At 44.6% G+C, this 144,179-nt stretch overlaps 3 protein-coding genes and 2 pseudogenes across 6 annotated transcripts; all 5 read right to left on the bottom strand.

Moving 5' to 3' along the window:
* LOC133240687 (conglutinin-like) overlaps nt 1-1,195 on the bottom strand; it is a 9,521-nt pseudogene extending 8,326 nt beyond the window's left edge.
* A 15,836-nt stretch (nt 1,196-17,031) lies between these two features.
* LOC133240264 (collectin-46-like) lies at nt 17,032-22,428 on the bottom strand. The gene is made up of 7 exons (XM_061404762.1): nt 22,398-22,428; nt 21,982-22,098; nt 21,590-21,697; nt 21,154-21,261; nt 20,683-20,799; nt 19,984-20,067; nt 17,032-17,583 (listed from the first exon to the last, which is right to left on the bottom strand). Exons 1-7 carry the CDS (start codon nt 22,426-22,428, stop codon nt 17,198-17,200), a joined length of 951 nt encoding a protein of 316 aa, XP_061260746.1. The 3' UTR covers nt 17,032-17,197.
* A 33,398-nt stretch (nt 22,429-55,826) lies between these two features.
* LOC133240515 (conglutinin-like) lies at nt 55,827-98,137 on the bottom strand (annotated as a pseudogene).
* A 12,834-nt stretch (nt 98,138-110,971) lies between these two features.
* Nucleotides 110,972-119,196, bottom strand: LOC133240516 (collectin-43). 4 transcript variants are annotated; one of them, XM_061405478.1, is made up of 8 exons: nt 119,090-119,162; nt 118,409-118,506; nt 117,590-117,791; nt 114,784-114,891; nt 114,390-114,461; nt 113,884-114,000; nt 113,612-113,695; nt 110,973-111,528 (listed from the first exon to the last, which is right to left on the bottom strand). In XM_061405478.1, exons 3-8 carry the CDS (start codon nt 117,786-117,788, stop codon nt 111,146-111,148), a joined length of 963 nt encoding a protein of 320 aa, XP_061261462.1. In that variant the 5' UTR covers nt 117,789-117,791; nt 118,409-118,506; nt 119,090-119,162; the 3' UTR covers nt 110,973-111,145. The 4 variants fall into 4 exon arrangements, with proteins under 4 accessions (XP_061261461.1, XP_061261462.1, XP_061261463.1 ...); XM_061405479.1 differs by having other exon boundaries at nt 117,590-117,818; nt 119,045-119,132; XM_061405477.1 differs by lacking the exon at nt 118,409-118,506 and having other exon boundaries at nt 110,972-111,528; nt 119,090-119,196.
* Nucleotides 119,197-132,187: 12,991 nt separating this feature from the next.
* Nucleotides 132,188-141,681, bottom strand: LOC133240514 (collectin-46-like). The gene is made up of 7 exons (XM_061405474.1): nt 141,386-141,681; nt 136,954-137,070; nt 136,551-136,658; nt 136,142-136,249; nt 135,657-135,773; nt 134,958-135,041; nt 132,188-132,734 (listed from the first exon to the last, which is right to left on the bottom strand). Exons 1-7 carry the CDS (start codon nt 141,582-141,584, stop codon nt 132,352-132,354), a joined length of 1,116 nt encoding a protein of 371 aa, XP_061261458.1. The 5' UTR covers nt 141,585-141,681; the 3' UTR covers nt 132,188-132,351.
* Between the last annotated feature and the right edge of the window lie 2,498 nt (nt 141,682-144,179).

Here is a 144,179-nt window from a genome sequence, read left to right as displayed (position 1 = left end):
CAAATTCTCACTTCTTGTCAGTAAAAACCAGATCTTCTCCTGTGGGGCAGTGTTTCCAGAAAATTCCCTTAATAATCAGTACATTTGGAAACCTCAGGCGAATTCAGCTGGTTGGGACAGCAGAAGAATAAAAGTTTATCTTGAAGACCCAACAAAGAAATGAAGCCTTGGCTCAATTCTCTGTCACTGGTGGTTGATATTATTCTCATCTACAGATGATTAAACTGAAACTTACGACAGTCATCAGTTCAAAAATATTTGATATTCTGCAGAGGCAACATTTAATACGAATGAACAACAGTTAAGTTTTGGAGTGTATGTACTCAGTCGCATCTGACTCTTTGTGGATTGTAGCCTGACAGATTCCTCTGTCCATGATATTCTCCAGGCAATAACAGAGTGAGTTGCCATTTTCTATCCAGGGGATTGTCCCAACCATGGGATCAAACCTACATCTCCTACGTCTCCCACATGAGTGTACTAAGTCACTTCAGTCGTGTGCAACCCAGTGGCCCAAAGCCTGCCAAGCTCCTCTGTCCACGGGATTCTCCAAGCAAGAATACAGGAGAGGGTTGCTATGCCCTCCTCCAGGGGATCTTTCTGACCCAGGGATCGAAACTGCATCTCTTACATCTCCTTCTTTGGGAGTCAGGTTTTTTACCACTAGCACCACCTGGGAATCCCAAAGAGTTCTGGAGCAGAGGATCCAAATACCACTTGCTCACTCATTGTTTGTACATTCTTGGGGTGGTTAGGGTCAGAAGATCCTAGGGGAGAAATCAGGACAGGTGGTTATGGACCTGGGGATTTGGGCAAGCCAGTCTTTGCCAACCAGTAAAGCCATGTTTTAGGTGCACTGAAAATCTGGGGGATTCCTCCCATCTTGGGAAGACCATCTTCAAGGTTTCCACAGCAGAAGATTCAGAGTTTTGGGGTTGGTTACAATTCCAGTGCCCACCCCTTCCCATCAGGGCAAGCCCATGGTCCCAGCTCTACCTGGATCTCCCTTCTCCCCCCGGGGGCCTTCTCTCCCATCTTGTCCATCACGACCAGGCAAGCTACCCTCCAGGGGGCTACACATAACCAGGGTACAGGTGTTGGCCAGTGTTTTCTGGGAATAGATCATTATTTCTGCTCCCAGGGATCTCCAGGGCTGTGTGAGCAGGAGCAGCACGGAGAGAGGAAGGAGAAGCATGTCCTAGGCAGACGAACAGAAAGAGGCGGTGCTCTTAGTCCAAGGACAAGGCTTAGGGCTGGCCCAGCTCCTGGAGGTCAGGAGAAGCCCTTCCCCCATCTCCTCTCCCATCCTCTGAGGCAAGAGTAGCAGGGCTCCAAAAGCAGTTTCGGGAAAGTTAGGATAAGGTCTGGCCAGAGAGGACATGAGTGGACCAGCTGGGCCTCTGACCTGGTCTGCCAGCAGCATGAATCTACTGTCAGATGGTCTGTGTCATCCCTTTTGGGGCTTGTCATCCCTGTCAGGGGCACTTTGGCCAGGATGTAGAATGCCTCACTGAGGCCATTATCACACCAGGAGGGACTCACTGAGGGCCGTTGGGTGCGACCCTTCCCTCTCTGGGTCTCTTTATCCCTTTTTATACCAGTGAGTCGGTTGCTTTACCTCTTACAATGCTGGCTTGTTTCCTAGTTGCTGTCACTTGCTGCTCTGGACAGACTAGTACTGGAATCTGCAGTGCTATCTGAAAAAAAAAAAAAAAGAAAGAAAGCCAGAGGGATAATGCTTGGTAAGCTCTGTCCTGAGCACAGAAAGGTGCATGACTGCTTATTTTTCAGGATTTGTCATTCCTGGGCTCCACCAGGAAAGTTCCTGGTACACCTAGAGTCCTGCCCAGACCTCCTAAGAGGACTTGGGACAGGGGCCTCTTGGTAGAGAGGACGTGTGAGACGGGTGCCATCAGGGGGAAGCTGGCTTCAGAGGAGGAAAGCCGATGTCCAGTAGAGTTTCTGGTTACCATCAGAAAGGGACTCAGGAGCTAAGTGAGATCAGGGTGCAGGACGTGGGTCACTCCCAGTGTTGGGCTTCTTTCCTCTCTCAGAGAGAAACTGTAATGTTTAGAGCATGGAAAAGAATCATGGGAGTTGCAGAGGCCTGGAAGAAAGCCCGAGGGACCGTGCAAAGGACCGAGGATTGCCAAGCAGGCTGATGTAGTGGGAGGGAAGGGGTTTCCTAAGCAGAGAAGTGCCTCCTTCCAAGAGGATGATGAATTGCATTTACCCTGGGGACTTCCAGACAATGGCATCAGACATCTGGTTGGATGTCACATTCAACTCTCCCCCTCTCCCTGTCCTGGAAAGACATCTCCCACCAAACAAAGGGAGAAGAGTAAAGAGCACCCCTTATTGCCTCATTTGCTCCCACCACCAGCACTGAACCTCCTAGAGTGGAAGATCTACACACACCCTGCCGCCTTCAACCACCCACATAGGCAAGGAGATATTCACTGGATATTGGAAAACAAATTAAGAGGCAAGGACAGAGATACTCACAATTGCTTCCTGTAAGGGTCCAGAATATCCAAGCATGTTAGAGTTCCTGGGTAAGCATTGGCCCTTTATATCTGCCCTATAACTTGACCCTCAGCCCCAGTTTCCCGAGAATTCTCTTCAGGAAGTAGGGTAATTTCCTTATTATTGACTCACTCAATTTCATCCCCACCTGAGCTCAGGTGTCCACCTGGGTTCTGGACACCTGCCACTAATGTTGACAGGACTAAACACACATTAGAGTCCAAAGAGCACCCTCAGCCCAGGATCTCATGGGTACCCCACTTCAGCCTTGTAAGTAAAATGGCAGCATCGGTGTCTGTATTTCATGATGTCCAGGGGTCCAAGGTCCAGAGAAGAACAGTAAGTTGTACAGCGATCTACAACTCTTGCAAAAGCAGCCTTCCTCTGCAGAGTCCAAGAGCTAGCACCCTGCGGCCACTTCTCTTCCACCTTCATCTCAACATTACTGCTCAGACACTAGGAAAGAGCTGGGAGCTGCTTGGCCAATCTGAGCAGAAGTGGGGCAGGTGAAGGGCTGCTGAGGCAACAGCCTGTGGGAGACAGCATCTCGTCGAGCTGCCATCTGGCAGGGGTCACTCTTTTGCTTTCTGCTGTCAATCTAGGACAACTCTCCACTTGCCTCAGGATGGCTTTCTATGCTCTCTGTTCATCCCCTGCCCAACCCTTATTCACTCACTGCTGCTGCTGCTGCTGCTAAGTCACTTTAGTCGTGTCCGACTCTGTGCGACCCCATAGACGCACATGACTATCCAATTCTCTTAATTATAGGGTTTAACGGCAACTGCCTACATGCTTGCTGCCCCAGACACTGGTTTCCCTGGTAACTGATGAACAAACTGACGTCAGCTCTCTGTTAGACTGGTAGGCTCCTCCCTCAAGCGGTGAAGAGTGCCTCCACGTCCTTCCTGCTCTCTGCTGAACATGGTATGCTGTTGCGCTAGGACCCTTCTTTTCTGGACACGTAAGATTTCCTATCTAATAAGCCATGGACGTCTTTGTCCCTGTCTCCCAGCTCTTGCTTCAGTCTCAAGGCTCGGCATCAACACGCGTGCACAGCTGCAGGGTGAAGCCCCAAAATTGGTGAGTCAGCCAGAAAGCTACAGAAAATCCCGTGAGTGCAGAGATGTTGGAGAATGAGGACAGGAAGGGAAAGTTGTGAGGATAATCCCGGGGTTCATTTCCCTAGCATGTGGGTTCCTGTGAGAGATATCTTTCTCTTCCATTAAACTGATGACATCCTATTAACCTCAGTTTCTTTCCAGTTTATAAGTAGCAGCCTAGGCTTGTGCCTCACCTGACTGCCTGGGGAGGGCTTGTGATACTGGCAAAACACAAGAGCCTTTCTGGTTTTATTGTTTTCTACAAAATACAAACATACCCCTGACCCACCACCCCTAAACAATTACAGGCTTTAGAGACACTAAGTGGGACAGCTTGTGAATTGGCCATGGTCGGTTACCATGAAGGGTTGGTTAGGACCGGTGGCAATGGCGAAATAAAAAGAGTACCCTCTGGGCTTCTGGTCCCAGGTGTGGGAGGCGGCAGAGCAGGGATATAGTGTCAAGGAACACAGCTCTATGCAGCCTACATGCTTTACAACAAACAGGTGGAAGCTGCTACAGTGGGCCTACTCAAGTTGCTGAGCAATGCAAAAAAACACCGCTTTAGTGGCCATGAAGTTCAGGAATGAGCTGATAAAAATGCCATACCCAGACTTTTCCACCTGTCCTACAGCCCTACTGCTGCCAGGCTAATAGAAGGACGAGTGGACTGAGTAAGCAACAACAGATACAGGAAACCCACTGTCTCAACCTGTGAACCAAGAGGCTAGCTTAAGTCACAGAGCTTTTCATTAAATATTCCAAGAGCAGTCAGCACAGGGCGTACCTACATCGTGTTAACCCAGAGCAAACTCTTCAACATCATCGGAGTTCAACTGTTGATCACCCAAATATCATTGACAGCTAACGATCAGGAGAATAACTCACTTTTGTCCTTGCCACAGGATCTACGCCCAGGGGAACATTCTGTAAGTGGCTCTGGGACTGAAACTGGTATGGATGTCCCAGGTGTTTTGGGTTTGCAGCCCTGTAGGGATTAGGAATAAGGGACTTAAAGATTTCATCTGCACCCACATAAAATAACTAAGAAATTAATCTAGGTCCCCTACTAGAAAAGGCACCATTATATTAACCTTGTGTTCTCTTATACCCCTCCAGTGTTTTTTGACACTGGCTGGAGTGGACTGAGTTTGGACAGAGTAATGGTACTCTAGCCAGGACAAAAAACGTAGTCAGGGGTGTTATTATGTCAGAATGCTGTGACTGCTTGTATTTTGCTTACTGGTCATGATCTTCCCTGCGCTGAGTCTGTTAGACATCTTACATTTCATGTCTAGTCTGAGTGGTAAGGAATCTATTTGCAGACATGGCAATAGTGACCTCATTCCGTAATGAATCTGATGGTGGGTCTAACAGTGATATGCTGTTGTTATCCTCAGGAATTCCATGAAAATTGACCTGATAAATGGCTGTCTCCAAAGATTGCCTGTTCTTTGGACTCTCAGTACTCGCAGCTGTGGTTGTCTGTATTGCATTTGTGGTATCTGACTGCGGTGCACCTTTATATACCTGAGGCCGGGAATACTGTGGAAGAGGGGTGGACCTAGATAGTAAGGGTCATAGGTCATGCAGGTTATGTGGGGATGGAGTGTATGGTCAGCCCATTTGAGATGCTGTTCCCTTGCTTTTACTACATCTCCCTGCTCGACCAGTCCCTGCTCCACTCACAGGACTGCTCAATCCTAGTTTATACATTGCTTAATTAATAACCACCTACATGCTGGCTGCTGCTCTAGCTGCAGGTTTCCCTGGTAACAGATAAGCCCAGCTGACATCAACTCCCCCTGTAAATGGTAGGGGGACACATTGACACTTCTCCCCAGTGCCAAAAATTGCTGCCATTTCCTAGCTGCTATAAACATTGGCACATCACTCTAGGATAATGTGTTTCGAACATGTAAGATGCCCTGTCCAATAACCATTGATGTCTTTGTTGCGGTCTCTCCCCCTTGCTTCAGTCTTAGGGCAGGGCCTCTACAAGGCATGAAGGCCTGTGAGGTCCAGCCCAACAGCAGTGGGCAGGTTGCTTTTGTTTTGGTCTCTGGGAACTGTCAGGGGAGGTCTCCCAGACCTGCTTCACCAGAGCATTTATAGACCCATTCTGCTCTGTTCTGGGTGCTGAGCTCTTTGCTTCTGAAACCATAACACAGGCAGGAAAAAGGAAACATGGACATCAGAAGAAGTAAGATTCCAGCTGTTTCCCTCCTAACCTGTCAGGCAGAGGGCAATGTCTCTGAGGTCAAATCTTGGGGGTTTGATTTATACCTTTCATCTGATCACTGTATACTAGGTACAAATTCAGAGCAACTGTCCACACCTGGCTAGGAGTGGCTTGTCCATTGGTTGGCTAGAATGGAGGGCTCTTCATATACTATTGCCTTTATTGTCCTTTCATTTCCTTGAAGTTGATGTCTTAGTAGCTCCCATTTGTTGATTCTTAGCTCAAATAGTAATCTTCCTTCCCTTCACTACCCAGAGTACTCAAGTCCTCAGGTATACAGGCATTCCTTAAAACATTTCTCCCTCTGCTAAGAGCTGGGATCCAAATGAAAAATCACTTTCTGTGGCTCAGATGCCTTTCTTGGTTTTAGACATGGATTGAAATCCATGCCTTCAGTTCATGTGCCCACTTATATGACTATAAGCTCATCTCTTATGGACAGATGTTCAGACATAAGCAGCCACCAAGTCCAGATGAAAAGCACCTGAGTTTGAATCAACACTCTTCCTGCAGGCTGTATCAGAGAAGCACTTTTCTGATGAGACTGAATTTCCTTTCTCTCCATGCAGAACAGAAGGGTCTTGCAAGCCAGTTGAAGCAGGATCATAGGTTTTTGGGTACAAATGACTCTTTCATTTGTATCCAAAGAGACTAACTGCTAAGTCTGCTAAGTTGCTTCAGTCATGTCTGACTTGCAAGCCAGTTGAAGCAGGATCATAGGTTTTTGGATACAAATGACTCTTTCATTTGTATCCAAAGAGACTAACTGCTAAGTCTGCTAAGTCACTTCAGTCATGTCCGATTCTGTGTGACCCCATAGATGGCAGCCCACCAGGCTCCCTGGTCTCTGGGATTCTCCAGGCCAGAAAACTGGAGTGGGTTGCCATTTCCTTCTCCAAAGCATGAAAGAGAAAAGTGAAAGTGAAGTTGCTCCGTCATGTCCGACTCTTAGTGACCTCATGGACTGCAGCCTACCAGGCTCCTCCATCCATGGGATTTTCCGGGCAAGAGTACTGGAGTGGGTTGCCATTGCCTTCTCCAAAAGAGACTAAGATATACCCCAAATCACTATCTTCCTACCTTTTGGAGAACAGTTCTCATCTAGGTATAATTGTGTCTCAATCCCCACCAAGGATAAGGTCAAACACCTGAGATGATTAGGTTATCCCAAGGGGTAGGAGAGGGTGGATTTGTGGAAGGTGGATTTGGGGCCCTAGGGCCCTCAAGCACAAGATCCTAGTTACTTCTGTTTCATAATCACTTACTTCAGAACTTACGAGAGAGATGTTCAGCATAGGTGTGTCTTGGAGATAAGGAATAAAGGAATAAATCACATGCCCACCCAGCCCAACCCCTAATTATTTTATGGACTTTCCTTCTTGACCATCCATTCAAATGAGCCTGTACCACACAACCACTTAAGGCCACATGTATTCCCAAGGGATGATAAATAACTACTAGGATTTGAGTAAATGCTCTCTCGTACATCCCAAAGGGAATCAGGAGAATCATGTCTTCTTGAGAGTTTAAGAATGGGTTGGTATAAAGGTACAAAGAACCCCCAACAACTGGTGGCTCAGTGGTTAGGATTCCTGGGTTTCACAGCTGTGGCCTGGGTTCAGTTCCTGGTCAGGGAGCTGAGAGCCCATAAGCAACATGGTAAAGCCAAAAAAGAAAAACAAGTTTTCTCCCCAGTGTACCCTCAGTTTGATGTCCCTGTGACCCATAGCTTATTGGTTTCTTTCTTTTGTTTTTGGCCATGGAGCAAGGTATGGGGGATCCTAGTTCCTGACCAACAATGGAACCCATATTTCCTGCATTGCAAGCAGGAAGTCTTAACCACTGTACCACCAGGGAAGCTCCCCCAAAGAATATTGGGTACTATCTGTTTGTTCAGTTGTCTCTCAGTTGTGTCTGACTCTTTGTGACCCCTTGGACTCCAGCACGCCATACCACCCTGTCCGTCACCAACTCCCAGAGTCTACTCAAACTCATGCCTGTTGAGTTCGTGGTGCCATCCAACCATCTCATCTCTGTCGTCCCCTTCTCCTCCCGCCTTCAATCTTTCCCAACATCAGGGTCTTTTCTTTTCTTTTTTTTTTTATGTTTCAGCTGATTTTTTTTTATTTAAAAAAATTTTTTTAATATAAATTTATTTTAATTGGAGGTTAATTACTTTACAATATTGTATTGGTTTTGCATACATCAACATGAATCCGCCACAGGTATACATGTGTTCCCCATCCTGAACACCCCTCCCTCCTCCTTCCCCATACCATCTCTCTGGGTCATCACAGTGCACCAGTCAAGCATCCAATATCATGCATCAAACCTGGACTGGTGATTCATTTCATATATGATATTATACATGTTTCAATGCTGTTCTCCCAAATCATCCCACCCTCTCCCTCTCCCACAGAGTCGAAAAGACTGTTCTATACATCAGTGTCTCTTTTGCTGTCTCGCATACAGGGTTATCGTTACCATCTTTCTAAATTCCATTTATATCCGTTAGTATACTGTATTGGTGATTTTCTGGCTTTCTTCACTCTATATAATAGGCTCCAGTTTCATCCACCTCATTAGAACTGATTCAAATAAATTATTTTTAATGGCTGAGTAATACTCCATTGTGTATATGTACCACTGCTTTCTTATCCATTCATCTGCTGATGGACATCTAGGTTGCTTTCATGTCCTGGTTATTATAAACAGTGCTGCGATGAACACTGGGGTACATGTATCTCAATTCTGGTTTCCTCGGTGTGTATGCCCAGCAGTGGGATTGCTGGGCCATAAGGCAGTTATATTTCCAGTATTTTAAGGAATCTCCGCACTGTTCTCCATAGTGGTTGTACTAGTTTGAATTACCACCAACAGTGTAAGAGGGTTCCCTTTTCTTCACACCCTCTCCAGCATTTATTGCTTGTAGACTTTTGGATAGCAGCCATTCTAACTGGCATGAAATGGTACCTCATTGTAGTTTTGATTTGCATTTCTTTGATAATGAGTGTTGTTGAGCATCTTTGAATGTGTTTGTTAGCCATTTGTATGTCTTCTTTGGAGAAATGTCTATTTAGTTCTTTGGCCCATTTTTTGATTGGGTCGTTTATTTTTCTGGAATTGAGCTGTAGAAGTTGCTTGTATATTTTTGAGATTAGTTGTTTGTCAGTTGCTTCATTTACTATTATTTTCTCCCATTCTGAAGGCTGTCTTTTTTCACTTTGATTATAGTTTCCTTTGTGGTGAAGAAGCTTTTAAGTTTAATTACATCCCATTTGTTTATTTTTGCTTTTATTTCCAATATTTTGGGAGGTGGGTCAAAGAGGATCCTGCTGTGATTTATGTCAGAGAGTGTTTTCCCTATGTTCTCCTCTAGGAGTTTTATAGTTTCTGGTGTTACGTTTAGATCTTTAATCCATTTTGAGTTTATTTATGTATATGGTGTTAGAAAGCATTCTAGTTTCATTCTTTTACAAGTGGTTGACCAGTTTTCCCTGCACCACTTGTTATAGAGATTGTTTTTAATCCATTGTATATTCTTGCTTCCTTTGTCAAAGATAAGGTGTCCATAGGTGCGTGGATTTATCTCTGGGCTTTCTATTTTGTTCCATTGATCTATATTTCTGTCTTTGTGCCAGTACCATACTGTCTTGATGACTGTGGCTTTGTAGTAGAGCCTGAAGTCAGGCATTTTGATTCCTCCAGTTCCATTCTTCTTTCTCAAGATTGCTTTGGCTATTTGAGGTTTTTTGTATCTCCATACAAATTGTGAAATTATTTGTTCTAGCTCTGTGAAAAATATTGTTGGTAGCTTGATAGGGATTGCATTGGATATATAGATTGCTTTGGGTAGTATACTCATTTTCACTATATTTATTCTTCCAATCCATGAACATGGTATATTTCTCCATCTATCAGTGTCCTCTTTGATTCCTTTCACCAGTGTTTTACAGTTTGCTATTTATAGGTCTTTAGTTTCTTTAGGTAGATATATTCCTATGTATTTTATTCTTTTTGTTGCAATGGTGAATGGAATTTTTTCCTTAATTTCTCATTATTAGTGTATAGGAATGCAAGGGATTTCTGTGTGTTGATTTTATATCCTGCAACTTTACTATATTCATTGATTAGCTCTAGTAATTTTCTGGTGGAGTCTTTAGGGTTTTCTATGTAGAGGATCATGTCCTCTGCAAAGAGTGAGAGTTTTACTTCTTCTTTTCTAATTTGTATTCCTTTTATTTCTTTTTCTGCTCTGATTGCTGTGGCCAAAACTTCCAAAACTATGTTGAATAGTAGTGGTGAAAGTGGGCACACTTGTCTTGTTCCTGACTTTAGAGGAAATGTTTTTAATTTTTCACCATTTAAGATAATGTTTGCTGTGGGTTTATCATATATAGCTTTTATTATGTTGAAGTATGTTCCTTATATTCCTGCTTTCTGGAGAGTATTTATCATAAATGGATGTTGAATTTTGTCAAAGGCTTTCTCTGCATCTATTGAGATAATCGTATGGTTTTTATTTTTCAATTTGTTAATGTGGTGTATTACATTGATTGATTTGTGGATATTGAAGAATCCTTGCATCCCTGGGATAAAGCCAATTGGTCATGGTGTATGATCTTTTTAGGGTCTTTTCTAATGAGTCAGTTCTTCACCTTAGATGGCCTAAGTTTGGAGTTTCACCTTCACCATCAGTCCTTCTGATGAATAATCAAGACGAGTTTTCTTTAGGATGGACTGGTTGGATCCCCTTGCAGTCCAAGGGACTCTCAAGATTCTTCTCCAACACTGCAGTTCAAAAGCATCAATTCTTCAGTGCTCATCTTTCTTTATAATCCAACTCTCACAACCATACATGACTACTGGAAAAACCATAGCTTTGACTAGATTGACCTTTGTTGGCAAAGCAATGTCTCTTCTTTTTAATATGCTGTCTAGGTTGGTCATAACTTTTCTTCCAAGCAGCAAGCATCTTTTAATTTCATGGCTGCAGTTACCATATGCAGTGATTTTGGAGCCCATAAATATAAAGTCAGCCACTGTTTCCACTGTTTCCCCATCCATTTGCCATGAAGTGATGGGGCCATATCTTAGTTTTCTGAATGTTGAGTTTTAAGCCAACTTTTTCACTTTCTTCTTTCACTTTCATCAAGAGGCTCTTTAGTTCTTTGCTTTTTGGCCATAAGTGTGGTTTCATCTGCATATCTCAGGTTATTGATATTTCTCCTGGCAGTCTTGATCCAGCTTGTGCTTCATCCAGTCCAGCATTTCTCATGATGTACTCTGCATGTAAGTTAAATAAGCAGGGTGACAATATACAGCCTTGACAAAATCCTTTCCCAATCTGGAACCAGTCTGTTGTTCTATGTCCTGTTCTAAGTGTTGTTTCTTGACCTACATACAGATTTCTCAGGAGACAGGTCAAGTGGTCTGGGATTCCCATCTCTTTAAGAATTGGGTACTACAACATTTGTTAAAAACCTGATCTCTAATATGTTGCTTTACTTTATTTGTTGGTAGCCTGAATATGGCTCCCTCTAGATTAACTATTTTCTTTCTAGCTGTCTCTTTGATCACTAGATACATTATTTGTTTTCCTCTTTTACATGAAGCATTCCATTCAAAATTATTCTTCTAGTCCGTAAGCTGTCCTGTGTCAAAACCATCTGAAACAGTAGTGCAAAAAAGGAATCCTGGTCTGAAACTCGAAATATGGGTATTATTTTATCCACAGTCCACATAGTATATACTGTTCATTATTCTCTAGTGTTGACTATAGTCATCAAGGACAACATCCTATAATCAAATTGTCCCTGTTGCTTACATTCTCTACAATGTCCTCATGTGACTTCATTTTCTACTTTGAGATGAATATACAATACGGGTCCCTTCCCCATGAGTGAATGCACCAAACCAAGTTTTCCTCCATTGGTAGAAGATAGAGACATATTTATTTTTATTTAATCCTTCACATTGTATGATATAACATGCAAAAATTGTTTAGCAAAATATTTGATATAAAATATTGATTCAAAATTGCTACCCCAGATTATCTCTTCACCTTGATTCTGAGAGATAATGAAAGAGAAATTCAAGCATACTTGGATTCTAGTTTCTGGAATGCAAAAATTTCTTTTTTTGTTTTCTACATTGAAATATACTTGACATACAGCATTGTATATATTTCAAATGTACAACATATTAGTTTGATATATTTATATATTGTAATATGATTGCCATTGTAGTGATAATTAGCACCTCTGTCATAAAACAGTTATAATTTCTTTTTAGTGGATGGAATATTAGGTTCTAGTCTCTTAGTTTCATTACAATAGGATATTGTCTCTATTCACTAGGTATTTGATCTCTAGGACATATTTACTACCTGTTGCAAGTTTGTACACTTAAAAAACATATTCTAACCCTTCTCCTTGTCATCCCCTAGTAACCATTAACTCTATTTTTGAGTTTGTTCTTGTCTAGATTCCATGTATAAGTGATATCTTAGAGTATTTGTCTTTCTCGGTCTGACTTATTTCAGGTAGCCTAATGTCCTCAAGATCCATCCATGTTATTGCAAATGGCAGTATATACTTCTTTCTCATGGCTGAATAATATTCCATTGTGCATATGGTATACCTCATCTTTTTATCAATTCATTTGTTGATGGGCTCCTATTTGTTTCTATATCTGAGCTATTAAGAAAAATGCGGTAAAACACATGAGATTGCATATATCTCTTTGAAAATCTGTTTTTATTTCCTTTTGGTGTATACCCAGAAATGGGATCGCTAGATCATAGGGTGGATCTTTTTATTTATTTATTTATTTTTGAGGATCTTTCATTTTGATTTCCATAGTAGGTGAACCAACTTGCATTCCCACAAATAGTGTACATGACAAGTTCACTTTTCTTTTCATCCTTGCCAAAACTTATCATACCTTGTCTTCTTGGCGATAGCCATTCTTAAAGGTGTGAGGTGATAGCTTATTGTGGTTTTGATCTATATTTCTCTGGTTAAGTGTCTTGAACATCTTTTCATATATCTATATCCTTTTCTGTCTTTTCTTTGGGAAAATGTCTGATTTTTTTCCCTTTGCCTATTTTAAAATCAGATTATTAATGACTTGTATGAGTTCTTCATATGTATTGTAACTGCTATTCATGGTTTGCAAATTTTCTCCCAATGTGTAGGCTGTCTTTTCATTTAATTGTTTTCTTTGCTGTGCAGAGACTTTTAAATTTGATATAGTCACCTCGGTTTTTGGTTTTGTTTTTTTTTTTTTTGCCTTTGTTGTTTGTGCTTTGAAGTCATATCTAAAATATCATGACCAAGATTTGATGTTGAGGAACTGCTACCTTATGTTTTCTTCCAGAAGTTTTATGGTATCAGGTCTAGTGTCTATGATTGATGTCAGTTAATGTGTTATGTGTGTGTTATAAGATAGTGGTCCAATTTCATTGTCCTGCTTGTGCTGATCCAGTTTTCTCAACACCACTAATTGAAGAGACCACCCTTTTCGCACTGGGTGTTCTTGGCTTCCTTGTCAAATATTTTGACCATAATCGGACAATTTCTTTCTAGGCTCTCTTTTCTGCTCTATTGGTTTGTGTCTATTTTTAGTTCAGAACTATACTGTTTTTATTTCTATGGCTTTGGGGAGTGTATTTTGTAATGAGGAGGTGTGATACCTCCAACTTTGTTCTTCTTTATCAGGATTGCTTTGGCTACTCAAGGTCCTTTATGGTTCCATACAAATTTGGGGGCTTTTCTTTATATCTGTGAAGAATTCCATTAGAATTTTGATAGGGATAGAATTGAATCTATAGATGGTGACCGATCAGATCAGTCACTCAGTCGTGTCTGACTCTTTGTGACCTCATGAATCGCAGCACTCCAGGCCTCCCTGTCCATCACCAACTCCCGAAGTTCACCCAGACTCACGTCCATTGAGTCAGTAATGCCATCCAGCCATCTCATCCTCTGTCGTCCCCTTCTCCTCTTGCCCCCAATCCCTCCCAGCATCAGAGTCTTTTCCAATGAATTAACTCTTTGCATGAGGTGGCCAAAGTACTGGAGTTTCAGCTTTAGCATCATTCCTTCCAAAGAAATCCCAGGGCTGATCTCCTTCAGAATGGACTGGTTGGATCTCCTTGCAATCCAAGGGACTCTCAAGAGTCTTCTCCAACACCACAGTTCAAAAGCATCAATTCTTCGGCGCTCAGCTTTCTTCACAGTTCAACTCTCACATCCATACATGACCACAGGAAAAACCATCGCCTTGACTAGACGAAGCTTTGTTGGCAAAGCAACGTCTCTGCTTTTGAATATGCTATCTAGGTTGGTCATAACTTTCCTTCCAAGGAGTAAGCATCTTTTAATTTCATGGCTGCAGTCACCATCTGTAGTGATTTTGGAGCCCAGAAAAATATAGTCTGACACTGTTTCCACTGTTTCCCCATCTATTTCCCATGAAGTGATGGGACCCGATGCCATGATCTTCGTTTTCTGCATGTTGAGCTTTAAGCCAACTTTTTCACTCTCCACTTTCACTTTCATCAAGAGGCTTTTGAGTTCCTCTTCACTTACTGCCATAAGGGTGGTGTCATCTGCATATCTGAGGTTTTTGTCATTTCTCCCAGCAGTCTTGATTCCAGCTTGTGTTTCTTCCAGTCCAGCATTTCTCATGATGTACTCTGCATATAAGTTAAATTAACAGGGTGACAATATGCAGCCTTGACGAACTCCTTTTCCTATTTGGAACCAGTGTGTTGTTCCATGTCCAGTTCTAACTGTTGCTTCCTGACCTGCATACAAATTTCTCAAGAGGCAGATCAGGTGGTCTGGTATTCCCATCTCTTTCAGAATTTTCCACAGTTTATTGTGATCCACACAGTCAAAGGCTTTGGCATAGTCAATAAAGCAGAAATATAACTTTAAATTTATTATCTATCTCTAAATCTATGACCGTTTTAACAATATTAATTCTTTCAATCCATGAACATCATAATCTTTCCTTTTGTTTGTGCTTTTGATTTCTTTCAACAAAGTTGTATACTTTTCATTGTACAGATATTTCACTTAAGTGGTTGAATTTTTTTCTAGGCATTTTGTTGTTTTAAACTATTAAAATGGGTTAATTTCTTTTATTTTTTCAGATATTTCATTATTTTAGAAATGCTTATTGCGGTATCTTGATGGTGTTGGGAAGAGGGGTGGGGCTTGGGGGTCCTATTCAGAAAAGGCCAGAGAGGGCAGTCCCTCTGATCCCTGGGATCAAAGGAAAGAGTGGCTGGTTTCCTGTCTGGAGGAGGGGTATTCATCACCCTCTCCCATGAGCCTGTGGTTCATTCAGACCTCATTCCAATTTCTGAGGTGCAGATGTTGTTTTACATTTTTCTCTGCAGTACATTGTCAGTGTAATCAACTAAGTATACAGATGCATTGATATAAAAATTTACAAACCAAAAGTGTAAGTTCTGGGGTCAGATGATCTTTTTCATGAGTGAGTTGCAGCACCAGTGCTCCTGATCTCGGAGGGAGAGCAGTGAGCGCTCCTGAAGGGATATCTTAGTTCCCTGCCCAGGGATGGAACCTGGGTACCCTGGATGAAACCCCAGGAATCCTAGCCAACACACCACCAGGGACTAAAGGCTAGAAGCAAAGTGACTCTGGCTCCCTCCCCCATTTGAAAGCAAAAATGTTTCAAGGAGGAAAAAACTGTAAATTAGATTAAAAGTTTATTATTAGAGATATAGCACAATATATGGCAGAGCACACAGAGAAGCAGGTTGTTTATTTAAGACAGAAGAAGGCAGAAATATGCCCCCAGAGAAAAAGGGTATGGTCATCCTCTCTAATAAGGGGCAGTGCAGTAGTCAGAGCTAAGTGGAGACACACACCCATGGTGGAGTGCGGGAGTCCTGAATGAGAGGGAGAGCAGTAAAGATGTGACATAAATTAACTTATATAGGATGGTCCTTCAGTGTCTTTGCTTACCTTTGGATAATTATCCTGTTAATTTCTTCACAACTGACTGGTCCATGGACCCTCCCCCAGGTGCATGTGAAACTGTTTTCTAAGATACATCCCTTCTCAGGGGCTTATGGGTGCATGTCCACACTTATTATGGGGTGGGGCCTCTCTCTTTTTGATCCCCAAGAAGCCTTCCTGGGCATGTGTAGACAGGGAAGTCTTTGTTGAACTCAGGAGTGGGCACCTTATCTCTTTGCTTTAGCAGAGCTCAGCTTTGGCCACTAGGTTTGTCCTTGGATGTCTAGGTGAGAATAAAGCTTGAATTTTACTCGACTTGACAAACACCAGGTGTCAGTCCCAGAGGCACCCTGTCTCCTAGCTTACTAAGTGCAGTTTCCCTTCCGCTCTGTGTCTTGGTTTCCATGTCTGTAAAATGAGAAGGGTTTGACTAGATTATCCCTGAGGCAGAGTGAAGATGAACATCCCTTGTACTTCAAGGCAGGAAGAGGTTGGGGAATGAGTCAAACATGGTTGGACACCCACTCTGCCTGAAACGTCAGAAGGGATTAGGATTGTGCATGGTACATTCTCTGATGAGCCATCCACAGTCACATTGTCATGGGAAGAAAGAGATCCTGGGCTGTCAAGGTCAAGGGTGAGGGTAGATTACTGGGTTTAAGTCCACTCAATCTGGCCAGAGAAGCTGGAGCTTCCCTCCACTGTGACCTCCAAGGTTGCCTTGGTGAGAGGATTCTGGGGTTTGGAGGGAGGTCCAAACCGGGCTCTACCTGGGGGAGGCATCAATAGAAGGAATTTGAAACCATGGGAGAGAATGAGCCCAAGCCTAGAGTGAGTGCAAGGAGAGAAGGGAGCCAGAGCTGAGGATCCTGCTCCCCCTCTGTGGAGTGTCCAGGAAGGAGGAGAGACAAGTGAAAGAGACTGAAGGATAAGAAGATTGAAGGCAGGAGAGGAAGGGGAAGGAGGAGGCAGTGACCATTGGGGTCATATGTGGCCGATGGTGGAGATGGATGGCTAGACATCTATCTTGGTGAGGCAGGGGCACTGAATTTTTCAACAGGGGAGACTTGGAGACCTCCTTTTAGCCCTTGCCCCAGGAAAAGCAGGCTGCGCCGCACACCCCCCCCCCTTTTTTTTTTTCTGTGACAAGACTTCCAAGTGTGAAGACAGTTGAGAACTTTATTCTGAGGAAGGAGTTCCATAGGAGGCCTGCCTTCTGGCCTCATCCTGTGGCTCAGTGAGGAAGCTGTGAGCACCAGAGGGTCACCTTTTTATAGGGATGTTGGCAGCTCACAACCCTGGCATTCTGAGCCCCCTTCCTCCCCGGGGGCTCAGAACTCGCAGATCACGAGGCGCTCCTCCCTGCATTCTATGTCATTCCAATTGCCATCGGAATAGATCTCAAGACAGTTCTCTGGGCCTTCGTCTTTTGCCTTATTGTTGGGCTCCCCGGGGGCCCAGTTGGAATAGTCCAGTGACCCCCCCGTTGGGTAGGTGAACTTGCCCTCTTTGGAGATGTCATTCATGCTCAGGTAAGCATGCTTGTTCTTGGCTCTGACCAGCTGTGTCACGGCCTCGTTCTCAGCTGAAGAGCGTGGGGAGGCCAGCTGTCCCTTAGCCTCTCTGCAGAGCTGCTCTGCATCCGAATATGACTTTACAGCACCTGCCGTCTTGAAGATCTTCTCCCCGACAGCCTGGCCATCAGGGAAGAGCACCGCTAGGGGAAGAGGAGAGTCAGGCTGGGGATGTGCAGCAGCTAGACCTTGTGCTTCAACTGGAGTCCCCAGCTCCCACGAGGGTACCAGGGCACCAGATAGAACAAAAGCAAGGCACTTAGCTCCCAAGCATCCATCATGCAAGAGGTGAGGACCCTGGAAATCAGGTGCTTATGCAAAGGCCCAAAGTCACCCAACTGTCAAATGTAGATGAGGATCAGACCTTGTTGGAGGTGATACTAAAGCTCCCACATGCACTTTCTGTTCTTCCCCGTGCTGTTCACGAGAATCCAGCATTTTAATTACTGTGTAAATAGGAAGGATTTTGGCAGGGAAATGACACTGTAGAGTCCAGGGCAGTTCCTGAGAGTGTGGAAAACACCAAACAGGTGGCTCACTCTCACCCTTGCATGATGACTGGGCATGAGGAGTTGTCTGAGTGGTTCTGTGCTGTGTGAAGGGGTGAGGAGAAAGGGGAGGACAGAGGTGCATCTGAGAGCAGCCAAGTGCTGGCCTCTGCACTGGGGGCAGTCCAGTGTTGGCTTCCATATGCTCGCAGGTGAACCTATGGCCAGTCAGCCTCCCTGGATCACTGAGCAGGGGATGACGGCATCTGAGAGCTCTATGCGGGGGCGGGAGGGCAGAGTGGGGTCAGCTTTGGAGAGAGCCCTGTCTGGGCTTCAGAAAGTCATGTGTTCAGCCCTACCCTGGCAATGACAGCCCAGGTGACAAGGGAAAGTCACTTCTCTTTTCAGAGTCTAATCTCATATTTCTAAGGAAAAGGTACACTGCAAAACAGCATCCCCGATGTGACGTGTTAAGTATCTCTTTTTCTTCCATCCCATCCACACCCCTCTGACTTCCAGGGTCTGCATGGATATCTTCTGGGCTCCTAAGAGGGCTCACTGGACTGGTTCTGAATCCAGGCTGCACCCTGATCCACTGCCCTGTTCCTCTGATTACTTCAACAAGCAATCGGAGACCAGAATTTCCACGTATTCAGGATGGCGCCCAGACAGCCCCGGACAAGGTCAGTGCAAGCTTGTGTGCCATGATTGGTTTATGTCCCATGCATCTGGGTGGGTATGTGTGTGCATGCGTGAATACATCCATGTGTCCATCTGAAGGTACATGGGCTGACTCAAGGTCCATCTGGATGGGTGTGCATATGTCTGCATGTGCGCTCATGTATGTAGATGGTGTGGACTGAGTGATGGTGTTTACATACACACAGGTGGCCAGCACATATGCCCAAGTTCACCTTTGTTTATATCAGTCTGCATGAAGGGTTAGTTTTTTAGTCATACTCAACTCTTTTTGACCCCATGGACTGAAGCCCACCAGGGTCCTCTGTCCATGAGATTTTCCAGGCTAGGATATTGGAGTGGTTTGCCATTTCCATTCCAGGAGATATTCCCAACCCAGAGATCAAACCCAGGTCTCCTGCAATGCAGGCAGATTCTTTACCAGCTGAGCTACCAGGGAATGAGGTAGTAAATAGATATGTAAATATGATTGTGCAAGAAGGAAGACATAAACTGCTGAAAATTCTCATCCCCCTACTTCAGTACTTAGTTGGCTTGAGTTCTTAGGAGCCAACCCTATGTCTCACCCAATCAGGACCCTTAATGCTCTGCTTCTTCAGAAAACTCTTCCTTTTCTTGGATCAGTCAGGTTTGATAAGTGATGTGCATTCAAAGCTATCATCAGGGAGAGGAGAGAAGGAGGAGGGGCAGTTGATGGATTGTCCCAAAGACGCAGGGCACTCAGGTCTGTGCTCTAGGAGGCCTCAGCCTGATTAGGATCCAGGCTTAGGGAAGAACCTCTGCTTTAAACTCCACAAGAGGTGCAGGAGAGTCCAGCACTGGCCAGAGACTGGAGGCAGCCTATTCCTTCCAGACCCAGGGACATCTTTAGGGTAAGATACTTGGTGGCCACACACCAAGGATAGGTCCCCAGCAGCCTTTAACCCCACAGGCAGCATCCCACCCCCACTCTCAGGGTCATGTCTGGATTCTCTGCTCCTATGGACTGTGCAGCTTCTTCTCTGGGCATTTGCATACCTGGCCCCACAGAGGGAAGAAATGCATCCTGGGTTGGGTGTCCCTTTATATGTCCTAGGAACCTGCCCAGGGTGGGCTGTGGTGAAGGTCTGCTGACTGATGACATGGACCACGTCCTCCTCCTTGTCCCGTGCGTCTACTTGAGATTCTGGAGCACGTGGGGAACAGCTCTGTCCCAGGACTGTCCTTAACCCCGCTCCTGCCCCAGGTCTAGGTCCAGTCCCAGTCATGGTCCCAGCAAGTCCAATTTAGACCCAGCCAAGCGTACTACATGCCAAGCCTAGATTAGGTCTGAGGCCCTCACTCAGGGCCTGGCTAGGCTTAGGTCCAGGAACTCACCTTTCTTATGCTGAGAGAGGGCATTCTGGAGGCGTTGTAGTTCTCTGTCTAAGATTGTCACCCGCTGCTTGAGAGCATTGACCTCTGCAGGAGAGAGAGACCAAGTAAAGACAGATCCAGAACAGTCTGGGGTCACTCAGAGCCCAGGCCTCAAGGGAAGAGAGTCCAGGTGGAGATGCAAGTTTGGGGTGGGTTAAGGAGGTGGAACAGAGGCCTAGGAAGCCCTCTTCTTCTGACCTAGCTGGCCTCTGTGTCCACAGAATTTCCTGTGGTTCTCTTCTGAATAGTATCCCTGAATAGGTCCCTGTGCCTCACTGACAGTGAACCAGAGGTCATTTTACTTCCAAATTCTAAGAATCAGATACACTTCCTTTGCATTGCAGGGGTTGGTTTGGTTGTAGGAGAGGAATACATATAGCTTGAGTATTTCCCATCCATTGAGTTATTTGATGTTCAAGATTATCTGATGAACTGGAGAGGGAGGTTGGCCTGTCATAAAGATCAGATAGAAAATCTGCTCAGCTTGTCCTCCAGCGAGTCATAGAGGCTAAGACCAGAGTCCACCTTGCCATACACCCTGTCAGCTTTTCCTGCTTTGACTCCCACCTGTAATGAAATGGGTTACCTGAGAGGAGAGCTGAGCTGAATAAGGCTGTCTCCCTGCCCCACACCCTAATGGGGCCCCCAAGGCTTCCTTACCTGTAAGCCCACTCTCCCCCTTTGCTCCTCTTTCTCCAGGAACACCTTTGTCCCCCTTCAGTCCTGGGGGGCCCCTGGCACCTGAAGGCCCCTGTGGACCGATGGCTCCAGCAGGCCCTGGATAAGAGAAGTAGAAGTGGGTGAGTGCTGAACATATATTTTAGCATTTTCGTGCCCCCCCTAACCTCCACACATGGACTGTCATATCCCCAGCAGTACACCCTCCCACATACAAATGTCCCTCTGTGCCTGGAACCTGTGCTTGCATCCTCTCTATACACTGACTTTCCCATAACCTAACAACCAGCCTTCCCTGAATACAGACAGTCCCTGCTGCTCACACCACCCTCTACCTGGAGACAGTTTCCAAAACCCAACACTGGCTCTCTCCCTGGAATGCCAGCTCTGACCTGGTGGCTGGTGGTGGTGAGCACAGGGGAATATGAGCCCAGCCCTATGCCCATTGCTCACCTGCAACCCCAGCATTTCCAGGACCTCCGGGCTCACCAGGGGCACCTCTCTCTCCTTTGAGACCTGCAGAGCCTGGGGAACCCTGCATGCCTGGGGCACCCACTCTTCCTGCAGAAGGAACACATTGGAGAAACATTGCTGAGAGTGTGCTCAGCAGGTACCATTTCTTCATCAGTGCAGCTTGTCACCCACAGCTCCAGGTGAGAGAGCAACCTGGGAGACTGCTCCTGACCACTTGGTCTCCTCTAGCAACAGTATCAGGGAAATTCAGCCAGTGTGGGAAAGTGGGGGAGAGGCCCAGGCCAGGCCTACCAGGCACAGAGGTTCCAGGCTTTTCCAGGCACTGTGCACATACCTTAGTCCCCACCAGGGCTGCCAACGTCACCCCATCCTTCTCCCTCCCTCACCCACCGCATACCACCCACCCACCACCTACCTTTGGGCCCAGTCTCTCCTTTGGGGCCTGGTGTGCCTGGAGGTCCCATGCTCCCCTGCTTCCCTGAGGGGCCTTCTCTTCCAGCTGGTCCAGGCATACCTGGAGGCCCTGGGAAAAAGGACCAGCCCAGTCAGTGACACTGAATCTCCTTGGAAGTGGGAGTGCATAAAAGATGGAGCTATAATAGAAGTCAGACAAGCAGCCTCCTCCTAAAGATGTTGCCCTCACTCTGCACCCTCCCCAGGAGCTCCAGTCTTCCCTGAGATAACCCCATACCACCTTGAGAACGACCTCCTTCATCTTCCTAGGGTAGAATCTGTTCAGGTCTACTGCCATGGCCTAGTGGCAGCACGCCATCTGCAAACACCTGCATTCCATGCCCAGCTGCTCACCAGGTGGTCCAGTGTCTCCCTTTGGTCCGGGTTCTCCAGCAGAGCCACTGTCCCCTTTCGGTCCTATGGGACCAGCTGGTCCAGGCCTCCCTGCTCGTCCTGCGGGTCCTGGTGAACCTGTGGCCACAGACGAGAAAGACATAAGGCTGATCCCGTCCCAGGAGGAGCCAGCTGCCTGCAGGTCAGGGCCCTGGCAACTTTCAGGGTTCTGTAGGGTGTAGACACTCCCCTTTCAGGTGACTGGTCCAGTGGTGATGTAGGAAATGCGTGTCTACATCTCCATTTTAGAGGTGAAGAAACAGGCTTGCAGAGTTGGAGGCAGATCCAAACCTAGACCCATCTGACTTTGCATACAATGCACCTGCCCCTGCCCCAAGGCCACGGTATTTATGGCAGTCAAGTCTGTCAGCTTTTACCCTGGACCATGGACTCCCTGTACTCCTCCATTCCCACAACCAAAGTTTCTGTCAGAAATGACACCTGACACTTACCACCAGAGAAATAGAAATCAAAAGCACAATGAGCTGTCACCTCACACCTCTCAGAATGGCTATTATCAGACAGCAAATAGGAAGTGCTGGAGAAGTAGAGAAAAGGAAAGCTTTGTGCAGTAGGGATGCAAATGGAACAGCCACTATGGAGAACAGTATTGAGGTTTCTCAGAAAGTTAAACTAGAGCTACCGTAGAATCCATCAATTCCCCTTCTGAGCACCTAACTAAAGAAAATGAAAACACTAACCTGAAAAGATATATGTACCCCCAAGTTAATTGCAGCATCATTTATGGTAGCCCAGACATGGATGCAGCCTAGAGCCCAAGTATCTGTGGATGGATGAATGGATGTAGAAAATGCAGGGTGCGTATACAATGGAACATTATTCAGGCATTATTCAAGGTAACATTGGAAAACATTGAAGTCATTATGCTTAGTGAATAAGCACAAGTCACAGAGAAGGGTGGTAGTATACGATCTCATTTATATGTGAAATCTAAAAAACAAATGAACAAAAACAGCATACTCACAATACAAGAACACACTTGTGGTTGCTAGAGGTGGGGGTGGGAAGTGAGCAGAATGGATAGAAAGCTTCAAAAGATACAAGTGTTCAGTTAAAAAACAATTGAGTCCCAGGAATATAATATACAGTGAAGTTACTATAGTTAGTAATCCTGGGTTGCATGCTTGAACATTGCTGAGCAAGCACATCTTAAAAGTTCTCATCACACACAAATCATAACTATGTGTGTTGATGACTTATTGTGACAATCATTGCACAATATATGCAAATATGAATTCATTATGATGTACATATTCTAATATAGATCAATTCTATTTTAATATAAAGAGAAAAACCTATGTAACATGCTTTTAACATTATGGAAGATAGATGACAATATTGTTCATTATTGAGTGATAAAAGTAAGTTATAAACACTATTTAATATGATTCGGTTTCTTGAACATGTCCACGCATGTGTCAGGCATGTGCACATGTAACACACATTGAAAAAACCACAAGAAGAGCATATGCAAGTGTTAACAGTTGTTCGTTCTAAGGGGCACAATTCAGGCAATTTTAATTTTCTTTTTTTTGTATTTAGTGACCATATACTAATTTGTTTTGGAAAAATGACCAAACATTTTAAAAAATCACATTACCTTAAGAAGGCTGCCTAAGTCTGAAAATATAAGAGATTTGCCTTCAAAGACTAAAGGGAGAAATGCCTATTGACTCAAGAATTATACACTCAGTTCTGTGAGTTTGGTTATTTTTTTTTCACTGAGATGAAATTCACATAATATAAAAATAACCTTTTTTTTTTTTTTAATGTGATGTGTAGCTTGCAGGCTCTCAGTTCCCCAATCAGGGATTGAACCTGAGGCCTGGCCGTGAGAACACTGAATCCTAACCACTGGACATTCAGGAATTACCTGTAATTAATCATTTAAAGTATACAATTGAGTGGCATTTAGAACATTGACATAATTGTACAACTACCACTTCTCTTTAGTTCAAGACTATTTCATTAATCCCAAAGAAAACCTCATACCCATTTATCACTCCATCCCTGCTTCCTCCCAGGCCCTGGCTACCTCTATGCAGCTGCGTGTCTCTGTTATCTATTCTAGATATTTTATATAAATACATACAATATATGACCCTTTGTGTCTGCCTCTTAAAACTAGGAGTGACATTTTTGAGGCTCATCCAATTTGTAGCATATCTCAGTACTTCGTTCCAGTCTGTGGCTGAGAAATGTTCTATACTATGAATACAATATATTTTCTTTATTCATTCACCACAGATAAATGTTGATAGACACTTGGGTTGTTTCCATCTTTTGACTGTTGTGAGTCAGCATTCATGTGCAAAAAGACAACGGAAGAAATCTGTCAGTTACTACTAACTTGTTCATTTGCTTACTTGTTCATTTCCTCATTTCATTTCTCTGTTCACTGAGAATCTCTCTGTGGAACATGGCTTTCTGCCTAGCACTGAGCACGAAGTAAATGTCAGCACCAGGTTCTGGTCTGCAAGGAATTTGTCATCAAGTTTTAAACTGTGAGGCACAGGTAACAAGGGAAGAAAACAGCTTATGAGATGTCCCTCGTTCCATCCCAGCACCCCCAACCCATGGACACGCACGTACTCATAGGAAACAAGACTTCAAGGTTGAAAAGGATTCAGAGCCCTGGAGAGGAGAGGTGACATTTCAGATCTGGAAACCACTCCCCCAGGGTAAGAAGGGCCAGGCTTGCCCGGGCCAAGAATATGCAGGTGAAGGGAGACTGGGGTATTTGATGGGTGGTGAGAGCCTCTGTGCTGGACATTGGGTCCTGCTCTTAGCTCAAATTATCGCTAGGCAATCAGTAGGAGCCCAGAGGATGGGCCCCGCATCCCAGACCCCCTGGTGCACCTGTGCTCAGGCAGAGACTCTTGGTCCCTGGCTGAGCCTCTCCTGGGCTCCCCACTGGCTGGGGAGGGCAGCAGGTACCTTGGAAGCAAGTCACTCCTTAGAAGGGAGCATTCGAGGTTGCCCATCCTTGTGCACAAACCATAGCGCCCATGAGAGCATGGAGGTAGAAGAAGGGATATTTTTCAATTTAGGGCCCCTTGGGGAGCTAGAGAGAGCTGGCACTTTGAATACCACCCCTCCTCTGAGATTACTTCTAGGTGGCCTTTTAAAGCCCCAGTCAATTCATGTTAGGAGCTACTTTCTTTCTAAAAGACAGATAAGATACTTGTCTCTTACCCTACAAATCCTGGGGATGTTATGTATTCTTTTAAGCTTTAATGTTGTTCATTTCTTTCCTCTCCAATCAAACACAAACTCCAGAAAGATGAAAGACCTCAGTTAATCCCTCCGCAGCCCTGGCCTAGGGCCATGGTGGTCCCCTCGTCCTTGTCACTGGTTCATCGAATTCTCACTTCTTGCCAGTAACACCCAGATTTTCTACAGTGTCTCAGTGTTTCTAGACAATTCCTTTAATAACCAGTACATTTGGAAACTATAGGAGAATTTACTGGTCGGGACAGCAGAAGGATATAACTTTATCTTGAAGACCCAACAAAAAAATAAAGCCTTGGCTCAATTCTTTGTCACTGTGTGGTTGATATTATTCCCATCTACAGATGATTAAACTGAAACTTACAACACTGTCATCAGTTCAAAAATATTCAACATTCTGCAGAGGCAACATTTAATACGAATGAACAACAGTTAAGTTTTGGAGGGTTTGTGCTCAGTAGCATCTGACTCTTTGTGACTGTGGATTGTAGCCCAAAGGATTCCTCTGTCCATGAGATTCTCCAGGCAAAAATGAATGAGTTGCCATTTCCTATCCAGGGCATCATTCCAACCCTGGGATCAAACCTACATCTCCTATGTCTCCTACATGTATGTACTAAATCGCTTCATTCATGTGCAACCCAATGGACCAAAGCCGGCCAGGCCCCTCTGTCCATGGGATTCTCCAAGCAAGAATACATGAGGGGGTTGCTATGCCCTCCTCCAGGGGGTCTTTCTGACCCAAGGATCAAACCTGCATTTCCTAAGTCCCTTGTATTGGCAGGCAGGTTCTTTACCACTAGCACCACCTGGGAAACCCAATGAGTTCTGGAGCAGGGGATCCAAATACCAGCCATTCACTCACTGTACATTCTTGAGGTGGGTAGAGTCTGAAGATCCTAGGGGAGGAATCAGGACCAGTGGTTATGGAGCTGAGGGCTTGGGCAAGCCAGTCTTTGCCAACCAATAAAGCCATGTTTTAGGTAGACTGAAAATCTGGGGGAAACCTCCCCTCTTGGGAAGACCATCTTCAAGGTTTCCACAGCAGAAGATTCAGAGTTTTGGGGTTGGTTACAATTACAGTGCCCACCCCTTCCCATCAGGGCAAGCCCATGGTCCCAGCTCTACCTGGATCTCCCTTCTCCCCCCGGGGGCCTTCTCTCCCATCTTGTCCATCACGACCAGGCAAGCCACCCTCCGAAGGCCTACACACAACAAGGGTACAGGCGTTGGCCAGTGTTTTCTGGGAATAGATCTTCATTTCTGCTCCCAGGGATCTCCAGGGCTGTGTGAGCAGGAGCAGCACGGAGAGAGGGAGGAGAAGCATGTCCTAGGCAGAGGAAAAGAGAGAGGGGGTGCTCTTGGTCCAAGGACGAGGATTAGGGCTGGCCCAGCTCCTGGAGGTCAGGAGAAGCCCTTTCCCCATCTCCTCTCCCATCCTCTGGGGCCAAGAGTAGCAGGGCTCCAAAAACAGTTTAGGGAAAGTTAGGATAAGGTCTGGCCAGAGAGGACATGAGTGGACCAGCTGGGCCTCTGACCTGGTCTCCCAGCAGCATGAACCTACTCTCAGATGCTCTGTGTCATCTTTTTTGGGTCTATTCACACTTTCCAGGGGCACTGTGGCCAGGATGTAGAATTCCTCACTGAGGACATTGTCACATCAGGAGGAACTCACTGAGTGCCTTCAGGTGGGACTCGTCCCCTTACTGATCTCCTTCTTTTCTGTACCAGAAATTCATTTGCTTTACCTCTTACAATGCTGGCTTGTTTCCTCTCACTTGCTGCTCTGGACAGGCTAGTACTGGAGTCTACAGTGCTATCTGAAAAAAAAAAAAAAAAAGCCAGAGTGATATGCCTGGTGAGTTCTGTCCGAGGCACAGAATTGTGCATGATTGCTTCTTTGCCAGATTTGTCATTCCTGGGCTCCACCAGGAAAGTTCCTGGCACCTAGAATCCTGCCCTGACCTTCTGAAAGGACTTGGACAGGGGCCTCATGGAAGAGGGGACGTGTGAGACAGGTGCCATCAGGGGCAGACTGGCTTCAGAGGAGGAAAGCCAATGTCCAGTAGAGCTTCTGGTTACCATCAGAAAGGGACTCAGGAGCTAAGTGAGATCAGGGTGCAGGACATGGGTCACTCCCAGTGTTGGGCTTCTTTCCTCTCTCAGAAGGAAACTGTAAAGTTTTGAGCATGGAGAAGAATGGGGGTTGCAGAGACCTGGAAGAAAGCCCAAAGGACCTAGGAAAGGACTGAAGTTTGCCAAGCAGGTTCATGGGAGGGAAGGGGTTTCCTGACCAGAGAAGTGCCTCCTTCCAAGAGGATGATGAATTGCTTTTACCCTGGGGACTTCCAGACAATGGCATCATTGAATCCCTTATCCAACTATCCCCCTCTCCCTGTCCTGGAAGCCCATCTCCCACCAAACAAAGGGAGAAGAGTAAAAGAGCACCCCTTATTGCCTCACTTGTTCCCACCACCGGCACTGACCCTCCTAGAGTGAAAGATCTACACACACCCTGCCTTCCTCAACACCCACATAGGCAGGGAGATATTCACCAGACATTGGAAAACAAATTAAGAGGCAAGGACAGAGACACTCACAGTTTCTTCCTCTAAGGCTCCAGAACATCCAGGCAAATTAGAGTTCCTGGGTAAGCACTGGCTCTTTATATCTGCCCTATAATGTGACCCTCAGCCCCAGTTTCCTGAGAATTCTCTTCGGGAAGTAGGGTAATTTCCTTATTATTGACTCACTCAATTACACCCCCACCTCAGCTCAGGTGTCCACCTGGGTTCTGGACACCTGCCACTAACGTTGATAGGACTAAACATACATTAGAGTTCAAAGAGCACCCTCAGCCCAGGATCTCATGGATTCCCCACTTCAGCCTTGTAAGTAAAATGGCAGCATCGGTGTCTGTATTTCATGATGTCCAGGGATCCAAGGTCCAGAGAAGAACAGCAAGTTGCACAACGATCTACAACTCTTGCAAAAGCAGCCTGCAAGAATGAGCACCCGCTGCGCCCACTTCTCTTCCTCCTTATCTCAACATTTCTCCTCAGACACTAGGAAAGATCTGCGAGCTGCTTGGCCAATCTGAGCAGAAGTGGGGCAGGTGAAGGACTGCTGAGGCAACAGCCTGTGGGAGACAGCATCTGGGGGAGCTGCCATGAGTCAGGGGTCACTCTTTTGCTTTCTGCTCTAGATCTAGGACAACTCTCCACTTGCCTCAAGATGGCTTTCTTTGCTCTCAGTTCATCCCCTGCCCAACTCTCCTTCACTCACATGACTATCCAATTTTATTAATTACAGGGTTTACTGGCAACCCCTACATGCTTGCTGCCCAGACAGTGGTTTCCCTGGTAACTGATGAACAAACTGACGTCAACTCTGTGTTAGATGGTGGGTTCCTCCCTCAAGCAGTGAAGAGTGCCTCCACGTCCTTCCTGCTCTCTCCTGAACATGGTATGCTGTTGCGCTAGGACCCTTCTTTTCTGGACACGTAGATTCCTTATCTAATAAGCCATGGACGTCTTTGTCCCTGTCTCCCAGCTCTTGCTTCGGTCTCAAGGCTGGGCATCAACAAGGATGCACACCTGCAGGGTGAAGCCCAACAATTGGTGAGTCAGCCAGAATGTGACAGAAAATCCCATGAGTGCAGAGATGTTGGAGAATGAGGACTGAGAAGGGAAAGTTGTGGTGATAATTCCAGGGTGGCCATCCCCTAGCACATGGGTTCCTGTGAGAGATATCTTTCTCTACCATTAAATTGATGACATCTTATTAACCTCAGAGGTTCTTCCAGTTTAAAAGTAGCAGCCTGGGCTTGTGCTTCACCTGACTGTATGAGGAGGGCTTGTGATACTGGCAAAACACAAGAGCATTTCTGGTTTTATTGTTTTCTACAAAATACAAATGTACCCCTACCCACCACCCCTAAACAATTACAGGCTTTATGGACACTAACTGGGACAGGCTTGTGAATTGGCCATGGTCGCTTACCATGAAGGGTTAGTTTTGAACCTGGGGTAATGGCGAAATAAAATTAGTACATTCTGGGCTTCTGGTCCCAGGTGAGGGAGGGGGCAGAGCAGGGATATAATGTCAAGGAATACAGCTCTATGCAGCCTACATGCTTTACAACAGGTGGAAGCTGTTACAGTGGGCCTACTCAAGTTGCTGAGCAATGCATAAAAACCACTGCTTTAGAGGTCATGAAGTTCAGGATGGGCTGATAAAAATGCCATACCCTGGCATTTCCGCCTGTCCTACAGCGCTACTGCTGCCGGGCTAGTAGAAGGACGAGTAGACAAAGTAAGGAAGAACTGATACAGGAAAACCACTGTCTTAACCTGTGAACCAAGAGGCTAGCTTAAGTCACAGAGCTTGTCATTAAACATTCCAGGAGCAGTAACTCCAGGGTCTACCTATATCATGTTCAGTTCAGTTCAGTTCAGTCAGTTGCTGAGTCGTGTCCGACTCTTTGCAACCCCATGAATCACAGCACTCCAGGCCTCCCTGTCCATCACCAACTCCCGGAGTTCACTCAGACTCATGTCCATCGTGTCAGTGATGCCATCCAGCCATCTCATCCTCTGACGTCCCCTTCTCATCTTGCCCCCAATCCCTCCCAGCATCAGAGTCTTTTCCAATGAGTCAACTCCTCGCATGAGGTGGCCAAAGTACTGGAGTTTCAGCTTCAGCATCATTCCTTCCAAAGAAATCCCAGGGCTGATCTCCTTCAGAATAGACTGGTTGGATCTCCTTGCAGTCCAAGGGACTCTCAAGAGTCTTCTCCAACACCACAGTTCAAAAGCATCAGTTCTTTGGCGCTCAGCCTTCTTCACAGTCCAACTCTCACATCCATACATGACCACAGGAAAAACCATAGCCTTCACTAGACGAAGCTTTGTTGGCAAAGCAATGTCTCTGCTTTTGAATATGCTATCTAGGTTGGTCATAACTTTCCTTCCAAGGAGTAAGCATCTTTTAATTTCATGGCTGCAGTCACCATCTGTAGTGATTTTGGAGCCCCAAAAATAAAGTCTGACACTGTTTCCACTGTTTCCCCATATATTTCCCATGAAGTGATGGGACCCGATGCCATGATCTTCGTTTTCTGAATGTTGAGCTTTAAGCCAACTTTTTCACTCTCCACTGTCACTTTCATCAAGAGGCTTTTGAGTTCCTCTTCACTTTCTGCCATAAGGGTGGTGTCATCTGCATATCAGAGGTTATTGATATTTCTCCTGGCAATCTTGATTCCAGCTTGTGTTTCTTCCAGTCCAGCGTTTCTCATGATGTACTCTGCATAGAAGTTAAATAAACAGGGTGACAATATGCAGCCTTGACAAACTCCTTTTCCTATTTGGAACCAGTGTGTTGTTCCATGTCCAATTCTAACTGTTGCTTCCTGACCTGCATACAAATTTCTCAAGAGGTAGATCAGGTGGTCTGGGATTCCAGCCCTTTCAGAATTTTCCACAGTTTATTGTGATCCACACAGTCAAAGGCTTTGGCATAGTCAATAAAGCAGAAATAGATGTTTTTCTGGAACTCTCTTGCTTTTTCGATGATCCAGCGGATGTTGGCAATTTGATCTCTGGTTCCTCTGCCTTTCCTAAAACCAGCTTGAACATCAGGAAGTTCACGGTTCACATATTGCTGAAGCCTGGCTTGGAGAATTTTGAGCATTACTTTACTAGCGTGTGAGACGAGTGCAATTGTGTGGTAGTCTGAGCATTCTTTGGCATTGCCTTTCTTTGGGATTGGAATGAAAACTGACCTTTTCCAGTCCTGTGGCCACTGCTGAGTCTTCCAAATTTGCTGGCATATTGAGTGCAGCACTTTCAAAGCATCATCTTTCAGGATTTGAAATAGCTCAACTGGAATTCCATCACCTCCACTAGCTTTATTCATAGTGATGCTTTCTAAGGCCCACTTGACTTCACATTCCCGGATGTCTGGCTCTAGGTGAGTGATCACACCATCGTGATTATCTGGGTCATGAAGATCTTTTTGTACAGTTCTTCTGTGTATTCTTGCCATCTCTTCTTAATATCTTCTGCTTCTGTTAGGTCCATACCATTTCTGTCCTTTATAGAGCCTATTTTTGCATGAAATGTTCCCTTGGTATCTCTAATTTGCTTGAAGAGATCTCTGGTCTTTCCCATTCTGTTGTTTTCTTCTATTTCTTTGCATTGATTGCTGATTCTTCTTATCTCTTCTTGATATTCTTTGGAACTCTGCATTCAGATGCTTATATCTTTCTTTTCTCCTTTGCTTTTCAATTCTCTCCCTTTCACAGCTCTTTGTAAAGCCTCCCCGGACAGCCTTTTTGGTTTTTTTGTGTTTCATTTTCAGGGGGATGGTCTTGATCTCTGTCTCCTGTACAATGTCATGAAACTCATTCCATAGTTCATCATTCACTTTATCATATCTAGTCCCTTAAATCTATTTCTCACTTCCATTGTATAATCATAAGGTATTTGATTTAGGTCATACCTGAATGGTCTAGTGGTTTTCCCTACTTTCTTCAACTTAAGTCTGAATTTGGCAATAAGGAGTTCATGATCTGAGCCACAGTCAGGTCCTGGTCTGGTTTTTGCTGACTGTATAGAGCTTCTCCATCTTTGGCTGCAAAGAATATAATCACTCTGATTTCGGTGTTGACCATCTGGTGATGTCCATGTGTAGAGTCTTCTCTTGTGTTGTTGGAAGAGGGTGTTTGCTATGACCAGTTTTCATGTCATTAATTAATATATTTTTATTTCCACTCAAAGAATTTTCAGTATTTCTTGCATGTAGATCTAAGATGAATTCCTTTAGCCTCTGTCTAGGAAAGCTTTGATTTTTTGATGTATCAAGGATAACATTGCCAGATAAAGTATTGAAAGGTTGTTGCTGAGCCATGAAAGATGCTGGGATTCTTGGCCTCCAGAGGAGAGGGGAATGCATTCCATCTGGGGCCAGTGACAAGGCTTGATCACTCAGGGCTTTTGTGTAATAAAGTTTTATTAAAGTATAAAAGAGAAAACTTCTGACATAGACATCAGAAAGGGGCAGAAAGAGTGCCCCCTGCTATTCTTTAGCAGGAAGTTATATAGCTATTAGCTGGCTGCTAATGAGAGAAAGAAATGTCTCAAAACTCAGAGTGGCACCAGGCCCCTCACCCACAAGATGCATTTTGAGATCGTTGGCAAAAGGTGGCTCATCCTGGGCCATAAAACAACTGACATCAATCTTGAAGAAAGACAGATTTCCAAGCAAATATGTAGTTTCAGACAGACAGAGAGGCCTGGTGTGCTGCAATTCATGGGGTCCCAAAGAGTCAGACACGACTGAGTGACTGAACTGAACTGAACTGAACATAGATTAGGAGAACAATGTATGAGTCAAACATACTGGTTTGTCATTATAGTTCTGAGTCTTAGGTGGAACCAACTTGAAGATAGACAGAATTTAAGGTAAATACACAGTTCATTAACGTAGCTTAAGAAAAATATTACCATAAGAAAATCTCATTGATTACCTCAAGGTTTGAGAAAAGTTAAGTTCAGATGGAACCAGATGTCTTCATGGCAACACAGAATTTTAAAAGAAACCTCCTTTTAATTTTGTATAGGCAAGGGAAAATTTCTGACACTTGTAGTTTGTTTCCTCCTGCTGCTTAAGAGAGAGATAAAAAACGTCTGACACTTAGAGCCTATTTCCTCCATTTGGAGACCTGTAGCCTTCCTGCCTGTTACCCCCTCATGATTCTTGCCTTACATGTTAATTTTAAGCACTCTGAATATGACATTCCCCTCTCCTCTGGTCTATAGAATTTCTGCTGAGAAATCCACTAGTCATGGTTCCTTTGTAGGCAACATTTTTTTTTTCCTGGCTGCTGGTGAGCAAGGGGAAGGCAGGTTTGACAACTCCTTTGGGTCCCCAGCCCTTTTGGAGGGCTTATTTATTTTTAGATCCACAGGTAGAATAGAAACCCCCAGGATCCCTTTGTGTAATGTGAGAGGTACTTTTGTTTGATATGGATGTTTAATTTTTTTTGTTTAAAAAGGGAGAGAGAAAGAGGAAATTATTTATCCCACTTGATGCTGACACTGTGTGCTTAGTCATTCAAATGTGTCTGACTCCTTGTGACCCCATGGACTGTAGCCCATCAGGCCCTTCTGTCCATGGGGTTTTCCAGGCAAAAATACTGGTTGGTTGCCATTTTCTTCTTCAGGGGACCTTCCTGACCTAGGGATTGAACCTGCGTCACCTGTGTTCTACATCACAGGTGGATTCTTTACCCACTGAGCTATCAGGGAAGCCCAATGTGCTTCCATTGGATGCTGACATTAGTCCTTTGGAATGCCAGTTTCTTTGACCAGCCATTCTCTGGTGGTTAGCCCAGGGTAGGAGTTCTGTGAGATAATGCTGCAGAGTACTCTTTCACTTTTAGATCAGTTGTCCTTCATCAGGATCTTCTCAGGGGGTGAGCTTGTTTTTAGAGAAAAGGGTAAAAGTATTAGAAAGATTTCACTTGATATGTATTCAGTGTGGTGACCCAAGGACGAAAGAGCAGATAAAACCAAGGAGGGTCTTGGAATGCAGGGACAGAAAAACCAGACCCTAATCGACCTTCCCTCCCATCCCCAGTGTTGTAACTATTAATGGATTTCAGGTCCTCCTGAGCAGTGTCACCTGCCTCCCCTCCTACCCCATAGGGAGAAGGTATTTGCCTTACTCTTCCCCACCCAGTATACATGCCTCATCCAATCAGCAAATGACCTGCAAGACCCTGATCCCACTCCTTGTACCCTGGGTATAAAAGTGGACTAAGGACTTCTGTTCAACGTCGGTTCTCTCTTGAGCTGGCCCACTGTTCTAACAGTGTCTCCCACTCTAGTAAACTTCATTTCCCTCGATTCTGTCTCATGTCTGGAAATTCTTTTCAACTGCTCCCAGACCACGACATTCAGTTTTCTGCCGGGAGCCCACACCTTCTGTTCATGCCATGCAGAAACCTTCAAACTCTAATGATATCTGTTTTTACTTTATGGCACATCTAATGGCATGTTGAATCACACATAGGGTGTGTATATGTATATTACAAAGAGTAACTATCAATGAACTAAATATTCATGCCAACTACTAACAGGGCATAAGGTAACATAGAAAAAGGGAAGTGAAAAGAAAGGCCATCAGCAAAAGGAAAATGTAACAATTTACATTTTTAAGAAAATGTAATGTATGGTTTATTGAAATTAAACATATTTTTATAAGCTTTAAATGTTGATAATCATATACTGTTCTCTGTACCTAGAATACCAACCCTAAGACTTGGCATCCGTTAGAAAACTAAACTTCATTTTTCATTAAAGTGTTCAGTATCAAAGCTTCCCTCAATTTTATGACCAAACTTATCCCTGAAAATCAGCCTTGTAGCAATCTGTCCTTGCAATCACAATGATAATTTAAACTTTAAACTTTCATAGACCCAGGAAAAGATGATCACAGTTGTATATTAAACTTTTATAAGCCCAGGAAAAGAAATGACATTTGCATTCTGAAGGAAAAAGGCACAGAATTTGACAGGAAATCACCACTTGAAATGCTGATCAAATCCAAATTGGGAGAGTCACCTGGATCCCAGAGACTGCTGACCTACTGGACAGCTCCCAGAAGCAAAGAATTTATCAAGGCCCAAGATGGCCCACCCATTTCTTAAGTCTTTCCTATTCAAACACTTTATTGACTATATTTAAGACTTTAAAAAAATAAAGTGACACAAGTAGAAGCAGAATTTCAAGTATTAGTAGGGTTGCTACCAGGTACTTTTGCAACAGTCGTAATTCTTTTCCTAGCATGACTTTTGGAGAAGGCAATGGCACCCCACTCCAGTACTCTTGCCTGGAAAATCCCATGGACAGAGGAGCCTGGTGGGCTGCAGTCCATGGGGTTGCGAAGAGTCGGACACGACTGAGTGACTTCACTTTCACTTTTCACTTCCATGCATTGGAGAAGGAAATGGCAACCCACTCCAGTGTTCTTGCCTGGAGAATCCCAGGGACGGGGGAGCCTGTTGGGCTGTTGTCTCTGGGGTCGCACAGAGTCGGACACTACTGAAGCGACTTAGTAGCAGCAGCATGACTTTGATTCAGGACTCCCTAATTTTCACATATAGAAATAGTTTTCTGTCTGTTATAGTCTATTACTTTGGGTTCATTACTATAGATGGCAATATCATTTATTATTTCAATTACAAAAAGCCTCATGTTGCTTGTATGCTTTGCACATGTCTCTGGCGTCTCCTGGAGCACATTCATTCCTTCCACAAATCTGGTTGTTTATTGTAGGATGATGACATGACAAGAACATTTCTGTAGATGAATTGTTATTGGGGGTCACATGCCAAACTACATGGAATCTGGGTCTGGCGCTAACCTTTCTTATGCAATGGTACATCTTTGTCACCTAACAAACCCAGGAGGCAAATACCGTACAATCCATTTTCTTTTTAAATAGGAGACTGTAAACAGATGTCTGTAGTTGGGCTCTCCTTTTTTGGCTTATACTAAAAATATGAGTTAAGAACAGCTGGGCTATGAAAATTCTTAAGCTGATTAACAGGATGGTGGAAGGGGAAGATTACTGTTGGGATGTATAATGTGAATTGTAAATCATTGAAAACTTTTTTTTCATACAACGTGAAAATAAAGTAGAAACCTGAAGTGCAACTTCATATTTTTGTAAAAGATATTTTAAAAATCTTTTTAGATGGTAGATGCCACCAGTAAATCATTTCAATTGAGAACAGGCTCCAGAAAATGAGAGAAACATGATGTGTACTTTGTTCTAAAGACCTGAGAATCTCAAGTTATGTGTACTAAGAGAAATACAGCAAACACATCCAGAATTCACTGGAGACGGCACTAATTGCACCAGGTGCTAAGTATAATCCATTAGATTAAAATAGTGCTATGTGTGTGTGTATGTATGTGTAAGTATATAAGTACCAGAATTAGCCCGTGCTTTAACTAAAGGAAACATTATCAGTTTAAATAAAAGGAATGTCTTTTGGACCAGTAGGTCACACTCCAAACTTAGTTTTCAGCTGGGGCTTGTTTAAATGAGGCTTTACAGTGCAGCAAGTCCCGTGGGTGGGAGGCCTCTGAGCAGGTTGTAATAAATGAAAATTTGAAGCCCTTCTATTAAGAAAAGAGAGATGTTTGTGTATTGGAGTGTGTTGAGGAGCTGCATGATGGAAATTTTGTCATTGTTCATTTTCTGTCAACATCTTTTGGTTATTTGCAAGCAGTTTATTGAGCTTTGTTTGACATGTAAAATATGTGTGTGTGTGTTTATATATTTAAAGTATTCAATGCAGTAAGATTGGAGATAAATATACAGCCACGAAACTGTCACTACCATCATGTATATAAACATCCATCGCTTCCCCACATTTCCTCCCCCACACTTTTTTTTAAAGTTAAGTACTTTCCAGTAGTCATGTATGGATGTGAGAGTTGGACGGTTAAGAAAGCTGAGCACCAAAGAATTGATGCTTTTAAACTGTGGTGTTGGAGAACACTCTTTAGAGTCCCTTGGACTGCAAGAATATCCAGCCAGTCCATCCTAAAGGACATCAGTCCTGGTGTTCATTGGAAGGACTGATGTTGAAGCTGAAACTCTAATAATTTGGCCACTTCATGTGAAGAGTTGACTTATTGGAAAAGACCCTTATGCTGGGAGGGATTGGGGGCAGGAGAAGAAGGGGACAACAGAGGATGAGATGGCTGGATGGCATCACCGACTCAATGGATATGAGTTTGGGTAGACTCCGGGAGTTGGTGATGGATAGGGAGGCCTTGCGTGCTGTGGTTCGTGGGGTCGCAAAGAGTCAGACACGACTGAGTGACTGAATTGAACTGACACTTTTCATAAGATCTACTTCTTAGTGAGTTTGAAGTATTCTATCCAATATTATTAGCTTAAACACTATTGTATAATAGATCTCCAGATCTTATATTCATGAAACCGAAAGGTTGTTGTTGAATCACGCAAAGACACTGGGATTCTTGGCCCCCGGAGGAGGAGAATTCAATCCAGGGCCAGAGACGAGGCTTGATCGCTCAGAGCTTTTGTGTAATACAGTTGTATTAAAGTATAAAGGAGATAGAGAAAGCTTCTGACATAGGCATCAGAAGGGGGCAGAAAGAGTACCCCCTGCTAGTCTTCAGCTGGATGTTATATAGTCACTAGCAGTCTGTTAATGAAAGAAAGGAATGTCTTAAAATTCAGAATGGCACCAGGCCCCTCACCCATAAGAGGCATTTTGGGATAATCTTGGCACCAAATGGATTATCCTGGGCCATAAAATGATTAACTTGAATCTTGAAGAAGGGCAGACCACCATACAAATAGTTTCATTTACATAGATTAGGGGAACAATATCTGAGTATAACATACTCTTTTGTCAAGTAGGTTCTGATCCAAGAGGCAGAACCGACTTAAAGACAGAGTTTGGGGTAAATGCATAGTACATTAGCATAGCTTAAGACAAACATTTCCATAAGAGAAAGGCCTCGGTTATCTCAAGGTTTGAGAATAGTTAACTTCTGGTGAAACCAGGTGTCGTTATGGCAACACAGTATTTTAAGAGAAACCTCCTTTTAAATTTGTATAGAGAAAGAAAAAATATCGCTAGTTTGTTTCCTCCTGTTTTTAAGAGAGAAAAATGTCTGGTATTTGCAGGCTATTTCCTCCGTTTGGAGACCCCTGGCCTTCTTGCCTGTTTTGGTACCTTTTATCATTCATTTCTCCCTACTGCTATCCCCTGGCAGCTACCATCAACTCTGTTTCTTATGTGTTTGACTGTTTTAGATTCCATTTACACTAAGATCATGCAGCATTTGTTTTCCTGTGCTTGGCTTATTTTCACCTAACATCATGCCCTCCAGATCCATCCAACTTGTTGTAAAAGAAAGGATTCTCTTATTTTTTAAGGCTTAATAATCCATTTTATGTATATACCACATTCCCTTATCTGCTTATTGATGATACTATAGGTAGTTTCTATCTTGACTATTGTGAATAATGCTGCAATGAACATATCGCTTCAGATCCTGACTTCAATTCTTTTAAATACCCAAAAATGATATTGACAGATCATGTATTAGTTTTTTTTTAATGATTTGAATAAACCATTTCTTCCTAAAGGTCATATTAATTTACATTTCCACAAACAGTATACAAATTTTCCCTGTCCCCAACCATCACTATCTTTTATACTTTTGGTAATAGCCATTATAACACGTGTGAGTTGATATCATGCTTTTCTCTGTGTGCATTCATGTTGAAACAAACAGGAAAATTGTGGATAATTCTTAAAGAGATGGGAATACCAGATGACCTGACCTGCCTACTAAGAAACCTGTATGCTGGCCAAGAAGCAACAGTTAGAACTGGACGTGGAACTAAACACTGGTTCAAAATTGGGAAAAGAGCACATCAAAGCTGTATATTGTCACCCTGTATCTTTAACATATATAGAGTGTGCTGCTACTGCTAAGTCACTTCAGTCGTGTCTGACTCTGTGCGACCCCAGAGACGGCAGCCCACCTGGCTCTGTCGTCCCCGGGACTCTCCAGGCAAGAACACTGGAGTGGGTTGCCATTTCCTTCTCCAATGCATGAAAGTGAAAAGTGAACGTGAAGTCGCTCAGTCGTGTCCGACTCCTAGCGACCCCATGGACCACAGCCCACCAGGCTCCTCTGTCCATGGGATTTTCCAGGCAAGAGTACTGGAGTGGGGTGCCATTGCCTTCTCCGTATATAGAGTGTACCTCATGTGAAATGCTGGGCTGGATGAAGCACAAGCTGGAATCAAGATTGCCAGGAGAAATATCAATAACCTCAGATATGCAGATGACACCACCCTTATGGCAGAAAGAGAAGAGGAATGAAAGAGGCTCTTGATGAAGATGAAAGAGGAGAGTGAAAAAATGGCTTAAAATCAACATTCAAAACACAAAGATCATGACATCTAGTCCCATCATTTCATTGCAAATAGGTGGGGAAACAATGGAAACAGTGACAGATTTTATTTTCTTGGGCTCCAAAATCACTGTAGATGATGGCTGAAGTCATGACATTAAAGACACTTGCTCCTTGGAAGAAAAGCTATGACAAACATAGACCACAAATTAAAAAGCAAAAACAACACTTTGCCAACAAAGGTCCATCTAGTCAAAGCTATGGTTTTTCCAGTAGGCATGTATGGATGTGAGAATTGGACCATAAGGAAGGTTGAGCACCAAAGAGTTGATGCTTTCAAACTCTGGTGGTGGAGAAGACTCTTGAGAGTTTCTTGGACTGCAAGGAGATCAAACCAGTCAATCCTAAAGCAAATCAGTCCTGAATATTTATTGGAAGGACTGGTGTTGAAGATGAAGCTCCAATACTTTGGCCACCTGATGTGAAGAACTGACTCACTTGAAAAGACCCTGATACTGGGAAAGATTGAAGGAGGGAGGAGAAGGGAATGACAGAGGATGAGATGGTTGGATGGCATCACCGACTCAATGGAGATGAGTTTGAGCAAGATCCAGGAGATGGTGAAGGATATTGGGAAGCCTAGCGTGCTGTTCATTGGGTCACAAAGAGTTAGACATGCCTGAGCCACTGAAAAAAATTCCTGTTGACTAGTGATATTGAGTATTTTTTCATATATCTGCTGTCCACTTGTATGTCTCCTTTGAGAAATATCTATTCAGATCTTTTGCCCATTTTTAAACTTGAGTTAAATGATTTGTTTCTTTTTGCCTTGAATTGTATGAGTTTGTTACGTATTTTGGATATTAACCCCTTGTCAGATACATTGATTGCTAATATTTTCTCCCATTTTGTAGATTTGCTTTTCTTTTTTGATTACTTCTTTTACTATGCAGAATACTTCTAGTTTAATGTAGCCCCACTTTATTTTGCTTTCTTTGCCTGAGAGTTTAGTAATATAACCAAAAACTCATAGCCGAAACCAACATCAAGAAAATTTTTCTGTGTTTTTTTTTTTTTCTAGGAGTTTTATGGTTCAAGTCTTATATTTTAAGTATTTAATCCATTTCAGCTGATTTTTTGAATGATGGACAGTAAGTGTCCACTTTCATTCTGTTGTATGTGGATATTTAAGCTTTCAACACCGTTTATTGAAGAGACTATCCTCTTCCCATTGTGTATTCTCAGCGCCCTTGTGAAAGATTAGTTGACTATATTTGTGAGGGTTTATTTCTAGGTTCTTGTTGCTGTTCCAATGGCTTATGTGACTATGTACCACACTTCCAAAAGATTATCATAGTTTTGTGTATACCTGAAAGTAACACAACATTATAGATCAATTATGCTTCAATTTTAAAAATAGATCAGAAAATTACTCTAGCTTTGCAATTTATTTGAAATCAGGGAGTGTGATGCCCCTGAATTTGGCTCTTTCTCAAGTTTGTTTTGGCTTTTTGATGTATTTTACAGTTTCATGTAAACGTTTAGGATTTTCCTATTGATGTGAAAAATGCCATTGTAATATTGAAATGGATTGCTTTCAACATGTAAATCACTCTGGGAGAGTAGGAACATTTTAACCATATTAATTCTGTCAATCTAAGAACTCAGAATAACTTTGATTTACTTGTATCCTCCTTAAATGTTTTTTAGTTTTCAGGTAACAGATCTTGCACCTCCTTATTTACATATTTCCCATGTAGTTTACTCTATTTAAAGGTATTGTATAGTAACTGAAAAAGATTTCTTAAATTAATTCTTATAGTGTACATTTTAATGTATAGGAATACAACTGATTTCTGTATGTTGATTTTTTTTTCTTCTACAACATTGCCAAATTCATTCATTAGATCTAAATATTCTGGGTGGAGTCTTGGGTTTCATCTTCATGAAAGACCAAAGAAACAATTTTACTTCTTTCTGATTTGAATGCCTTTTATTTCCTATTTCTTGCCTAACTTCTCTAGGTAGGAATTCTAGTACTGTATTGAATAGAAGAGACTAGAGAGAATATCTTATCTTCTTCATGATCTTAGAGGAAAAGTTTTTACATTTTCACTGTCGAGTACAATATTAGCTGTGAAGTGAAGTGAAGTTGCTCAGTCGTGTTGGACTCTTTGTGACCCCATGAACTGTAGCCTACCAGGCTCCTCCATCCATGGGATTTTCCAGGCAATAGTACTGGAGTGGATTGCCATTTCCTTCTCCAGGGGATCTTCCTGACCTAGGGATCGAAGCCAGGTTTCCCACATTGTAGACAGATGCTTTACCGTCTGAGCCACCAGGGAAGTCCAATATTAGCTGTAGGCTTATTAAATATATTAAATATGGGCTTCCCAGGTGGCTCAGGTGGTAAAGAATCTGCTTGCTATTAGGGAGAACTGGGTTCTATCCCTGAGTTGGGAAGATCCCCTGGGGGAGGGCACAGCAACCTATTCCAGTATTCTTGCCTGGAGAATCCCCATGGACAGAGGAGCCTGGCAGGCTATAGTCTATGAGTTGCAGATTTGGACATGACTGAATGACTAATAAGCTTAATAAGCCTTGTTAAATATACTCTTTATTATGTTGCAGTACACTCTTTATTAGGTTGTATATTGTCACCCTGCTTATTCAATTTACATGTGGAGTACATCATGCAAAATGTCAGGCTGGATGAAGCACAAGATTGCTGAGAGACAATGTTCATCGCAGCACTGTTTATAATAGCCAGGACATAGAAGCAACCTAGATGTCCATCAGCAGACGAATAGATAAGAAAGCAGTGGTACATATACGCAATGGAATATGACACAGCCATTAAAAAGAATACATTTGAACCAGTTCTAGTGAGGTGGATGAAACTGGAGCCTATCATACAGAGTGAAGTAAGCCAGAGAGAAAAACACCAATACAGTATACTAATACATATATATGGAATTTAGAAAGATGGTAACAATAACCCTGTACGTGAGAGAGCAAAAGAGACACAGATGTATAGAACAGTCTTTTGGACTCTGTGGGAGAGGATGAGGGTGGGATAATTTGGGAGAATGGCATTGAAACATGTATAATATCATGTGTGCAACGAATCACCAGTTCAGGTTTGATGCATGATACAGGATGCTTGGGGCTGGTGCATTGGGATGGCCCAGAGGGATGGTATGGGGACGGAGGTGGGGGGGGCTCAGGATGGGGAACATGTGTACACCCATGGTAGATTCATGTTGATCTATGGCAAAACCAATATAATATTGTAAAGTAATTAGCCTCCAATTAAAATAAATTTATATTAAAAAAAGATTGCTGGGAGAAATATCAATAACCTCAGATATGCATATGATGCCACCCTTATGGCAGAAAATGAAGAGAAACTAAAGAACCTCTTGATGAAACTGAAAGAGGAGAGTGAAAAGGCTGACTTAAAAATCAACATTCAAAAAACGAAGATTATGGCATCCGGTCCCCACACTCGATGGCAAACAGGTGGTGAAACAAGGAAACAGTGACAGATTTTATTTTCCTGGGCTCCAAAATCACTGCAGATGGTGACTGCAGCCATGAAATTGAAAGACACTTTCTCCTTGGAAGAAAAGCTATGACCAACCTAGACAGCATATTAAAAAGCAGAGACATTACTCTGCTGACAAAGGTCTGTCTTGTCAAAGCTGTGGTTTTTCCAGTATGATCCAACTCTCCAGTATGGATGTGAGAACTGGACCATAAAGAAAGCTGAGTGCCTAAGAATTGATGCTCTTGAACTGTGGTGTCAGAGAAGATTCTTGAGAGTCCTTTAGACTGCAAGGAGATCAAACCAGTCGATCCTAAAGGAAATCAGTCCTGAATATTTATTGCAAAGACTGATGCTGAAGCTGAAGCTCCAATACTTTGGCCATCTGATGCAAAGAACTGACTCACTGGAAAAGGCCCTGATCTTGGGAAAGATTGAAAACAGGAGGAAAGGCGGAACGACAGAGGATGAGATGGACCAATTCAATGGACATGAGTTTGAGCAAGCTCCAGGAGTTGGTGAAGGACAGGGAAGACTTGCATGCTGCAGTCCATGGGGTTCCAAAGAGTTGGACACAATTGAGGGACTGAACTGACTGACTGACTGGCACTCCTTACCTGGTGGCTCAGTGGTAAAGAATCTGCCTGCTAATCAGATTTGACCCCTGGGTCAGGAAGATTCCCTGAAGGAGGAATTGGCAACCCACTCCAGTATTCTTGCCTGGAGAATCCCATGGACAGAGGAGACTGGCGGGCTATAGTCCATAGGGTTGCAAAGAGTCAGACACGACTAAGTGACTGAGTATGCATGAACACACCTTATATACCAATTGTTTTTAGAGTTTGTATCATTATAGGATCTTTTGTCAAATGCTTTATCTGCATCTATTAATATAATCTTTGTTCTGTTAACATTTATGTATAAATGTCAATCCATTCTGTGTTGCAGGCATGAATCCCACTTGTTCATTATATATGGCCCTTTTAATGTGTTGCTGAATTTGGTTTGCTGGTATTTTGTTAAAGACTTTTGCATCTATGTTCACTAGGGCCTGTAACTTTCTTTCCTTGTCCTTATATGGCTTTGGTATCAAAGTAACACAAGCCTCAACATGATTGTGGTGGAGTTCCTTCTCAATTTTTGAAGACATTGAAAAGTATTGGTATTAACTCTCCTTTAAATGTTTGGTAGAGCTCAGCAATGTAGCCATCTGGTCCAGGGCTTTTCCTTTGTTACAAGGTTTTGGACTACTGATTTGACCTCCTTATTCTTTTTTTTTTTTTTTAATTGAAGGATAATTTCTTTTCAGAATTTTGTTTTCAGTTGTACTTCAAGAAAGATCTCCTTATTCTTTATTCATTCAGACTATTTTTCAAGATTCAGCCTTAGTAGGTTTTGTGCTTCCAGGAATTTATCCATTCTTTCATTGTCCATTTTAACAAATTATTTTAATCTGTTGAAATATATTTTTCTTTCTGCTTTATTGACTATGCCAAAGCCTTTGACTGTGTGGATCATAATAAACTGTGGAAAATTCTGAAAGAGATGGGAATACCAGACTACCTGACCTGCCTCTTGAGAAATCTGTATGCAGGTCAGGAAGCAACAGTTAGAACTGGACATGGAACAACAGACTGGTTCCAAATAGGAAAAGGAGTACGTCAAGGCTGTATATTGTCGCCCTGTTTATTTAACTTATATGCAGAATACATCATGAGAAACGCTGAACTGGAAGAAACACAAGCTGGAGTCAAGATTGCCGGGAGAAATCTCAATAACCTCAGAGATGAAGATGACACCACCCTTATGGCAGAAAGTGAAGAGGAACTCAAAAGCCTCTTGATGAAAGTGAAAGTGGAGAGTGAAAAAGTTGGCTTAAAGCTCAACATTCAGAAAACGAAGATCATGGTATCTGGTCCCATCACTTCATGGGAAATATATGGGGAAACAGTGGAAACAGTGTCAGACTTCATTTTTCTGGGCTCCAAAATCACTGCAGATGGTGACTGCAGCCATGAAATTAAAAGACGCTTACTCCTTGGAAGAAAAGTTATGACCAACCTAGATAGCATATTCAAAAGCAGAGACATTACTTTGCCAACAAAGGTCCGTCTAGTCAAGGCTATGGTTTTTCCTGTGGTCATGTATGGATGTGAGAGTTGGACTGTGAAGAAGGCTGAGCGCCGAAGAACTGATGCTTTTGAACTGTGGTGTTGGAGAAGACTCTTGAGAGTCCCTTGGACTGCAAGGAGATCCAACCAGTCCGTTCTGAAGGAGATCAGCCCTGGGATTTCTTTGGAAGGAATGATGCTGAAGCTGAAACTCCAGTACTTTGGCCACCTCATGCGAAGACTTGACTCATTGGAAAAGACTCTGATGCTGGGAGGGATTGGGGGCAAGAGGAGCAGGGGACGACAGAGGATGAGATGGCCGGATGGCATCATTGACTTGATGGACGTGAGTCTGTGTGAACTCCGGGAGTTGGTGATGGACAGGGAGGCCTGGCGTGCTGCAATTCATGGGGTCGCAAAGAGTCCGACATGACTGAGCGACTGATCTGATCTGATCTGATGACCCTCTGTATTTCTGTGGTATCAGTTGTAACTTCTTTTGTTTTGAATTTTGAGTATTCCCTCTCTTTATTAATTTGAGCTAAATTTTGTTTTTATTAAAAGCTAACTTTAAATTTTATTGATCTTTTCTCTTTTTCTAGTCTCTATTTCATTATTTCTCCTGTATGATCTCTTCTGCTAGTTTTGGGATTAGTCTATATTTTCTTAGTTACTTGATGTGCAGTTTTTGTTTTTTAGTAAAAGTGTTTGTTTTTTCTTAATGTGAGTGTCTATCATTACAAACTTTCCACTTAGCATGACTTTTGTTGCATTCTATAATTTTTGGTATAGTGTGTTTTCATCTTCATTCTTTACAAGATATCTTAAAATTTTCCTTTTGATTTTTCTCTAACTCTGTGGTTGTTCAAGAGTGCACTGTTCAATTTTGCCCTCTGTGAATTTTTCAGTATTGTTATTCATTTCTAGTTTCATATGATTACAGTTGGAAAAGTTATGATGTATGATATTAATCCCTTGAAATTTGTTGACTTATTTTGCCCCTTAACATATGATTTAACATATGATCTATTCTTTGTGTGCTTGAGCATGTGTATTCTAATGTTGTTGCATGAATGATCTGTATAGTGTTTTCAGCTCATTTTGTCTATACTGTTGCTCAAGTCCTTTTTTTTTTTTTTTTTTTTTGCATTATGCTATCTGGATGATCTACCCATTGTTGAAACTGATGTATTTAAACTCAACTACTAATTGTTGTATTGCTGCTGGTTTCTCCCTTCAGTTATATTAATATTTATTTTATATATTTATATGCTCAGCTATTTAGTGCATATGTATTTTCAAATTTTATACCCTCATGATAATGGGCCCAATTATGAAATAATGACCTCTCTTTGTCTCTTGTGACAATTTTTGTCTCACACTATTCCATCCAATAAAGTATGACTACCTTGCTCTCTTTCATTTATATTTGCTTGGAATGACTTCTAAGTTTCCTTCACTTTTGCCTGTGTGTGTCCTTTAAGCTAGAGAGAGTTTCTTTCTTATATATAATTTCATATTATTTATTTACTTATTTTTGGTGTGCTGGGTCTTCCTACCTGAGTGGACTTTTCCCTAGGTGCGGTGAGGTGGGGCTACTCTCTAGTTGCGTTGTGGGCTTCTCATTGCAGTGCCTTCTTTTGTTGCAGAGTACAGGCCCTAGGCCTGCAAGCTTCTATAGTTGATGAAAGTGGGCTCAGTAGTTGGGTTCATGGGCTCTAACACAGGCTCAATAGTTGTGGCACACGGGTTTAGTTGCTCCACACTTCAGTTCAGTTCAGTCGCTCAGTCGTGTGCAACTCTTTGTGACCCCATGGACTGCAGCACGGCAGGCCTCCCTGTCCATCACCAACTCCTGGAGTTTACTCAACTCAGGTCCATTGAGTCAGTGATGTCATCCAACCATCTCATCCTCTGTCATCCCCTTCTCCTCTTGCCTTCAATCTTTCGCAGCATCAAGGTCTTCTTAAATGAGTCACTTCTTCGCATCACGTGGCCAAAGTATTGGAGTTTCAGCTTCAACACCAGTCCTTCCAATGAACATTCAGAACTGATCTCCTTTAGGATGGACTGGTTAGATCTTCTTGCAGTCCAAGGGACTCTCCAGAGTCTTCTCCAACACCACAGTTCAAAAGCATCAATTCTTTGGCACTCAGATTTCTTCACAGTCAACTTTAACATCCATACATGACTACTGGAAAAACCATAGCCTTGACTAGATGGACCTTTGTTGGCAAAGTAATGTCTCTGCTTTTTAATATGCCATCTATGTTGGTCATAACTTTTCTTCCAAGGAGTAACGTTTTTTAATTTCATGGCTGCAGGCACCATCTGCAGTGATTTTGGAGCCCCCAAAAATAAAGTCAGCCACTGTTTCCACTGTTATTCCATCTATTTGCCTTGAAGTGATGGGACCAGATGCCATGATGTTTGTTTTCTGAATGTTGAGCTGTAAGCCAACTTTTTCACTCTGCTCTTTCACTTTCATCAAGAGGCTCTTTAGTTCTTCTTCACTTTCTGCCATAAGGGTGGTGTCATCTGCATATCTGAGGCTATTGTTATTTCTCTCCGCAATCTTGATTCCAGCTTGTGCTTCATCCAGCCCAGCATTTCTCATGATGTACTCTGCATAGAAGTTAAATAAGCAGGGTGATAATATACAGCCTTGACATACTCCTTTTCCTATTTGGAACCAGTCTGTTGTTCCATGTCCAGTTCTAACTGTTGCTTCCTGACCTGCATACAGGTTTCTCAAGAGGCAGGTCAGGTAGTCTGGTATTCCCATTTCTTTCAGAATTTCCCACAGTTTATTGTGATCCACACAGTCAAAGGCTTTGGCATAGTCAATAAAGCAGAAATAGATTTTTTTTTTTCTGGAACTCTCTTGCTTTTTCCATCATCCAGTGGATGTTGGCAATATGATCTCTGGTTCCTCTGCCTTTTCTAAAACCAGCTTGAACATCTGGAAGTTCATGGTTCAAGTATTGCTGAAGCCTGGCTTGGAGAACGTTGAGCATTACTTTATTAGTGTGTGACATGAGGGTAATTGTGCAGTAGTTTGAGCATTCTTTGGTACTGCCTTTCTTAGGGATTGGAATAAAAAGTGACCTTTTCCAGTACTGTGGCCACTGCTGAGTTTTCCAAATTTGCTGGCATATTGAGTGAGCACTTTCACAGCATCATCTTTTAGGATTTGAAATAGCTCAACTGGAATTCCATCACCTCCACTAGCTTTGTTCTTAGTGATGCTTCCGAAGGCCCACTTGACTTCACATTCCAGGATGTCTGGCTCTAGGTCAGTGATCACGCCATCATGATTATCTGGGTCGTGAAGATCTTTTTTGTACAGTTCTTTTGTGTATTCTTGCCACCTCTTCTTAATATCTTCTGCTTCTGTTAAGTCCATACCATTTCTGTCCTTAATTGTGCCTACCTTTGCATGAAATGTTCCCTTGGTATCTCTAATTTTCTTGAAGAGATCTCTAGTCTTTCCCATTCTGTTTATCCTCTATTTCTTTGCGCTGGTCACTGAGGAAGACTTTCTTATCTCTCCTTACTATTCTTTGGAACTCTGCATTCAAATGGGTATATCTTTCCGTTTCTCCTTTGCTTTTTGTTTCTTTTCACAGCCATTTGTAAGGCCTTCTCAGACAGCCATTTTGCTTTTTAGCATTTCTCTTTCTTGCAAGCAGTTCTAGTGGTGATGAATTCCCTCTGTTGTTATTTGTCTGGGAAAGACATTATCTCTTTCTTTGAAAAGATTATTTTTTCTGGGTAAAGTATTCTTGGTTGAAATTTTTTTTTTCTTTCAGTACTTCGAATATATCATACACTTTCTCCTGGACTGTGAGGTTTTGCTGAAAAACTTGCAGATAGTCTTATGGGAGTTCTCTTATATATGACAAGTAGGTTTTCTATTGCTACTTTCAAAATTCCCCTTGTCCTTGATTTTGAAAATTTGATTATAATAAGTCTCAGAGTAATCTGCTTTGGGTTAATTCTATTTGGGGTCATTTGAGCTTTATTCATTTCTTTGTCCTTTTTTACTCCCAAGATTTGGGAAGTTTTCAGCCATTTTCTCCTTAAATATACTTCTCCTTTTTCTTTCTCTTTTGTTTCTGAGACTGCCATAATGTGTACAGCAGTTCCTTGATGGTATTCCATAAATCATGCAAGATTTCTTTAAGAGAAAATATTGAGAGTATGTGAAAATTCAAATTATGGTAGAGAAAAAGAATAAAGAAAGTGAAAAACATAGGGGGATTGTGGGTAAAAAATATAAGATGAAGGAGCTTTCTGAGACAAGAAAGAAAAGGCTCTCTAGAGAAATAAATTTATTGAATTCAAATAAGACAGGATCGGGTGATGGAGTGAATAGTTTAGGGAATGAACAGCAAATGATAAGTGAGAAGAAAACTTATATTAAAAGAAATGAAGAGTATATACGTGTTCATACATAGAAACATCGCAATATAAAGAAAGAAAGAAGAAGAGAAAAATGTGAAAGGCACAACAATTGCAAAAATATACATCAATAAATACACAACACAATAGAAGATACATAATACTGTAAAACCATAAAGGGGATGGGAGAAGCAGAAATGATACGTAAAACACAAAAAAAGAATATGTGAACAAATGTTATCTCTACAGATAACTAGTCTTTTATTTATTGCTCCTTTTATTCATTTCTGCATTTTATTTTTATGCATTCTGCATATTATTCCCTGTAGGAGCTGAAGCAGAAGGGACTCATGTGAGAGGGATTCCTTTCCCTCAGTGCAGGTGGGAAGTGAATGAGAGGCTACGGCTGTGAGGAGTGCTTCCCAGGTGGCTCAGTGGTAAAGGATCCTCCTGCTAATGCAGGAGACCCGAGGTTCAATCCCTGGGTCAGGAAGATTCCCTGGAGAAGGAAATGGCAACCCACTCCAGGATTCTTTCCTGGAAAATCCCATAGACAGAGGAGAGGCCTAGCAGGCTACAGCCCATGAGACTGCAAAGAGTCAGACACAACTTAGGGACTAAACAGCATCAGCAGCTGGTGAGGAAGTGTCAGCCCTATACTTACAAGGAATAGGTGGTGTTCACATTTCCCATCTGGGATGTGATTATTATATTACCCACACGGGCCATTAGGTGCTCTAGGGTGAATCTCTGAGATGGTATTAAGACAATAGACAAATTATATTTGTTGCAGCAAATTATTCTACTACTGATTTATTGTGACAGCTGCCAAGGGAAATAACCCTGTAGGGACACAGACTTTTCCAGAAATAAACATGGCATTCACAGAAAACCAGGGATAAGAAACAGGAATGGAAATCCAGTTCTTCTGGTGAAACAATAAGTTAACTAGTAAGTTTCAGCATATCAACCTGATAGAATACAATGCAGTATTTTAAGTTATGATTTAAGAAGACAATATAAATATGAAAATAAATGACATGTTAGTTTTAAAAGCAAAACCTAAATTAGGTTCTAAAGTCTTGCTTAAATGTTGATTGTGATTATTTCAGAATACACATCCATGTTATTAGAGACAAAGAGGAATATATAATATTTCTGATTGTAGATGATCCATAATTTGTTCAATTAAAACCTTCTTTATGGGCCATGGGGAAGGGATAGAGCTGTAGTTTGGGGTTAGCAGATGCAAACTATTATATATAGACTAGATAAATAAGAAGGTCCTACTTTATTGCATAGGGAGATATATTCAATATCCTGTGATAAACCATGATGGAAAGTAGGGAAAAAGAATGTGTTTGTGCAATGGTATATTACTCAGCTATTGAAAAGAATGCGTTTGAACCAGTTCTAATGAGGTGGATGAAACTGGCGCCTATTATACAGAGTGAAGTAAGTCAGAAAGAAAAACACCAATACAGTATACTAACGCATATATATGGAATTTAGAAAGATGGTAACGATGACCCTATATGCGAGACAGCAAAAGAGACACAGATGTACAGAACAGACTTTTGGACTCTGTGGGAGAAGGCAAGAGTGGGATGATTTGAGAGAATAGCATTGAAACATGTATATTACCATATGTGAAATAGATCTCCAGTCTAAGTTTGATGCATGAGATCGGGTGCTCAGGGCTGGTGCACTGGGATGACCCTGAAGGATGGGATGGGGAGGAAGGTGGGAGGGGGCTTGAGGATGGGGAACACATGTACACCCATGGCTGATTCATGTCAATGTATGGCAAAACCACTACAATATTTTAAAGTAATTAGCCTCCAATTAAAATAAATTAATTAATTAACAAAAAGAATGTGTATATTGTGTGTATGTATATACACACATATGTATATGTATATTCAGCTGTATATATATATATATATATATATATAGCTGAATCACTTTGCTATACAGCAGAAATGTAAACAATACTGTAAATTCAATACACTTTAATTTTTAAAAACCTCTAAGTGATATGGTCTTTTAAATTAAAAAATAATAGACAGGAAAAAAAAGTATATTTGCCAAATGCTTCTGTCATGAAAAATATCATTTTCCTCTGATTTCATTAGTGGTACTCTCTAAATTACATGAGTAGAAATGCCATATTACAAACCATGAAATCAATAGAAAGTTAAAATAAGAAATAAAATAGTATTTAAAAAGTAAATGATAAAAATATCTTTAACCACGAAAGTACTAAGTAGACTGGTATTACATTTCCTTTCAAAACTAAAGCAGAAACCATTGGCAAATAATCTATCAACTCTAATAGAAGGAAGCATATTAATTCACTTAAAAGCCCAACATTTTACTGATATTCTGTTCTAAAAGAATTAAAATAGAAAAATTTGCATAAAATTTGCACATATTTTAAATATGCTTTAATGACTTTTGGTGAATAGTTTTGGATGATAACAGACCACCTTATTTCTAAGCCTCATTTTTGCCAGTGATAGCATGTAAGTTACAATGCAAATGCTGGGATTTGTTCATCTTTATTTCATCTTATTTGTTCATCTTTGTTTATGGACTAGGATATTTGTCCACCATATACATATATCTAGTGGTGTGCTGGCAAAGTAGCTCATCGAAGTAAAAAGTACTTCTTCATAGTGTTTTCTAATTTTCATGCATTTAATCTACAAATGGTTTAATGACCAGCTTTCAAAATTTCTCAATGTGCCCTTAAGAGCTACAATGTGCCAACTCCCCAGAACACTACTGCTTTAAAGAAAGAAAAAAGTATCATGGATTTTCCAGTTTTTCTCCTCCTTTCTAAATTCACAGAAAAGTATGGTTATACCAACCACTTTAAATTTTAAAAAATCCAAGGATGACATGATTATTGAATATTTGAGCATATTTTAAAAGAATCTTCACCTGATCAAAACGCATTCTTCAAGATCTTAATCTATGTGAGCAGAGTTTCTTTGTGAGCTAGGTTTATGCTATTCACATGCATGATAACTCCAAAAATATGAACTGACTTTTACTAACTTGAGAAACATAATGTGCTGGCTACTTTCATTCAGTAGTCATGGCAAGCTGTGTGACCTCACCAAAGCTATTAAGCCAAGTACTCCTGCCAAAAATTAAACTACCTTGACAGGTTATTGATACAACTGTTCACAGTGGGTCAGGACCTCATACTCCTTTTAGGAAATATTGTGAGCTCAAAATTGAATGAGGTCTACTTTAGCTCTATTCACATAATACACATCTAAGTTTTGCCTTTCAGACAGAAAAGGATAGAAGGTGTCTTCAATCAGAAATATGACCCATCTCATGACATTCTCTCAATTTGTTTAGTCTATTACTTTGTGTCCTGATGCTTCAGCCTCTACCTCCCCTAGCCTATAACCTATTGCCGTGTCAGTGAGTGTCTGTCTTTCCTTGACCTACCAGGTCTCCTCATAGGCAAGAGCATACAGAACATAAAACAGGTTTCAAAATGGTGTCTGATAAAATTTCATTGAAACAAAAGGGCACAATTACCAATACATTCTACTGGGCAAATAATCATTCTAGTTTCCTCTTGCTGCATTTGGAATCAAATCTAAACAAAGAAACTCCTGTGAACCAAATATTTAACTTTTGTTTCTGTTTAAATTTTGTGTTTTTATACAATTTTAAAGGTTACTTTACACTCACAGGTGCTACCCAATGTTGGCTGTATTCTGCACGTTGTGCAACACCACCTTGAGCCCATCTCACGTCCAGTGGTCTCTGCCTCCAGCTCTCACACCTCTGTATCGCCCTCACCCTTTCCCAACTGATAACCGAGAGGTGAGGATGGGCAGAGAGAGGCAGAAGCCAGGGAGGTGGCACAGTTTGCCTGTGCCCCCCAGTCCTTCGCAAATCAATTTAGAATTCTCCATTCTCAGAAAAAAATATCTCCCTTGGGCTTAACTAGATCCAATTGTTTGTCTTATTTGTGATAAAAACAGGCTGTCTAAACTCCCGGATAAGAATGACCAGGTGAGGTCTTGGTACTGGAGAGCTGTTTGCTCACTATAGCGTAATTGTTGATATTTCACATACTACCAGGATATCTTCAATAACAGGAGAAAGATCTTATCAGGAGCCTGAGCTGCATGCTGTTGAGAAGTGTGGCTTTGTTTTCAGGTGTACTGTCCCATATACTCAGGGTGGCTGCAAGTGTGTTGGGAAGAGGGGTGGGGCTTGGGGGTCCTATTCAGAAAAGGCCAGAGAGGGCAGTCCCTCTGATCCCTGGGATCAAAGGAAAGAGAGGCTGGTTTTCTGTCTGGAGGAGGGGTATTCATCACCCTCTCCCATGAGCCTGTGGTTCATTCAGACCTCATTCCAATTTCTGAAGTGCAGATGTTGTTTTACATTTTTCTCTGCAGTACATTGTCAGTGTAATCAACTAAGTATACAGATGCATTGATCTAAAAATTACAAGCCAAAAGTGTAAGTTCTGGGGTCAGATGACCTTTTTCATGAGTGAGTTGCAGCACCAGTGCTCCTGATCTCGGAGGGAGAGCAGTGAGTGCTCCTGAAGGGATATCTTAGTTCCCTGCCCAGGGATGGAATCTGGGTACCCTGGATGAAACCCCAGGAATCCTAGCCAACACACCACCAGGGACTAAAGGCTAGAAGCAAAGTGACTCTGGCTCCCTCCCCCATTTGAAAGCAAAAATGTTTCAAGGAGGAAAAAACTGTAAATTAGATTAAAAGTTTATTATTAGAGATATAGCACAATATATGGCAGAGCACACAGAGAAGCATGTTGTTTATTTAAGACAGAAGAAGGCAGAAATATGCCCCCAGAGAGAAAGGGTATGGGCATCCTCTCTAATGAGGAGGAGTGCAGTAAGTCAGAGCTAAGCAGAGACACACACGTGTGGTGGAGTGCAGGCTTTCTGAATGAGGGGCAGAGCAGTAAAGTGACATAAATGACATATTGGACAGTCCTTCAGGGTCTTTGTTTACCTTTGGCCAATTATCTTGTTAATTTTATTCATACCCGACTGGTCCATGGACCCTCAAATGGTACATGTGAAACTGTTTTCTAAGTTAGATCCCACTGCAGAGGCCTATGGGTATGTGTCCATGTTTAATATGGGGTGGGACCCCCTCCCTTTTCGACCCCCCAAAAGCCTTCCTGCACTTGTGTAGACAGGGAAGTCTTTGTTGAGCTCAGGAGTGGGCACCTTATCTCTTTGCTTTAGCAGAGCTCAGCTTTTGCCACTAGCTTTGACTCTGGATCAGCAAGATCCCCTGGAGAAGGAAATGGCAACCACTCCAGTACTCTTGCCTGGAAAATTCCATGCATGGAGGAGCCTAGTGGGTTCCACAGGGTCGCAAAGAGTCGGACACGACTGAGTGGCTTCACTTTCACTTTTGTCCTTGGAATGTTCGGACGAGAACAAAGCTTGAATTTTGTTTGAATTGACAAACATCAGTTGCCCAGCCAAGAGGCACACTCTCTCCTACCTTACTACCTGTGCAGGTTCCTTTCCTCTCTGTGTCTTGGATTCCATGTATGTAAAATGGAAGAGTTTGAATCAGTTATCTCTGAGGCAGAGTGGAGATGAACATCCCTCAAATTCCAACGCAGGAAGAGGTTGGGGGTTGAATCTCAACATGGCTAGCTACCCACTCTGCCTGAAACTTCAGAAGGGATTAGGGCTGTGCAGACAGTAAATTCTCTGATAAGACATCCACAGTCACATTATCATGGGAAGAAAGAGATCCTGGTTGGTCAAGGTTAAGGATGGGGGGGCAGTTTACTGGGTATAATGCCATTCAATCTGGCCAGAGAAGCTGGTGCCTCCCTCCCAGCAAGAGGCAGTCACGATGACCTCCAAGCCTCAGGGCTACAGCTTGCATTGCTGAGAGGAGTCTGGGGTTTGGGGAGAGGTCTGAACAGGGCTCTACCTGGGACAGGCATCAATAGAAAGAATTTGAAACCATGGGAGAGAATGAGCCAAAGCCTAGAGTGAATGCGAGAAGAGAAGGGAGCCAGAGCTGAGGATCCTGCTCCCCATCTGTGGAAGTCCAGGAGACGAGGAGAGACAAGTGAAAGAGACCAAAGAAAATTGCACCCAGAAGAGGAAAGGGAAGGAGCAGACAGTGATCAGTGGAGTCAAAGGCAGCCTGGGTTTGTTGAAGGTGGAGGGCTAGACATCTGTCCAGGTGAGGAGGAGATACTGGATTTAGCAACAGGGACATCTTGGAGACCTCCTTTTAGCCTTGCCCCTGAGTCAGCAGGCTGCCCCTCTTTTTTTGACAAGTCTTCCAGATGTGAAGCCAGTTTCAAACATTATTCTGAGGGAGGAGTTCCATAGGAGGCCTGCCTTGTGACCTCATCCTGTGGCTCAGTGGGGAAGCCATGAGCAGCAGAGGGTCACATTTTTGGGGGATGTTGGCAGCTCACAGCTCTGGACACTGCCCCTTTCTTCCCTGGGGTGGAGAAGGGTCTCAAAACTCAAAGATCATGAGGAGTTGCTCACTGCAGGGCACATCATTCCACTTGCCCTCAGGATAGATCACACACAGTTCTCTGGCTGTCCGCCATTGCTTTTGTTGGGCTCCCGCTGGCCCAGTTGGAATAGACCAGTGACTCCCCTGTGGGGTAGATGAACCTGCCCTCCATGAAGATGTCATTCATGCTCAGGAAAGCATCATTGTTCTTGGCTTTGACCAGTTGTATCACAGCCACCTTCTTGGCTGCAGAGCGTGGGGAGGCCAGCTGTCCCTTAGCCTCTCTGCAGACCTGCTGGGCATCTGAATATGATTTTACAGCTCCTGCTGTCTTGAAGATCTTCCCCCAGACAACCTGGCCATTGGGGAAGAGCACCTCTAGGGGAAGAGGAGAGTCAGGTTGGGGATGTGCAGCACCTAGATCTTGTTATTCAACTGGAGTCCCCAGCCTGCCATCAGGGTACCAGGGCACCAGAGAGGTCAGCCTGCCATCAGGGTACCAGGGCACCAGAGAGGTCAGCCTGCCATCAGGGTACCAGGGCACCAGAGAGGTCAGCCTGCCATCAGGGTACCAGGGCACCAGAGAGGTCAAAAGTGAGGCACTTATTTCCAGAGCAACAGATGAGGACCCTGGAACTCAGATGCTTATGTGAGAGGGCCAAAGTCGCCCAACTGTCAGATGTAGAGATGTAAAGATCATACCTTATTGGATGTGACACTAAAACTCCCATGTACACTTTCTGTTCCTCCCCGTGTTATTCACCAGAATCCGGGACTTTAATTACTGTGTATATAGGAAGGACTTTGGCAGGGAAATGACACTGTAGAGCCCAGGGCAGTTCCTGAGAGTGTGGAAAACACCAAACAGGCAGCTCATTCTCACTCTTGCACGATAACTGGGCATGTGGAAATGTCTGAGCAGTTCTGTGCTGTGTGAAGGGGTGAGGAGAAAGGGGAGGACAGGGGTCCATCTGAGAGCAGCCAAGTGCTGACCTCTGCACTGGGGGCAGTCCAGTGTTGGCTTTCATATGCTCACAGGTGATCCTACAGCCAGGCAGCCTCCCTGGACCACTGGGCAGGGGATGACGGCATCTGAGAGCTCTATGTGGGGGCAGGAGGGCAGAGTGGGATCAGCTCTGGAGAGAGCCCTGTCTGGGCCTCAGAAGGCCATGTGTCAAGCTCCACCCTGGCAATAATAGCTCAAGTGACAAGGAAAGTCATTTACCTTTTCAGAGTCTAATCTCTTATTTCTATAGAAGAAACACTATATAACAGCATCCCCTATGTTTTGTGTTAAGTATCTCATTTTATTCCATTCCATCCACACCCCTCTGACTTCCAGGGTCATGCATGGAAATCTTCAGGGCTCCTAAGAGGCCTTACTGGACTGGTTCAGAACTCAGGCTGTGTTCTGAACGTATGCCCTTTTTCTCTGAGTAGCTTCAACAAGCAGTTGGAGACCAGATTTTCCATGGAGTTAGGATGGCACCCAGACAGCCTTGGACAAGGTCAGTGTAAGCTCGTGTGCCATGATTATGTTACATCCATGCATCTTGTGGGTATGCGTGTACATGTGTGAATATATCCGTGTGTCCATCTGAAGGTACATGCCGACTAAAGGTCCATCTGGATGGGTGTGCATATGTGTGCATTTGTGTTCATATACGTAGATGATGTCAACTGTGTGAGAGCATTTAGGTACACACGTGTTCAAGCACATATGCCCAAATTCCCCTTTGTATCAGTTGCATGATGTTTTAGTTGTTCAGTTGTGCCCACCTCTTTTTGACCGCATGGTCTGCAGCCCACAGGCTCCTCTGTCCATGAGATTTTCCAGGCAAGAATACTGGAGTGGTTTGCCATTTCCTTCTCCAGGAGATCTTCCCAACCCATTGATTGAACTCAGGTCTCCTGCACTGCAGGCAGATCCTTTACCAACTGAGCTACCAGGGAATGAGGGAAGAAACAGGTATACAAATATGCTTGTGCAAGAAGGAAGACATAAACTGCTGGAATTTCTCATCCCACTACTTCAGTACTTAGTTGGCTTTAGTTCTTAGGAGCCAACCCCATGTCTCACCAGATCACCTAATCTACACCTTCAGAAAACTCTTTTTTCAATCACCGAGGTTTGATGAATGAAAGTGGAAGTTGCTCAGTCGTATCCGACTCTTTGTGACCCCATGGACTATACAGTCCATGGAATTCTCCAGGCCAGAATACTGGAGCTGGTAGCTTTCCCTTTCTCCAAGGGTTCTTCCCAAGCCAGGGACTGATCCCAGGTCTTCTGTATAGCAAGTGGACTCTTTACCAGCTGAGCCACCAGGGAAGCCCAATCACTTCACCTCACTTGATGAATGATGTGGATTCCAAGCTGTTGTCAGGAAGAGCAGAGAAGGAGGAGGTACAGTTGGTAGAAAGTCCCAAAGGCACAGGACACTCAGGTGTGTGCTCCAGGAGGCCTCTGTCTGCTTAGGATCCAGGCTTAGGGAAGAAACTCTGGTTTAAATACCTAGGCAGATGAAGGGAGGGCCCAGCACTGGCCAAATACTGGGGGCAGCCTGCCCCTGCCAAACCCAGGGGCATGTTTAGGGTGAGATACTTGGCCACACACCAAGGATAGGTCCCCAGAAGCCTTGAACCCCACAGCAGCATCCAACCCCCACTCTCAGGATCATGTCTGGATTCTCTGCTGCCCTGGGCTGTGCAGCTTCTTCTCTGGGCATTTGCACACCTGGCCCCACAGAGGGAAGAAACGCATCCTGGGTTGGGTGTCCCCTTGTCTGTCATAGGGACTCACCAAGGGTAAACCGGATGAAGGTCTGCTGAACTGTATAGGCCGCATCCTGCTCCTTGTCTTGTGCGTCGATGAGCTCCTGGAGCATGTGGTGACATGACTGTCTCAACCCTGTCCTTAGCCCCACCTCCTGCTCCAGGTCTAGGTCCAGTCCCAATCATTGTCCCAGTAAGTCCAATTTAAACCCAAGCCCAGTGAACTGCAAGCCAAGCCCAGACCCAGTCTGAGGCCCACGCTCGGGGCCTGGCTCAGGTTCAGGTCCAGAAACTCACTTTTCTTATACTGAGAGAAGGCATTCTGGAGGCACTGTAACTGTCCCTCTAAGACTGCCACCTCCTGCCTGAGAGCATTGACCTCTGCAGGAAAGAGAGGCTGAGTGAAGACAGATCAAGTACAGGCTGGGGTCACTCAGAGCCCAGGCCTCAGGAAGGGTGACAAGTGGAGCTGCATATTGGGGATGGGGTAAGGACACGGGATGCATGAGAGAAAGTGCTGAACTAAAGAGGGCCTCCTACCCTCTCCACACCCATTAGAGCCCCCAGAGCTTTCTTACCTGCAAGTCCACTCTCTCCCTTTGCTCCTTCTTATCCAGGATCACCTCTGTCTCCCTTCAGTCCTGGGGGACCCATGGCACTGGAAGGTCCTGTGGACCAATGGCTCCAACAGGCCCTGGGATCACAAAAGAATTGCTGTGTGAGTTCTGGACACATTGTCCAGCAATTTTCACCTCCTCCAGTACATGGACTGTCATATCCCCAGCAGTATGCACTCCCCCTGTACAAATGTCCCTAAGTGCCTGAAACCTCTTCTTGCATTCTCTCTGTACACTGACTGTCCCATAACTCAACAACCATCCTTCCCTGAATACAGATAGTCCCCGCTGCTCACACCGTCCTCTCCCTAGAGACAGTTCTCAGAGCCCAACGCTGGCTCTCTCCCTGGAATGCCAGCTCTAGCCTGGTGATGGTGGGCACAGGGAATGTGAGCCCAGCCCCATGACCATTGCTCAGCTTGTGTGCCAATGCTTCCAGGGCTCCCGGCTCACCAGGGATACCTCTCTCTCCTTTGAGACCTGTGGGGCCTGGGGAGCCCTGCATGCCTGGGGCACCCACTCCTCCTGAGGAAGGAACACAATGGGGAAACACAGCTCAGAGTGCACTCAGCAGGTACCATTTCCTCAGCAGTGCAGCTTGTCACCCACAGCTCCAGGTGAGAGAGTGACCTGGAAGACTGCTCCTGACCACTTGGTCTCCTCTAGGATCTTCAGTCAGTGTGGGAATGTGGGGGTAGAGGCCCAGGCCAGGCCTACCAGGCGTGGAGGTTCATGGACTCCCTGCTCTTCACCTTCTGAGAACCAAAGTTTATGTCAGAAATGACACCTGACACTAATCACCAGAGGAATATAAATCAAAACCACAATGAGCTGTCACTGCATACCTTTAGAATGGCTATGATGAAAAAGATAGCAAATAATTGTTGGAGAATGTGGAGAAAAGGAAATCTTTATGCACTGTTAGTGGGAACATAGGCTTCCCTGGTGGCCAGAAAGTAAAGAATTTGCCTGTAATACACGAGACACAAGTTCAGTCCCTGGGTTTGGAAGACCCCCTGGAGAAGGGGATGGCTACCCACTCTAGCATTCTTGCCTGGAGAATCCCATGAACAGAGGAGCCTGATGGGCTATAGTCCATGCAGTAGCACAAAGCAGATATGACTGAATGAGTGAGCCCAGTGGGAATGTAAATTGATACAGCCACTATGGAGAACAGTATGAAGTTGCTCAAAAATTAAAAATAGGTCTACTATACTTTCCAGCAATTCCACCCTGAGTATTTAAGCAAAGAACATGAAAACACTAATTCAAAAAGATATTGAAATCCCAAGTTCATCACAGCATTGTTTACAGGAGCCAAGACATGGAGGCAGCCTAGAGTCTAAGAATCTGTGGATCGATGAATGGATGGAGAAAATGCAGTTTGTATATTCAGTGGAACATTATTCAGCCATAAAAAGGAATGAAAAATTGCAATCTGCAACAACATGGACAAACCCTGAGGGCTTATAAATGGTTATAAGTGGAATAAATCAGGCAGAGAAATACAGGTATCATAGGATATTATATTTGGAATCTAAAAAACAAATGGACAAAAGCAACACACACATAGATGCAGAGAAGAGACTGATGGTCCCTCCAGGTGGGGTTGGGAAGTGAACAGAAGGGGCAAACCCAGTCAAAAGGCACAACTTCCTGGTATAAAACACATGAGTCCCAGGAATCAATGTACAGCAAGGTTACTGTAGTTAGTAATATTGGGTTGCATGCTTAAAAGTTGCTTAGGGAGTAGGTTTTAAAAGTCCTCATCACACACACACAAATTGTAACTATGTGTGTTGATGGATTTTGACATGTCTTATTGTGCAATCACCTCACAAAATATATAAATATAAAATCATTATGTTTTATACCTGAAACTAATATATTTTAGGTCATTTATATTTTAATAAAAGGAAGAGAAAAAGCTATGTAACATGCTCTTGAAAGTACAGAAAATAGACTAAGTTATAATGTACCATTAAGTGATAAAAGTATGTTATAAACACTTATTCAATATGTATTATGCATGTGCACATGTAATACGTATTGAAAAAACCATAAGAACAGCATATACAACAGTCCTCACAGTTGTTCTTTCTGTGTGGCACAATTCAGGTCATCTTGATTTTCTTCTTTTTATCTTTGGTGACCATGTATTATTTTCTATATTGGAAAGTGACCAAACATTTTTAAAAAGACATATTACTTCACAAAATGCTGCCTAGGTCTGAAATTATATGAGATTTACCCCTACTTAAGAATTTTACACTCCATTCTGGGAATTTGGTTATTCTTGATCCATTGAGATGAAATTCACATAATAGAAAATTAACTTTTTAATTTTTTTTGGCTGTGCCACATGGCATGCAGAATCTTCTTTCCCTGACCAGAGATTGAACCCAGGGCCTCTCAGTGAGAACGCTAAGTCGCAACGACTGGGCCACCATCGAATTCCCTAAAATCAGCTTTTTCAAAGTGTACAAATGAGTGTCATTTGCTCATTCGCAACATTGTGCCACTACCACCTCTATTTAATTTAAAAATATTTTATCAACCCCAAGGGAAACCTCACATATATTCATCACTCCGTCCCTGCCTCCTCCCAGGCCCTGGCTTCCACTGTTCTGCTTCCTGTCTCAATGATCTATTCTGAATATTTTATATAAATACATACCAAAAATGACCTTTTGTGTCTGGCTTTTTAAACACGGAGCGACCTTCTTGGGGCTTATCCAATTTGAAGCACATCTCAGAACTTCATTTCTTTGTATGACTGAGCAATGTTCTATAGTGTGAACACAAAACATTTTATTTATCATTCACTATGGATAAACGTTGATAGACACTTGGGTTGTTTCCATTTTTCACTCTTGTGAGTAAAGCATTCATGTGCAAAAAGACAACAAAAGAAATCTGTCAAGTGCTGCTAACTTGTTCATTGACTTCTTTGTTTCCTCATTATTTCATTTCTCTGTTCACTGAGAAACTACCTGCAGAACATCGCTTTCTGCCTAGCACTGAGCAGGATATACACGTTAGCACCAGGTCCTGATCTGCAAGGAATCTTTCATCAAGTTTTAAACTGTGAGGCACAGGTAATGAGTGAGGAAAACAGTTCCTGAGATGTCCCTCATCCCATCAGAGCATCCTCAATCCGAGAACACACATTTGGAGCAAACAGGACTTTAAGGCTAAAGAGGATTTAGAGAGACTTAGAAGAGGTGACATATCAGATTTGGAAACCATTTTCACAGAGTAAGAGGGTCTGGCCTGCTTGGGCCAAGAATGCACAGGTGGTGGGAGACTGGTGCAATTGATGTGTGGCTGAGAGCCTCTGTGCTGGGTGTTGTGTCCTGCTGTTAGTTACAATCTTCACTAGGCACGGTACAGAAGCCCAGAGGTTGAGTGCTGCATCCCAGACACCGTGGTGCACTGTGCTCAGGCAGAGATGCCTGGGCTGCCAATGAGCCCCTCCTGAGCTCGCCCTTGGCTGGGTGGCAGCAACTACCTGGAAAGAAAGTCACTCCTTAGAAGGGAGCATCACAGGTTGCCCATCCTTGTGCACAAACCATGGAGGCCATGGGTGCACTGAGGTGGAGGAAGGAACATCCTGCTGAGCAGCAATCACCATGCCTCCCAAGCACTCATCTTTGCCTCCTCACATCCCCTGAAGTCCTAGCCCTGTAACTTACTGGCACCTGAAGTGAAGCTTTATTGACCAGAAATTTGGCCAGCCTTAACTGTACTAAAATGCCTCATCTCCTGGCCATTTACATTATTTTATTCCAACAAGTATTCACTGAGCTTCTACTAGGTGTATGGTGCTGTCCTAAATGCTGAGATTATACTAGTGAAAAAAATAAACAGACAAAAACCATGTCCCTTCCTCACAGAGCTTAAACTCAGCTATGTAGAAATAGATAATAAAAATTAAAGTGTACAACAGATGGTAATTCATCAGATCAGAATAAGTGCTACAGAGGTAAATTGAAGCCTAGAGAATTGGCGGGGGTGTCTTCCAAATAGGATGGCCAGAAAGGGAGTCTATGAGTGAAGCTGTGATGGGGGTGAGGAGTGAGCCATGGGGATGTGTATGGACTGAGCAAGGACAGGGCTCTGGGGAGGCAGGGGGATGTGCATGCTCAGGGACCAAGAAGGAGCCAGTGTAGTCAGAGTCCAGGGAGTGTGGGAGGAGGGGAAGGAAATGAGCTCAGAGAGATCAGCAGGGGTCGAGGTTGGGAGATGCTGTGGGACGTGAGCTTCACTCCCATGGGAGATGTGCACCCCAGGAGGCACTCTGGCACTAAATCCTTCTGGGCAGCAATCTCAGAGTCACTAAGGAAGGAATTGACCCTGGAAATACAGCCCCCAAAGCAGGGCCCAGGTGTTACTAGCCTTCCACGACAGGTCTGGGGCATAACGAAGTGACCCAGCCTCACCCTCTACCTCTGCTCAGGGGTCTCTCCTCTCAGGCCCATCTTGTCCTTTACATCAGGTTCTTGGGAACATGTGTGTCAGAATCTGTGGGGGAGGTTGCCCCAGTGCAGACTCTGGCTCCACCCAGCCCTACTGGTCAGGATCTGAAGATGCTTGGATCTCCAGGAAATTCTCAGACCCGTCACGGTTGAAGGACGACAGTGCCTGGATCTGGGGAGCCAGTGTGGAGCCTGGTCTTGGCCCGACTGTGCACTGTGCTCTCTCCAAGCACCAACCCAAGGCCAGGCTTGGAATGCACAAGAAAGAGAGGTCTGGGGTACATCATGCAGCTGAGAGCCACTGTAGGGAAAGTCTCCACCCCACTCCCTGCCCCAGGATTCAATTCAGGACACTCTGGAAACTAGAGGCAACTGGTATCTTGACTACCACCCCACTATTGCAGGCATGAAATTAAAAGACGCTTACTCCTTGGAAAGAAAGTTATGACCAACCTAGATAGCATAGTCAAAAGCAGAGACATTACTTTGCCAACAAAGGTCTGTCTAGTCAAGGCTATGGTTTTTCCTGTGGTCATGTATGGATGTGAGAGTTGGACTGTGAAGAAGGCTGAGCACCGAAGAATTGATGCTTTTAAACTGTCGTGTTGGAGAAGACTCTTGAGAGTCCCTTGGACTGCAAGGAGATCCAACCAGTCCATTCTGAAGGAGATCAGCCATGGGATTTCTTTGGAAGGAATGATGCTAAAGCTGAAACTCCAGTACTTTGGCCACCTTATGCGAAGAGTTGACTCATTGGAAAAGACCCTGATGCTAGGAGGGATTGGGGGCAGGAGGAGAAGAGGACGACAGAGGATGAGATGGCTGGATGGCATCACTGACTCAATGGACGTGAGTCAGTGAACTCCGGGAGTTGGTGATGGACAGGGAGGCCTGGCATGCTGCGATTCATGGGGTCGCAAAGAGTCAGACACGACTGAGCGACTGATCTAATCTGATCTGATCTGATTGAGTTCACGTCTAGGCATCCTTATCACAGCTCTGATCATTAATGCTGGGAACGACTTTCTGTCTGTAAAGGAGAGATACTTGTCTCTTATCCTACAAAGCCTGGTGATATTGTGTATTCTTTGCAGCTTAAATGTTATTCGCTTCTTTCCTCTACAGCTAAAATGCAAACCAAAAAAGATAAAGACCTCAGTTGATCCCTCCACAGCCCTGGTTCAGTGCCATGGTGGTCCCCTCGTACTCATTGTTGGTTTATTGTATTCTCACTTCTCGCCAGTAATCAGGAGAATCCACCTAATTGGTACAGCAAGAGGATGTGACTTTATCCTGAAGCCTCACCAAAAAAAAGAAAAAGAAAGATGAAGGCTTGGCTCAATTATTTATCACTCTGTGATTGTATTATTTCCATCCATAGATGAGCAAACTGAGGCTCAGAGACAATGAGTACTTTGACCTAGGGACCTCTGCTGTGGACAAAGAGCTATCAGACATGCACAGATGTGTCTGAAAAAGAAACCCATGTCCTTTTCACCTTCTGGGTTGGGTTTCACATAGCATCATTGTATCACAATTGTCTTCCCTATCAAATGAGATTAATGCATCACTTGCTAGACTTTTGGTGGGATTATATAAATGACTCAAGTGAACTCCTAAGCGCAGGACTGGACTATGAAATATAAGGTCCCTTTCTTTCCCTCTGTAATGTATTGAGGGAAAATCCTTTTATTCAGGCTTGTTATGAGGCCACAGTGCCTCATCCTTTCTCACTCATCATGGAGTTTAGTTTAGTTAAGTTCAGTCGCTCAGTCATGTCCAGCTCTTTGCAACCCCATAAACTGCAACACGTCAGGCCTTCCTGTCCATCACCAACTCCCAGAGCTTACCCAAACTCATGTCCATCGAGTCAGTGATGCCATCCAACCATCTCATCCTCTGTCGTACCCTTCTCCTCCCGCCTTCAATCTTTCCCAGCATCAGGGTCTTTTCAAATGAGCCAGTTCTTCACACCAGGTGGCCAAAGTATTAGAGTTTCAGCTTCACCATTGCCCTTCCAATGAATATTCAGGACTGATTTCCATTAGGATGGACTGGTTGGATCTCTTTGCTGTCCAAAGAACTCTCAAGAATCTTCTCCAACACCACAGTTCAAAAGCACTGATTCTTTGGTGCTCAGATTTCTTTATGATCCAACTCTCACATCCATACATGACTACAGGAAAAACCATAGCCTCGATTAGATGGACCTTTGTTGGCAAAGTAATGTCTCCACTTTTTAATATGCTGTCTAGATTTGTCAGAGCTTTTCTTCCAAGGAGCAAGTGTCTTTTAATTTCATGGCTGTGGTCACCACCTGCAGTGATTTCGGAACCCAGAAAAATAAAATTTCTCACAGTTTCCATTGTTTCCCCATCTATTTGCCATGACATGATGGGACCAGATGCCATGATTTTAGTTTTCTGAATGTTGAGCTTTAAGCCAACTTTTTCACTCTTCTCTTTCACTTTCATCGAGAGGCTCTTTAGCTCATCTACACTTTCTACCATTAGGGTGGTAGATCTGAAGTTGTTGCATATCTGAGGTTGTTGATATTTCTCCCGGCAATCTTGTTTCCTGCTTGTGCTTCATCCAGCCTGGTATTTCACATGCTATACACTGCATATAAGTTAAATAAGCAGGGTGACAATATACAGCCTTGATGTACACTGTTCCTGATTTGGAACCAGACTGTCGTTCCATGTCTGGTTCTAACTGTTGCTTCTTGACCTGCATACAGATTTCTCAGGAGTCAGGAGAGGTGGTCTGGTATTCCGATCTCTTTCAGAATTGTCCACAACTGAACAAGGGAGCCTAAAAACGTGTCCAGCACCACCCCCTTGTGTCAGGGCGGAAATTAGACACCGAAGAAACCAGCAAACAGAAGCGAAAACAGAGGGAACTGCCTTGGAAGTGACAGCTGCAATATTTTAAAATCCTGTAGTTAGTACTGACTACATAGGAAGGGGCCTATAGATCTTGAGAAGTATAAGCTGGATCAAGGCACTATCTGAAAGTGAAGTATAGATGGAGAAGTCTTGAGGCTATTGTAAGAATAAGACTGAAAACCAGAGGTAGGAGGCATAAGTCCAAATTCTGAGAACACCAGAGAACTCCTGACTCCAGGGAACATTAATCGATAGGAACTCATCAAAAGACTCCATACCTACACTGAAATCAAGCACCACCCAAAGGCCAACAAGTTCCAGAGCAAGACATACCACGCAAATTCTCCAGCAACACAGGAACATAGCCCTGAGATTCAATATACAGGCTGCCCAAAGTCACTCCAAACCCATTGAAATCTCATAACTCATTACTGGACACTTCATTACACTCCAGAGAGAAGAAATCCAGATCCACCCACCAGAACACAGACACAAGCTTCCCTAACCAGGAAACCTCGACAAGCCACCTGTCCAACCTCACCCACAGCAAGGACACTCCACAATAAATAGAACTCCACAACTGCCAGAAAACGGAAAGGCCACCCCAAACACAGCAATATAAACAAGATGAAAAGGCAGAGAAATACTCTGCAGGTAAAGGAACAGGATAAATGCCCAACAAACCAAACAAAAGAGGAAGAGATAGGGAATCTACCTGATAAAGAATTCTGATTAATGAGAGTGACAATGATCCAATATCTTGAAAAGAAAATGGAGTTACAGATAAATAGCCTGTAGACAAGGATTGAGAAGATGCAAGAAAAGTTTAACAAGGACCTAGAAGAAATAAAAAAGAGTCAATATATAATGAATAATGCAATAAATGAGATTAAAAACACCCAGGAGGGAACCAACAGTAGAATAATGGAGGCAACAAATAGGATTAGTGAGGTAGAAGATAGAATGGTAGAAATAAATGAAACAGAGAGGAAAAAGGAAAAACGAATTAAAAGAAATGACAATCTCAGAGACCTCTGGGACAATGTTCAATGCCCTAACGTTCGAATCATAGGAGTTCCAGAAGAAGAAGACAAAAAAGACCATGAGAAAATACTTGAGATAATAGTTAAAAACTTCCCTAAAATGGGGAAGGAAATAGTCACCCAAGTCCAAGAAACCCAGAGAATCCTAAAAGGATAAAGCCAAGGTGAAAAACCCCAAGACACATATTAATCAAATTAACAAAGATCAAACACAAAGAACAAATATTAAAAGCAGCAATGGAAAAACAACAAATAACACACAAGGGGATTCCCATAAGGATAACAGCTGATCTTTCAATAGAAACTCTTCAGGCCAGGAGGGAATGGCAGGACACACTTAAAGTGATGAAAGAAAATACCCTACAGCCCAGATTACTGTACCCAGCAAGGATCTCATTCAAATTTGAAGGAGAAATCAAAAGCTTTACAGACAAGCAAAAGCTGAGAGAATTCAGCACCACCAAACCAGTTCTCCAACAAATGCTAGAGGATCTTCTCTAGATAGGAAACACAGAAAGGGTGTATAAACTCAAACCCAAAACAACAAAGTAAATGGCAACGGGATCATACTGATCAATAATTACCTTAAATGTAAATGGGTTGAATGCCCCCCAAAAAAGACAAAGACTGGCTGAATGGATACAAAAAGAAGACCCCTGTATATGTTGTCTACAAGAGACCCAACTACAAGCAAGGGACACATTCAGGCTGAAAGTGAAGGGCTGGAAAAAGATATTCCATGCAAATAGAAATCAAAAGAAAGCAGGAGTAGCAACACTCATATCAGATCAAATAGACTTTAAAACAAAGGCTGTGAAAAGAGACTAAGAAGAACACTCCATAATAATTAAAGGATCAATCCAAGAAGAAGCTATAACAATTATAAATATATATGCACCCAACATAGGAGCACCAGAATATGTTAAGACAAATGCTAACAAGTATGAAAGGGGAAATTAACAATAAGAGAATAATAGCAGGAGACTTTAACACCTCATTCACACCCATGTATAGATCAACTAAACAGAAAATTAACAAGGAAACACAAACTTTAAATGATACAATAGACCAGTTAGACCTAATTGATATCTATAGGACATTTCACCCCAAAACAATGAATTTCACCTTTTTCTGAAGCGCACAGGGAATGTTCTCCAGGTTAGATCAAATCCTGAGCCATAAATCTAGCCTTGGTAAATTCAAAAAAATTGAAATCATTCCGAGCATCTTTTCTGACCACAATGCAGTAAGACTAGATGTCAATTACAGGAGAAAAACTATTGAAAATTCCAACATATGGAGGCTGAAAAACACGCTGCTGAATAACCAACAAATCACAGAAGAAATCAAAAAACAAATCAAAATATGCATAGAAAAGAATGAAAATGAAAACACAACAACACAAAACCTGTGGGACACTGTACAAGCAGTGCTAAGGGGAAGATTCATAGCAATAAGGGGATACCTCAAGAAACAAGAAAAAAGTCAAATAAATAAGCTAACTCTACACCTAAAGCAACTAGAAAAGGAAGAAATGAAGAACCCCAGGGTTAGTAGGAGGAAAGAAATTTTAAAAATTAGGGCAGAAATAAATGCAAAAGAAACAAAAGAGACCATAGCAAAAATCAACAAAGCCAAAAGCTGGTTCTTTGAGAGGATAAATAAAATTGACAAACCATTAGCCAGACTCATCAAGAAACAAAGGGAAAAAAATCAAATCAATAAAATTAGACATGAAAATGGAGCAATCACAACAGACAACACAGAAATACAAAGGATCATAAGAGACTACTATCAACAATTATATGGCAATAAAATGGACAACGTGGAAGAAATGGACAAATTCTTAGAAAAGTACAACTTTCCAAAACTGAACCAGAAAGAAATAGAAAATATTAACAGACCTATCACAAGCATGGAAATTGAAACTGTAATCAGAAATCTTCCAGCAAACAAAAGCCTGGGTCCAGACGGCTTCACAGCTGAATTTTACCAAAAGTTTAGAGAAGAGCTAACACCTATCCTACTCAAACTCTTCCAGAAAATTGCAGAGGAAGGTAAACTTCCAAACTCATTCTATGAGGCCACCATCACCTTAATACCAAAACCTGACAAAGATCCCACAAAAAGAGAAAACTACAGGCCAATATCACTGATGAACATAGATGCAAAAATCCTTAACAAAATTCTAGCAATCAAAATCCAACAACACATTAAAAAGATCATACATCATTACCAAGTGGGCTTTATCGCAGGGATGCAAGGATTCTTCAATATCCACAAATCAATGTAATACACCACATTAACAAATTGAAAAATAAAAACCCATATGATTATCTCAATAGATGCAGAGAAAGCCTTTGACAAAATTCAACATCCATTTATGATAAAAACCCTCCAGAAAGCAGGAATAGAAGGAACATACCTCAACATAATAAAAGCTATATATGACAAACCCACAGCAAACATTATCCTCAATGGTGAAAAATTGAAAGCATTTCCCCTAAAGTCAGAAACAAGACAAGGGTGCCCACTCTCACCACTACTATTCAACATAGTTTTGGAAATTTTGGCCACAGAAATCAGAGCAGAAAAAGAAATAAAAGGAATCCAAATTGGAAAAGAAGAAATAAAACCCTCACTCTTTTCAGATATCATGATTCTTTACATAGAAAACCCTAAAGACTCCACCAGAAAATTACTAGAGCTAATCAATGAATATAGCAAAGTTGTAGGATACAGAATCAACACACAGAACTCCCTTGATTCCTATACAGTAATAATGAGAAAATAGAAAGAGAAATAAAGGAAACAATTACATTCACCATTGCAACGAAAAGAATAAAATACTTAGAAATGCTGCTGCTGCTAAATCACGTCAGTCGTGTCCGACTCTGTGCGACTACATTGACGGCGGCCCGCCAGGCTCCCCTCCCTGGGATTCTCCAGGCAAGCATACTGGAGTGGGTTGCCATTTCCTTCTCCAGTGCATGAAAGTGAAAAGTGAAAGTGAGGTTGCTCAGTTGTGTCTGACTCATCACAACCCCATGGACTGTAGCCTTCCAGGCTCCTCTGTCCATGGGATTTGCCAGGCAAAAGTACTGGAGTGGGTTGCCATTGCCTTCTCCAAAACACTTAGGAATATATCTACCTAAAGAAACAAAAGACCTATATATAGAAAACTATAAAACAGTGGTGAAAGAAATCAAAGAGGACACTGATAGATGGAGAAATATACCATGTTCATGGATCAGAAGAATCAATATAGTGAAAATGAGTATACTTCCCAAAGCAATCTATAGATTCAATGCAATCCCTATCAAGCTACCAACGGTATTTTTCACAGAGCTAAAACAAATAATTTCACAATTTGTATGGAAATATATAAAACCTCGAATAGCCAAAGCAATCTTGAGAAAGAAGAATGGAACTGGAGGAATCAACCTGCCTGACTTCAGGCTCTACTACAAAGCTGCAGTCATCAGACAGTATGGTACTGGCACAAAGACAGAAATATAGATCAATGGAATAAAATAGAAAGCCCAGAGATAAATCCACCCACATATGGACACCTTATCTTTGACAAAGGAGGCAAGAAAATACACTGGAGAAAAGACAATCTCTTTAACAAGTCGTGCTGGGGAAACTGGTCAACCACTAGTAAAAGAATGAAACTAGAACACTTTCTAACACCATACACAGAAATAAACTCAAAATGAATTCAAGATCTAAATGTAAGACAAGAAACTATAAAACTCCTAGAGGAGAACATAGGCAAACCACTCTCCGACATAAATCACAGTGGGATCCTCTATGACCCACCTCCCAGAATATTGGAAATAAAAGCAAAAATAAACAAATGGGACATAATTAAACTTAAAAGCTTCTGCACAACAAAGGAAACTATAAGCAAGGTGAAAAGATAGCCTTCAGGATGGGAGAAAATAGTAGCAAACGAAGCAACTGACAAAGAATTAATCTCAAAAATATAAAATCAACTCCTGCAGCTCAATTCCATAAAAATAAAAGACTTAGTCAAAAAATGGGCCACAGAAATAAATATACATTTCTCCAAGGAAGACATACAGATGGCTAACAAACACATTCAAAGATGCTCAATATCACTCATTATCAGAGAAATGCAAATCAAAACCATGATAAGGTACCATTTCATGCCAGTCAGAATGGCTGTCATCCAAAAGTCTACAAGCAATAAATGCTGGAGACGGTGTGGAGAAAAGGGAACCCTCTTACACTGTTGGTGGGAATGCAAACTAGTACAGCCACTATGGAGAACAGTGTGGAGATTCCTTTAAAAACCAGAAATAGAAGTGCCATATGACCCAGAAATCCCATTGCTGGGCCTACACACCGAGGAAACCAGAATTGAAAGAGAAACGTGTACCCCAGTGTTCATCATAGCACTGTTTATAATAGCCAGGACATGGAAGCAACCTAGATATCCATCAGCAGACAAATGGATAAGAAAACAGTGGTACAATGGAATATTACTCAGCCATTAAAAAGAATACATTTGAATCAATTCTAATGAGGTGGATGAAACTGGAGCCTATTATACAGAGTGACGTAAGCCCGAAAAACAACAATACAGTATAATAACGTATATATATGGAATTTAGAAAGATGGTAATGATAACCCTGTATGCGAGACAGCAAAAGATACACAGATGTATAGAACAGTCTTTTGGACTCTGTGGGAGAGGGTGAGGGTGGGATGATTTGGGAGAATGGCATTGAAACATGTAAATTATCATATGTGAAACGAATCACTAGTCCAGGTTCAATGCATGATACAGGATGCTCGGGACTGGTGCACTGGGATGACCCAGAGGGATGGTATGGGGAGGGAGGTGGGAGGGGGATTCAGGATGGGGAACATATGTACACCCGTGGCGGATTCACATCAATGTATGGCAAAACCAATACAATATTGTAAAGTAATTAGCCTCCCATTAAGATAAATAAATTTATTTTTTTTAAAATTAATTCCAAACAAAAGAAAATGGAAACAGACATTTGAATCCTAGGGGCTGTTGCAAAATCAATTCTGAAAGGGAAGTTTTGGTGATAAATGAAAATATTGAGAAATTAAAAGATCTCAAATAAACAACCTAACTTTACACCTCAAGGAATGAGAAAAAGACAAATTAAGCTCAAAGTTAGCAGAAGGAATGAAGTAATAAATATCAGAGCAGAAGTAAAGAAAATAAAGACAAGAACAATAATACAAAAGGTCTGGTTTTTCAAAGTATTTTTAAAAATTGATAAATGTTTAGCTATAGGAAAAATACAAATAAATGAAATTATAAATGAAAGAGAAGACATTGCAACTTTATACTCTAGAAATACTTATGACCATAAGAGGATGTGAACAATTATATACCACAAAGTTAGATAACCTATAAGAAATGAATAAGTCCCTAGAAACACAACAACCTGAAAACCTCAATCAGGAAGAAATATAAAATTTAGATAGATCAAGAACAAGTAAAGAAATTGAAACAGTAATTTTAAAAGCCCAACACAGAAAACTCCAAAAGTGGATGGCTTCACTGGTGAATTCCACCAAACATTTAAAGTATTAATGCCAATTCTTTTTAAACACTTCTGAACAATTAAAGAGAAGAGAATACCTCCAAACTCATTCTACAAGGCCAGCATTACTCTGATACCAAAGACAAGTAAGGATAGTACAAGGAAAGAAAACTATGGACCAATATCCCTGATGAATACAGATGCAAAGAATAATAGTAAGTCAAAGTCAAGAACACATTAAAAGGATTATACATAATGACAAATTGGATTTATCCCTAGAATGCAAAGATGGGACTCAGCAATCCCACTTCTGGACATACACACTGAGGAAACCAGAATCAAAAGAGACACGTGTACCCCAATGTTCATCTCAGCTCTGTTTACAATAGTCAGGACATGGAAGCAACCTAGATGTCCATCAGCAGATGAATGGATAAAAAAGATGCTGCTGCTGCTAAGCCGCTTCAGTCGTGTCCGACTCTGTGCGACCCCATAGACGGCAGCCCACTAGGCTCCGCCGTCCCTGGGATTCTCCAGGCAAGAACACTGGAGTGGGTTGCCGTTTCCTTCTCCAATGCATGAAAGTGAAAAGTGAAAGTGACGTCGCTCAGTTGTGTCTGACTCTTCGCGACCCCATGGACTACAGCCTACCAGGCTCCTCCATCCATGGGATTTTCCAGGCAAGAGTACTGGAGTGGGGTGCCATTGACTTCTCCGGTATAAAAAAGCAGTGGTACATATATACAATGGAGTATTGCTGCTAAGTCATGTCAGTCGTGTCCGACTCTGTGCGATCCTATAGATGGCAGCCCACTAGGCTCCTCCGTCCCTGGGATTCTCCAGGAAAGAACACTGGAATGGGTTGCCATTTCCTTCTCCAATGCATGAAAGTGAAAACTGAAAGTGAAGTCGCTCTGTTGTGTCCAAATCTTAGCGACCCCATGGACTGTAGCCTACCAGGCTCCTCCATCCATGGGATTCTCCAGTCAAGAGTACTGGAGTGGGGTGCCATTGCCTTCTCTGACAATGGAGTATTACCCAGCCATTAAAAAGAATATATTTGAATCAGTTCTAATGAGGTGGATGAAACTGGAGCCTGTTATACAGAGTGACGTAAGCCAGAAAGAAAAACAATACAGTACAATAACGTATATATATGGACTTTAGAAGGATGATACTGATAAACCTGTGTGCGAGACAGCAAAAGAGACACAGATGTACAGAACAGTCTTTTAGGCTCTGTGGGAGAGGGAGAGGGTGGGATGATTTGGGAGAATGGCACTGAAACATGTATATTATCATATGTGAAACAAATCGCCAGTCCAGGTTCGATGCAAGATACGGGATGCTCGGGGCTGCTGAACTGGGACGACCTAGAGGGATGGGATGGGGAGGGAGGTGGGAGTGGGTTTCAGGATGGGGAACACATGGACACCTGTGGTGAGTTCATGTCAATGTATGGGAAAACCAATACAATATTGTAAAGTAATTAGCCTCCAATTAAAATAAATAAATTTATATTTTAAAAAAGAAAATATATGGCTTATTGAAATTGAACTTATATTTTTACACTTTTTAAAATATTGATGGGCTTCCCTGACAGCTCAGTTGGTAATGAACCTTCTTGCAATGCAGGAAACTCCAGTTCAATTCCTGGGTCAGGAAGATCCGCTGGAGAAGGGATAGGCAACCCACTCCAGCATTCTTGGGTGTCCCTTGTGGCTCAGCTGGTAAAGAATCCACCTGCAGTGTGAGAGACCTGGGTTTGATCCCTGGGTTGGGAAGATCCCCTGGAGAAGGGAAAGGCTACCTACTCCAGTATTCTGGCCTGGAGAATTCCAAGGACTGTATAGTCAATGAGTCACAAGAAGTCAGACATGACAGAGGGACTTTCACTTTCACTTTAAAATGTTGATAACCATGTACTGTTCTCTGTACCTAGAATACCAACTTTAAGACTTTGCATCCATGATTCTCATTAGTGAGAAAGCCAAACTTCATTTTTCATCCACGTGTTCAATACCAAAGCTTCCCTCAATTTTATGACCAAACATATCACTGCAAACAGCCCTGTAACAATCTGTCCTTGCAATCACAATTATAATTTAAACTTTCATAGGCCCAGGAAAAGGTGATCACAGATATATATTACACCTTCATAAGCCCAGGAAAAGAAATGATATTTGGATTCTGAAAGAAATAGGCACAGAATTTGATGGGAAATCACCACTTGGAATGCTGATCAAATCCATATTGGGAGAGTCACCTGGATTCGAGACTGCTGACCTAATGACAGCTCCCAGAAGCAAAGGACTCATCAAGGCCCAAGATGGCCCACCCATTTCTTGAGTCTTTCCTATTTAAACCCTTTGTTGACTATATTTAAGACTTGGAAAAAATAAAGTGACACAGGTAGAAGCAGAATTTCAAGTATTAGTAGGGCTGCCACCAGGTACTTTTGCAACTGTGGTAATTCTTTTCCTAGCATGACTTTGATTCAGGGCTCCCAATAGAGCTGGACCATAAAGAAGGTGGAGTGCCGAAGAATTGATGCCTTCGAACTGTGGTGCTACAGAAGACTTCTGAGAGTTCCTTGGATAGCAAGGAGTCCAAACCAGTCAATCTTAAGGGAAAGTGAAAATGAAGTGAAGTGAAGTCGCTCAGTTGTGTCTGACTCTTCGAGACCCCATGGACTGCAGCCTACCAGGCTCCTCCGCCCATGGGATTTTCCAGGCAAGAATACTGGAGTGGGTTGTCATTTCCTTCCCCAATGCATAAGAGTAAAGTGAAAGTGAAGTCGCTCAGTCGTGTCCGACTCTTCGAGACCCCATGGACTGCAGCCTATCAGGCTCCTCTGCCCATGGGATTTTCCAGGCAAGAGTACTGGAGTGGGGTGCCATTGCCTTCTCCAAATCTTAAGGGAAATCAACCCTAAATACTCATTTGATGGACTGATACTGAAGCTGAAACTCCAGTATTTTGATCATCTGATGCAAACTGCTGACTTACTGGAAAATTCTCTGATGCTGGGAAAGACTGAGGGCAGAAGGAGAAGAAAGCATCAGAAGATGAGATGGCTGGATGGCATCACCAGCACAATGGACATGAACTTGGACAAACTTTGGGAGATGGTGAGGGACAGAGAGGCCTGGAGTGCTGCAGTCCGTGGGGTCACAAAGAGTCGGAAACAACTGGACAACTGAACAAGAACAGTTTTCACATACAGAAATATTGTGCTATTATGTTCCATTACTCTGGATTCATCATTATAGATGGCCATATTATTTATAATTTCAAATACAAAAAGCCTTAAGTTGCTTGCATGTGTTGCACGTGTCTCTGGCATCTCCTGGAACACTCTGATTCCATCGATAAATCAGATTATTTATTGTAGGATGATGACAAGACAAAAACATTTCTGTAGATGGATTTGTATTGGGTGTCTAGCCGTGGGTGATACCAAACTGCATGGATTCTGGGTCTGGTGTAACCTGTCATGCCAATAAAAACTATGGTACATCTTTGTCACCTGACAAACCCAGGAGGCAAGAACCATATAATCCTTTTTTTTTTTTTTTTGAAAAGGGGAAATGGACATCTGTAGCTGAGTTCTCCTTTTTTGACTTATAATAGAAATAGGAGTTAAGAACACATGTGCTAAGAAAAAGCTTGAGCTGATTAACAAGATGGTGGAAGGGGAAGACAATTACCTGTGGGATGTATAATGTAAGTTGCACATCATTGAATTTTTTTTAGATGAAGTGAAAATAAAACAGAAGCCTGAAGTGTCCGTTAGATCAAATTGCCAACATCCGCTGTATATTGTCACCCTGCCTATTCAACTTATATGCAAAGTACATCATGAGAAACGCTGGGCTGGAAGAAGCACAAGCTGGAATAAAGATTGCCGGGAGAAATATCAATAACCTCAGAGATGCAGAAGACACTACCCTTATGGCAGAAAGTGAAGAGGAACTAAAAAGCCTCTTGATGAAAGTGAAAGACGACAGTGAAAAGGTTGGCTTAAAGCTCAACATTCAGAAAATGAAGATCATGGCATCTGGTCCCATCACTTCATACGAAATAGATGGGGAAACAGTGGAAACAGTGTCAGACTTTATTTTGGGGGGCTCCAAAATCACTGCAGATGATGACTGCAGCCATGAAATTAAAAGACGCTTACTCCTTGGAAGGAAAGTTATGAGCAACCTAGATAGCATATTGAAAGCAGAGACATTACTTTGTCTACAAAGGTCCATCTAGTCAAGGCTATTGTTTTTCCAGTGGTCATGTATGGATGTGAGAGTTGGACTGTGAAGAAAGCTGAGTGCCAAAGAATTGATGCTTTTGAGTTGTGGTGTTGGAGAAAACTCTTGAGAGTCCCTTGGCTCCAAGGAGATCAAACCAGTCAATTTTAAAGGAAATAAATCCTGAATATATATTGGAAGGACAGATGCTGAAGCTGAAGCTCCAAACTTTTGGTCAATTGCTGCAAAGAACTGACTCATTGGAAAAGTCCTTGATTCTGGGAGAGATTGAGGGCAGGAGGAGAAGGGGACAACAGAGGATGGCATCATTGACTCAATGGACATGAGTTTGAGCAGGCTCCAGGAGACAGTGAAGGACAGGGAGCCTGGTGTGCTGCAGTCCATGGGATCACATACAGGCAGACATGGCTGAGCAACTGAACAACAACCACACTTTCAGACATGGAATGATCCCAGCTTGGGCCATGATGTCAGCTGGCATTGTGAGTGTCATAACATCTCTTGACAAGAGGCCCACAGTTCAGTTCAGTTCAGTTAAGTCACTCAGTCGTGTCCAACTCTTTGCGACCCCATGAATCGCAGCACACCAGGCCTCCCTGTCCATCACCAACTCCTGGAGTTCATTCAGACTCACGTCCATTGAGTCAGTGATGTTATCCAGCCATCTCATCCTCTGTCGTCCCCTTCTCTTCCTGCCCCCAATCCCTCCCAGCATCAGGGTCTTTTCCAGTGAGTCAACTCTTCGCATGAGGTGGCCAAAGTACTGGAGTTTCAACTTTAGCATCATTCCTTCCAAAGAACACCCAGGGCTGATCTCCTTTAGAATGGACTGGTTGGATCTCCCTGCAGTCCAAGGGACTTTCAAGAGTCTTCTCCAACACCGCAGTTCAAAAGCATCAGTTCTTTGGCGCTCAGGTTTCTTCACAGTCCAACTCTCTCATCCATACATGACAACTGGAAAAACCATAGCCTTGACTAGACAAACCTTTGTTGGCAAAGTAATGTCTCTGCTTTTCAATATGCTATCTAGTTTGGTCATAACTTTCCTTCCAAGGAGTAAGGGTCTTTTAATTTCATGGCTGCAGTCACCATCTGCAGTGATTTTGGAGCACCCCAAAATAAAGACTGACACTGTTTCCACTGTTTCCCCATCTATTTCTCATGAAGTGATGGGACTGGATGCCCTGATCTTCGTTTTCTGAAAGTTGAGCTTTAAGCTAACTTTTTCACTCTCCTCTTTCACTTTCATCAAGAGGCTTTTTAGTTCCTCTTCACTTTCTGCCATAATGGTGGTGTCATCTGCATCTCTGAGGTTATTGATATTTCTCCCCACAATCTTTATTCCAGCTTGTGCTTCTTCCAGCCCAGCGTTTCTCATGATGTACTCAGAGTATAAGTTGACTAAGCAGGGTGACAATATACAGCCTTGATGTACTCCTTTTCCTATTTGGAACCAGTCTCTTGTTCCATGTCCAGTTCTAACTGTTGCTTCCTGACCTGCATATAGGTTTCTCAAGAAGCAGGTCAGGTGGTCTGGTATTCCCATCTCTTTCAGAATTTTCCACAGTTTGTTGTGATCCACACAGTCAAAGGCTTTGGCATAGTCAATAAAGCAGAAATAGATGTTTTTCTGGAACTCTTGCTTTTTCTGTGATCCAGTGGATGTTGGCAATTTGATCTCTTGTTTCTCTGCCTTTTCTAAAACCAGCTTGAACATCTGGAAGTTCACGGTTCACATACTGCTGAAGTCTGTCTAGGAGAATATTGAGCATTACTTTACTAGCATGTGAGATGAGTGCAATTGTGTAGTAGTTGAGCATTCTTTGGCATTGCCTTTCTTTTGGATTGGAATGAAAACTGACCTTTTCCAGTCCTGCAGCCACTGCTGAGTTTTCCAAATTTGATGGCATATTGAGTGCAGCACTTTCACAGCATCATCTTTCAGGATTTGAAATAGCTCAACTGGAATTCCATCACTTCCACTAGCTTTGTTCATAGTGATGCTTTCTAAGACCCTCTTGACTTCACATTCCAGAATGTCTGGCTCTAGGTGAGTGATCACACCATCGTGATTATCTGGGTCTTGAAGATCTTTTTTATATCGTTCTTCTGTGTATTCCTGCCACCTCTTCTTAATATCTTCTGCTTCTGTTAGGTCCATACCATTTCTGTCCTTTATTGAGCCCATCTTCACATGAAATGTTCCCTTGGTATCTCTAATTTGCTTGAAGAGATCTCTAGTCTTTCCCATTCTGTTGTTTTCCTCTATTTCTTTGCATTGATAGCTGAGGAAGGCTTTCTTATCTCTCCTTGCTATTCTTTGGAACTCTGCATTCAGATGCTTATATCTTTCCTTTTCTCCTTTGCTTTTCACTTCTCTTCTTTTCACAGCTATTTTTAAGGCCTCCCCAGAGAGCCATTTTGCTTTTTTGCATTTCTTTTCCATGGGGATGGTCTTGATCCCTGTCTCCTGTACAGTGTCACGAACCTTTGACCATAGTTCACCACGCACTTTATCTATCAAATCTAGTCCTTTAAGTCTATTTCTCACTTCCACTGTATAATCATAAGGGATTTGATTTAATTCATACCAGAATGGTTTAGTGGTTTTCCATACTTTATTCAATTTCAGTCTGAATTCGGCAATAAGGAGTTCATGATCTGAGCCACAGTCAGCTCCTGGTCTTGTTTTTGTTGACTGTACAGAGCTTCTCCATCTTTGGCTGCAAAGAATATAATCACTCTGATTTTGGTGTTGACCATCTGGTGATGTCCATGTGTAGAGTCTTCTCTTGTGTCATTGGAAGAGGGTGTTTGCTATGACCACTGAAATTTCTTGGCAAAACTCTATTAGTCTTTCCCTGCTTTATTCTGTATTCCAAGGCCAAATTTGCCTGTTACTCCAGGTGTTTCTTGACTTCCTACTTTTGCATTCCAGTCCCCTGTAATGAAAAGGACATCTTTTTGGGGTGTTAGTTCTAAAAGGTCTTGTAGGTCTTCATAGAACTGTTCAACTTCAGCTTCTTCAGCATTACTGGTTGGGGCATAGACTTGGATTACTGTGATATTGAATGGTTTGCCTTGGAAATGAACAGAGATCATTCTGTTGTTTTTGAGATTGCATCCAAGTACTGCATTTTGGACTCTTCTGTTGACCATGATGGCTACTTCATTTCTTCTAAGGCATTCCTACCTGCAGTAGTAGATATCATGGTCATCTGAGTTAAATTCACTCATTCCAGTCCATTTTACTTCAGTGATTCCTAGAATGTCGACGTTCACTCTTGCCATCTCCTGTTTGACCACTTCCAATTTGCCTTGATTCATGGACCTGACATTATGGTTCCTGTGCAATATTGCTCTTTACAGCATCAGACCTTGCTTCTATCACCAGTCACATCCACAGCTGGATACTGTGTTTGCTTTGGCTCCATCCCTTCATTCTTTCTGGAGTTATTTCTCCACTGATCTCCAGTAGTGTATTGGGCACCTACTGACCTGGGGAGTTCCTCTTTCAGTATCCTATCATTTTGCCTTTTCATACTGTTCATGGGGTTCTCAAGGCAAGAATACTGAAGTGGTTTGCCATTCCCTTCTCCACTGGACCACATTGTGTCAGACCTCTCCACTATGACCCGCCCATCTTGGGTGGCCCCATGGGCATGGCTTAGTTTCATTGAGTTAGACAAGGCTATGGTCCTAGTGTGATTAGATTGACTAGTTTTCTGTGATTATGGTTTCAGAGTGAGGGCGGCTGCAATGGCACACAGAGCGTGGCTGAGAGGAGCTACCCCACGTCCGAGGTCAGGGGCAACTGCCAAGAGTGTCAGGCTGCGACGGCGCAGGAACGGCCGACACGAGCTACCCCATGTCCAAGGTCAGGGGTGGCGGCCGGGAGGAGCTACTCCACATCTGAGGTCAGGGGCAGCAGCTGAGAGGAGCTACCCCGTGTCCTAGGTCAGGGGCAGCAGCCGGGAGGAGCTACCCCACATCTGAGGTCAGGGGCAGCAGCCAAGAGGAGCTACCCCGTGTCCTAGGTCAGGGGCAGCAGCTGAGAGCGCCAGGCTGCGACAGAGCAGAAGCAGCCAAGAAGAGCTACCTTCCGCCCGAGGCCAGGGCCAGAGCCTGGGAGGAGCTACCCCACGTTCAAGGAGCAGTGGCTGTGCGGGCGCAGCAGGGCCTAGAGGAGCTATTCCACGTCAAGGTCAGGAGGGGCGGCAGTGAGGAGATACCCCTCGGCCAAGGTAAGGAGCAGCAGCTGCGCTTTGCTGGAGCAGCGGTGAAGAGATACCCCACGCCCAAGGTAAGAGAAATCCAAGTAAGACGGTAGGTGTTGCAAGAGGGCATCAGAGGACAGACACACTGAAACCATAAGAGGCCCACAGCTCTGACTTTACTTGGCACATAGGCTACTAAACTAGGGTCCTGGCTACTATGGTTGGGGTGGGGCTGATGTGATTGGAGATCCATGTTCACATTTGCTCATGACTGACGGTGTAGGAGGGAGAGACCTCTGTGTTGAAGAATGGTTAAAATCCTGCATTTTCTGAAATACTTGTCTCTTTCCTCTGCTTTAATCGGACTGTGTCTGCAGAGCCTGAAGACTCTACTTACTTATTCTCTGTGCTGGAGAGCTGCAAACCAGACTCCCGTGGCCCATGGTACAGGTTGACCTGAAGCTTCTTCCTAGGCTTTGGGGTCTCAGCATTTGCAGACTTCAGCAACACAGGAGTATTTTTGCTTCCTATAGAGTCACAAAGTTCCCCTTGTCAAGAAGTAGGCATGGCTTACATATTGGGATGAGTAGTGATCACCCACAGAGCACCTTCCCAGACCAGAATGACCTCCCATGCATCCCATGGCCATGTTGGACTATGCTGTTCCAGAGTGAGGTGACTGGATGAGAGGTGGGCATCTGAAATAGGAAGATGAATTTCTACATAGTTTGGGATTGATGTCAGCAAGAGAGCAAGAGTTTCTGATCTCTCTGATCTTGAGACCTGGAGGCAGAGGAAGTTGATGTGTAAAGAAAGGAAAGAGGTGAGGATGGACAGAGAGAGGCAGAAGCCAGACTGCCTCTGCCCGCCAGTCCTTCTAAAGGCAATTCAGAATTCTCTGTGCTCAGAAAAAAAAAAAATGCCTACGTTGGGCTCAACTAGATCCAGTTGTTTATCTTCAGTTCAGTTCAGTTCAGTTCAGTTGCTCAGTCATTTCCGACTCTTTGCAACCCCATGAACCGCAGCACCCAGGCCTCCATGTCCATCAGCAACTCCTGGAGTTCACCCAAACCCATGTCCACCGAGTCGGTGATGCCATCCAGCCATCTCATCGTCTGTCGTCCCCTTTTCCTCCTGCCCTCATTCTTTCCAAGCATCAGGGTCTTTTGAAATGTGTCACCTCTTCACATCAGGTGGCCAAAGTATTGGACTTTCAGCTTCAACACCAGTCCTTCCAATGAACACTCAGGACTGATCTCCTTTTGGATGGACTGGTTGGATCTCCTTGCAGTTCAAGGGACTCTCAAGAGTCTTCTCCAACACCACAGCTCAAAAGCAACAATTCTTCGGCGCTCAGCTTTCTTTATAGTCCAACTCTCACATCCATACGTAACCACTGGAAAAACCTTAGCCTTGACTAGATGGGCCTTTGTTGGCAAAGTAATGTCTCTGCTTTTGAAATGCTGTCTAGGTTGGTCATAACTTTCCTTCCAAGGAGTAAGCGTCTTTTAATTTCATGGCTGCAATCACCATCTGCAGTGATTTTGGAGCCCAGAAAAGTAAAGTCTGACACTGTTTCCACTGTTTCCCCATCTATTTGCCATGAAGTGATGGGACCAGATGCCATCATCTTAGTTTTCTGAATGTTGAGCTTTAAGCCAACCTTTTCACTTTCGTCTTTCACTTTCATCAAGAGGCTATTAAGTTCTTCTTCGCTTTCTGCCTTAAGAGTGGTGTCATCTGCATCTCTGAGGTTATTGATATTTCTCCTGGCAATCTTCATTCCAGCTTGTGCTTCCTCCAGCCCAGCTTTTCTTGTGATATACTCTGCATATAAGTTAATATGTGATAAAAACAGTCTGCTCTAAACTCCCTTGATGAAAATAACCAGGCATGGCCTTGGTCTGAAGAGCTGTGTACTGAAGAGCTGTGTACTGAAGAGCTGTTTGCTCATTACTATTTATATTTCAAATACCATCAGGAATTGAGGATGTTTTCAGTAATAGGAGAAAGATCTTAGCCGAAGACTGAGCTGCATGCATGCTGTTGAGAGGTGTGGCTTTGTTTTCAGACATGCTGTCCCATATACATACTGTGGCTGCAAGTGTGTTGGAAAGACAGATGGAGCTTGGGGGTCCTATTCTGAAAGGACCAGAGAGGTCAGTCCTCCTGGTCCCTGGGAACAAAAGAAAGGGTGGCTCCTTTCCTGTCTGGAAGAGGGGTATTCATCACCCCTTTCCATGAACCTGTGGTTCCTTCAGGCCTCATTCCAATTTCTGAAGTACAGATGTCGTTTAAATTTTTCTTTGCAGTGTGTTCAGTCACCCACTTGGGTCTGACTCTTTGCAACCCCATGGCCTGCAGCACACCAGGTCTCCCTGTCCCGCACCATCTCCCGAAATTTGTCCAAGTTCAAGTCCATTGCATCGGTGATGCCATCTCATCCTCTGAAGCCCTTGTCTCCTTCTGCCTTCAATCTTTCCCAGTATCAGGGACTTTTCCTTAGAGTTGGCCATTTGCATCAGATGACCAAAGTACTGGAGCTTCATCATCAGTCCCTCCAATGAGTATTTAGGGTTGATTTCCCTTAAGATTGACTGGTTTGATTTCCTTGCTGTCCCAGGGACTTTCAGGAGTCTTTTCTAGCACCACAGTTTGAAGGTATCAATTCTTTGGCATTTTGCTTCTTTATGGTCCAGCTTTCACAACTGTTCATGACCACTGGGACAACCATAGCCTTGACTATATGGGCCTTGTTGGCAGAGTAATGTCTCTGCTTTTCAGCACACTGTCTCTGCTTGTCATAGCTTTCCTGCTAATAATAAATTTTCTTCTGATTTCATGGCTGCAGTCATCATCGGCAGTGATCTTAGAGCCCAAGAAAAGGAAATCTGTTACTACTTCCACCTTTCCCCCTTATTTGCCATGAAGTAATGGAGTTGGATGCCATGCTTTTAGTTTTTGGGTTTTTTTAATATTTAGTTTTAAGCTGGCTCTTTCACTCTCTTCCTTCACTCTCATCAAGAAGCTCTTTAGTTCCTCTTTGCTTTCTGCCAATAGAGTGGTATCATCCGCATATCTGAAGTAGCGATGTTTCTCCCACCTATCTTGAATCCAGCTAGTAACTCATCCAGCCCAGTATTTCTCACGGTGTGGTCAGCGTGTAGGTTAAACAAACAAGGGAACAGCAGTTCGCCCTGTTGTACTCCTTTCTCAATCTTGAACCAATCAGTTTTTCCACACAGGGTTCTGACTGTTGCTTCTTGACCAATGTACCGGTTTCTCAGGAGACAGGTAAGATGGTCTGGTATACTCATCTCTTTAAGAGCTTTGCACAGTTTGTTATGATCCACATAGTCAAAGGCTTTAGCGTAGTTGATGAAATAGAGGTAGATGTCTTCCTGGAATTCCCTTGCTTTCTGTATGATCCAGCGAAAGTTGGCAATATGATCTCTGGTTCCTCTTCCTTTTCTAAACCCTGCTTGGGCATCTCGAAGTTCTTGGTTCACACAATGCTAAAGACTGGCATGCAACATTTTAACCATGATCTTCCTAGCATGGAAGATGAGTGCAATTGTCCAACATTAATACATTCTTTACTACTACTCTTCTTGGGAATTGGGGTGAGGATTGACTTTTTCCAGTTCTGTGGCTATTGCTAGGTCTTCTGGATTTGCTAACATGTTGAATGCAGCACCTCATGGCATTATCCTTAAGGGTTTTGAATAGCTTTGCTGGAATTCTTTGCAGTAATATGTCAATAAAATCAAGTAAATATACAGAGGCCTATGGTCAAAAACCTACAAGCCAAAAGTGTAAGTTCTGGGGTCTGATGGCCTTTTACATGACTGAGTTGTAGCAACAGTGCTCCTGATCTCAGAGGGAGAGCAGTGAGCGCTCCTGAAGAGATATCTAGTTCTCTGCCCAAGGATGGAACCTGGGTAGACTGGATGAAACCCCAGGAATCCTAGTCAACACACCACCAGGAACTGGAGGCTAGAAGCAAAGTGACTTTGGCTCTATCCCCCATTTGAAAGCAATAATGTTTAAAGGAGGCAAAAATGATAATTAGGTACAAAGTTTATTATTAGAGACACAGCACAATGCATGGCAGAGCACACCGAGAAGCAGGTTGTTTATTTAAGACAGAAGAAGGCAGAAATATGCCCCCAGAGAGTAAGGGTATGGGCATCGTCTCTAATGAGGAGGAGGAGTGCAGTAAGTCAGAGCTAAGCAGAGACACACCTGTGGTGGAGTGCGGGAGTCCCGAATGAGAGGGAGAGCAGTAAAGATGTGACATAAATTAACTTATATAGGACAGTCCTTCCAGATCATTGTTTACCTTTGGCCAATTACCTTGTTAATTTCTTCACACCTGACTGGTCCATAGACCCTCAAAAGGTGCATGTGAAACTGTTTTCTAAGATAGATGCCACCACAGAGACCTATGGGTGCGTGTCCACTTATTATGGGGTGGGGCCTCTCCCTTTTCGACCCCCAAGAACTCTTCCTGCGCATGTGTAGACAGGGAAGTCCTTATTGAACTCAGAAGAGGGCTCCTTATCTCTTTGCTTTAGCAGAGCTCAGCTTTGGCCACTAGCTTTGTCCTTGGAGTGCCACGTGTGAACAAAGCTTGATTTTACTCGACTTGACAAACACCAGAGGTCCAGCCCAGAGGCACCCCGTCTCCTACCTCACTACCTATGCAGTGTCTTGGATTCTATGTCTGTAAAATGAGAAGGGTTTGCCTAGACTATCTCTGAGGCAGAGAGGAGACAAACATCCCTTGAACCTCAAGGCAGGAAGAGGTTGAGGGATGAATCTGAACATAGCTGGACACCCTCTCTTCCTGAAACTTTAGAAGGGATTAGGACTGTGCAGATGGTACATACTCTGATCAGACATCCACAGTCACATTCCCATGGGACGAAAGAAATCCTGGTGGTCAAGGGTGAGGGGAGTCTACTGGGTATAAGCCCACTCAGCCTGGCCAGAGAAGTTGGTGCTTCCCTGCCAGCAAGAGGCAGCCACAATGACCTCCAAGCCCCAGGGCTACAGCTTGCATTGCTGAGAGGAGTCTGGGATATGAGGAGATGTCTGAACAGGGCTCTACCTGGGGGAGGCAACAATAGAAACAATTTGAAACCATGGGAGAGAATGAGCCAAAGCCTAGAGTGAATGCAAGGAGAGAATGGAGCCAGAGCTGAGGCACCTGTTCCTCTCTGTGGGACTCCAGCAGAGGAGATACGAGTGAAAGAGGCTGAAGGATGAAAAGATTGAAGGCAGGAGAGGAAAGGGAAGGAGGTAGCAGTGACCAGTGGGGTCAAATGCAGTCCACGTTTGGCAGAGGTGGAGGGCTAGACACCTGTCTTGTTGAGGAGACACTGGATTTTGACAAGGGGCATCTTGGAGACCTCTGTTTAGCCCTTGCCCCTGAGTTGCAGGCTGCCCCCCTTTTTTGTGACAAATCTTCCAGATGTGAAGCCAGTTTCAAACTTTATGCTGAGGGAGGAGTTCCATAGGAGGCCTGCCTTGTGGCCTCATCCCATGGCTCAGTGGGGAAGCCCTGAGCAGCAGAGGGTCACCTTTTTATTGGGATGTTGGCAGCTCACAGCTCTGGGCATTGCCCCCTTCCCTGGGGTGGGTGGGAGAGCTCAAAACTCGCAGATCACAAGGAGTTGCTCACTGCAGGGTATGTCATTCCACTTGCCGTCAGGAGAGATATCCACACAGTTCTCTGGTTGTCCCTCATCACTGTTGTTGGGCTCCCCATTGGCCCAGTTGGAATAGACCAGTATTTCCCCAGTGGGGTAAGTGAACCTCCCCTCCGTGGAGATGTCATTCATGCTCAGGTAAGCATTCTTTTCCTGGGCTCTGACCATCTGTGTCACGGCCTCGTTCTCGGCTGAAGAGCGTGGGGAGGCCAGCTGTCCCTTAGCCTCTCTGCAGAGCTGCTCTGCATCCGAATATGACTTTATAGCACCTGCCGTCTTGAAGATCTTCTCCCCGACAGCCTGGCCATCAGGGAAGAGCACCGCTAGGGGAAGAGGAGAGTCAGGCTGGGGATGTGCAGCAGCTAGACCTTGTGCTTCAACTGGAGTCCCCAGCTCCCACGAGGGTACCAGGGCACCAGATAGAACAAAAGCAAGGCACTTAGCTCCCAAGCATCCATCATGCAAGAGGTGAGGACCCTGGAATCTCAGGTGCTTATGCAAGAAGCCCAAAGTCACCCAACTCTCAAATGTAGATGAGAATCAGACCTTGTTGAAGGTGACACTAAAGCTCCCACATGCACTTTCTGTTCCTCCCCGTGCTGTTCACGAGAATCCAGCATTTTAATTACTGTGTAAATAGGAAGGACTTTGACAGGGAAATGACACTGTAGAGTCCAGGGCAGTTCCTAAGAGTGTGTAAAACACCAACCAGGTGGCTCAGTCTCACCCTTGCATGATGACTGGGCATGTGGAGTTGTCTGAGCGGTTCTATGCTATGTGAAGGGGTGAGGAGAAAGGGGAGGACAGGGGTGCATCTGAGAGCAGCCAAATGCTGGCCTCTGTATTGGGGGCAGTCCAGTGTTGGCTTCCATATGCTCGCAGGTGATCCTACAGCCAGTCAGCCTCCCTGGACCACTGAGCAGGGGATGATGGCATCTGAGAGCTCTATGCAGGGGCGGGAGGGCAGGATGGGATCAGCTTTGGAGAGAGCCCTGTCTGGGCTTCAGAAAGTCATGTGTTCAGCCCTACCCTGGCAATGACAGGCCAGGTGACAAGGGAAAGTCACTTCTCTTTTCAGAGTCTAATCTCATATTTCTAAGGAAAAGGTACACTGCAAAACAGCAGCCCCTATGTGACATGTTAAGTATCTCTTTTTATTCCATCCCATTCACACCGCTCTGACTTCCAGAGTCTGCATGGAAATCTTCTGGGCTCCTAAGAGGGCTCACTGGACTGGTTCTGAACCCAGGCTGTACCCTGACCCACTGCCCTTTTCCTCTGATTACTTCAACAAGCAATCGGAGACCAGATTTCCCACGTATTCAGGATGGCGCCCAGACAGCCCTGGACAAGGTCAGTGCAAGCTTGTGTGCCATGATTGGTTTATGTCCCATGCATCTGGGTGGGTATGTGTGTGCATGCTTGAGTACATCCGTGAGTCCATCTGAAGGTACATGGGCTGACTCAAGGTCCATCAGGATGGGTGTGCATATGTCTGCATGTGTGTTCATGTATGTAGGTGGTGTGGACTGAGTGATGGTGTTTAGGTATGCACAGGTGGCCAGCACATATGGCCAAGTTCACCTTTGTTTATAGCTGTCTGCATGAAGGATTAGTTTTTAAGTTGTGCCCAGCTCTTTTTGACCCCCATGGACTGAAGCCCACCAGGGTCCTCTGTCCATGAGATTTTCCAGGCTAGGATATCGGATTGGTTTGCCATTTCCATTCCAGGGGATCTTCCTGACCCAGAGATCAAACCCAGGTCTCCTGCGATGTAGGCAGATTCTTTACCAGCTGAGCTACCAGGCAATGAGATAGTAAGTAGTGCTGCTGCTAAGTAGCTTCAGTCGTGTCTAACTCTGTGCAACCCCAGAGACGGCAGCCATGTAAATATGATTGAGCAAGAAGGAAGACATAAACTGCTGAGAATTCTCATCCCACTACTTCAGTATTTAGTTGGCTTGAATTCTTAGGACCCAACCCTGTGTCTCACCAAGTCAGGCCCCTTTATGCTCTGCTCCTTCAGAGAACTCTAATTCTTTTAGATCAGTGAGGTTTGATAAGTGATGTGCATTCAAAACTGTCATCATGGAGAGCAGAGACGCTGGAGGGGCAGTTGATGGAGCGTCCCAAAGGCACAGGGCACTCATGTGTGTGCTCCAAGAGGCCTCTGCCTGCTTAGGATCCAGGCTTAGGGAAGAATCTCTGCTTTAACTCCACAAGAGGTGCAGGGGGAGTCTAGCACTGGCCAGAGACTGGAGGCAGCCTATTCCTTCCAGACCCAGGGACATCTTTAGGGTAAGATACTTGGGGGCCACACACCAAGGATAGGTCCCCAGCAGCCTTGAACCCCACAGGCATCATCCCACCCTCACTCTCAGGATCATGTCTGGATTCTCTGCTGCTATGGACTGTGCAGCTTCTTCTCTGGACATTTGCCCACCTGGCCCCACAGAAGGAAGAAATGCATCCTGGGTTGGGTGACCCCTTGTCTGTCCTAGGACCCTGCCCAGTGTAGGCTGTGGTGAAGGTCTGCTGACTGGTGACATGGACCGCATCCTCCTCCTTGTCCCGTGCATCTACTTGAGCTTCTGGAGCACGTGGGGTACAGCTCTGTCCCAGACTTGTCCTTAGACCCGCTCCTGCCCCAGGTCTAGGTCCAGTCCCAGTCATGGTCCCAGCAAGTCCAAAATAGACCCAGCCCAGCAAACTACAAGCCAAGCCTAGACTAAGTCTGAGGCCCTCACTCAGGCCCTGGCTAGGGTCAGGTCCAGGAACTCACCTTTCTTACACTGAGAGAAGGCATTTTGGAAGCGTCGCAGATGTCCATCTAAGATTGTCACCCGCTGCTTGAGAGCATTGACCTCTGCAAGAGAGAGAGAGGCCAAGTGAAGACAGATCCAGAACAGCCTGGAGTCACTCAGAGCCCAGGCCTCAAGGGAAGAGAGTCCAGGTGGAGACGCCAGTTGGGGGTGGGGTAAGGAGGTGGAACAGAGGCCTAGGAAGCCTACCTCTGCTGACCTAGCTGGCTTCTGCATCCACGGGATTTCCTGCGGTTCTCTTCAGAACAATATCCCCTGAACAAGTCCCTGTGCCTCACTGACAGTGAACCAGATGTCATTTTAATTCCAAATTCCAGGAATCTGATAGCACTTCCTTTTGCATTGCAGGGGGTGGTATGGTTGTAGGAGAGGAATACACATAGCTTGAGTATTTCCCATCCATTGAGTTATTTGATGTTCAAGGTTATCTGATGAACTGGAGAGGGAGGTTGGCCTGTCATAAAGATCAGATAGAAAATCTGTTCAGGTATTCCTCCAGCGAGTCACAGAGGCTAAGACCAGAGTCCACCTCGCCATACACCCTGTCAGCTTTTCCTGCTTGACCCCCACCTGTAAATGGGTTACCTGAGAGGAGAGCTGAGCTGAATAAGGCCTACTCCCTGCCCCACACCCTAATGGGGCTCTCTAGGCTTCCTTACCTGCAAGCCCACTCTCACCCTTTGCTCCTGTTTCTCCAGGATCACCTCTGTCCCCCTTCAGTCCTTGGGGGCCCCTGGCACCTGAAGGGCCCTGTGGACCTATGGCTCCAGAAGGCCCTGGATAAGATAAGGAGAAATGGGTGAGTGCTGAACATTTATTTTAGCATTTTCATGCCCCCCAAGCTCCACACATGGACTGTCATATCCCCAGGAGTACACCCTCCCACTTACAAACGTCCCTCTGTGCCTGGAATCTCTTCTTGCATCCTCTCTATACACTGACTGTCCCATAACCTAACAACCAGCCTTCCCTGAATACAGACAGTCCCTGCTGCTCACACCACCCTCTCCCTGGAGACAGACAGTTCCCAAAACCCAACACTGGTTCTCTCCCTGCTCTGACTTGGTTGCTGGTGGTGGTGGCACAGGGGAATATGAGCCCAGCCCCACGTCGATTGCTCACCTGCCACCCCAGCACGTCCAGGGGCTCCAGTCTCCCCGGGGTCACCTTTCTCTCCTTTGAGACCTGCGGGGCCTGGGAAGCCCTGCATGCCTTGGGCACCCACTCCTCCTGAGGAAGGAACACATTGGAGAAACATGGCTGAGAGTGTGCTCAGCAGGTACCATTTCTTCAGCAGTGCAGCTTGTCACCCACAGCTCCAGGTAAAAGAGCGACCTGGGAGACTGCTCCTGACTGCTTGGTCTCCTCTAGGAAATTCACTCAGTGTGAGAATATGGGGGAGAGGCCCAGCCAGGCCTACCAGGCACAGAGGTTCCAGGCTCTCCAGGCACTGTGCATGTACCTTAGTCCCCACCAGGGCTGCCAACATCACCCCATCCTTCTCCCTCCCTCACCCAGCACATACCACCCACCTACCTTTGGGCCCAGTCTCTCCTTTGGGGCCTGGTGTGCCTGGAGGTCCCATGCTCCCCTGCTTCCCTGAGGGGCCTTCTCTTCCAGCTGGTCCAGGCATACCTGGAGGCCCTGGGAAAAAGGACTAGCCCAGTCAGTGACACTGAATCTCCTTGGAAGTATGAGTGCGTAAAAGATGGGGCTGTAATAGAAGTCAGATAGGCAGCCTCCTCCTAAAGATGTTGCCCTCACTCTCCGCCCTCCCCAGGAGCTCCAGTCTTCCCTGAGATAACCCTGTGCCATCTTGAGAATGACCTTCCTCTTCCTGGGGTAGAATCTGTGTACGCCTATTGCCATGGCCTAGCGGCAGCACACCATCTGCAGACACCTGCATTCCAGGCCCAGCTGCTCACCATGTGGCCCAGTGTCTCCCTTTGGTCCAGGTTCTCCAACAAAGCCATTGTCTCCTTTCGGCCCAATAGGGCCAACCCATCCAGGCCTTCCTGCTCGTCCTGCAGGTCCTGGTGAACCTGTGACATAGAAGAGAGGGACATAAAGCTGATCCTGGCCCTGGAGGAGCCACCTGCCTGCAGGGTCAGGGCCCTTGCATTCCTTCAGGGTTCTGTAGGGTGTAGACACTCCCTCTCCAGGTGACTGGTCCAGTGGTGACGTAGGAAATGCGTGTCTACATCTCCATTTTACAAGGGAAGAAACAGGCTTGCTGAATTGGAGGCAGATCCAAACCAAGACTCACCTGGCTTTGCATACAATGCACCTGCCCCTGCCCCAAGGCCACGGTATTTATGGCAGTCAAGTCTGTCAGCTTTTACCCTGGACCATGGACTCCCTGCCCTCCCCCTTTCCCAGAACCAAAGTTTCTGTCAGAAATGACACCTGACACTTACCACCAGAGAAATAGAAATCAAAAGCACAATGAGCTGTCACCTCACACCTCTCAGAATGGCTATTATCAGACAGCAAATAGGAAGTGTTGCAGAAGTAGAGAAAAGGAAAGCTTTGTGCAGTAGGGATGCAAATGGAACAGCCACTATGGAGACAGCATGGAGGTTTCTCAGAAAGTTAAAACTAGAGCTACCGTAGAATCCATCAATTCCCCTTCTGAGCATTTAACTAAAGAAAATGAAAACACTAACCTGAAAAGATATATGTACCCCCAAGTTAATTGCAGCGTCATTCATGGTAGCCCAGACATGGATGTAGCCTAGAGCCCAAGTATCTGTGGATGGAGGAATGGATGTAGAAAATGCAGGGTGCATATACAATGGAACATTATTCAGCCATAAAAGGGAATGAAATCTTGCTATTTGCAGCAACACTGGTGAACCTTGAAGGCACTATGCTTAGTGGAATAAGTCACAGGGAAGGGCGGTACCATACGATCTCACTTATATGTGAAATCTAAGAAAACAGACGAACAAAAACAACATACTCACAATACAGAGAACAGATTTGTGGTTGCTAGAGGTGGGGTTGAGAAGTGGGCACAATGGACAGAAATCTTCAAAAGGTACAAGGGTCCAGTTAAAAAACAATTGAGTCCCAGGAATACAATGTACAGCGAAATTAGTATAGTTAGTAATCTTGAGTTGCATGCTTGAAAATTGCTGAGCAAGCAGATCTTAAAAGCTCTCATCACACACAAATCATAACTATGTGTGTTGATGACTTTGTGACAATCATTTCACAATATATGCAAATATGAATTCATTATGATGTACATCTGATTCTAATATATTATAGATCAATTCTATTTAATATAAAGAAGAGAAAAAAACTATGTAACATGCTTTTAAATTTATGGAAGATAGATGACATTATTGTGCATTATTAAGTGATAAAAGTAAGTTATAAACACTCTATTTAATATGATTCCGTTTCTTGAACATGTCCACGCATGTGTCAGGCATGTGCACATGAAACACACACTGAAAAAACCACAAGAAGAGCATATGCAAGTGTTAACAGTTCTTTCTAAGGGGCACAATTCAGGCAATTTAAATTTTCATCTTTTTGTATTTAGTGACCACATACTAATTTGCTTTGGAAAAATGACCAAACATTTCAAAACATCACATTTCCTTAAGAAGGCTGCCTAAGTCTGAAATTATAAGAGATTTGTATTCAAAGACTAAAGAGAGAAATGCCTATTTATTCCAGAATTATAAACTCAATTATGTGAATTTGGTTATTCCTTTTTCACTGAGATGAAATTAACATAATATAAAATAACTTTTTTTTTTTTTTTTTTTTTTTACTGTGATGTACTTGCAGTATCTCAGTTTCCCAATCAGGGATTGAACCTGAGGCTTGGCAGTGAGAACACCGAATCCTAACCACTGGACCTCCAGGAATTACCTGTAATTAATCATTTAAAGTATACAAATCAGTGGCATTTAGAACATTGACATAATTGTACAACTACCACTACTCTGTAGTTCAAGACTATTTCATTAATCCCAAAGAAAACCTAATACCCATACTCCCTCCCTGCCTCCTCCTAAGCCCTGGCTACCTCTATGCAGCTGCCTGTCTCTGTTAGCTATTCTGGATATGTTATATAAATACATACAATATACGACCCTTTGAGTCGGCCTCTTTAAACTAGGAGTGACATTCTTGAATCTCATCCAATTTGTAGCACATCTCAGTACTTCGTTCTGGGCTATGGCTGAGAAATGTTCTATAGTATGAATACAATACATTTTTTTTATTCATTCACTGTGGATAAATGTTGATAGACACTTGGGTTGTTTCCATCTTTTGACTGTTGTGAGTAAGCATTCATGTGCAAAAAGACAACAAAAGAAATCTGTCAGTTACTATTAACTTGTTCATTCACTTATTTGTTCATTTCCTCATTATTTCATCTCTGTGTTCACTGGAATCTCTCTGTGGAACATGGCTTTCTGCCTAGCACTGAGCAGGAAGTAAATGTCAGCACCAGGTCCTGGTCTGCAAGGAATTTGTCACTGAAGTTTAAACTATGAGGTAATGAGTGAAGAAAACAGCTTATGAGATGTCCCTCGTCCCATCTCTGCACCCCCAACCCATGGACACACACGTACTCATAGGAAACACGACTTCAAGGCTGAAGAGGATCCAGAGCCCTGGAGAGGAGAGGTGACATTTCAGATATGGAAACCACTCCCCCAGGGTAAGAAGGGCCAGGCTTGCCTGGGCCAAGAATGTGCTGGTGGAGGGAGACTGGGGTATTTGATGGGTGGTGAGAGCCTCTGTGCGGGACATTGGGTCCTGCTCTTAGCTCCAGTTCTCGCTAGGTAATCAATGGGAGCCCAGAGGATGGGCCCCGCATCCCAGACCCCCTGGTGCACTGTGCTCAGGCAGAGACACCTGGTCCCTGGCTGAGCCTCTCCTGGGCTCCACCTTGGCTGGGGAGGGCAGCAGGTACCTTGGAAGCAAGTCACTCCTTAGAAGGGAGAATTCGAGGTTGCCCATCCTTGTGCATAAACCATGGCGGCCATGAGAGCAGGGAGGTAGAAGAAGGGATATTTTTCAATTTAGGGCCCCTCGGGGAGCTAGAGAGAGCTGGCATCTTAAATACCACCCCTCCTCTGAGATCACTTCTAGAGGCCTTCTCTAGCCCCAGCCAATTCATGTTGGGAGCCACTTTCTAAAAGACAGATAGATAAGATACTTGTCTCTTACCCTACAAATCCTGGGGATGTTATGTGTTCTTTTCAGCTTTAGTGTTGTTCATTTCTTTCCTCTCCAATCAAATACAAACTCCAGAAAGATAAAAGACCTCAGTTGATCCCCCATCACCCTGGCCAAGGGCCATGGTGGTCCCCTCGTCCTTGTCGCTGGTTCATCAAATTCTCACTTCTTGCCAGTAAAAACCAGATATTCTCCTGTGGGGCAGTGTTTCCAGAAAATTCCTTTAATAATCAATACATTTGGAAACCTCAGGAGAATTCAGCTGGTTGGGACAGCAGAAGGATAAAGCTTTATCTTGAAGACCCACTAAAAAAATGAAGCCTTGGCTCAATTCTTTGTCACTGTGTGGTTGATATTATTCTCATCTACAGATGATTAAACTGAAACTTACAACACTGTCATCAGTTCAAAACTATTTAACATTCTGCAGAGGCAACATTTAATATAAATGAACAACAGTTAAGTTTAGGAGTGTGTGTACTCAGTCACATCTGACTCTTTGTGGATTCCTGACAGATTCCTCTGTCCATGATATTCTCCAGGCAATAACAGAGTGAGTTGCCATTTTCTATTGAGGGGATTGTCCGAACCATGGGATAAAACCCACATCTCCTATGTCTCCCACATGAGTGTACTAAGTCACTTCAGTTGTGTGCAACCCAGTGGCCCAAAGCCCGCCAGGCTCCTGTGTCCACAGGATTCTCCAAGCAAGAATACAGGAGAGGGTTGCTATGCCCTCCTCCAGGGGATCTTTCTGACCCAGGGATCAAAACTGCATCTCTTACATCTCCTTCTTTGGGAGTCAGGTTTCTACCACTAGCACCACTTGGTAAGCCCAATGAGTTCTGGAGCAGGGGACTCCAAATACCAGTCGCCCGCTGATTGTTTGTACATTCTTGGGGTGGTTAGGGTCAGAAGATCCAAGGGAGGAATCAGGACAGGTGGTTATGGAGCTGGGGACTTGAGCAAGCCAGTCTTTGCCAACCAGTAAAGCCATGTTTTAGGTGGACTGAAAATCTGGGGGGAACCTCCCCTCTTAGGAAGACCATCTTCAAGGTTTGCACAGCAGAAGATTCAGAGTTTTGGGGTTGGTTACAATTCCAGTGCCCACCCCTTCCCATCAGGGAAAGCCCATGGTCCCAGCTCTACCTGGATCCCCCTTCTCTCCATGGGGACCTTCTCTCCCATCTTGTCCATCATGACGAGGCAAGCCACCCTCCAGGGGGCTACACATAACCAGGGTACAGGCACTGGCCAGTATTTTCTGAGAAAAGATTGTCATTTCTGCTCCCAGGGATCTCCAGGGCTGTGTGAGCAGGAGCAGCATGGAGAGAGGGAGGAGAAGCATGTCCTAGGCAGAGGAACAGAAAGAGGGGGTGCTCTTGGTCCAAGGATGAGGCTTAGGGCTGGCCCAGCTCCTGGAGGTCAGGAGAAGCCCTTCCCCCATCTCCTCTCCCATCTTCTGGGGCCAAGAGTAGCAGGGCTCCAAAAGCAGTTTAGGGAAAGTTAGGATAAGGTCTGGCCAGGGAGGACATGTGTGGACAGCTGGGCCTCTGACCTGGTCTGCCAGCAGCATGAACCTACTCTCAGATGGCCTGTGTCATCCCTTTTGGGCTTGTCATCCCTGTCAGGGGCACTTTGGCCAGGATGTAGAATGCCTCACTGAGGCCATTGTCACACCAGGAGGGACTCACTGAGGGCCCTCGAGTGGGACCCTTCCCTCTCTGGGCCTCTTTATCCCTTTTTTACCAGTAAGTCGGTTGCTTTACCTCTTACAATGCTGGCTTGTTTCCTCTCACTTGCTGCTCTGGACAGGCTAGTACTGGAGTCTGCAGTGCTATCTGTAAAGAAAGCCAGAGGGATAATGCTTGGTAAGGTCTGTCCTGAGCACAGAAAGGTGCATGACTGCTTATTTTCCAGGATTTGTCATTCCGGGGCTCCACTAGGAAACTTCCTGGTACACCTAGATTCCTGCCCAGATCTCCTAAGAGGACTTGGGACAGGGGCCTCATGGAAGAGAGGACGTGTGAGACAGGTGCCATCAGGGGGAAGCTGGCTTCAGAGGAGGAAAACCAATGTCCAAAAGAGCTTCTGGTTACCATCAGAAAGGGACTCAGGAGCTAAGTGAGATCAGGGTGCAGGAGGTGGGTCACTCCCGGTGTTGGGCTTCTTTCTTCTCTCAAAGAGAAACTGTAATGTTTAGAGCATGGAAAATAATCATGGGAGTTGCAGAGACCTGGAAGAAAGCCCAAGGGACCTGTGCAAAGGACCCAGTGTTGCCAAGCAGGCTGAGGTAGTGGGAGGGAAGGGGCTTTCTGGACAGAGAAGTGCCTCCTTCCAAGAAGATGATGAATTGCATTTTCCATGGGGACAATGGCATCAGAGATCTGGTTGGATGTCACATCCAGCTCTCCCCTTCTCCCAGCCCAGGAAACACATCTCCCACCAAACAAAAGGAACACAGTGCAGAGCATCCATTACTACCTTGTGCCCCACCTTCAGCACTCACCCTCCTAGACTGGAACAGCTGTACAGACCCTGCCTTCCTCAGCACCAGTAGGATAAAGCGCCCATTCAGGCAGGAAGATACTCACTGGACACAGGAAAGCAAGTTGAGAGGCTAGGACAGAGACACTCACAGTTGCGTCCTCTAGGGTTTCAGAACCTCCACACAAATTGAAGTTCCTCAGCCAATATTGAGTATTTATACCTGTGCTGTAACCTGAGGTCCCAGTACCAGTTTCCAGAGAAAAGATTGACAAATTTTGGCTTGTTGACTCAGCCAAATCGCCCCCACCTGGGTTCTGGACATTTGCCGCTGATGTTCATGGCTCAAAACACACATTAGAGTTCAAAGAGCACCCTCAGCCCAGGATCTCATGGGTTCCTCACTGCAGCCCTGAGAGTTTAGTGGCAGCACCAGCGTCTGTGTTTCACGGATGTCCAGGAATCCAAGGTCCAGGGAAGACCAGCAAGTTGCACAATCATCTAGAGCTCTTGCAAAAGCAGCCTGCCTCTACAGAGTCCAAGAAACAGCACCCGCTGTGCCCATTTCTCTTCCTTCTCATCTCAACATGACTGCTCAGATACTAGCAAAGACCTGGGAGCTGCTTGGCAGGTCTGAGCAGGAGTGGGGCAGGTAGAGGGGCTGCTGAGGCAACAGCCTGTGGGGGGCAGTGTCTGGGGGAGCTGCCACCCAACAGGGGTCACGTTTTTGCTTTCTGCTGCATCTAGGACAGCCCCCTACTTGCCTTTTATAGGATTGTTGTTGTTCAGTGGTTAAGTTGTGTCTGACTCTTTGTGACCCCGTGGACTTCAGCATGCCAGGCTTCCCTCAGTTCAGTTCAGTTGCTCAAGTCGTGTCCAACTCTTGGACCCCATGGACTGCAGCAAGCCAGGCTTCCTTGTCCATCACCAATTCCCGGACCTTACTCAAAATCATTCCATTGAGTCAGTTATGCATTCAACCATCTCATCCTCTGTCATCCCATTTTCCTCCCACCTTCAATCTTTTCCAGCATCAGGGTCTTTTCAAATGAGTTAGTTCTTCGCATCAGGTGGCCAAAGTATTGGGGCCATCCTCCCTTAATTTGATTGCCCTAATCTCTCCACTAAACAGTGTTTCTCCATGATGTGGCCCTAGTGGCCAGTTCGGATCCCCAAGCTGCTGATACACTGTTGTAACCATCACAGGGCAACTCTCATTCCTGGTGACTGTGGGCTAGTTGTTGGCATCTCTGCTTGCCTGTAGTTCCCTGTGACTTATTTCTTCCATCAACCCTTCCCTTAGGTCTCCACATCAGCAACCCCAGGTTTCCAGCCTCCCTTTTCGCCATCTCATTGGATGTGCTGACCTGCTCCTGGGCTTTGATGCTCCTTGTATGTTATGGAATCTATGACGTCAGCTTTCCTCAAATGTAGGGAAAGGTCTTCTCTTTTCTATATTGCAATTTTTGAAGCAAGATCCTGTAGCTCAGGACCTGGACCCCTAAAGCTTGAGCTCTTCTCTATTCTATAAATAACACCCATCCCACTTTATTCTAGGATGCTCACACACCACTGAGAGATCGATCAGCATGGAAATTGAACTGAACCCTTGCTCTCCTCTCCCCACAAATCCTAATTGTCAAGTCTTATCCTGGTGACTAGACAAACTCTCCTTATATATGGTGACTTTCATTTCAGGAGTCCTATACTTCATCTCAGGAGAAGGAAATGGCAACCCACTCCAATACTCTTGCCTGGAAAATCCCATGGATGGAGGAGCCTGGTAGGCTACAGTCCATGGGGTTGCTAGGAGTCGGACACGACCGAGCAACTTCACTTTCACTTTTCACTTTCATGCATTGGAGAAGGAAATGGCAACCCACTTGAGTGTTCTTGCCTGGAGAATCCCAGTGGTGGGCCTGGTGGTCTGCTGTCTATGAGGTCGCACAAAGTCGGACATGACTGAAGCGACTTAGCAGCAGCAGCATACTTCATCTCTTCTTGCAAGTTGGCTTCTATTAACTCCTGCCTCCTAGACTGTCAAATACATCATTCATGCCCTTGGACCCAATTATAGCACAGAATATGGTCTTTCCTTTGTGTGACTTCACATTCCGAGAGAGGCCAGTTCTATTTATGATCAAACCCAGACACTCCTGGTTCAGTGATACCCTTTGCGCTTCTCAATTCCACCAACACAGGTGAGAAGAATCAGATTTTAAATGGTGATCACAATGGCTTTCACACAGAGGATCACTGGGCCACCCTCTCTTCCCAGACAGAATCCTGAATGACTGCACAGTTTCTCTAGAGGCTAATCACTGGTGCCATACTGCAGTCCCAGCTACATCTGTAGTTCCTGGTGGACTTCATTCGCTGCACTTGCCTCAGCGCTAAGCTGTGTAGCCTCCGGTATTTTTCCAGATGCTTGTGCACATTACTGTTGAAGCTCCCAGATCAGTGGGCCCATGCAGGGTCAGGCCACTCAAGATGGCTTCCTCTTATTCTCTGTTCATCCCCCTGCTAGACCAGTCCCTGGTTCACTCACATGACCATCCAAACCTCTTAATTACAGGGCTTAATAGTAACTGTCTGCATGCTTGCTGCCCAGCTGCTGGTTTTCCTGGTACTGATGAGCCAACCTGATGTCAATACCCCTATAAATGGTAGGTTCCTCCCTCAAAGACTGGAGATTGCCACAGTGTGTCTCCTGCTGCCTGCTGGACATGGCATGTTGTTGCTCCAGGGCCCTTCCTCTTTGGGTGTTTGTCTGATAAGCGGTGGCCGTCTCTCCCGCTATCTCTCAGCCCTTTCTTTGGTCTCAGGCTGGGCATCTACAAGTGTGCAGGCCTGTGTGTTGCAGCCCAACAATTGGTGAGTCAGCCAGAAGGCTGCTGAAAGCCCCATGAGGGCCAAAATGTTGATGAATACAGATGGGGAAGGAAAAATTATGGGGTTAGTCCTGGAGTGGCTGTCCACTAGCATGCAGGTTTCTGTGGAATCTGACTACTGTAAGAGATATTTCTCTCTTCCATTATACTGATGACATCCTGCTAACCTCAGTCTCTTTCCAGTTTAAAAGTAGCAGCCTTGTGCTTTTGGTTCACCTGACTGCATGGGGAGGGCTTGTGATACAGGCAAAACACAAGAGTCTTTCTGACTTTATTGCTTTTTACAAAGTACAAACATACCCCTGACCCACCACCTCTAAAAAATTACAGACAAAGGCTTTAGGACATAAACTTAGGGGCAGGATTGGGAATTGGATGGGGCCAGTCACCCTGAACCATTCATTTGGAACCTGTGGAAATGCTGAAATAATAAGAGTAGCCTTGGGCTACACGCACACACAAAACACCCCCACTTTAGCAGCCATGAAGTTCAGAAATGGACTGATAAAAATGCCATACGCTGGAGATTCCACCTGCCCTACAGCCCTACCACTGCCAGGCTAATTGAAGGATGAGTGGACTACTTAAAAAACAACTTATACAGGAAACCCACTGTCTCAACCTGTGAACCAGTAGGCTAACTTCAGTCCCACAAACTTGTAACTAAATATTCCAGGAGCAATCACTCCAGGACCTACATCGTGTAAACCAAAGGAACAAGTCAGCACCATCTGAGTTCAATGATTAACCACCCAAGGTCATTGCCAGCCAATGGTCAGGAGAATAACTCACTTTTGTCCTTGCCACAGGATCTACCCTGCAGGGAAGATATTGTTAATGGCCCTGGGACTAGTAGGGAATCCCCCATGTTTTAGGTTTGCAGCCCTGTGGGGGTTAGTATTAGTACCAGAAGGGGATTTACAGATTTCATCTGGCGCCACCTAAGATAATTACACCAGGCCTCCTTATGGAGAAAGGCACCATTATATTAACACTGTGGTCTGTCACACCCTCTCCAGTATTTGATACTGGCTATGGGGACTGAGGTTGCATAATGATACTGCAGCCCAGACAAAAACCATAGACAGGGGTGGCATTATGTCAGAATGGTGCTGCTGCTTGGATTTTCTTAATGGTCATGATTTTCCCTGCATTGAGCCTGATAAACATCTTATATTTCATCTCTAGTCCGAGCAGAGGGAATCTGTTTGCAGACAGGGCAACAATAGTAACCTCACTACTAAATGAGTCTGATTGTTGGGTCCACAGCGAGATGCCTTTATTGTCTTCCTCTGGAATTCCATGAAAAATTGACCCAATTAATGCCTGGCTCCAAACTTAGCCCATCTTCTGGACTCTCAGCACTCTCTAGTGCTGTGGTGTGTATTTTATGTATGGAATCTGTTTGCAGTGCACCTTGATATACCTGACCCCAGGGATATCAAAGAAGGGGGGGATCAGATATTGTGGGGGTCGGGCAGGTTATTTAGGGGATTAGCAGCCCATTCAAGATAGCTGTTCCCTTTGTTCTCTCTATATCCCCTGCTCAACCAGTCCCTTCTTCACATGACTATTCTATCCTCTTAATTATAGGTCTTAACTAGAAACTGCCTACACACTTGCTCCTACCTTAGCTTCTGGTTTCCGTGGTAACTGATAAGCCAACCTGATGTCAATTCCCCCTGTAAATGGCAGCCTCTCTTCCTCCAGTGTCACAGATTGCTGCCCTGTCCTGCCTGCCATACATGGTGGCTTGTTGCTCTAGGACCCTCCACTTCAGACATGTCGTATCCCCTGGCGAATAATCACTGATATCTTTTTCACTGTGTCACTCTGTCTTCAGTCTCAAGGCAGGGCATCTACAAGGCTTGCAGGCCTGTGAGGTACAGCTCAACAGCAGTGAACAGGGTGCTTGGGTCCCAGGGAACAGTCAGGGAGGTGGCATTGGAGCCTTCTGCCAGGGCATTCACAGACCTACTTCTGCTCTGTTCTGTGTGCTGAGTTCTTTGATTCTAAAGCCATGTCTAGGACAGAAAAAAACGGTGACATGGTCATCAGAAGAAGTAAGAATCCATTTCGGTTTCCCACCAATCTGTCAGGCAGAGGGCAATATCTCTTGGGCCTAATCTTGGGGGTTGTATTTATACCCTTTATCTGGTCCTTGCAAACTACGTACAAATTCAGGGCAAGCGTCTAAGCTGGCTAGCAGTGGCTCCTCCATTGGTTGGTTAAAATGGTGGACTCCTCAACACTATTACCTCTCTTTTTTTCTGTTTCCAGAAAGCTGATGTCTTAATATCTCCCATTTTTTGAGTCCTAGGGTAAATAGTGATCTGCCTCCCAGAGGCCCATTTGAATGGATGGTCAAGAAAGAAAGTCCATGAAACAATTAAGGATTATCCTTGGTTGTGGTGGAAACACAATTGCCTCTGGTTGAGAAATGTTATCTCTCTAAGTTATGAAGATAGTGGTTTGGCTATATCAGAGTCTAAGTCCTCAGGTATATAGGCATCCCTTATAGCCTTTCCCCTCTCTGCTAAGAGCTGTGATCCAAATGAAAAACCACCTTCTGTGGCTCAGATGCCTTCCATGATACAGACATGGATTGATTTCATGCCTTCAGCGCCTGTGCCCACTTGATGTGACTACAAGTGGACATATGGTCAGACACAGGCTCCCACCAAGTCCAGATTCAAAACACCTGAGACTTTAATCAACACACTTCTTACAAGGCTGTATCAGGAGAGGCACTCTCCTGATGAGGCTGAATTTCCTCTCCTTCCATGGGGAACAGAAGAACACAAGGTCTGGCAAGCCAGTTGAAGGAGGATCATAAGTTCTTGGATACCAATGAGTGTTTCAGAGACTGATATACCCCAAACCACTATCTTCATAAATTAGAGAACATTTCTCAACCAGAGGCAATTGTGTTTCCACCCCAACCAAGGATAAGGGCACTGACCCAAATGATGAGGTTATTCTGAGGGGTAGAGGAGGGTGGGTTTGGGGCAGGGTCTGTATGTGCTCCCAGGGTTCTCTGGCCCAAGATTCTGATGAACCAATATTGCCTTTGTTTCCATATTTACTTTAGGACTTACCAGTCAGGCAGTCCTCAGCACAGGTGTACTTTCCAGATAAGGGATAAAGTAATAAGGAACATGCCCAACCAGCCTAATCCTTCATTGTTTCATATACTTTCTTTCTTGACCATCCATTCAAATGGGCCTGGAACCACTCAGCCACCTGTGGCCACTTGTGTTTCCAAGGGATGCACATTAACTACTAGGATTTGAGTTAATGCTGACTTGGGCACCCAAAAGGTATCAAGATAAATATGTCTTCCTGGGAGTTCCCTGGTAGCCTAGTGGTTAGGATTGCCAGCTTTCACTTCCGTGACCCGGGTGCAGTCCCTGGTCAGGGAACTGAAATCCCATAAGTTACACTGGCCAAAACAAAACCCAGAAAAAGAAAAAAGTCGTCTTCCCCACATGCTCTCAGACTGAAGTCCCTGTAACCCATATCTTATTGGTTTTGTTTTTGGTTGCAGCATGAGAGATCCTAGTTCCCCAACTAGGTATGGCACCCATGCCTCCTGTGTTGGAAGCACAGAGTTTTAACCCCTGGATCTCCAGGGAATTCCCCCATAGCCTATTGGGAACTATAACATTTGCAAAAAATCTTATCTCTAATAAGTTGCTTTATTTGTTGGTAGTCCAAATGTGGCTTCTCCTAGAATAGTTTTCTTTCTAGCTCTCTTTGATCACTGGATACATTAAGTTTTATTTCCTTTTTATGTGGACTATTCCATTCAAAATTATTCTACAGGTCTGGTCTTTAACTGTCCTATGTCAACCCCATCTGAAATGTTACAAAAAAGAAATCCTGGTCTGAAAACTGGGAAAATCGGTGTCGTTTTAATCTGGAGATCTCATGCTATTTGTTGTTCATTATTCTGTAGCATTGATTGCAGTGATCAAGGACAATGTACCATCAAGTTGACCCTGTTGCTTGCATTCTCGACAGTGTTCACATGTGACTTCATTTTCTACTATGAGGCGAATAACAAGGACAGTTCCCTTCCCCATCAGTGAATGCACCAAACCAAGTTTTCCTCCATTGGTAGAAGATACAGAAAAATTCATTATGTAATCCTTCATATTCTATGATATAACATGCAAAAATTTCTTAGCAAAATATTTTATATACACTATTGATTCAATCGTGCTAGCCCAGGTTGTCTCTACCTTGACCCTGAGAGAGAACGAAAGAGAAATTCAAGCACATCTGGATTCTAGTTTCTGGAATGCCAATTTCTTTTTTGATTGAAATACACTTGGCACACAGCACTGTATAAATTTACATTGTTGCTGTTCAGTCTCTCAGTCATGTCCGACTCTTTGTGACCCCACGGACTGCAGCATGCCAGGCTTCCCTGTCCTTCACCATGTCCCGGAGCCTGCTCAAACTCATGTCTGTTGTTTCAGTGACGCCATACAACCATCTCATTTTCTGTTGTCTCTGTCTCCCACCAAACCTAAATGTACAACATATTAATTTGATTCATATGTGTATTGTAATATGATTTCCATGGTAGTGATAATTAGCACCTCTATCATAAAACTTAATTTCTTTTTAGTGAATGAAATATTACATTCTAGTATCTTAACATACAATAGAATATTGTTGTCTGTGTGGTGTATTTGATCTCTAGGACATATTTATTACTTGTTGCAAGTTTGTACACTACAAAATATGTTCTAACTCCCCCTGCCCCCCACTGATTCTCCTAGTAACCATAGACTCTGTTTTTATGAATTTGGCTGGTTTTCATTTCCACGTGTAAGTCATATCTTACATATTTGTCTTTCTCTGCCTGACTTATGTCACTTAGTCGAATGTCCTCAAGATCCATCCGTGTTGTTGCAAATGTCAGGATATACTTCTTATGTCTGAATAATATTCCATTGTGTGAATGTGTGTATCTCATGTTCTTTATCCATTCATTTGTTGATGGGCACCTAGTTGTTTTTACATCTGAGCTATTAAGAATAATGCTATAAAAAACATAGGAGTGCATCTATCTCTTTAGAAACCTGTTTTCATTTCCTTTTGGTGTATACCCAGAAACGGAACTGCTAGACCATTGGGTAGATCTGTTTAATTTTTTGAAGAATCTCTGTGTTGTTTTCCATAGTAGCTGAACCGACTTGCATTCCCACAAAGAGCGTACACAACAAGTTCACTTTTCTTTTCCTTCTTGTCGAAACTTGCCATCCCTTGTCCTCTTGGTGATAGCCATTCTTAAAAGTGTGAGGTGATAGTTTATTGTGGTTTTGATGCGTATTTCTCTGATTAGTTCCTTTGAGCATCTTTTCATGTACCTGTTAACCATTTATGTGTTTTCTTTGGAAAATGTTTGTTTCATCCCTTTGCCCATTTTAAAATCACATTGCTGTTGAGTTGTATGAGTTCTTCACATGTTTTGGATATTAACCACTGTACTTGGTTTGCAAAAATATTCTCTTGTTGCTTGCCATTTCATTTAATTGTTCCTTTTGCTGTGCAGAGGCTTCTAAATTTGATGTAGTCACGGTGTTTTGTTTTTGTTGTGTGTGCCTTTGGTGTCATATCTAAAAGCTCATTACCAAGATCGATGTTGAAGAACTTCTACCCTGTTTTCTTCCTGGAGTAGTATGATATCATGCCCTATATTTATGATTGATTTTGAGTTAATATTTGTGACTGTTTTATGATAGTGGTCCAGTTTGATTGTTCTGCAGCTTGATCCAGTTTTCTCAATACCACTGACTGAAGAGACTGTCCTTTTCCCATTAGGTGTTCTTGGCTCCAGTCTCAAACATTTTTACCATATTTATATGGTTTCATTCTGGATTCTTTGTTCTGTTCTACTGGTCTCTGTGTTTGTTTTTATTCTAGAACCATATTATTACTCTTGATTTGTGGTGTATTTTTAAATCAGGTGGTGTAAATCTCCAACTTTGTTCTTCCTCAGAATTATTTTGGCTATTCAGGGTCTTTTGTGATCCATACAGATTTGGGACTTTTGTTTCTATTTCTGTGAAAATTTCCATTAGAATTTGAAAGGGATGGAATTGAAACTCTAAGTGTTGACCTGTATCTATAAATCTATTTTCTATAATTAAATCTATGACCATTTTCACAATATTAACTCTTTCAATCAATAAACATCGAATGTCTTTCCATTTGTTTTTGCCTCTGACTTCTTTCAACAAAACTGTGTACTTTTCATTGAACAGATATTTCACTTAAGTGATTAATTTTTTTCTAGGCATTTTATTGTTTTAAGCTATTGAAAAGGTCTAATTCATTTCCTTTCCAGATATCTCATTTTTCATTATATACTAATACTGATTTCTGTATGTTGATTTTTTTTTTCAGTTTTACTGACTTTGTTTCCAACAATTTTGGTTTGTCTTTGGGATTTTCTATATGTAAAGTTATATGCAAGGAATGACAATTTACTTCTTTTTTATTTAGATGCATTTCATTCCTTTGTGTTGCCTAAATATTCTGGCTGGGACTTCCAGTTCTATGTTGAATAAGAGTGATAAGAGAGGGTATCTTAGCCATCTGTATGTCTCCTTTGGAGAAATGTCTATTTAGTTCTTTGGCCCATTTTTTGATTGGATCGTTTCTTTTTCTGGATTTGAGCTGCAGGAGTTGCTTGTGTATTTTTGAGATTAGTTGTTTTCAGTTACTTCATTTGCTATTATTTTTTCCCATTCTGAAGGCTGTCTTTTCACCTTGCTTATAGTTTCCTTTGTGGTGCAGAAGCTTTAAGTTTAATTAGTCCCATTTGTTTATTTTTGCTTTTATTTCCAATATTCTGGGAGGTGGGTCATAGAGGATCCCGCTGTGATGTATGTCAGAGAGCATTTTGCCTATGATATCCTCTAGGAGTTTTATAGTTTCTGGTCTTACGTTGAGATCTTTAATCCATTTTGAGTTTATTTTTGTGTATGGTGTTAGAAAGTGTTCCAGTTTCATTCGTTTACAAGTGGTTGACCAGTTTTCCCAGCACCACTTGTTAAAGAGATTGTCTTTAATCCATTGTATATTCTTGCCTCCTTTGTCAAAGATAAGGTGTCCATAGGTGTGTAGATTAATCTCTGGGCTTCTATTTTGTTCCATTGATCTATATTTCTGTCTTTGTGCCAGTACCATACTGTCTTGATGACTGTGGCTTTGTAGTAGAGCCTGAAGTCAGGCAGGTTGATTCCTCCAGTTCCATTCTTCTTTCTCAAGATTGCTTTGGCTATTCGAGGTTTTTTGTATTTCCATGCAAATTGTGAAATTATTTGTTCTAGCTCTGTGAAAAATATTGTTGGTAGCTTGATAGGAATTGCATTGAATCTATAGATTGCTTTGGGAAGTATACTCATTTTCACTATATTGATTCTTCTGATCCATGAACATGGTAAATTTCTCCATCTATCAGTGTCCTCTTTGATTTCTTTCACCAGTGTTTTACAGTTTTCTATATATAGGTCTTTAGTTTCTTTAGGTAGATATGTTCTTAAGTATTTTATTCTTTTTGTTGCAATGGTGAATGGAATTGTTTCCTTAATTTCTCAGTTTTCTCATATTAGTGTACAGGAATGCAAGGGATTTCTGTGTGATGATTTTATACTCTGCCACTTTAGTATATTCATTGATTAGTAATTTTCTGGTGAAGTCTTTAGGGTTTTCTATGTAGAGAATCATGTCATCTGCAAACAGTGAGAGTTTTACTTCTTCTTTTCCAATTTGGATTCCTTTTATTTCTTTTTCTGCTCTGATTGCTGTGGCCAAAACTTCCAATACTATGTTGAATAGTAATGGTGAAAGTGGGCACCCTTGTCTTATTCCTGACTTTAGGGGAAATGCTTTCAATTTTTCACCATTGAGGATAATGTTTGCTGTGGTTTTGTCATATATAGCTTTTATTATGTTGAGGTATGTTCCTTCTATTCCTGGTTTCTGGAGAGTTTTTACCATAAATGGATGTTGAATTTTGTCAAAGGCTTTCTCTGCATCTATTGAGATAATCATATGGCTTTTATTTTTCAATTTGTTAATGTGGTGTATTACATTGATTTGCGGATATTGAAGAATCCTTGCATGCCTGGGATAAAGCCCACTTGGTCATGATGTATGATCTTTTGAATTTGTTGTTGAATTCTGATTGCTAGAAATTTGTTAAGGATTTTTGCATCTATGTTCATCAGTGATATTGGCCTGTAGTTCTCTTTTTTTGTGGGATCTTTGTCAGGTTTTGGTATTAGGGTGATGGTGGCCTCATCGAATAAGTTCGGAAGTTTACCTTTCTCTGCAATTTTCTGTGAGAGTTTGAGTAGGGTAGGTAGGTGTTCAGTTCAGTTCAGTCACTCAGTCGTGTCCGACTCTTTACAACCCCATAAATCACAGCACGCCAGGCCTCCCTGTCCACCACCAACTCCCGGAGTTCACCCAGACTCATGTCCATCGAGTCAGTGATGCCATCCAGCCATCTCATCCTCTGTCGTCCCCTTCTCCTCCTGCCCCCAATCCCTCCCAGCATTCGAGTCTTTTCCAATGAGCCAAGTCTTCGCATGAGGTGGCCAAAGTACTGGAGTTTCAGCTTTAGCATCATTCCTTCCAAAGAAATCCCAGGGCTGATCTCCTTAGCCCTTCTCACAATTTTAAGAAGACATACAGATGGCTAACAAACACATTCAAAGATGCTCAACATCACTCAGTATCAGAGAAATGCAAATCAAAACCACGGCAGTCAGAATGGCTGCTATCCAAAAGTCTACAAGCAGTAAATGCTGGAGAGAGTGGGAAGAAAAGGGAACCCTCTTCCACTGTTGGTGGGAATGCAAACTAGTACAGCCACTATGGAGAACAGTGGGGAGATTCCTTAAAAAAACTGGAAATAGAACTGCATATGACCCAGCAATCCCACTGCTGGGCATACACACTGAGGAAACCAGAATTGAAAGAGACACGTGTACCCCAATGCTCATCACAGCACTGTTTATAATAGCCAGGACATAGAAGCAACCTAGATGTCCATCAGCAGATGAATGGATAAGAAAGCAGTGGTACATATACACAGTGGAGTATTACTCAGCCATTAAAAAGAATTCATTTGAATCAGTTCTAATGAGGTGGATGAAACTGGAGCCTATTATACAGAGTGAAGTAAGCCAGAAAGAAAAACACCAATACAGTATACTAAGGCATACATATGGAATTTAGAAAGATGATAATGATAACCCTGTATGGGAGACAGCAAAAGAGACACAGATGTATAGAGCAGTCTTTTGGACTCTGTGGGAAAGGGAGAGGGTGGGTTGATTTGGGAGAATGGCACTGAAACATGTATAATATCATATATGAAACGAATTGCCAGTCCAGGATTGATGCATGATACTGGATGCTTGGGGCTGATGCACTGAGACAACCCAGAGGGATGGTACGGGGAGGGAGGAGGGAGGGGGGTTCAGGATCGGGAACACGTGTATACCTGTGGTGGATTTATGTTGATGTATGGCAAAACCAATACAATATTGTAAAGTAATTAACCTCCAATTAAAATAAATTAAAAACAGAGAGGGTATCTTTCTGACTCAGCTGGTAAAGAGTCTGCATGCAGTGCAGGAGACCTGGGTTTGATTCCTGGGTTGGGAAGATCCCCTGGGGAAGGGAAAGGCTACCCAATCCAGTATTCTGGCCTGGAGAATTCCATGGACTGATTAGCCCATGGGCTGACAAAGAGTTGGACACTACTGAGAGACTTTCACTTTCACTTTCCTTGTCTTGACAATGATCTTGGAGAAAAATCTTTTTCTTTTTCACCATTGTGTAGAGTGTTAGCCAGAGCTGAGGTGCCTGCTACTCTCTGTGGATGTCCAGGAGAGGAGGAGAGAAGAGTGAAAAGGGTGAAGGATAAAAAGATTGAAGGCAGGAGAGGAAAGGGAAGGATGTAGCAGTGACTAGTGGGGTCAAATGCAGTCCATATTTGGCAGACGTGCAGGGCTAGACACCTGTCTTGTTGAGGAGGAGACTCTGAAGTTTTCAACAAGGGCATATTGGAGACCTCCTTTTAGCCTTGCCCCTGAGTCAGCAAGCTGCCCGCCCCCACCGCCCTTTTTTGTGATAAATCTTCCAGATGTGAAGCCAGTTTCAAACTTTATTCTGAGGGGAGACTTCCATAGGAGGCCTGCCTTGTGGCCTCATCCCGTGGCTCAGTGGGGAAGCTGTGAGCAGCAGAGGGTCACCTTTTTATTGGGATGTTGGCAGCTCACAGCTCTGGGCACTGCCCCCTTCCCTGGGGTGGGTGGGGGAGCTCAAAACTCGCAGATCACGAGGAGTTGCTCACTGCAGGGTACGTCATTCCACTTGCCCTCTGGATAGATCTGCACACAGTTCTCTGGTTGTCCAGCATTGTTGTTGTTGGGCTCCCCACTGGCCCAGTTGGAATAGACCAGTGACTCCCCCGTGGGGTAGGTGAACTTGCCCTCCGTGGAGATGTCATTCATGCTCAGGTAAGCATTATTGTTCTTGGCTCTGACCAGCTGTGTCACAGCCTCATTCTCAGCTGCAGAGCGTGGGGAGGCCAGCTGTCCCTTAGCCTCTCTGCAGATCTGCTGGGCATCCAAATATGATTTTACAGCATCTGCCATCTTGAAGATCTTCTCTCCAGCAGCCACGCCATCAGGGAAGAGCACCGCTAGGGGAAGAGGAGAGTCCTAGACTTTGTGTTCCAACCAGAATCCCCAGCCTCCCCTCCAGGTACCAGGGCAGCAGATAGGAAGAAAGTGAGGCACTTGGTTCTGAAGAGCCCTGGACCTATGATGTGCCCTGTGAGTGGTGCCATGGTCTCCAGGTACAGATGAGGACCCTGGAACTCGGGTGCTTATGTAAGAGGCCCAAAGTTGCCCAGCTGTCAGATGTAGATGAGAATCAGACCCTGTTGGATGTGACACTAAAGCTCCCACGTGCACTTTCTGTGCGTCCCCGTGATGTTTACCAGAATCCAGGATTTTAATTACTGTGTAAACAGGAATGACTTTGGCAGGGAAATGACACCATGTAGCCCAGGGCAGTTCCTGAGAGTGTGGAAAACACCAAACAGGCAGCTCACTCTCACCCTTGCATGATGACTGGGCATGTGGAGTTGTCTGAGCTGTTCTGTGCTGTGTGAAGGGGTGAGGAGAAATGGGAGGACAGGGGTGCATCTGAGAGCAGCCAAGTGCTGACCTCTGCACTGGGGGCAGTCCAGTGTTGGCTTCCATATGCTTGCAGGTGATGCTACAGCCAGTCAGCCTCCCTGGACCACTGGGCAGGGGATCTGAGAGCTGTATGTAGGGGTTAGGGGCAGGGTGGGATCAGCTGTCTGGGCCTCAGAAGGCCATATGTTCTGCCCCACACTGGCAATGACAGCCCAGGTGGCAAGGGAAAGTCGCTTACCTTTTCAGAGTCTAATCCCTTATTTCTAAGGTAGTGGTACACTATGTAACAGCATTCCTTATGTGGTGTGTTAAGTGTCTCTTTCTGTGCCATCCCATCCATACCACTCTGACTTCCAGGGTCATTCATGGAAATCTTCAGGGCTCCTAAGAGGGCTCACTGGACTGGTTCAGAACCCAGGAAGCATCCTGACCCGCTGCCTTTTTCCTTTGAGTAGCTTCAATAAGCAGTTGGAGACCAGATTTTCCACGGAGTCAGGGTGGCACCCAGACAGCCCTGGACAAGGACAGGGCAAGCTCATGTGCCATGATTGGTTTACATCCCATTCATCTGGGTGATAGGTGTGCCTATGTGTGCCTGTGTGTTCATGTATGTAGATGGAGTGGACTGAGTGGTGTTTAGGTACATGTGTGTGGCCAGCACATATGCCCAAGTTCTCCTTTGTATCAGTCTCCATATGAGGGAGTAAATAGGTGTGCAGATATGCTTGTGCAAGGAGGAAGACATGAACTGCTGGAAATGATCATCCCACTACTTCAATACTTAGTTGGCTTGAGTCCATGGGAGCCAAGTTGGCTCCTATGGACTTCAGAAAACTCCTTTTTCAATCACTGAGGTTTGACGAATATTGTGGATTCAAAGCTGACTTCGGAGAAAGCAGAGAAGGAGAAGGTGCAGTTGGTGGAGAGTACCAGGGCACAGGGCACTCAGGTGTGTGCTCCAGGAGGCCTCAGCCTGATTAGGATCCAGACTTAGGGAAGAATCTCTGCTTAAATACCTAAGCAGATGCAGGGAGAGTGTAGTACTGGCCAGATACTGGAGGCAGCCTGCCCCTGCCAGACTCAGAACATCTTTAGGGTGAGATTCTTGGTGGCCGTACACCAAGGTCAGGTCCCCAGCAGCATTGACCCCCACAGGCAGCATCCCACCTGCACTCCCAGGATCAGTCCTGGATTCTCTGCTGCCCTGCGCTGTTTGGCTGCTTCTCTGTGCACTTGTACCCCTGGCCACACAGAGGGAAGAAATGCATCAGAGGTTGGATGACCCCTTATCTGTCATAGGAACCCACCCAGGGTAGGCCGGGGTAAGTTCTGTTGAACTGGTGATGTGGACCGCATCCTCCTCCTTGTCCCGTGCATCTACTTGGGCCCCTGGAGCACGTGGGGCATGGCTCTGTCCCAGCCCTGTCCTTAGCCCCGCTCCTGCCCCAGGTCTAGGTCCAGTCCCAGTCATGGTCCCAGGAAGTCCAGTTTAGACCCAAGCCCAGTGAACTCCAAGCCAAGCCCAGACTCAGTCTGAGGCCTGCCTTCGGTGGCAGCTCAGGGTCGGGTTCAGGACCTCACCTTTCCTGTACTGAGTGACTATGTTCTGGAGGCGTTGAACTTCTCCCTCTAAGTTTCTCATCCGCTGCCTTAGAGTATCAACCTCTGCAGGAGAGAGAGGCCAAGTGAAGACAGATCCAGCGCTGCCTGGGGTCACTCAGAGCCCAGGGCTCAGGGAAGGGTGACGCATCTTGGGGGTGGGATAAGGACGTGGGATGCATGAGAGGAGATGCTGAACTGAAGAGGGCCTGCTGGCCCCTCCACACCCACTAGAGCCCCCAGACCTTTCTTACCTGGGACCGAAGTCTCCCCCCTTGCTCCTTTTTCTCCAGGATCACCTCTGTCTCCCTTCAGTCCTGGGGGACCCATGGCACCTGAAGGTCCCTGTGGACCGATGGCTCCAACAGGCCCTGGGATCAGAAAAGAATTGTTGTGTGAGTTCTGGGCACACTTTCCTGCAATTTTCACCTCCCCCAGTACATGGACTGTCATATCCTCAGCAGTATGCCCTCCCTCTGTACAAATGGCCCTCAGTGCCTGGATCCTCTGTGTGCATCCTCTCTGTACACTGACTGTCCCTTAACCCAACAACCAGCCTTCCCTGAACACAAATAGTCCCTGCTGCTCACATCACCCTCTCCCTGGAGATAGACAGTTCCCAGAGCCCAAAGCTGGCTCTCTCCCTGGAATGCCAGCTCTGACCTGGAGGGTGGTGGTGGTAGGCACAGGGGAACATGAGCCCATCCCCATGTCCATTGCTCAACTGCTGCCCCAGCACTTCCAGGGGCTCTGGGCTCACCAGGGGTACCTCTCTCTCCTTTGAGACCTGCGGGGCCTGGGGAGCCGGGCATGCCTGGGGCACCCACTCCTCCTGAGGAAGGAACACATTGGAGAAACATGGCTGAGAGTGCGCTCGGCAGATACCATTTCCTAAGCAGTTCAGGTTGACACCCACAGCTCCAGGTGAGAGAGCGACCTGGGAGACTGCTCCTGACCACCTGGTCTCCTCCAGGAACAGTATTGGGGAAATTCAGTCAGTGTAGGACTGTGGGGGGAGAGGCCCAGGCCAGGCCTACCAGGCGCGGAGGTTCCAGGCTTCTTCAGGCTCTGTGCACATACCTTGGTCCCCACCACGGCTGCCAACATCACCCCTCCCTTCTCCCTCCTTCACCTGCCACATACCACCCTCCTACCTTCGGGCCCAGGTTCTCCTTTGGGTCCTGGTGTGCCTGGAGGTCCCATGCTCCCCTGCCTCCCTGAGGGGCCCTCTCTTCCAGCTGGTCCAGGCATACCTGGAGGCCCTGGGAAAAAGGACCAGCCTAGTCAGTGACACTGAATCTCCTTGGAAGTGGAGTGCATAAGAGATGAGGCTAAAAGATCTTTAGCCTCCTCCTAAAGATATTGTCCCCTGAGAAGCTCCAGTCTTCCCTGAAATAACCCCATGGAGATTGAAGGCAGGAGCAAAACGTGATGACAGAGAAGGGGATGGTTTGATGGCATCACCACCTCAAGGGACATGAGTTTGAGCAAACTCCAGGAAATAATGTAGAACAGGGAATCCTGGCATGTTGCAGTCCATGGGGTTACAAAGAGTCAGATGGGGACTGAGTGACTGAAATACAAGAAGTGTACTTAAATGCCTTATCTCCTGGCCATTTACATTCATTTATTCCACAAGTACTCACTGAGATTCTACTACATACCAGGTGCTGTCATGGGATTCTTTGTGGGAAAAACAAACAAACAAAAAAACAGATAAAATCCCTTCCTCATGGAGCTTAAACTCAGCTATGTAGAAATAGATAATAAAAATTAAAGTGTACAACAGATGGTAATTCATCAGATCAGAATAAGTGCTACAGAGGTAAATTGAAGCCTAGAGAATTGGCGGGGGTGTCTTCCAAATAGGATGGCCAGAGAGGGAGTCTATGAATGAAGCTGTAAAGGGGGTGAGGAGTGAGCCATGGGGATGTGTATGGACTGAGCAAGGACAGGGCCCTGGGGAGGCAGGGGGATGTGCGTGCTCAGGGACCAAGAAGGAGCCAGTGTGGTCAGAGTCCAGGGAATGTGGGAGGAGGGGAAGGAAATGAGCTCAGAGAGATCAGCAGAGCTGGGTGGTGGGAATGCTATGGGGTGTGAGGTTTTACTCCCAGGGGAGAATTGTCCCCCTGGATGAACTCTCTCACTGAATCCTTCTGGGCAGGAATCTCAGAGGCACTGAGGAAAGAAGGAATTGTCCCTGGAAATACAGCCCCCCAAGCAGGGCCCAGGTGTTATTGGCCCTGCACGACACGTCTGGGGCATCACCAAGTGACCCAGCCCCACCCTCTATCTCTGCTCAGGGGTCTGTCCTCTCAGGCCCATCTTGTCCTTTACATCAGGTTCTTGGGAACATGTGTGTCAGAATCTGTGGGGGAGGTTGTCCCCAGTGCAGACTCTGGCCCCACCCAGCCCTACTGGTCAGGATCTGAGGATGCTCGGATCTCCAGGAAATTCTCAGACCTGTCACCGTTGAAGGATGACAGTGCCTGGATCTGGGGAGCCAGTGTGGAGCCTGGTCTTGGCCCGACTGTGCACTGTGCTCTCTCCAAGCACCAACCCAAAGCCAGGCTTGGAATGCACAAAAAGGGAGGTCTGGGGTACATCATGCAGCTGAGAGCCACTGTAGGGAAAGTCTCTACCCCACCCCCTGCCCTGCGATTCAATTCAGGACACTCTGGGAGCTAGAGAATGCTAGTACCTTGAATACCACCCCACTATTGAGTTCACTTCTAGGCAGCCTTATTAAGGCCCAGTTCATTCATGCTGGAAGCTACTTTCTGTCTGTAAAGGACAGACAGATACTTACAAAGACTGGGGTGTGTAGGAACCAGCAACAAAGATCCTGCAAATGTTGCTCATTTCCTTCTTCCCCAACCAAAATACAAACTAGAGAAAGTTCAAAGATCTCAGTTGATCCCCCCCACAGCCCTGGTTCAGTGCCACGGTGGTGCCCTTATCCTTGTTGCTGGTTCATTGAATTCTCACTTCTTGCCAGTAACACCCAGATCTTCTCCTGTGGGGCAGTGTTTCTCAGACACTTCCCTTAATAAGCAGTATCTTGGGAAACCTCAGGAGAATCCACCTGATTGCTGATTACAGCAAGAGGATGCAACATTATCCTAAAGCCTCACCAAAAAATAATAATAATAATAATAAATGTGGTGGTGGGGGAAGGCTTGGCTCAACTATTTGTCACTGTATGGTCATATTATTTCCATCCAAAGATGAGCAAATTGAGACTCAGAAACACTGAATGACTTTTCCCTAGGGGACTGTTGTTGAAACAGAGCTAGTAGACAAGCACAGATGTGTCTGAAAAAGAAACTCATGTCCTTTTCGCCTTCCAGGTTGGGTTTCACTTAGCATCTTTGTGTCACAGTTGTCTTCCCTGTCAAATGTGATTAATGCATCACTTGTTAGAGTTTTGGTGGGATTAAATAAACTACTCAAGGGAACTCCTAAGCACAGGGCTGGACTGTGAAATATAAGCTTCCTTTCTTTCCCTCTGTAATATATTTAGGGAAAATCCTTTTATTCAGGCTTGCTTATGGGGCTACAGTGTCTCAGCCTTTCCCACCCATCATGGAGTAGAGCTTAATTAAATATTAAAAATCTTTAACATCATGCAGAGGCACTATTCCAAATGGACTGTAGTTAAGTTCTAGAGCAGACGACTCCAAATACCAGTCATTTACTCTTTGTGCATTTTGGGCTGGTGGGAGTCAGAAGATTCAAGGGGAGGAATAAGGACAGCTGATGATGAAGCTGGAGGCTCAGGGCAGCCAGTCTTAGTGAACCAGTAAAGCCGTGTTTTAGGTGGGCTCAAAATCTGGGTGAAACCCACCCATTGAGGAAGAAGATTATCTATAAGGCTTCACCCGCAGAGGACTCAGTTTCTGGCTTGGTTACAAGTGCCCACCCCTTCCCACCAAGACAGGCCCATGGTCCCAGATCTACCTGGATCCCCCTTCTCTCCCCGGGGGCCTTCTTTCCCATCTCGTCCATCATGACCACGAAGGCTATCTGCTGGTGGAGCACACACAACCAGGGTGCAGGGATCGGTGAGGGTTTTCTCAGAATAGACATCCATTTCTTCACCCAGGAAACTCTGGGACTGTGTGAGCAAGAGTAATATGGAGAGAGGGAGGGGAAGCATGTCCTATAGGCAGAGGAATACAAAGAGGGGCTGCTCTTGGTCCAAGGATGAGGATTAGGGCTGGCCCAGCTCCTTGAGATCAGAAGAAGCCCTTCCCTCATCTCCTCTCCCATCCTCTGGAGACAAGAGCAGCAGGGCTCCAAAAGCAGTTTACGGAAAGTTAGGATAAGGTCTGGCCAGGGAGGACATGTGTGGACAGCTGGGCCTCTGACCTGGTCTGCCAGCAGCATGAACCTACTCTCAGATGCTCTGTGTCATCCCTTTTTGGGCTTGTCATCCTTGCCAGGGGCACTGTGACCAGGATGTAGAATTCCTCACTGAGGCCATTGTCACACCAGGGGGGACTCACTGAGGGCCCTCGGGTGGGACCTGTCCCCTCTCTGGACCTGCTTATCCTTTTCTGTATCAGTAAGGTGGTTGACCTAGCTGTGACAAGGCAGACTTGTTTCCTCTCACTTGCTGTTCTGGATAGACTAGTATTGGAGGTCTGCAGTGCTGTCTGAAGAAAAGCCAGCGTCCTAAACTGGGTGAGGTCTGTCCTGAGCACAGGATGGGTGCATGACTGTGTGTTTACCAGGGTTTGTCATCCCTGAGCTCCACGAGAAAAGTCCCTGGCATACCTAGAGTCTGTCCAGACTTCCAAGAGGAGTTGGGCCAGCGGCCTCATGGAGGAAGGGACATGTGAGACGCACAGTTAGCGGAAGGCTGGCTTCAGGGGCTGAAAGAGCAGATGTCCAATAGAGCTTCCAATTACCATCAGAAAGGGACTGAGGAGCTAAGTGAGATCAGGGGTGGGTACAGGACATGGTTCAGTCCCACTGTTGGGCTTCTTTCTTCTCTGAGGCAGAAACTGTAAAGCTTTGACCATGGAAAGGGCTCATGGGCATTGGAAAGACTTGAAAGAAAGCCTGAGTGACCTGTGCAAAAAAAGACAGAGGGCCACTGGCTGGCTGAGGTAGTGGGAGGAAAGGGGCTTTCTGAACAGAGAAGTGCCTCCTTCCAAGAGAACGATGAATTGCATTTACCATGGGGACAATGGCATCAGAGATCTGGTTGGATGTCACATCCAACTCTCCCTTTCTCCCAGCCCAGGAAACACATCTCCCACCAAACAAAAGGAACACAGTGCAGAGCATCCATTACTACCTTGTACCCCACCTCCAACACTCACCCTCCTAGACTGGAACAGCTATATAGACCCTGCCTTCCTCAGCACCAGTAGGATAAAGCACCCATTCAGGCAGGAAGATACTCACGGGACACAGGAAAGCAAGTTGAGAGGCTAGGACAGGGACATTCACAGTTGCGTCCTCTAGGGTTTCAGAACCTCCACACAAATTGAAGTTCCTCAGCCAATATTGAGTATTTATACCTACGCTGTAACCTGAGGTTCCAGTGCCAGTTTCCAGAGAAAAGATTGACAAATTTTGGCTTGTTGACTCAGTCAAATCGCCCCCACCTGGGTTCTGGACATTTGCCGCTGATGTTCATGGCTCAAAACACACATTAGAGTTCAAAGAGCACCCTCAGCCCAGGATCTCATGGGTTCCTCACTGCAGCCCTGAGAGTTTAGTGGCAGCACCAGCGTCTGTGTTTCACGGATGTCCAGGAATCCAAGGTCCAGAGAAGACCAGCAAGTTGCACAATCATCTAGAGTTCTTTCAAAAGCGGCCTGCCTCTGCAGAGTCCAAGAAACAGCACCCGCTGTGCACATTTCTCTTCCTTCTCATCTCAACATGACTGCTCAGACACTAGCAAAGACCTGGGAGCTGCCTGGCAGGTCTGAGCAGGAGTGGGGCAGGTAGAGGGGCTGCTGAGGCAACAGCCTGTGGGGGGCAGTGTCTGGGGGAGCTCCCACCCAACAGGGGTCACTCTTTTGCTTTCTGCTGTATTTAGGGCAGCCCTCCACGTGCCTTTTATAGAATTGTTGTTGTTCAGTGGTTAAGTTGTGTCTGACTCTTTGTGACCCCATGGACTTCAGCATGCCAGGCTTCCCTCAGTTCAGTTCAGTTGCTCAAGTCATGTCCAACTCTTGGACCCCATGGACTGCAGCAAGCCAGGCTTCCTTGTCCATCACCAATTCCCGGAGCTTACTCAACTCATTTCCATCGAATGGGTAATGCATTCAACCATCTCATCCTCTGTCATCCCATTTTCCTCCTGCCTTCAATCTTTTCCAGAATCAGGATCTTTTCAAATGAGTTAGTTTTTTGCATCAGGTGGCCAAAGTATTGGAGCCATCCTCCCTTAACTTGATTGCCCTAATCTCTCCACTGTTTTAGCCAGTGTTTCTCCATGATGTGGCCCTAGTGGCCAGTTCGGATCCCCAAGCTGCTGATACACTGTTGTAACCATCACAGGGCAACTCTCATTCCCGGTGACTGTGGGCTAGTTGTTGGCATCTCTGCTTGCCTGTAGTTCCCTGTGACTTATTTCTTCCATCAACCCTTCCCTTAGAGAGAACTGGCCTCTCTTGGAATGTGAAGTCACACAAAGGAAACACCACATTCTGTGCTATAATGGGGTCCAAGGGCATGGACTGGACCCCATTATAGGGGGTCCCCAAAAGGCAAGTGGAGGGCTGCCCTAGATACAGCAGAAAGCAAAAGAGTGACCCCTGTTGGGTGGCAGCTCCCCCAGACACTGCCCCCCACAGGCTGTTGCCTCAGCAGCCCCTCTACCTGCCCCACTCCTGCTCATAGAGTGGGGAAGGGTTCTATGGTCTCTTCCCAGGTCTGCACATCAGCAACCCCAGGTCTCCAGCCTCCCTTTTGGCCACCTCATTGGATGTACTGACCTGCTTCTGGGCTTTGATCCTCCTTGTATATTATGGAATCTATGATGTCAGCTTTCCTCAAAGGTACAGAAAGGTCTTCTCTTTTCTATATTGCAATTTTTTGAAGCAAGATCCTGTAGCTCAGGACCTGGACCCCTAAAGCTTGAGCTCTTCTCTATTCTATAAATAACACCCAGCCCCCTCTATTCCAGGATGTTCACAACCACCGAGAGATCTAATCAGCATGGAAGTTGAACTGAACCCTTGCTCTCCTCGCCCCACAAAGCCTAATTGTCAGGTCTTATCCTGGTGACTAGACAAACTCTCCTTATATATGGTGACTTTCATTTCAGGAGTCCTATACTTCATCTCGGGAGAAGGCAATGGCACCCCACTCCAGTACTCTTGCCTGGAAAATCCCATGGATGGAGGAGCCTGGTGGGCTGCTGTCTATGGGGTCGCACAGAGTCGGACACGACTGAAGCGACTTAGCAGCAGCAGCATACTTCATCTCTTCCTGCAAGCTGGCTTCTATTAACTCCTGCCTCCTAGACTGTCAATTACATCCTTCAGGCCTTGGACCCCATTATAGCACAGAATGTGGTATTTCCTTTGTGTTACTTCACATTCCAAGAGAGGCCAGTTCTATTTATGATCAAACCCAGACACTCCTGGTTCAGTAATATCTTTTACTTGTCTCAATTCCACCGACACAGGTGAGAAGAATCAGATTTTAAATGGTGATCACAATGGCTTTCACACAGAGGATCACTGGGCCACTCTCTCTTCCCAGACAGAATCCTTAATGACTGCACAGTTTCTCTAGGGGCTAATCACTGGTGCCATACTGCAGTCCCAGCAACATCCACAGTCCCTGGTGGACTTCATTCGCTGCACTTGCCTCAGAGCTAAGCTGTGTAGCCCCTGGTATTTTTCCAGATGCTTGTGCACATTACTGTTGAAGCTCCCAGATCAGTGGGCCCATGCAGGGTCAGGCCACTCAAGATGGCTTCCTCTTATTCTCTGTTCATCCCCCTGCTAGACCAGTCCCTGGTTCACTCACATGACCATCCAAACCTCTTAATTACAGGGCTTAATAGTAACTGTCTGCATGCTTGCTGCCCAGCTGCTGGTTTTCCTGGTACTGATGAGCCAACCTGATGTCAATACCCCTATAAATGGTAGGCTCCTCCCTCAAAGAGTGGACATTGCCACAGTGTGTCTCCTGCTGCCTGCTGAACATGGCATGTTGTTGCTCCAGGGCCCTTCCTCTTTGGGTGTTTGTCCGATAAGCGGTGGCCATCTCTCCTGCTGTCTCTCAGCTCTTTCTTCGGCCTCAGGCTGGGCATCTACAAGTGTGCAGGCCTGTGTGTTGCAGCCCAACAATTGGTGAGTCAGCCAGAAGGCTGCTGAAAGCCCTGTGAGGGCCAAAATGTTGATGAATACAGATGGGGAAGGAAAAATTATGGGGTTAATCCTGGAGTGGCTGTCCACTAGCATGTGGGTTCCTGTGGAATCTGACTACTGTAAGAGATATTTCTCTCTTCCATTATACTGATGACATCCTGCTAACCTCAGTCTCTTTCCAGTTTAAAAGTAGCAGCCTTGTGCTTTTGGTTCACCTGACTGCATGGGGAGGGCTTGTGATACAGGCAACACACAAGAGTCTTTCTGACTTTATTGCTTTTTACAAAGTACAAACATACCCCTGACCCACCACCTCTAAAAAATTACAGACACAGGCTTTAGGGACATAAACTTAGGGGCAGGATTGGGAATTGGATGGTTACAGTCACCCTGAACCATTCGTTTGGAACCTATGGAAATGCTGAAATAACAAGAGTAGCCTTGGGCTACAAACACACACACAAAACACCCCCTCTTTAGCAGCCATGATGTTCAGAAATGGACTGATAAAAATGCCATACCCTGGAGATTCCACCTGCCCTACAGCCCTACCACTGCCAGGCTAGTTGAAGGATGAGTGGACTACTCAAAGAACAACTTATATAGGAAACCCACTGTCTCAACCTGTGAACCAGTAGGCTAACTTCAGTCCCACAAACTTGTAACTAAATATTCCAGGAGCAATCACTCCAGGACCTACATCGGGTTAACCAAAGGAACAAGTCAGCACCATCTGAGTTCAATGATTAACCACCCAAGGTCATTGCCAGCGAATGGTCAGGAGAATAACTCACTTTTTTCCTTGCCACAGGATCTACCCCAGAGGGAAGATATTGTTAGTGGCCCTGGGACTGGTAGGGAAGTCCCCCATGTTTTAAGTTTGCAGCCCCGTGGGGGTTAGTATTAGTGCAAGAAGGGAACTTACAAATTTCATCTGGCCCCATCTAAGATAATTACGCCAGGCCTCCTTATGGAGAAAGGCACCATTATATTAACACTGTGGTCTGTCACACCCTCTCCAGTATTTGATACTGGCTATGGGGACTGAGGTTGCGTAATGATACTGCAGCCCAGACAAAAACCATAGACAGAGGTGACATTATGTCAGAATGGTCCTGCTGCTTGGACTTTCTTAATGGTCATGATTTTCCCTGCATTGAGCCTGATAAACATCTTATATTTTATCTCTAGTCCGAGCAGAGGGAATCTTTTTGCAGACAGGGCAACAACAGTAACCTCACTACTAAATGAGTCTGATTGTTGGGTCCACAGCGAGATGCCTTTGTTGTCTTCCTCTGGAATTCTATCAAAAATTAACCCAGTTAATGCCTGGCTCCAAAGTTAGCCCATCTTTTGACTCTCAGCACTCTCTAGTGCTGTGGTGTGTATTGTATGTATGGAATCTGTTTGCAGTGCACCTTGATATACCTGACCCCAGGGATATCAAGGAAGGGGGGGATCAGATATTGTGGGGGTCAGGCAGGTTATTTAGGGGATTAGCAAGCCATTCAAGATAGCTGTTCCCTTCTTCTCTCTATATCCCCTGCTCGACCAGTCCCTGCTTCACGTGACTATCCAATCCTCTTAATTATAGGGCTTAACTAGAAACTGCCTACACACTTGCTTCTACCTTAGCTTCTGGTTTCCGTGGTAACTGATAAGCCAACCTGATGTCAATTCCCCCTGTAAATGGCAGCCTCTCTTCCTCCAGTGTCACAGATTGCTGCCCTGTCCTGCCTGCCATACATGGTGGCTTGTTGCTCTAGGACCCTCCACTTCAGACATGTCGGATCCCCTGTCGAGTAATCACTGATATCTTTTTCACTGTGTCACTCTGTCTTCAGTCTCAAAGCAGGGCATCTACAAGGCTTGCAGGCCTGTGAGGTACAGTTCAACAGCAGTGAACAGGGTGCTTGGGTCCCAGGGAACAGTCAGGGAGGTGGCATTGGGGCCTTCTGCCAGGGCATTCACAGACCTTCTTCTGCTCTGTTCTGTGTGCTGAATTCTTTGATTCTAAAGCCATGTCTAAGTCAGAAAAAAGCAGTGACATGGACATCAGAAAAAGTAGGAATCCATTTCGGTTTCCCACCAATCTGTCAGGCAGAGGGCAATATCTCTTGGGCCTAATCTTGGGGGTTGTATTTATACCCTTCATCTGGTCCTTGCAAACTACATACAAATTCAGGGCAAGCGTCTAAGCTGGCTAGCACTGGCTGCTCCATTGGTTGGTTAAAATGGTGGACTCCTCATACACTATTACTCCTCTTTCTCTTCTGTTTCCTGAAAGTTAATGTCTTAATATTTCCCATTTTTCGAGTCCTAGGGTAAATAGTGATCTGCCTCCCAAAGGCCCATTTGAATGGATGGTCAAGAAAGAAAATTCATGAAACAGTGAAGGATTATCCTTGGTTAAGTGGAAACACAATTGCCTCTGGTTGAGAAATGTTATCTCTCTAAGTTATGAAGATAGTGGTTTGGGCTATATCAGAGTCTAAGTCCTCAGGTATATAGGCATCCCTTATAGCCTTTCCCCTCTCTGCTAAGAGCTGTGATCCAAATGAAAAACCACCTTCTGTGGCTCAGATGCCTTCCATGATACAGACATGGACTGAAATTCATGCCTTCGGTGCCTGTGCCCACTTGATATGACTATAAGTGGACAAATGGTCAGACACAGGCTCCCACCAAGTCCAGATTCAAAACACCTGAGACTTTAATCAACACACTTCTTACAAGGCTGTATCAGGAGAGGCACTCTCCTGATGAGGCTGAATTTCCTCTCCTTCCATGGGGAACAGAAGAACACAAGGTCTGGCAAGCCAGTTGAAGGAGGATCATAAGTTCTTGGATACCAATGAGTGTTTCAGAGACTGATATACCCCAAACCACTATCTTCATAAATTAGAGAACATTTCTCAACCAGAGGCAATTGTGTTTCCACCCCAACCAAGGATAAGGGCACTGACCCAAATGATGAGGTTATTCTGAGGGGTAGAGGAGGGTGGGTTTGGGGCAGGGTCTGTATGTGCTCCCAGGGTTCTCTGGCCCAAGATTCTGATGAACCAATATTGCCTTTGTTTCCATATTTACTTTAGGACTTACCAGTCAGGCAGTCCTCAGCACAGGTGTACTTTCCAGATAAGGGATAAAGTAATAAGGAACATGCCCAACCAGCCTAATCCTTCATTGTTTCATATACTTTCTTTCTTGACCATCCATTCAAATGGGCCTGGAACCACTCAGCCACCTGTGGCCACTTGTGTTTCCAAGGGATGCACATTAACTACTAGGATTTGAGTTAATGCTGACTTGGGCACCCAAAAGGTATCAAGATAAATATGTCTTCCTGGGAGTTCCCTGGTAGCCTAGTGGTTAGGATTGCCAGCTTTCACTTCCGTGACCCGGGTGCAGTCCCTGGTCAGGGAACTGAAATCCCATAAGTTACACTGGCCAAAACAAAACCCAGAAAAAGAAAAAAGTCGTCTTCCCCACATGCTCTCAGACTGAAGTCCCTGTAACCCATATCTTATGGTTTTGTTTTTGGTTGCAGCATGAGAGATCCTAGTTCCCCAACTAGGTATGGAACCCATGCCTCCTGTGTTGGAAGCACAGAGTTTTAACCCCTGGATCTCCAGGGAATTCCCCCATAGCCTATTGGGAACTATAACATTTGCAAAAAATCTTATCTCTAATAAGTTGCTTTATTTGTTGGTAGTCCAAATGTGGCTTCTCCTAGAATAGTTTTCTTTCTAGCTCTCTTTGATCACTGGATACATTAAGTTTTATTTCCTTTTTATGTGGACTATTCCATTCAAAATTATTCTACAGGTCTGGTCTTTAACTGTCCTATGTCAACCCCATCTGAAATGTTACAAAAAAGAAATCCTGGTCTGAAAACTGGGAAAATCGGTGTCGTTTTAATCTGGAGATCTCATGCTATTTGTTGTTCATTATTCTGTAGCATTGATTGCAGTGATCAAGGACAATGTACCATCAAGTTGACCCTGTTGCTTGCATTCTCGACAGTGTTCACATGTGACTTCATTTTCTACTATGAGGCGAATAACAAGGACAGTTCCCTTCCCCATCAGTGAATGCACCAAACCAAGTTTTCCTCCATTGGTAGAAGATACAGAAAAATTCATTATGTAATCCTTCATATTCTATGATATAACATGCAAAAATTTCTTAGCAAAATATTTTATATACACTATTGATTCAATCGTGCTAGCCCAGGTTGTCTCTACCTTGACCCTGAGAGAGAACGAAAGAGAAATTCAAGCACATCTGGATTCTAGTTTCTGGAATGCCAATTTCTTTTTTGATTGAAATACACTTGGCACACAGCACTGTATAAATTTACATTGTTGCTGTTCAGTCTCTCAGTCATGTCCGACTCTTTGTGACCCCACGGACTGCAGCATGCCAGGCTTCCCTGTCCTTCACCATGTCCCGGAGCCTGCTCAAACTCATGTCTGTTGTTTCAGTGACGCCATACAACCATCTCATTTTCTGTTGTCTCTGTCTCCCACCAAACCTAAATGTACAACATATTAATTTGATTCATATGTGTATTGTAATATGATTTCCATGGTAGTGATAATTAGCACCTCTATCATAAAACTTAATTTCTTTTTAGTGAATGAAATATTACATTCTAGTATCTTAACATACAATAGAATATTGTTGTCTGTGTGGTGTATTTGATCTCTAGGACATATTTATTACTTGTTGCAAGTTTGTACACTACAAAATATGTTCTAAGTCCCCCCACCCCCCGCTGATTCCCCTAGTAACTGTATACTCTGTTTTTATGAATTTGGCTGGTTTTCATTTCCACGTGTAAGTCATATCTTACATATTTGTCTTTCTCTGCCTGACTTATGTCACTTAGTCGAATGTCCTCAAGATCCATCCGTGTTGTTGCAAATGTCAGGATATACTTCTTATGTCTGAATAATATTCCATTGTGTGAATGTGTGTATCTCATGTTCTTTATCCATTCATTTGTTGATGGGCACCTAGTTGATGAGCTATTAAGAATAATGCTATAAAAAACATAGGAGTGCATCTATCTCTTTAAAAATCTGTTTTCATTTCCTTTTGGTGTATACCCAGAAATGGAACTGCTAGATCATTGGGTAGATCTGTTTAAATTTTTGAAGAATCTCTGTGTTGTTTTCCATAGTAGCTGAACCGACTTGCATTCCCACAAAGAGCGTACACAACAAGTTCACTTTTCTTTTCCTTCTTGTCGAAACTTGCCATCCCTTGTCCTCTTGGTGATAGCCATTCTTAAAGGTGTGAGGTGATAGTTTATTGTGGTTTTGATGCGTATTTCTCTGATTAGTTCCTTTGAGCATCTTTTCATGTACCTGTTAACCATTTATGTGTTTTCTTTCGGAAATGTTTGTTTCATCCCTTTGCCCATTTTAAAATCACATTGCTGTTGAGTTGTATGAGTTCTTCACATGTTTTGGATATTAACCACTGTACTTGGTTTGCAAAAATATTCTCTTGTTGCTTGCCATTTCATTTAATTGTTCCTTTTGCTGTGCAGAGGCTTCTAAATTTGATGTAGTCACGGTGTTTTGTTTTTGTTGTGTGTGCCTTTGGTGTCATATCTAAAAGCTCATTACCAAGATCGATGTTGAAGAACTTCTACCCTGTTTTCTTCCTGGAGTAGTATGATATCATGCCCTATATTTATGATTGATTTTGAGTTAATATTTGTGACTGTTTTATGATAGTGGTCCAGTTTGATTGTTCTGCAGCTTGATCCAGTTTTCTCAATACCACTGACTGAAGAGACTGTCCTTTTCCCATTAGGTGTTCTTGGCTCCAGTCTCAAACATTTTTACCATATTTATATGGTTTCATTCTGGATTCTTTGTTCTGTTCTACTGGTCTGTGTGTTTATTTTTATTCTAGAACCATATTATTACTCTTGATTTGTGGTGTATTTTTAAATCAGGTGGTGTGAATCTCCAACTTTGTTCTTCCTCAGAATTACTTTGGCTATCCAGGGTCTTTTGTGATCCATACAGATTTGGCTCTTTTGTTTCTATTTCTGTGAAAATTTCCATTAGAATTTGAAAGGGATGGAATTAAAACTCTTAAGTGTTGACCTATATCTATAAATTTATTTTCTATATATAAATCTGTGACCATTTCACAATATTCATTATTTCAATCAATAAACATCGAATGTCTTTCCATTTGTTTTTGCCTCTGACTTCTTTCAACAAAACTGTGTACTTTTCATTGAACACATATTTCACTTAAGTGATTAAATTTTTTCTAGGCATTTTATTGTTTTAAGCTATTGAAAAGGTCTAATTTATTTCCTTTCCAGATATCTCATTTTTCGTTATATACGAATACTGATTTCTGTATGTTGATTTTTTTCCCCCCGTTTTACTGACTTTGTTTCCAACAATTTTGATTTGTCTTTGGGATTTTCTATATGTAAAGTTATATGCAAGGGATGACAATTTACTTCTTTTTTATTTAGATGCATTTCATTCCTTTGTGTTGCCTAAATATTCTGGCTGGGACTTCCAGTTCTATGTTGAATAAGAGTGATAAGAGAGGGTATCTTAGCCATCTGTATGTCTCCTTTGGAGAAATGTCTATTTAGTTCTTTGGCCCATTTTTTGATTGGATCATTTCTTTTTCTGGATTTGAGCTGCAGGAGTTGCTTGTATATTTTTGAGATTAGTTGTTTGTCAGTTGCTTCATTTGCTATTATTTTCTCCCATTCTGAAGGCTTTCTTTTCACCTTGCTTATAGTTTTCTTTGTGGTGCAGAAGCTTAGAGTTTAATTAGTCCCATTTGTTTATTTTTGCTTTTATTTCCAATATTCTGGGAGGTGGGTCATAGAGGATCCTGCTGTGATGTATGTCAGAGAGTGTTTTGCCTATGTCCTCTAGGAGTTTTATAGTTTCTGGTCTTACGTTTAGATCTTTAATCCATTTTGAGTTTATTTTTGTGTATGGTGTTAGAAAGTGTTCTAGTTTCATTCGTTTACAAGTGGTTGACCAGTGTTCCCAGCACCACTTGTTAAAGAGATTGTCTTTAATCCATTGTATATTCTCGCCTCCTTTGTCAAAGATAAGGTATCCATAGGTGTGTAGATTAATCTCTGGGCTTCTATTTGGTTCCATTGATCTATATTTCTGTCTTTGTGCCAGTACCATGCTGTCTTGATGACTGTGGCTTTGTAGTAGAGCCTGAAGTCAGGCAGGTTGATTCCTCCAGTTCCATTCTTCTTTCTCAAGATTGCTTTGGCTATTCGAGATTTTTTGTATTTCCATGCAAATTGTGAAATTATTTGTTCTAGCTCTGTGAAAAATACTGTTGGTAGCTTGATAGGGATTGCACTGAATCTATAGCTCGCTTTGGGAAGTATACTCATTTTCACTATATTGATTCTTCTGATCCATGAACATGGTATATTTCTCCATCTATCAGTGTCCTCTTTGATTTCTTTCACCAGTGTTTTACAGTTTTCTATATATAGGTCTTTAGTTTCTTTAGGTAGATATATTCCTAAGTATTTTATTCTTTTTGTTGCAATGGTGAATGGAATTGTTTCCTTAATTTCTCAGTTTTCTCATTATTAGTGTATAGGAATGCAAGGGATTTCTATGTGTTGATTTTATACTCTGCCACTTTACTATATTCATTGATTAGCTCTAGTAATTTTCTGGTGAAGTCTTTAGGGTTTTCTATGTAGAGAATCATGTCATCTGCAAACAGTGAGAGTTTTACTTCTTCTTTTCCAATCTGGATTTCTTTTATTTCTTTTTCTGCTCTGATTGCTGTGGCCAAAACTTCCAATACTATGTTGAATAGTAGTGGTGAGAGTGGGCACCCTTGTCTTGTTCCTGACTTTAGGGGAAATGCTTTCAATTTTTCACCATTGAGGATAATGTTTGCTGTGGACTTGTCATATATAGCTTTTATTATGTTGAGGTATGTTCCTTCTATTCCTGGTTTCTGGAGAATTTTTATCATAAATGGATGTTGAATTTTGTCAAAGGCTGTCTCTGCATCTATTAAGATAATCATATGGCTTTTATTTTTCAATTTGTTAATGTGGTGTGTTACATTGACTGATTTGCGGATATGGAAGAATCCTTGCATCCCTGGGATAAAGCCCACTTGGTCATGATGTATGATCTTTTAAATGTGTTGTTGGATTCTGATTGCTAGAGTTTTGTTAAGGATTTTTGCATCTATGTTCATCAGTGATACTGGCCTGTAGTTTTCTTTTTTTGTGGGATCTTGGTCAGGTTTTGGTATTAGTGTGATGGTGGCCTCATAGAATAAGTTTGGAAGTTTATCTTCATCTGCAATTTTCTGGAATAGTTTGAGTAGGGTAGGTGTTCAGTTCAGTTCAGTCGCTCAGTCGTGTCCGACTCTTTGCGACCCCATGAATCACAGCACGCCATGCCTCGCTGTCTACTACCAACTCCCAGAGTTCACCCAGACTCACGTCCATCAAGTCAGTGATGCCATCCAGCCATCTCATCCTCTGTCGTCCCCTTCTCCTCCTGCCCCCAATCCCTCCAAGCATCAGAATCTTTTCCAAAGAGTCAACTCTTCGCATGAGGTGGCCAAAGTACTGGAGTTTCAGCTTTAGCATCATTCCTTCCAAGGAAATCCCAGGGCTGATCTCCTTAGCTCTTCTCTAAATTTTAAGAAGACATACAGATGGCTAAGAAACACATGAAAGGATGCTCAACATCACTCATTATCAGAGAAATGCAAATCAAAACCACAATGAGGTACTATTTCATGCCAGTCAGAATGGCTGCTATCCAAAAGTCTTCAAGCAATAAATGCTGGGGAGAGTGGGGAGAAAAGTGAACCCTCCTCCACTGTTAGTGGGAATGCAAACTAGTACAGCCACTATGGAGAACAGTGGGGAGATTCCTTAAAAAAAAAAACTGGAACTAGAACTGCCTTATGACCCAGCAATCCCGCTTCTGGGCATACACACTGAGGAAACCAGAACTGAAAGAGACATGTGTACCCCAGTGTTCATCGCAACACTGTTTATAATAGCCAGTACATAGAAGTAACCTAGATGTCTATCAGCAGATGAATGGATAAGAAAGCTGTGGTACATATACACAATGGGGTATTACCCAGCCATTAAAAACAATACATTTGAATCAGTTCTAATGAGGTGGATGAAACTGGAGCCTATTATACTGAGTGAAGTAAGCCAGAAAGAAAAACACCAATACAGTATACTAAGGCATACATATGGAATTTAGAAAGATGGTAACGATAACCCTGTATGCGAGACAGCAAAAGAGACACAGATGTATAGAGCAGTCTTTTGGACTCTGTGGGAGAGGGAGAGGGTGGGATGATTTGGAAGAATGGCACTGAAACATGTATAATATCATATATGAAACGAATCGCCAGTCCAGGTTCGATGCATGATACTGGATGCTTGGGGCTTGTGCACTGAGACAACCCATAAGAATGGTATGGGGAGGGAGGAGGGAGTGGGGTTCAGGATGGGGAACACGTGTATACCTGTGGTGGATTCATGTTGATGTGTGGCAAAACCAATACAATATTGTAAAATAATTAACCTCAAATTAAAATAAATTTAAAAAAAAAAGAGGGTATCTTTCTGACTCAGCTGGTAAAGAATCTGCATGCAAAGTAGGAGACCTGGGTTTGATTCCTGGGTTGGGAAGATCCCCTGGAGAAGGGAAAGGCTACCCAATCCAGTATTCTGGCCTGGAGAATTCCATGGACTGATTAGCCTATGGGCTCACAAAGAGTTGGACACTACTGAAAGACTTTCACTTTCACTTTCCTTGTCTTGACAATGATCTTGGAGAAAAATCTTTTTCTTTTTCACCATTGTGTAGAGTGTTAGCCAGAGCTGAGGTGCCTGCTCCTCTCTGTGGATGTCCAGGAGAGGAGGAGAGAAGAGTGAAAGAGGCTGAAGGATAAAAAGATTGAAGGCAGGAGAGGAAAGGGAAGGATGTAGCAGTGACTAGTGGGGTCAAATGCAGTCCATATTTGGCAGACGTGCAGGGCTAGACACCTGTCTTGTTGAGGAGGAGACTCTGAAGTTTTCAACAAGGGCATATTGGAGACCTCCTTTTAGCCTTGCCCCTGAGTCAGCAAGCTGCCCCCCACCCCACCCCTTTTTTGTGATAAATCTTCCAGATGTGAAGCCAGTTTCAAACTTTATTCTGAGGGAGGAGTTTCATAGGAGGCCTGCCTTGTGGCCTCATCCCGTGGCTCAGTGGGGAAGCTGTGAGCAGCAGAGGGTCACCTTTTTATTGGGATGTTGGCAGCTCACAGCTCTGGGCACTGCCCCTTCCCTGGGGTGGGTGGGGGAACTCAAAACTCGCAGATCACGAGGAGTGGCTCACTGCAGGGTACGTCATTCCACTTGCCCTCCGGATAGATCTGCACACAGTTCTCTGGTTGTCCAGCATTGTTGTTGTTGGGCTCCCCACTGGCCCAGTTGGAATAGACCAGTGACTCCCCCGTGGGGTAGGTGAACTTGCCCTCCGTGGAGATGTCATTCATGCTCAGGAAAGCATCATTGTTCTTGGCTCTGACCAGCTGTGCCACGGCCTCATTCTCAGCTGCAGAGCGTGGGGAGGCCAGCTGTCCCTTAGCCTCTCTGCAGATCTGCTGGGCATCCAAATATGATTTTACAGCACCTGCCGTCTTGAAGATCTTCTCCCCGACAGCCTGGCCATCAGGGAAGAGCACCGCTAGGGGAAGAGGAGATTCAGGTTGGGGATGCGGCAGCACCTAGATCTTGTGCTTCAACTGGAGTCCCCAGCTCCCACGAGGGTACCAGGGCACCAGATAGAACAAAAGCAAGGCATATTAATTACTGTGTAAATAGGAAAGACTTTGGCAAGGAAATGACACTGTAGAGTCCTGGGCAGTTCCTGAGAGTGTGGAAAACACCAACCAGGTGGCTCACTCTCACCCTTGCATGATGACTGGGCATGTGGAGTTGTCTGAGCCATTCTGTGCTGTGTGAAGGGGTGAGGAGAAAGGGGAGGACAGAGGTGCATCTGAGAGCAGCCAAGTGCTGACCTCTGCACTGGGGGCTGTCCAGTGTTGGCTTCCATATGCTCGCAGGTGAACCTATGGCCAGTCAGCCTCCCTGGACCACTGAGCAGGGGATGACAGCATCTGAGAGCTCTATGTGGGAGCGGGAGGGCAGGGTGGGATCAGCTTTGGAGAGACTCCTGTCTGGGCTTCAGAAAGTCATGTGTTCAGCCCTACCCTGGCAATGACAGCCCAGGTGACAAGGGAAAGTCACTTCTCTTTTCAGAGTCTAATCCCTTATTTCTAAGGAAAAGGTGCACTGCAAAACAGCATCCCCGATGTGACATGTTAAGTATCTCTTTTTCTTCCATCCCATCCACACCACTCTGACTTCCAGGGTCTGCATGGAAATCTTCTGGGCTCCTAAGAGGGCTCACTGGACTGGTTCTGAACCCAGGCTTCACCCTGACCCACTGCCCTTTTCCTCTGAGTAGCTTCAACAAGCAATCGGAGATCAGATTTTCCACGTAATCAGGATGGCGCCCAGACAGCCCTGGACAAGGTCAGTGCAAGCTTGTGTGCCGTGATTGGTTTATGTCCCATGCATCTGGGTGTGTGTGTGTGTGCATGCTTGAATACATTCGTGTGTCCATCTGAAGGTACATGGGCTGACTCAAGGTCCTCAGGATGGGTGCGCATATGTCTGCATGTGTGTTCATGTGTGTAGGTGGTGTGGACTGAGTGATGGTGTTTAGGTACACACAGGTGGCCAGCACATATGCCCAAGTTCACCTTTGTTTATATAAGTCTGCATGAAGGGTTAGTTTTTAAGTTGTGCCCAACTCTTTTTGACCCCATGTACTGAAGCCCACCAGGGACTTCTGTCCATGAGATTTTTCCAGGCTAGGATATTGGAGTGGTTTGCCATTTCCATTCCAGGGGATATTCCCGACCCAGAGATCAAACCCAGGTCTCCTGCAATGCAGGAAGATTCTTTACCAGCTGAGCTACCAGGGAATGAGGTAGTACATTGATATGTAAATATGATTGTGGAAGAAGGAACACATAAACTGCTGAGAATTCTCATCCCACTACTTCAGTACTTAGTTGGCTTGAGTTCTTAGGGGCCAACCCTATGTCTCACCCAATCAGGCCCCTTAATGCTCTGCTTCTTCAGAAAACTCTACTTTTTTTAGGTCAGTGAGGTTTGATAAGTGATGTGCATTCAAAGCTGTCATCAGGGAGAGCAGAGAAGGAGGAAGGGCAGTTGATGGAGCATCCCAAAGACGCAGGGCACTCAGGTGTGTGCTCCAAGAGGCCTCTGCCTGCTTAAGATCCAGGCTTAGGGAAGAATCTCTGCTTTAAACTCCCCAAGAGGTGCAGGGGAGTCCAGGACTGGCCAGAGACTGGAGGCAGCCTATTCCTTCCAGACCCAGGGACATCTTTAGGGTAAGATACTTAGTGGCCACACACCAAGGACAGGTCCCCAGCAGCCTTGAACCCCACAGGCATCATCCCACTCTGGATCTCAGGATCATGTCTGGATTCTCTGCTACTCTGGACTGTGCAGCTTCTTCTCTGGATATTTTCACACCAGGCACCACAGAGGGAAGAAATGCATCCTGGGTTGGGTGACCCTTTGTATGTCATAGGAACCTGCCCGGGGTAGGCTGTAGTAAAGGTCTGCTGAACTGGTGACATGGACCTCATCTTCCTCCTTCTCCAGTGCATCTACTTGAGCTTCTGGAGCATGTGGGGTACAGCTCTGTCCCAGCCCTGTCCTAACCCCACCTCCTGCCCCAGGTCTAGGTCCAGTCCCAGTCATGGTCCCAGCAAGTCCAATTTAGACCCAGCCAAGAGAACTACAAGCCAAGCCTAGACTAAGTCTGAGGCCCACTCTCAGGGCCTGGCAAGAGTCAGGTCCAGGAACTCACCTTTCTTATACTGAGAGAAGGCATTTTGGAAGTGTTGCAGCTGTCCGTCTAAGATTGTCACCCACTGCCTGAGAGCATTGACCTCTGCAGGAGAGAGAGGCCAAGTGAAGACAGATCCAGAACAGCCTGGAGTCACTCAGAGCCCAGGCCTCAAGGGAAGAGTGCCCAGGTGAAGATGCAAGTTGGGGGTGGGGTAAGGAGGTGGAACAGAGGCTTAGGAAGTCCACCTCTGCTGACCTAGCTGGCCTCTGTGTCCACGGGATTTCCTGGGGTTCTCTTGTAAACAGTATCCCTGACAGGTCCCTTGCCTCACTGACAGTGAACCAGATGTCATTTTAATTCCAAATTCTAGGAATCTGATAGCACTTCCTTTTGCATTGCAGGGGGTGGTATGGTTGTAGGAGAGGAATACACATAGCTTGAGTATTTCCCATCCACTGAGTTATTTGATGTTCAAAGTTATGTGATGAACTGGAGAGGGACGTTAGCTTGTCATAAAGATCAGATAGAAAATCTGCTCAGGTTGTCCTCCAGTGAGTCATAGAGGCTAAGACCAGAGTCCCCCTCGCCATACACCCTGTCAACCTTTCCCGCTTTGACCCCAACCTGTAACTAAATGGGTTACCTGAGAGGAGAGCTGAGCTGAATAAGGCCGCCTCCCTGCCCCACACCCTAATGGGGCCCCCAAGGCTTCCTTACCTGCAAGCCCACTCTCCCCCTTTGCTCCTCTTTCTCCAGGATCACCTCTGTCCCCCTTCAGTCCTGGGGGGCCCCTGGCACCTGAAGGGCCTTGTGGACCTATGGCTCCAGCAGGCCCTGAATAAGAGAAGTAGAAATGGGTGAGTGCTGAACATATATTTTAGCATTTTTGTGCCCCCCACCCCTGGCCCCAGCCTCCACACATGGACTGTCATATCCCCAGGAGTACACCCTCCCACATACAAATGTCCCTCTGTGCCTGGAACCTCTGCTTGCATCCTCTCTATACACTGACTGTCCCATAACCTAAAAACTAGCCTTCCCTGAATACAGACAGTCCCTGCTGCTCACACCACCCTCTCCCTGGAGACGGGCAGTTCCCAAAACCCAACACTGGCTCTCTCCCTGGAATGCCAGCTCTGATATGATGGCTGGTGGTGGTGGGCACAAAGGAATATGAGCCCAGCCCCATATCCATTGCTCACCTGCTTCCCCAGCATGTCCAGGGGCTCCAGTCTCCCCGGGGGCACCTCTCTCTCCTTTGAGACCTGCGGGGCCTGGGGAGCCCTGCATGCCTGGGGCACCCACTCCTCCTGAGGCAGAAACACATTGGAGAAACATGCGCGCTCAGCAGGTACCATTTCTTCATCAGTGCAGCTTGTCACCCATAGCTCCAGGTGAGAGAGCGACCTGGGAGACTGCTCCTGACTGCTAGGTCTCCTCTAGGAGATTCAGTCAGTGTGGGAATGTGGGAGGTGAGGCCCAGGCCAGGCCTACCAGGCACGGACGTTCCAGGCTTTTCCAGGCACTGTGCACATACCCTGCTCCCTACCAGGGCTGCCAACGTCACCCCTCCCTTCTCCCTCCCTCACCCACCTCATACCACCCTCCTACCTTTGGGCCCAGTCTCTCCTTTGGGGCCTGGTGTGCCTGGAGGTCCCATGCTTCCCTGCCTCCATGAGGGGCCCTCTCTTCCAGCTGGACCAGGCATACCTGGAGGCCCTGGGAAAAAAAACCAGCCCCGTCAGTGACACTGAATGTCCTCGGAACGGAGTGCATAAAAGATGGGGCTGTAATAGAAGTCAGACAGGCAGCCTCCTCCTAAAGATGTTGCCCTCACTCTCCACCCTCCCCATGAGCTCCTGTGATAACCCTGTGCTCAGCTCCCTGAGATAACCCTGTGCCAACTTGAGAATGACCTTCCTCTTCCTGTGGTAGAATCTCTGCACGCCTACTGCCATGGCCTAGCAGCAGCACACCATCTGCAGACACCTGCATTCCATGCCCAGCTGCTTACCAGGTGGTCCAGGGTCTCCCTTTGGTCCGGGTTCTCCAGCAGAGCCATTGTCCCCTTTCAGCCCAATGGGGCCAGCTGGTCCAGGCCTCCCTGCTCGTCCTGCAGGTCCTGGTGAACCTGTGGCCGCAGAAGAGATGGACATAAAGCTGATCCCGGCCCAGGAGGAGCCAGCTGCCTGCAGGGTCAGGGCCTTGGCATTCTTTCAGGGTTCTGTAGGGTGTAGACACTGCCCTTCCAGGTGACTGGTCCAGTGGCTATCAAGAAATGCGTGTCCACATCTCCATTTTACAAGTGAAGAAACAGGCTTGCTGAATTGATGGCAGATCCAAACCAAGACTCACCTGGCTTTGCATACAATGCACCTGCCCCTGCCCCAAGGCCACGGTATTTATGGCAGTTAAGTTTGTCAGCTTTTACCCTGGACCATGGACTCCCTGCCCTCCCCCCTTCCCAGAACCAAAGTTTCTGTCAGAAATGACACCTGACACTTACCACCAGAAAAATAGAAATCAAAAGCACAAAGAGCTGTCACCTCACACCTCTCAGAATGGCTATTATCAGACAGCAAATAGGAAGTGCTGCAGAAGTAGAGAAAAGGAAAGCTTTGTGCAGTAGGGATGCAAATGGAACAGCCACTATGGAGACAGCATGGAGGTTTCTCAGAAAGTTAAAACTAGAGCCACTGTATAATCCATCAATTCCCCTTCTCAGCATATAACTAGACAAAATGAAAATACTAACCTGAAAAGATATATGTACCCCCAAGTTAATTGCAGCGTCATTCATGGTAGCCCAGACATGGATGCAGCCTAGAGCCCAAGTATCTGTGGATGGAGGAACGGATGTAGAAAATGCAGGGTGCGTATACAATGGAACATTATTGAGCCATAAAAGGGAATGAAATCTTGCTATTTGCAGCAACACTGGTGAACCTTGAAGGCACTATGCTTAGTGGAATAAGTCACAGGGAAGGGCGGTACCATACGATCTCACTTACATGTGACATCTAAGAAAACAGATGAACAAAAACAACTTACTCACAATACAGAGAACAGATTTGTGGTTGCTAGAGGTGGGGTTGAGAAGTTGGCACAATGGATAGAAATCTTCAAAAGGTACAAGAGTTCAGTTAAAAAAAAATTGAGTCCCAGGAATATAATGTACAGTGAAGTTACTATGGTTAGTAATCCTGGGTTGCATGCTTGAACATTGCTGAGCAAGCAGATCTTAAAAGCTCTCATCACACACAAATCGTAACTATGTGTGTTGATGACTTATTGTGACATCATTTCACAATATATGCAAATATGAATTCATTATGATGTACATCTGATTCTAATATATTATAGATCAATTGTATTTAATCCAAAAAAAACACAAACTATGTAACATACTTTTAACATTATGGAAGATAGATGACATTATTGTTCATTATTAAGTGATAAAAGTAAGTTATAAACACTATTTAATATGATTCAGTTTCTTCAACATGTCCATGCATGTGTCAGGCATGTGCACATGTAACACACATTGAAAAAACGACAAGAAGAGCATAGACAAGTGTTATCGTTTGTTCTTTCTAAGGGGCACAATTCAGGCAATTTAAATTTTCATCTTTTTGTATTTAGTGACCACATGCTAATTTGCTTTTGAAAAATGACCAAACATTTCAAAACATCACATTACCTTAAGAAGGCTGCCTAAGTCTGAAATTATGAGATTTGCCTTCAAAGACTAAAGGGAGAAATGCCTATTGATTCAAGAATTATACACTCAATTCTGTGAGTTTGGTTATTCTTTTTTCATTGAGATTAAATTCACATAATATAAAAATAACTTTTTTATTTTCTTTTACTGTGTTGTGTAGCTTGCAGGCTCTCAGTTACCCAACCAGGGATTAAACCTGAGGCCTGGCAGTGAGAGCACCGAATCCTAACCACTGGACCTCCAGGAATTACCTGTAATTAATCATTTAAAGTATACAAATCAGTGGCATTTAGAACATTGACATAGTTGTACAACTACCACTACTCTTTAGTTCAAGACTATTTCATTAATCCCAAAGAAAACCTCATACCCATATTCCCTCCCTGCCTCCTCCTAAGCCCTGGCTACCTTTATGCAGCTGCCTGTCTCTGTTACCTATTCTGGATATTTTATATAAATATATACAATATATGACCCTTTGTGTCTGCCTCTTTAAACCAGGAGTGACATTCTTGAGGCTCATCCAATTTGTAGCACATCTCAGTACTTCATTCCAGTCTATGGCTGAGTAATGTTCTATAGTATGAACACAGTACATTTTCTTTATTCAATCACCATGGATAAATGTTGATAGACACTTGGGTTGTTTCTATCTTTTGACTGTTGTGAGTCAGCATTCATGTGCAAAAAAGACAACAAAAGAAATCTGTCAGTTACTACTAACTTGTTCATTCACTTATTTGTTCATTTCCTCATTATTTCATTTCTCTGTTCACTGAGAATCTCTCTGTGGAACATGGCTCTCTGCCTAGCACTGAGCAGGAAGTAAATGTCAGCACCAGGTCCTGGTCTACAAGGAACTTGTCACTGAAGTTTAAACTGTGAGGCACAGGTAATGAGAGAAGAAAACAGCTTATGAGATATCCCTCATCCCGTCCCAGCACCCCCAACCCATGGACACACACGTACTCATAGGGAACAGGACTTCAAGGCTGAAGAGGATTCAGAGCCCTGGAGAGGAGAGGTGACATTTCAGATCTGGAAACCACTCCCCCAGGGTAAGAAGGGCCAGGCTTGCCTGGGCCAAGAATGTGCAGGTGGAGGGAGACTGGGGTATTTGGTGGGTGGTGAGAGCCTCTGTGCTGGACATTGGGTCCTGCTCTTAGCTCCAAATCTCGCTAGGCAATCAATGGGAGCCCGGAGGATGGGCCCCGCATCCCAGACCTCTGGTGCACTGTGCTCAGGCAGAGACACCTGGTCCCTGGTTGAGCCTCTCCTTGGCTCCCCCGTGGCTGGGGAGGGCAGCAGGTACCTGGGAAGCAAGTCACTCCTTAGAAGGGAGCATTAGAGGTTGCCCATCTTTTGCACAACCATGGCAGCCATGAGAGCAGGGAGGTAGAGGAAGGGATACTTTTCAATTCAAGGCCCCTCGGGGAGCTAGAGAGAGCTGGCATCTTGAATACCACCCCTCCTCTGAGATCACTTCTAGGAGGCCTGCTCTAGCCCCAGCCCATTCATGTTGGAAGCTACTTTCTTTCTAAAAGACAGATACTTGTCTCTTACCCTACAAATCCTGGGGATATTATGTGTTCTTTTCGGCTTTAATGTTGTTCATTTCTTTCCTCTCCAATCAAAACACAAACTCCAGAAAGATAAAAGACCTCAGTTGATCCCCCATCTCCCTGGCCCAGGGCCATGGTGGTCCCCTTGTCCTTGTTGCTGGTTCATCAAATTCTCACTTCTTGTCAGTAAAAACCAGATCTTCTCCTGTGGGACAGTGTTTCCAGAAAATTGCCTTAATAATCAGTACATTTGGAAACTTCAGGCAAATTCAGCTGGTTGGGACAGCAGAAGGATAAAACTTTATCTTGAAGACCCAACAAAGAAATGAAGCCTTTGCTCAATTCTTTGTCACTAGTTGGTTGATATTATTCTCATCTACAGATGATTAAACTGAAACTTACAACACTGTCATCAGTTCAAAAATATTTGACATTCTGCAGAGGCAACATTTAATACGAATGATCAACAATTAAGCTTTGGAGTGTGTGTACTCAGTCACATCTGACTCTTTGTGGATTCCTGACAGATTCCTCTGTCCATGATATTCTCCAGGCAATAACAGAGTGAGTTGCCATTTTTATCCAGGGGATTGTCCCAACCGTGGGATGAAACCCACATCTCCTATGTCTCCTACATGAGTGTACAAAGTCACTTCAGTTGTGTGCAACCCAGTGGCCCAAAGCCCGCCAGGCTCCTGTGTCCATGGGATTCTCCAAGCAAGAATACAGGAGAGGGTTGCTATGCCCTCCTCCAGGGGATCTTTCTGACCCAGGGATCGAAACTACATCTCTTACATCTCCTTCACTGGGAGTCAGGTTTTTTTTTTACCACTAGTACCACCTGGGATGCCCAGTGAGTTCTGGAGCAGGGGACTCCAAATACCAGTCACTCGCTCATTCTTTGTACCTTCTTGGGGGTGTTAGGGTCAGAATATCCTAGGGGAGGAATCAGGACAGGTGGTTATGGAGCTGGGGACTTGGGCAAGTCATTCTTTGCCAACCAGTAAAGCCATGGTTTAGGTGGACTGAAAATTTGGGGGAAACGTCCCCTCTTGGGAAGACCATCTTCAAGGTTTCCACTAAAGAAGATTCAGAGTTGAGGTTGGTTACAATTCCATTGCCCACCCCTTCCTATCAGGGCAAAACCGTGGTCCCAACTCTACCTGGATCTCCCTTCTCCCCCCGGGGGCCTTCTCTCCCATCTTGTCCATCACGACCAGGCAAGCTACCCTCCACGGGGCTACACATAACCAGGGTACAGGCGTTGGCCAGTGTTTTCTGGGAATAGATCTTCATTTCTGCTCCCAGGGATCTCCAGGGCTGTGTGAGCAGGAGCAGCACGGAGAGTGGGAGGAGAAGCATGTCCTAGGCAGAGGAAAAGAGAGGGGGGCGGGGGGTGCTCTTGGTCCAAGGACGAGGATTAGGGCTGGCCCAGCTCCTGGAGGTCAGGAGAAGCCCTTTCCCCATCTCTTCTCCCACCCTCTGGGGCCAAGAGTAGCAGGGCTTCAAAAGCAGTTTAAGGAAAGTTAGGATGAGGTCTGGCCAGGGAGGTCATGAGTGGACCAGCTGGGCAAATGACCTGCTCTTCCAGCAGCATGAATCTACTCCCAGATGCTCTGTGTCATCCCTTTTTGGGCTTGTCATCCCTGCCAAGGGCACTGTGGCCAGGATGTAGAAGTCCTCATTGAGGCCATTGTCACACAAAGAGGGACTCACTGAGGGCCCTCGGGTGGGACCCTTCCCTCTCTGGCCTCTTTATCCCTTTTTATACCAGTAAGTCGGTTGCTTTACCTCTTACAATGCTGGCTTCTTTCCTCTCACTTGCTGCTTTGGACAGGCTAGTACTGGAGTCTGCAGTGCTATCTGAAAAGAAAGCCAGAGTCCTAATGCTTGGTAAGGTCTGTCCTGAGCACAGAAAGGTGCATGACTGCTTTTTTTTCCAGGATTTGTCATTCATGTGCTCCACCAGGAAAGTTCCTCGTACACCTAGAGTCCTGCCCAGACCTCTTAAGAGGACCTGGGACGGGGGCCTCTTGGTAGAGAGGACGTGTGAGATGGGTGCCATCAGGGGGAAGCTGGCTTCAAAGGAGGAAAACCGGTGTCCAGTAGAGCTTCTGGTTACCATCGGAAAGGGACTCAGGAGCTAAGTGAGATCAGGGTGCAGGATGTGGGTCACTCCCAGTGTTGGGCTTCTTTCTTCTCTCAGAGAGAAACTGTAATGTTTAGAGCATGGAAAAGAATCATGGGAGTTGCAGAGACCTGGAAGAAAGCCTGAGGGACCTGTGCAAAGGACCGAGAATTGCCAAGCAGGCTGATGCAGTGGGAGGGAAGGGGTTTCCTAAGCAGAGAAGTGCCTCCTTCCAAGAGGATGATGAATTGCATTTACCCTGGGGACTTCCAGACAATGGCATCAGACATCTGGTTGGATGTCACATTCAACTCTCCCCCTCTCCCTGTCCTGGAAAGACATCTCCCACCAAACAAAGGGAGCAGAGTGAAGAGCACCCCTTATTGCCTCATTTGCTCCCACCACCAGCACTGAACCTCCTAGAGTGGAAGATCTACACACACCCTGCCGCCTTCAACCACCTACATAGGCAAGGAGATATTCACTGGATATTGGAAAACAAATTAAGAGGCAAGGACAGAGACACTCACAATTGCTTCCCGTAAGGGTCCAGAATGTCCAGGCAAGTTAGAGTTCCTGGGTAAGCACTGGCTCTTTATATCTGCCCTGTAACTTGACCCTAAGCCCCAGTTTCCTGAGAATTCTCTTCGGGAAGTAGGGTAATTTCCTTATTATTGACTCACTCAGTCACACCCCCACCTGAGCTCAGGTGTCCACCTGGGTTCTGGACACCTGCCACTAACGTTGACAGGACTAAACACACATTAGAGTCCAAAGAGCACCCTCAGCCCAGGATCTCATGGATTCCCCACTTCAGCCTTGTAAGTAAAATGGCAGCATCGGTGTCTGTATTTCATGATCTCTAGGGATCCAAGGTCCAGAGAAGAACAGTAAGTTGTACAGCGATCTACAACTCTTGCAAAAGCAGCCTTCCTCTGCAGAGTCCAAGAGCTAGCACCCTGCGGCCACTTCTCTTCCACCTTCATCTCAACATTACTGCTCAGACGCTAAGAAAGAGCTGGGAGCTGCTTGGCCAATCTGAGCAGAAGTGGGGCAGGTGAAGGGCTGCTGAGGCAACAGCCTGTGGGAGACAGCATCTCGTCGAGCTGCCATCTGGCAGGGGTCACTCTTTTGCTTTATGCTGTAGATCTAGGACTACTCTCCACTTGCCTCAAGATGGCTTTCTACGCTCTCTGTTCATCTCCTACCCAACCCTTTTTCACTCACTGCTGCTGCTAAGTCACTTCAGTATGTCCGAGTCTGTGTAACCCCATAGACGCACATGACTATCCAATTCTCTTAATTATAGGATGTAATGGCAACTGCCTACATGCTTGCTGCCCCAGACACTGGTTTCCCTGGTAACTGATGAACAAACTGACATCAACTCTCTATTAGACTGGTAGGCTCCTCCCTCAAGCGGTGAAGAGTGCCTCCACGTCCTTCCTGCTCTCTGCTGAACATGGTATGCTGTTGCGCTAGGACCCTTCTTTTCTGGACACGTAAGATTTCCTATCTAATAAGCCATGGACATCTTTGTCCCTGTCTCCCAACTCTTGCTTCGGTCTCAAGGCTGGGCATCAACACGCGTGCACAGCTGCAGGGTGAAGCCCAACAATTGGTGAGTCAGCCAGAAAGCTACAGAAAATCCCGTGAGTGCAGAGATGTTGGAGAATGAGGACAGGAAGGGAAAGTTGTGGGGATAATACCAGGGTGTCATTCCCCTAGCAAGTGGGCTCCTGTGAGAGATATCTTTCTCTTCCATTAAACTGATGACATCTTATTAACCTCAGTTTCTTTCCAGTTTAAAAGTAGCAGCCTGGGCTTGT

This window comes from Bos javanicus, chromosome 28 (assembly GCF_032452875.1).
Source record: "Bos javanicus breed banteng chromosome 28, ARS-OSU_banteng_1.0, whole genome shotgun sequence".
NCBI lineage: Eukaryota > Metazoa > Chordata > Mammalia > Artiodactyla > Bovidae > Bos > Bos javanicus.
This window is presented reverse-complemented; position numbering and strand designations above follow the sequence as displayed.

Bases quoted from the DNA above. Each gene is read 5' to 3' on its own strand.
- LOC133240264 (XM_061404762.1), bottom strand. From the start codon at position 22,428: ATGGAGGAGTACAGGGAGTCCATGGTCCAGG. The intron at 21,698-21,981 runs GTGAGCAGCTGG...CCTTTTTCCCAG, and splicing joins GGGAGACACTGGACCACCTG to GGCCTCCAGGTATGCCTGGA. The intron at 21,262-21,589 runs GTAGGTGGTGGG...TTCCTTCTGCAG, and splicing joins AGGAGAGACTGGGCCCAAAG to GAAGAGTGGGTGCCCCAGGC.
- LOC133240516 (XM_061405477.1), bottom strand. From the start codon at position 117,788: ATGCTTCCCCTCCCTCTCTCCATATTACTCTTGCTCACACAGTCCCAG. The intron at 114,001-114,389 runs GTGAGCCCAGAG...TTCTGATCCCAG, and splicing joins AGGAGAGAGAGGTACCCCTG to GGCCTGTTGGAGCCATCGGT. The intron at 113,696-113,883 runs GTAAGAAAGGTC...TCTCTCCTGCAG, and splicing joins GGGGGAGACTTCGGTCCCAG to AGGTTGATACTCTAAGGCAG.
- LOC133240514 (XM_061405474.1), bottom strand. From the start codon at position 141,584: ATGCTTCTCCTCCCACTCTCCGTGCTGCTCCTGCTCACACAGCCCTGG. The intron at 136,250-136,550 runs GTAGGAGGGTGG...TTTCTGCCTCAG, and splicing joins AGGAGAGACTGGGCCCAAAG to GAGGAGTGGGTGCCCCAGGC. The intron at 135,774-136,141 runs GTGAGCAATGGA...TCTCTTATTCAG, and splicing joins TGGACATGCTGGGGAAGCAG to GGCCTGCTGGAGCCATAGGT.